The 144,179-nt window shown below is 43.8% G+C and overlaps 3 protein-coding genes and 1 non-coding gene across 4 annotated transcripts; 2 read left to right on the top strand and 2 right to left on the bottom strand.

Moving 5' to 3' along the window:
* Positions 1-47,193: 47,193 nt before the first annotated feature.
* Positions 47,194-72,153, top strand: LOC129699303 (GDNF-inducible zinc finger protein 1-like). The gene is made up of 8 exons (XM_055638966.1): positions 47,194-47,316; positions 50,836-50,936; positions 53,076-54,421; positions 56,916-57,878; positions 58,482-58,576; positions 66,468-66,635; positions 69,048-69,205; positions 70,505-72,153. Exons 3-8 carry the CDS (start codon positions 53,076-53,078, stop codon positions 70,682-70,684), a joined length of 2,910 nt encoding a protein of 969 aa, XP_055494941.1. The 5' UTR covers positions 47,194-47,316; positions 50,836-50,936; the 3' UTR covers positions 70,685-72,153.
* Positions 72,154-75,191: 3,038 nt separating this feature from the next.
* gzf1 (GDNF-inducible zinc finger protein 1) lies at positions 75,192-98,538 on the top strand. The gene is made up of 7 exons (XM_055638965.1): positions 75,192-75,252; positions 78,683-78,756; positions 82,598-84,052; positions 86,328-86,422; positions 90,183-90,350; positions 92,727-92,884; positions 94,213-98,538. The coding sequence occupies exons 3-7, from the start codon at positions 82,617-82,619 to the stop codon at positions 94,858-94,860; spliced, it is 2,505 nt and encodes an 834-aa protein (XP_055494940.1). The 5' UTR covers positions 75,192-75,252; positions 78,683-78,756; positions 82,598-82,616; the 3' UTR covers positions 94,861-98,538.
* A 3,143-nt stretch (positions 98,539-101,681) lies between these two features.
* LOC129699301 (beta-soluble NSF attachment protein) lies at positions 101,682-138,723 on the bottom strand. The gene is made up of 11 exons (XM_055638964.1): positions 138,471-138,723; positions 133,624-133,703; positions 117,827-117,943; positions 112,765-112,811; positions 112,553-112,630; positions 110,927-110,982; positions 110,751-110,835; positions 109,680-109,784; positions 108,032-108,100; positions 106,157-106,207; positions 101,682-105,487 (listed from the first exon to the last, which is right to left on the bottom strand). The coding sequence occupies exons 1-11, from the start codon at positions 138,566-138,568 to the stop codon at positions 105,389-105,391; spliced, it is 885 nt and encodes a 294-aa protein (XP_055494939.1). The 5' UTR covers positions 138,569-138,723; the 3' UTR covers positions 101,682-105,388.
* LOC129699916 (U1 spliceosomal RNA) lies at positions 123,745-123,916 on the bottom strand. Its single transcript, XR_008723955.1, has one exon. It is a non-coding gene; the product is annotated as a U1 spliceosomal RNA (small nuclear RNA).
* Positions 138,724-144,179: the final 5,456 nt, after the last annotated feature.

Raw genomic sequence — 144,179 nt, 5'->3', positions numbered from 1 at the left:
GGCGGTCGAAGCTCCTGCGGCTGGAGTTCCTGAAGTCAGTCCCTAACAAAGAGACCGCCAGCTCCTCGATGTTAGGCCACAGTGCGGACGGAGATACGATCGGAAAAAATTGCATCTCCGCCCGCGGAAGAGATTTTTAAAAATTCCCCCCCCCCCCCCCCCCCCCCCCCCCCCGCGCACCCCCCACATAAAGCAAAAACTAAAGATGAAATAAAACATACAAATAAAACGGACGAAAGAAGAAAGGGGCAAGACAGGCTGTTGGCATGGCTGCCTCTCACAGCGCCACCAAAATTCAGATGGAGGGTGAAATAGTCTAATAATACATAGTGTTGGAATAAGTATAGAGAATGACCTTGGCTGACAACCTGAACAGCTCTACAGATCTTGATTTTTTTCAATTGTTATTGTCTGGAGAGGATGTTTCCACTAGTGGGAGAGTCTAGGACCAGAGGGCACAGCCTCAGAATTAAAGCACGTACCTTGAGAAAGGAGATGAGGAGGAATTTCTGTAACCAGATGGTGGGCAATTCATTCCCACAGACGGCTGTTGAGGCCAAGTCATTGGGTATTTTTAAAGCAAAGACTGATAGGTTCTTGATTAGTAAGGAGGTCAAAGGTTATGGGGAGAAGGCAGGATAATGGTGTTGAGAGGGACAGATGGATCAGCTATGATTGAATGGCAGAGTACTCTCGATGGGTAAGATGGCTTAATTCTCCTATTGTGACTTATGAACATGAACTATTGGCTCATATCATTTTCTTCCCTTTTCACCTAGCTGGAGATAAGCTTGTGAAAGAAGCTACATTAAAGATGCTTGTTCATATGAAACTATTCAAATAACCAGCGATAATCTCCTGGGTCAACTTAGCATGCCATCCCTTCACCTCACTGCACTGAACTAGTAAGGTACCACAACATTTAAAAGATACTAGACCAAGTGCAGACCCGTTGGGTCTGTTCCTCCAATGCGCGGTTGCGGGGGGGAGGGGGATTGAAGGTACGATGACAGCGTCTGCTTGAATGGAGAGCGGGTGGCGGTGTTGCGAGCGCAAGGGCATTGTGACGTCCGCAGCTGCTGATTTATAGAAAACAGTAAGTTTTGTGAGGGATTTTATTGAAAATGTGTACAGAAAAATTACCAAATTTAATGAGGAGTGGATATGCGAATGTAAAAGTAAAATTGCTAGCGAAATGGTAAAAATCCCGGAGTTTTTGGGTCTGGTTTTCGCGGAGTAACGAATCAAAGGCAAAATAGCCGTACACACACACACACACACACACACACACACACACACACACACACACACACACACACACACACACACACACACACACACACACACACACACACACACACACACACACACACACACACAGTTTTAAAAGTATATAGATATAGATTTGGACAGGTGCATGGATAGGAAAGGTTTAGAGGGATATGGGCAAAATACAGTTAGGTGAGACGAGCATAGATAGGCCATCATGGTCAGCATGGTCAATTTGGGCCGAAGGGTCTGTTTCCACGCTGTATGACCCAATGACTCAATGAGCCTTCAAACCACGGAATGGAGACAGATATGAGTTAGCTTTAAAAAAAAAGTGATAATTTTTGCATCTCATTCAATCCCTATCCATTTTCCAGGATTAAAATTCCCATTGCGTTCTGCATCTGCCGTAGAATTAACTCATATTTACAATCAGTTCTGCATTAATTTAGAACCTGTTCAATCAAGCATAGAAATGTGCTTCTCCCCACCGTTATTTCCAATCAGCATTTATTTTTTGACACCAATAATCACTGCTACTGCGCAAAAAATTGTAATTATATTGTGAAATATTTATTTCGCTTTGAATGTACCGAAGGAAATATCAAACGATTACGGTTTTCTTTCCACCAAAGTTAATTACTTTGACATTTTTGTTCCAACAATCCAGGAAAACTAATTATGACAACCAGGGAACAAAGCCTCAGGAGAAACTATGGCAATAAATTATGTATTATTGCTCTGCTAATCTAACAGGAAAGGCTGTCAAAATGCAAATCGATTCATTACCAAAGCTTGAATTATTTCATCTTCAGTTAAAGCTGCATTAAGTGTTCAGCTTGTTTGTTCGGTGTTCAGGGTGGGTCCCAATCTTGACTGATGCTGAGTAAGACCATCTCGGCTGAAAATATGAAGTACCACAACTTGGCGACTGTGAGGTGGATACAGGAACATGGTTTGGGAACAGCTCCATCCAAGACTGCAAGAAGTTGCGGAGAATCGTGGATGCAGCCCAGACCATCACCCAGTCCCTTCCATTTACACCTCACTAGAGGACATACTGTAGGTTTAAGATGGAGGGGAAAAAATGTAATAGGAATCTGAGGGGTAACTTTTTCACACAAAGTGTGTTGGGTGTATAGAACAAGCTGCCAGAGGAGGTAGTTGAGACAGGTGCTATCCCAACGTTTAAGAAACAGTTGGACAGGTACATGGATAGGACAGGTTTGGACGGATATGGGCCAAATGCATGCAGGTGGGACGGGTGTAGCTGGGACATGTTGGCCAGCATGGGCAGGTTGGGCCACTAGACTCTATGGCTCTATAATGGATTCAAATCAAGTAGCGGCACAGTGACGCAGCAGGTAGAGCTGCTGCATCACAGCACCAGAGTCAAGAGTCTGTTCCTGACCTTGGGTGCTGTCTGCGTGGATTTCGTAGGGATGTGGGTTTGTAGGTTATTAAGTATTGTAGTATTAAGCAACCACATTTGGTCCAATTTGACAGGCTGATCAACCTTCAAACTGGTATAATGATTTTTTATTTTTTTTTATTCCATTATCCCTGGATCACTCTCACCATATTGAAATGGTAGTATCCATATAATCTGATTGTTGACAACAGCCTACAACCAAATCTTTATTCACACCAAATCTGCCAAGACTGGAAACATATCATTATCATCATGGTCTGGACCTTATTGAAACGATTGGATAACATTAGAATCCTACCCTCCACCCTGGTATGTTCTGCTGAGTGCCAAAGTCTCAGCACTTACAGTCAGTGACTTTATTTGTTATAAAAAATAAAGTTATTGACCATAAATATTCACAGAGATAAATAACCCAAAGGCAGCGACATGAAGGACTCACAACAGTTTAGTTGCCTGGGGCTGCTATTCAACTTTGGCCTATTTTCTAACCATGAAAACTAACCAACGAGGAGGGAAGAGACAAGGACTTTAAGGCATTTGCCTTCCATCACAGTGAGGAGGTGCCTGGTAGACTCACTGTGGTGAATGTTAAACTGTGTTAAGTGTGTGCTTTGTTATTTTATTCTATGTTATGACTGCAAGGTATACAGACTGAAATGTCTGAATGACAATAAAGGATACTTTACTTTACTTTAAGTTGGCTGATAACAATCTTAGTGTCTGTAATAAGATAAAATATCTAGGGCATATTATTACAGAAAAAATGACAGATGATGAGGATATTTATAGGCAACGACGCATGCTGTATGTACAGGCAAATAACCTCTTGCGTAAATTTGGTGCGTGTGCAGATGTGATGAAGATGTCGCTATTTACAGCATACTGCACACCACTCTACACTGCGCACCTGTGGTCGAACTATTTAAAGACAAGTATGCAGAGACTAAAGGTGGCATATAACGATGCCCTGAGAACACTGCTAAGGCAACCAAGATGGTGTAGTGCCAGTAATATGTTTGTGGCTGCAGGAGTCAGTACTTTAGAAGCTATCCTAAGACACCACATGTATAAATTCATTTGCAGGATAAATGACTCTAAAAATGTGCTTGTTGTGGCCTTGACAAACATAAGGGTTAGCACTACACGCTACGAATCCCAGTTGTGGAGACACTGGTATCGTTGTCTTGTTGTAGGACATTGATCATCTTTTAATCTGGATTTTTAACTTAAGTATTGTGTGGGTTTTTGTTAAATATAAATTATGATGTTTTTATGTGATATACCATGATTTTATATATATTTATGATATTTGATATGCAATGCATTTTTAATCTAATGTTGCCCCTTGTCTGGACCTTGAGTCCGTAATTAAGTATATTATTATTATTATTATTATTATTATTATTTACTTTACTTTACTAACTCCTGAGCAGTTTCTACCTGACAGATTTAATGTATTGCATCCTGTCGTGGTGTGAATGGTATTATGACAAAACAGATTTTGTCGTGAGCCCTGGCAGTTTAGTACCATTGATTTCTCACCCTGGAAACGGCGCAGAGAAGGTTTACAAGGATGTTGCCAGTACTCGAGGGTCTGAGCTATGGGGAGAGGTTGAGCAGATTAGAACTCTATTCCTTGAGCGCAGGAAGAAGAGAGCTGACCTTATAGACGTGTACAAAATCATGAGAGGAATAGATCGGGTAGATGCACAGAGTCTCTTGCCCAGAGTAGAGGAATCGAGAACCAGAGGACATAGGTTTAAGATGAGGGGGGGGGAAGATTTAATAAGAATCTGAGGGGTAACTTTTTCACGCAAAGGGTGGTGGGTGTATGGAAGGAGCTGCAGAGGAGGTAGTTGAGGCAGGTTTATTGCAACGTTTAAGAAACATTTAGATAGGTACATGGATAGGACAGGTTTAAAGGGTTATGGGCCAAAGGCAGGCAGGTGGGACAAGTGTGGATGGGACATATCGGCCGATGTGGCCAAGTTAGGCTGAAAGGCCTGTTTCCACGTTGTAAGACTCTATGACTATGACTAATAGACTCTAGACTCTAAAGTCTAAAGTGTAATAGTTTCTCTTACATCTTTCTTGGTGTAAATGGACATTTTGACTTCCTCTGCGACAGGTTCCTGCCTCATTTCTCGCTGTTCTTAATTTAGTTTAGAGATACCGTGCAGAAACGGTCACTTCAGCCCATTAGCACTGTCCTGCGCGCTAGGGATAATTATCAATTTTCACCTAAGTCGATTAATCTACAAACCTGTACATCTGTGGAGTGTGGGAGGAAACCGGAGCAGGTCACAGGGAGAACGTACAAACTCCGTACAGTCGGCACCTGTAGTCAGGATCAAACCCGGGTCTCTGTTGCTGTGCGGCGGCAACTCTACCACTGCGCCACCCGTACCGCTGCTGCTTCTTCCTGTATTTTGCTTTTCAGAAAATATAGCCTGGGATCTCTCGCCAAAATCGCCAGTGTCAGAATTCCGACCAGCGCGGCCTGTGGACTTCGGGAGCCGCGGTCTCTGGTAGGAAGCGGCCGTTCCAGACACTCCAAGCCGCTGAAGAGTGTTCGCCCGACGCCATAGCTCCATCAACCGGCGAGAGGGCCTGTAACATCGGGCCGCCGTTGCGGCGACTGCAGATGCCTCAAATAGGCCCCGACCACGGGGTGAACAAGAGGAAGAGGACTGGACTTTGCTGCCTTCCCTCACAGTGGGGACCATTGTGGGGGGCTGTATTTATGTCTAATGTTAAATTCTTCTTTAAAGTTGTGTCTTATTTTTATTGGTGTGCTGCAAATGGCAACTCAAATTTCACTACACCAATTGGTGTATGTGACAATAAATGTCCTTAGTCCTTTGTCCTTTTTTGTTTGAGGAAAATACACACAGGTCTCGGAGAGAAGGTACAAACTCCGTACAGAAGCACCCGCAGTCTGGATCGAACCCGGGTGTCTGGCGCTGAAAGGCAGCAACTCTACCACTGCACCACAATGACGCTTATTTCCAGTATTTAAAACATATTTTTTCTACCAAACTAACATTTACTATAATTTTCCTCATGCAGTTGGACAAGGTCACCAGGACATGAGGCCATAATGTGATAGGAGCAGAATTAGGCCATTTGGCCCATCAAGTCTACTCCGCCATTCAATCATGGCTGATCCATCTCTCCCTCCTAACCCCATTCTCCTGCCTTCTGCCCATAACCCCTAACACCCGTACTAATCAAGAATCTATCTATCTATGCCATAAAAATATCCATTGGCCTGGCCTCCGCAGCCTTCTGTGGCACAGAATTCCACAGATTCACCACCCTCTGACTAAACAAATCCATCCACATCTCATTCCTAAAGGAACGTCCTTTAATTCTGAAGCTATGACCTGTAGTTCCAGACTTTCCCACCGGTGGAAACATCCTCTCCACATCCCCTCTATCCAAGCCTTTCACTATTCGATAAGTTTCGATGAGGTTCCCCCTCATCCTCCTAAACGCCAGCGAATACAGGCTCAGTGTCGTCATATGCTCATCATAGGTTATCCCACTCATTCCTGAGATAATTCTTGTAAACCTCCTCTGGACCCCCTCCAGAGCCAGCAAATCCTTCCTCAGATTTGGAGCCCAAAATTGCATTAAGCACAAAGAGATCAGTGGAATTCATAAAGCCTCCAACGTGGCAACAGAATATTGAGTACAGTCCTTAGAACAATGATGACATCTTCTGCTTTTCTAGTTTATATACAGTATGAAGAATGCAATATTTACAAGAGTTTGTATTAAAATGTGTTCAATTAGATTGCTACTACATTTATCTCGGACAAATGGTTACCCCTTTAATAACATCACAATCACCTCAACTTAATTATGCAGACAATGTATTTTCCAGTGCTGGGTTATTTGTCAATATATTTCAGAAGGCTTGGCACTATATATTTAAATATCTATACGAGAATGCAATCTCCCTTCAAATAACAATAACATTTAATAATAGTTCTATGGTGGGGTTTTCAATGCCATGGGAGATAATCAGTAATTTCTGCCAACATTAGTACTTTATTTAAGATATAGATCACATTTCCAAAAGTAGCATTTCTCACGATGAGAACTGGCAGCCTTTATATAAAATTAAACTGAATAAATCACATAGTTGTTGGTCAAACAAATACATAAAGCGCTGGAGTAACCCAGAGGGTCAGGCAGCATCCCTGGAGAACATGGATAGTTATATGTCGGGGCCCTTCTTCAGAATGGCCGTCAGGCTAAAGAAGGGTCCCAACCCGGAACAACACCTCTGCACATTCTCCATAGATGCTGCCTGATCGGCTGAGCTACTCCAGCATTTTGTCTTCCCCGTGATGTTCAATGTGTTAGAGTAACATTGCTGTAATTTCTTAGCTTCTCTCTGAGTTGCTCATCGTATTCACTAATGTGTTGACCTTCGCGGGGAAAGGGTTAATTCTGACATGTACGCAATTGGAACCAAGATTTGACCCATTTGACAGTGACGCAGCTGCAGAGCTACTGCCTTACAGCGCCAGAGACCCGGGCATCGATCCCAACTACTGTGCGTGCCTGTACGGAGTTTGTACATTCTCCCCGTGACCTGTGTGGGTTTTCGCTGAGATCTTCGGTTTCCTCCCACAATGCAAGGACGTTATGTCAGTTAATTGGCTTGGTGTAACTGTAAAATTGTCCCTAGTGTGTGTAAGGTAGTGTTAATGTACAGCGACTGATGGTCAGGGTGGGCCGAAGGGCCTGTTTCCGCTCTGCATCTCTAAATTAAACGAATAAAATCGGGCGTTAAAATGCTTATGAGCTGTCTGACTGTCTTCCTAAAATCAACCCAATCGATAAGTCAAAACTTCCCTCACCTGAACAATGAGAAGACCTTTCATTGATCAATATGCTGGACTTTGGCGTTCTGTTCAAACCAAAACTCAATTACAAAGGTCACGATCGGTTTATTGCTCCGACAACTTAGTTCCACCGATTCAATACAGTTGGTCTTCACTGTTCATCTTCTGAAACAAAGGTTGAAAGAAAAGCACTGCTTATATCGATCTAGAGTAGGCTTACGTTTGTTTGTTAAAGCACACAGCATTGGGGGTTCAGTATTGATGTGGATAGAGAACTGGCTGGCAAACAGGAAGCAAAGAGTAGGAGTAAACGGGTCCTTTTCACAATGGCAGGCAGTGACTAGTGGGGTACCGCAAGGCTCAGTGCTGGGACCCCAGCTATTTACAATATATATTAATGATCTGGATGAAGGAATTGAAGGCAATATCTCCAAGTTTGCGGATGAAACTAAGCTGGGGGGCAGTGTTCGCTGTGAGGAGGATGCTAGGAGACTGCAAGGTGACTTGGATAGGCTGGGTGAGTGGGCAAATGTTTGGCAGATGCAGTATAATGTGGATAAATGTGAGGTTATCCATTTTGGTGGCAAAAACAGGAAAGCAGACTATTATCTAAATGGTGGCCGACTAGGAAAAGGGGAGATGCAGCGAGACCTGGGTGTCATGGTACACCAGTCATTGAAAGTAGGCATGCAGGTGCAGCAGGCAGTGAAGAAAGCGAATGGTATGTTAGCTTTCATAGCAAAAGGATTTGAGTATAGGAGCAGGGAGGTTCTACTGCAGTTGTACAGGGTCTTGTGTGAGACACACACCTGTTCTGGAGTCCAAATCTGAGGAAGGACATTATTGCCATAGAGGGAGTGCAGAGAAGGTTCACCAGACTGATTCCTGGGATGTCGGACTGTCTTATGAAGAAAGACTGGAAAGACTTGGTTTATACTCTCTAGAATTTAGAAGATTGAGAGGGGATCTTATAGAAACGTACAAAATTCTTAAGGGGTTGGACAGGCTAGATGCACGAAGATTGCTCCCGATGTTGGGGAAGTCTAGGACAAGGGGTCACAGCTTAAAGATAAGGGGTAAATCCTTTAAAACCGAGATGAGAAGAACTTTTTTCACACAGAGAGTGGTGAATCTCTGGAACTCTCTACCACAGAGGGTAGTCGAGGCCAGTTCATTGGCTATATTTAAGAGGGAGTTAGATGTGGTCCTTGTGGCTAAGGGGATCAGAGGGTATGGAGAGCAGGCAGGTACGGGATACTGAGTTGGATGATCAGCCATGATCATATTGAATGGCGGTGCAGGCTCGAGGGGCCGAATGGCCTACTCCTGCACCTAATTTCTATGTTTCTATGTTTCTATGTTTATTGTCACATGCGGTGCAGTGAAATGCATTCTATCCAAGCAGGGGCGGCACAGTGGCACTGCGGTTGAGTTGCTGCCTTACAGTGCCAGAGACCCGGGTTCGATCCTGACTATAGGTGTTGTCTGTCTGAAGTTTGTACGCTCCCCCTGTGACCACGTGGGTTTTCTCTGGGTGCTCCAGATTCCTCCCATATTCAAAAGACAGGCAGGTTTATTAGTTAATTGGCTTCACTAAATTGTTCCTAGTGTGTGAGATAGAACTAGTGTACGGGGTGATACTTGGTCGGCGCAGACTCAGTGGGCCGAAGGGCCTGTTTCTGCGCTGTATCCCTAAAATTAAAATTAAAGATCAGACACACCCTACATAGATACATTCAGTTCTAACTCAAGTACAGAGCAAAGTGGAAGATACTGTGTGCAGAATATTGTTTGCAGCATCAGTTCCTTAGACAAAGTATTATGTCCTCAGTGGAGTGGAGGTGAATCGAACAGTATGAAGTCTTATTATGAATGATGGAACCAATCATCCAAAGAAAGGATCAATAGAACATAACTCTTTATTGATCAGCTCAACATAACTACTTCCAGTCACCAGTCTTTGAGAGTTCAGATGCATTCCGAAATCCAATTGTGGGCGGAACGGTGGCGCAGCGGTAGAGCTGCTGCCTTACAGCACCAGAGACCTGGGTTCGATCCAGATTACGGATGCTGTATGTACGCAGTTTATACGTTCACCCCGTAACCGCGTGAGTTTTCCCCGGGTGCTCCGGCTTCCTCCCACACTGCAAAGACATGCAGGTTTGTTGGTTAATTGGCTTTGGTAAAATTTGTAAATTGTCCCTAGTGTGTAGGATAGTGCTGGTGATCGCAGGTCGACACGGACTCGGTGGGCCAAAGGGCCTGTGTAACGCTGTACCACTAAACTAAAACTAAACATAAATGCTACCTTCTCGAGCTAACGTATCTTTCTGGAAAATAAACTGACTGCTCTTCTTAGGGTCAAAGAGTTATTGATTTACAGAGCGTGGAATCAGGCCCTTCGGCCCGCCAAGCACGTGTCGACCTGCGACAACATGTCCCAGCTACACGAGACCCACATGCCTGCATTTGGCCCAGATCCCTCCAAACCTGTCCTATCCATGTACCTGTCTAACTGTTTCTTAAACATTGAGATGGTCCCAGCCTCAACTACCTCCTCTGGCAGCTTGTTCCATACAACCACCACCCTTTGTGTGAAAAAGTTACCCCTTAGATTCCTATTAAATCTTTTCCCCTTCATCTTAAACCTATGTCCTCTGGTCCTCAATTCACCGGCTCTGGGCAAGAGACTGTGCATCTACCCGATCTATTCCTCTCATGATTTTATACACCTCTATAAGAATAATCCTCATCCTCCTGCTCTCCAAGGAATAGAGTCCCAGCCTACTCAACCTCTCCCTACAGCTCAGACCCTCTAGTCCTGACATTGATAATTTTGGTATTTAAACAAGTCCGCTGCTGAATGACTATTTTTCTAAAGGCTTTGAAATATCCAGGAAATCACTGCAAACAAGCCCTGGAAACAAAAATGGGTGATTTTGCACGTTCATCTCTCGTGACAGGGAGATAAAAGTTAGGTGAATATGCTCATGCTGAAAATAAATAATGCATGAATCTATTAGCACTTAACAGATATACTCGGATGATTTCAATGTCTCTTGACAGAAACTATAATTCCCCTTCCTTCCCACAACTATCAAAGCCCGTGATTGAGAATAATAAGAATGCTGTTTAGGGGGTAGCAGGTTTGTACAACACAATTTATACGTGCAGTATGACAAAAATAATGTCTTTTTATAAGATGGAATATGCAATCCACAGTGACCCTCCTGTACTGAAACTCTTTTGTTTAGTTTAGTTTGGAGATACAGCGTGGAACCAGACCCTTCGGCCCACCGTGTCTGCACTGTCCAGCGATCCTCGCACACTAGCACTATGCTACACACACTGGGGACAATTTTACATTTTATACCAAGCCAATACGACATTGGAGTGTGGGAGGAAATGGTAAATCTCGGAGAAATCCCACGCAGGTCGAGAATAAGTAAGTAAGTTTATTGGCCAAGTATTCACATACAAGGAATATGCCTTGGTGCTCCACCCACAAGTAACAACATGACAAACAGTGACAGTTACGAATGACTCAGATAACACTAAACATTAATAATAATAAAACATTCATGATAAAACGCCATTGATCAAGCATGTGAACCAACACAATACCAGATCAAAGGGAGGCTACAGATTTTTGGCTGTTGAGTAGAGCTTGTGGATAAAAACTGTTTATATGTCTGGCTGTGGCAGCTTTGACAATCCGGAGTCGCCTTCCAGAGGGAAGTGAGTCAAAGAGTTTGTGGCCAGGGTGAGAGGGGTCAGAGATGACCTTGCCCGCTCGCTTCCTGGCCCTTGCAGTGTACAGTTCATCAATGGAGGGAAGGTTGCAGCCAATAACCTTCTCTGCTGATTGGACGATTCGCTGCAGCCTCCAGGTGTCGTGCTTGGTGGCTGAGCCAAACCAAACCATGATGTAGAAGGTGAGAACAGACTCTACGATGGCCGTGTAGAATTGGACCATCATTGCCTGCGGCAGATTGTGCTTCCTCAGCTGCCGTAGGAAGTACATCCTCTGTTGTGCCTTTTTGACTGTGGAGTCGATGGTAGCCCCCCACTTAAGGTCCTTGGAGATGATGGTTCCCAGAATGTACAAACTCCGTACAGACAGTACCCATAGTCAGGATTGAAACCGAGTCTCAGGCGCTATAAGGCAGTAGCTCTATCATTGTGCCACCGTGCCACACTAGACACTTAGACACGAAAAGCTGGAGTAACTCAGCGGGTCAGACAGCATCTCTGGAGGAAAGAAAAAGGTGACGTTTCGGGTGAAGAAGGGTCTCGACCTGAAACGTCACCCATTCCTTCTCTCCAAAGATGCTGCCTGATCCTCTGAGTTAATCCAGCTTTTCGTGTCTATCTTCAGTTTAAACCAGCACCTGCAGTTCCTGCCCACACTGTACTGAAACTCTTCATTGCAATTCCATCACTTTGGATTTTGAACAGTTCCACTATCTTCACACTATATTTAGTTTAGTTCGGAGGTACAGCATGGCCACCGAGCCCACACCAACCATCTCCATTATCCCTAGTTCAATCTTATCCCACTGGGCAAGTGGGCTGAGGAATGCTTAATGGAGTTTAATGCAGATAAGTGCAAGGAGTGGCAAATTGGGAAGTCAAACCAGGGCAGGGTGAGGATCTTCACAACGAATGACAAGGGGAGTGCTGCAGAGCAGAGCGCTCTGTCTCACCCATATCACCCATCACTTCTCCCCAGAGATGCTGCCTGTCCCGCTGAGTTACTCCAGCATATTATGTCTATCTTCGATTTAAACCAGCATCATGTAAGTGATAGGTGGAGAGACACAAAATGCTGGAATAACTCAGGCTTTGTCCAGCCCTCATCTCTCACCAGTTTTGAGCAACGTATCCATTTTTGAAGGAACTGTAAATGCAAATGTTATATTTGTGCCTTCGACAAGAATCGTTGAATCGATTCAATTATTATTTATCTGCTTACATGGTCGAGATTTGCAGTTTTAGAAACAAAATCAATGGCAGAAACAAGACACTGAACTCTGCGCATTCCACAGTTAAACCAATGTAAATGTATTTCTTCTTTCGTGTTTATCTGTTATTAACATTAAAATATGCAATGGCAACTGTTATAAGCCCCTCGCTAAAATATTCCATGTCCCAACAACTTGGTCTGAAATATTTCTCCTAACATCTGTCTCACTCACTCTGCGTGAAAAATTAACTTCACCAGTATATCATTATTGCAAAACTCGTGTGGGTTTTCGCCAGGTGCTCCGGTTTCCGCCCACATTCCAAAGATGTGCAAATTGGGGTTTAGAAACATAGAAACATGAGAAATTAGGTGCAGGAGTAGGCCATTCGGCCCTTCGAGCCTGCACCGCCATTCATATGATCATGGCTGATCATCCAACTCATATCCCGTACCTGCCTTCTCTCCATACCCCCTGGTCCCCTTAGCCACAAGGGCCACATCTAACTCCCTCTTAAATATAGCCAATGAACTGGCCTCAACTACCCTCTGTGGCAGAGAGTTCCAGAGATTCACCACTCTCTGTGTGAAGAAAGTTCTTCTCATCTCGGTTTTAAAGGATTTCCCCTTTATCCTTCAGCTGTGACCCCTTGTCCTGGACTTCCCCAACATCGGGAACAATCTTCCTGCATCTAGCCTGTCCAACCCCTTAATACTTTTGTAAGTTTCTATAAGAACCCCTCTCAATCTTCTAAATTCTAGAGAGTATAAAATAAGTCTGTCCCCAACAACAGTCTTTCTTCATAAGACAGTCCTGACAACTTCCCAGGAATCAGTCTGCAAAAACGTGTGGGTCTCTGCCACTCCCTCTATGGCAATAATGTCCTTCCTCAGATTTGGAGGTTTGTAGGTCAATTGGCTTCAGTAAATTGTCCCTAATGTGTAGGCTAGTGCTAGTGTACAGGGTGGGCTAGTGCTAGTGTACAGGGTGATCGCTAGCTGGTGCGGACTCGGTGGACCAAAGCGCCTGTTTCCACGCTGCATCTCTAAAGTTTAACGGTACATGTGACAATAAGGTGCCATTGAACCATTGATTTTTGAATTGCTACATCTTTAGCGCCGTTTAAGAAACATTTAGACAGGTACATGATAGGACACGTTTGGAGGGATATGGGCCAAACTAGTGGGACTAGTGCAGATGGGAAATGTTGGTCAGTGTGGTCACATTGGGCCGAAGGGCCTGTTTCTAGGCTGTATGACTCTATGCCTCTATATACAAAAAAATGAATGAATGTCTCAGCTTATAACTGGTGTCAGAGGTTATGAGGCAAAGGCAGGAGAATGGGGTTAGGAGGGTGATATAGATCCACCATGACAGAATGGCGGAGTAGACTTGATGGGCCAAATGGCCTAATTCTGCTCCTATTATGACCTTATGATGGTTCAGTTTCCCAGAAGCTCGTGTGACACGTTAGCCCACGGCAACACAAGATTTGAAGAGCGAAATGAAATCCTTATCCAGAATAAACATAAAATCTCTGCAGGTTGACACAAAATGCTGGAGGAACTCAGCGTGACAGGCAGCATCTCTGGGGAGAAGGGATGGGTGACATTTTGGTTCGAGACCCTTATTTGCAGTTTCCTCAAAATCTCTGCAGTCAAGTCTCCTGGTTATAACTTGCAACATAAAATATGGAAGGTTGTTAATTAAATCTATGCGGCGATCACTGCAATCATTTGTTTTATAGATGGCTTATAAGGATTTCAGTGAATTGTGACAAGGTGACCACGATCAAATTCTGGACCACAAAATGGAGCTCTGGCTGCTTAGATTAGTTTTAGTTTAGTTTGGAGATACAGAGTGGAAACAGTCTCTTCGGCCCGCTGAGTCTGCACTGACCAGCGATCCCCACACACTAACACGATCCTATCCTAAAGGCAATTTTTTACATTTATACCAAGCCAATTAACCTACAAACCTGTACATCTTTGGAATGTGGGAGGAATATTAAGTTCTCAGGGAAAACCCACGCAGGTTACGGGGAGAACGTACAAACTCAGTACAGACAGCACCCGTAGTCAGGATACGCCCTGATGATATTACAGTCACAGTCACAAAGGTCAGAAGATCCTTCAAGGGGGTGAACTCTCGGAAAGCGCCTGGACCTGATGGTATACCCAGTCGAGTTCTCGAAACCTGTGCAGACCAACAGGCTGGAGTTTTTGCGGACATTTTCAACCTCTCGTTATTGAGGTCTGGGGCTCCCACCTGCTTTAAGAGGGCATCAATAATACTAGTGCCCACGAAGAGTAAAGTGATGTGCCTCAATGACTATCGACCAGTGGCACTAACGTCTGTGGTGATGAAGTGCTTTGAGAGGTTGGTTATGGCGCATATCAACTCCTACCTCAACAAGAACCTCGACTCATTACAGTTTCCCTACCGTCACAACAGGTCAATAGACAATAGACAACAGGTGCAGGAGTAGGCCATTCGGCCCTTCGAGCCAGCACTGCCATTCACTGTGATCATGGCTGATCATCCACAATCAGTATCCCCATTCCTGCCTTCTCCCCATATCCCCTTGCTCCGCTATCTTTAAGAGCTCTATCTAACTCTCTTTTGAAAGTATCCAGAGAATTGGCCTCCACTGCCTTCTGAGGCAGAGAATTCTACAGATTCACAACCCTCTGTGTGAAAAAGTTTGTCTTCATCTTCGTTCTAAATGGCTTACCCTTTATTCTTAAACTGTGGCCCCTGGTTCTGGGCTGATGAAACTGAATTTGCAGTTGTTTTTCCAAGTCCGCCTTGAGGAAGCTATTGAAAATATTATTGTTGCATTGATCGTAATGAATCCTTTGGAAATGCTGCAAGATGTTGAGATTTTTTGTTGGAAAGTTTAAAAAACTTGGAGCCAAATCTTTCTGGCTTCTGGATTTTCTTGATAGAAACATAGTAACATAAAAAATAGGTGCAGGAGGAGGCCATTTGGCCCTTCGAGCCTTCGAGTCTGGAAAGATTAATATATAGGCAGCCCAGAGGCGCAGAGGCAGAGCTACAGCCACACAGCGCCTGAAATCCGGGTTTGATCTTGAATACGGGTGCTGTCTGTCTGGAGTTTGTACTTTCTCCCCGTGACCTGCATTGGATTTTTGGCTTCCTCCCACACTCCAAAGACAAACAGTTTTGTAAGTTAATTGGCTTGGTATAAATGGTCATTTGTCCCTAATGTGGAGGGATCACTGGTCGGTGTGGACTCGGTGGGCCAAAGGGCCTGTTCCGTGCTATATCTCTAAACTAAACTAAAAATATATTAAAAACGAATAAGCACACTTCAATCTTCATATGTTCGTCACAAGTTGAAGAAACAAATGTGTACATGACAGAAAATTTGGACAAGATAAAAGTTTCTATTTGTCATATAATTTCTGAACTAATTATTATTTTATAAATACCATAAATATTTATAAATATTCATTTCTTAACAGTCAAAAATATTGACCAAATTAACAAATATTTTGTCCTATCTCCTTCTTTTCATAAGAATCTACCCACAAAGTGCACTTTTTGGGAAGAGAATTTGTCATCGAGTCTTTCAAATCGACTCATTAATCAGTGCAGGCTGAGTCTTATATTAATTGCTTATTTTTCCATTTTATGTCATTGGTAAATATTATCTTTACAGAATTGTGTTTGCTTTGATTTTTTTTTCTTTTTTAATCTTTTTTTTGTTTTTCCCCCCCAAAAAACCCCAAAATAAAACATAAAAAACTGAGCAAAAAGAATAATGATAAACATAACAATGGTATTGATACATAGGGATCAGGATTACATTAATAACAGGTATAACCTAATATGAGACCAGTGTCAAAATACACAGTGAATATAGACCTCCCGGTCTCTAGGTAAATATAGTTAAATCTTTAAAAGGAAACTTATAAATGTTAAAAAAAAGCACACAAAGATAAAAAGACAAAAAAGAAAAAGAAAAAAGGAAAACAGAAAACCCCCCTAAACTAAAGAGAAAAAAAAAAATTAATAATAATAAAATAAGAATAAAAATAAAATAAATAAATAAACAAAGCAAAGCAAAGCAAAACAGAATCTGAACTGAGAATTTCAACAATTTAAGTCTGTTTGTCGTCAAGTCCGTTCCACCCTATAGAGGTAATATAATTTTTATAACGGTTTGAAGAGGGAGCAATTTATGTTGTATGAAAATGTTCAATAAATTTTCCCCAAGTCTTATCAAATTTGACCAAGGGTTCAACAATGTCACTCTTGATTTTTTTCTAAATTTAAACATGATAGCGTTTCAGAATACCACTGGAGTGTGGTCGGAGGGTTGGAGTCTTTCAATTTAAATAAAATAGATCTTCTGGCGATTAATGTGGTAAAAGCAATCAAATGATACCATTTTTATAATTTCATTGTTTTTTTTCTTCTTTCTTTCTCTTGTCTCCCTCTCGTTGTTATATTGCTTACAGTGTACTATGTTTACATATTTTGTTGAGCTATCTGTTCTATTTGGGACATATGACAATTAAACACTCTTGACTTTCTTGACTGGGATCTGAAATCCTTGCGTTTAACCAGATGCTTGAGTATGATGGGAGGACATGACTTCAGAATTCAGGGACAGAAGTTTAGGGGTAACATGAGGGGGAACTTCTTTACTCAGAGAGTGGTAGCTGTGTGGAATGAGCTTCCAGTGGAAGTGGTGGAGGCAGGTTCGATTTTATCATCTAAAAATAAATTGGATAGGTATATGGATGGGAAAGGAATGGAGGGTTATGGTCTGAGTGCAGGTAGATGGGACTAGGGGAAAATAATTGTTCGGCACGGACTTGTAGGGGCAGAGATGGCCTGTTTCCATGCTGTAATTGTTATATGGTTATATGGTTATTACTATCTGACATCTATCTTTAGCAGATCCAGATACACAAGTTCCTTTACTCTGGCTACAAAATATTCCTTAATCTCAAACTTCCATTAGCTGTCTCTGTGTGAGAAGGGGATCGATTGTCGGTGTGGACTCGGTGGGCCGAAGGCACTGTTTCCATGCTGCTTCTCTGTGATATCTGAACTAAGACACCTACTTTGCGATGGTGTTAGCCAAAAAAAAATCAAATACCCTGGGATGATTCTTCAAAACATGAAAGGAAAATCTAATGCACTGTTTTCTAGCTGAGGCGGAGCGGTAGGGGGCCATAGAGTGAAGTTATCACCTGCATCATTTCACTGCATCATTCCAATGGTTACCATGTCAACGTCTGCAGAGAACCACTTAGCTCCATTAAATGAAGTGCCAGGTCTATAACTGTTCAGCCAAGTTACAATAAATAAGAATAAAACAATAAATGCAACAAGCACTAATTCCCTCTAATGAGAAATGTTTTGATGAATGTATAGAACGACAAAATGCACAGAGGATATTTCAGTATCTATCCATAAGCCACAAGCACAAGTTTAGTTCAACGACATTTCATCAGTAACGATCCGTATCCCTTCTCCCAATTGCTTCCATCTGCAGATCACCAACTGGGAACCAATGCGATAGAAACAGCCCTTTGGAGATACAAGAAACAGCCATTGCTGGAATCTTGAGCATAAAACAAAAGGCTGGAGGAACTCAGCGGGTCAGGCAGCATTTATAGAGGGACTGGAAAGATGACGTTCTTCAAACTGAAGAAGGGTTTCGGCCCGAAACGTTGTCTATTTCCTTCGCTCCATAGATGCTGCTGCACCCGCTGAGTTCCTCCATCATTTTTGTGTACCTTCTTCAAACTGAAGACAAGTCCCGACCAGAAACTCCCGTTTCCCCCAGCAGGGCTCAATATTGGTGACGCTGTGTTTCATGTTACATATTAATGATTTGGATTAGGGGATTGAAAACTTTTTTGGCCAAGCTTGCGGATTATACGAAAATAGGTGCAGAGGCAGGTAGAGTGTACAGTAACAGGGACTCTGCAGAAGGACTTGGATAGGTTGAGAGAGTGGGCAGATAAATGGCAGATGGAATATAGTGTAGCAAAGTGTGGAGTCATGTTATTTGTTAGTAGGAATAAAGGCGTAGATTACTTTCTAAATGGGGAGAGAATCCAGAAATCGGAGTTGCAAAGGGACTTGGGAGCGCTGGTGCAGGATTCCCAAAGAGTTAATCTGCAAGTCGAATCAGTGGTAAAGAAAGCAAACACAATGCTAGCATTTATTTAGAGAGGGCTTGTATACAAAAACCTTGATGTAATGTTGAGGCTCTATAAGGGGCAGGTCAGGAGACTTTTTGAATATTGTGAGCAATTATAGACACAATATCTGACGAAGAATGTGTTGGCTTTGGAGAGTGTCCAGAGGAGTTTTACAAGAATGATCCCAGGAATGAGTAGGTCAACCTATGATGAGCGTTTGTTGGCACTGGGTCTGTATCCGCTGGAGTTTAGTAGAATGAGGGGGAACCTCATTGAAATGTACAGAATAGTGAAAGGCTTGGATAGAGTGGATGCGGAGAGGATGTTTCCACTATTAGGAGAGTCTAGGACTGGAGGTCACAGCCTCAGAATTAAAGGACGTTCTTTTAGGAAGGAGATGAAGAGGAATTTTTTTAATTGGAGGGTGGTGAATCTGTGGGTTTCTTTGCCACAGAAGGCTGTGGAGGCCAAGTCAGTGGATATATTTAAGGCAAAGATAGTAGGGGTGTCAGAGGTTATGGGGAGAAGGCAGGAGAATGGGGTTAGGAGGGAGAGATAGATCAGCCATGATTGAATGGCGGAGTAGACGATGGGCCGAATTGCCTAATTCTGTTCCTATCTGTTCTGTTATGACCTTGTGATCTTATTTTGCCTTACCCGATTGCTGAGTTCTCCAAGCCTTCTGTGTTTGTTTTGTTTCAGGCTGCTCCTTGATCAGGACTTCGCCATATTCTTTCCGATGAACTATGAAAAGTTATTGTTCAGAAACGCAGAATTTGTTTCGCCCTCCATAGGTGCTGACTTTGCACACATTTCCAGTATTTTCTAATGCAGGTTCAAGCTTTATTGAAATATGTTTAGTTTACTGTAGATGGTTTATGCATGCAACCTATAATGTAGCTACCTCATCACCATTAACACGCCCTCTCATATCAGTATAACTATGATCTCCTCCCTTCTCCCCCTCCCATTGTGTCCTGGTACGCCTGAAGGCTGGGTGCAGCCAGTACTGGGACGTGTGTGATGCACAAGGGGAACATGCAAACTCCGTACAGACAGCACCCAAGGTCAGAATCGAACCCGGGTCTCTGGCACTGTGAGACAGCGGCTCTACCAGCTGTGCCACCGTGCCGACCAATCTCCATATCTCTAAACTAAACTAAACTAAGGGCACTCAGTATATTAAAGTGAACATTTATCTAATGATCACTTTATTTTCTTTGTCACTCAAGCAGGGAAAAATCAAATGAGAATGGACATTGTTAGAATTGAAAGCATTTTAAGAGATTTATTTGAACAGAGAGAGAAGCAACTGTACTTCAACACACTGCATCTCTCCAAAGTACCTGCAGCTTCAAATACTATTTCACTTAGTCATGTCCTCTTGTTTGTATTCTGTTCACCGGTATTCATGAATAATCTGTTATACTGTTAACCGCTATCTTTCCCAAGGCTGAAGCATTCATTGCAGGGAGATGAATTCCCCATTCAGTCGACTACCAGCAGCTGCAAGCAGCATTAAAGAGAATTGCAAGGGAGAAGACAAACAGTGTGCCATTCTCAGCCCACAGGAGGTCATCAATAATGGTGCCAGGAAGGTGCCGTCTGTAGATTTCATTCTCTTCAAAGATTTTATATTTTTCATTTTTCAACCTCTAGACATCGTTTTGCCTTAATAGTAGCTTCAAGATGATTGCCGAGCGGCACAAGAGGGCACAACAAGCATGCTGGCTGTTTTGCGTCCTAAGGAACCTCAGACCAATCTGTCACTGTCAACAACGTAAGCGGTTTATAAGTCCTGCACAATCTGTCTGAACACTGCTCCTGAGGTGAGGCTGTTGTTGTTGTTCGGCTTGGCAGCTCGCCTAGAAAACTATCTCTTGTTTCCAGACTCAATTTAATCAAAGGTCAATTTAAGATCAATGTGGCAATCAGCAGGATAAAGGTATCACCGTTTCTTCCCAGCTGTTTTCAGGCAACTGAATCATCCTAGCACAACCAGAGAGTACTCCTGAACTACTATCCACCTCTTTGGTGGCCCTTGGGACTATCCTTGTTTGGACTTTGCTGGCTTTACCTTGCACTAAATGTTATTCCCTTATCATGTATCAATGGCTTGATTGTAATCATGTATTGTATTTCCACTGACTGGATAGCACGCAACAAAAGCTTTTCACTGTACCTCGGTACACGTGTCACTAAACTAAACTGAACTGAACAAAAAGAGATCAAGAAGGAACTGCAGATGCTGGAAAATCGAAGGTACATAAAAATGCTGGAGAAACTCAGCGGGTGCAGCAGCATCTATGGAGCGAAGGAAATAGGTAACGTTTCAGGCCGAAACCCTTCTTCAGACTGAGAGCCTGGACTCTATAGCATTAGGGCAATGTGACTTTTTCTAATCCCAAAGGTTCAATGGAACAGTCCTGTAGGAAATGATAGCATTTACAAGAGATTTATTTATGCAAAAAAGCAGCTGTATTTTAACAAAATGACCGCGACCTCGCATACTATTTCCTTTCGTCATCTACCTCTCTGCCAGACATGTCACTTTGAATCGCTTCCCTTGAGTATGGAAGATTAAATGCAAACTTAAACTAATATTTCCTGAAGCATGCATTTGTTTGACCGTGGGAAAACAGTGCTGCATCCATTTCCATCCTAGTGTAAATATATTATATCATTCTTAGCTTTCACCCTCCAAAGAACTATCTATACATAACAAAAACTCTGGTCTTGTGCTCTTCGGTTTTTCTATTTGCGCAAAAACAGTACACGATAGCGCTACGATTTTTCACCGGGTTACTCACAGTTCTCCTGAGCTGCGAGTGCAACAAGTTTTGTTCCGATCGGTGATATATTGTAAAAGTTATCGAGGTTTAATAATCATGAAAACCGCGCGTGCGCAGATTCCTTCAGACAGCCCCATGCAGATTGGTCTCTTCTGCTGTCAGTCAATGCCACGGCCGGGATGCCGACGCCCCTTCCTGCCACAGTGGTGGCGGCCTGTCCCGCCTCACTCACAGTAACTAGTTTATCGTCTCCCCCACCATCGGTGGCGGCCACGGGGGGGGTTCAGTGGAGGTCCAGTGGAGGCTCTGGTACCGTTTCTCTCTCCCTCATCACTCACCCCTCTGCCCCACCCGCCCTCTGCAGCAAGGCAGACCCGTCTGCCCGGATCAGCTGCCGCCGTTGCAGTAACTCACGGCCTTCTTGGAGGAGATTTTCTCCACCAGCTCATCGAAACTTGTGGTGCCCACCGTGACGAACACCGACTCCATCCATCCCCCCCCCCCATGGCTCGGCGGCGGCAGCGAGCAAGCAGTCGGGAAGGCGGGTGGGCAGGGCGGGGACGGGCCGAGTGGCAGCACCGGGCGGTCAGACAGGACGGGGATGGGCCGAGTGGCAGCTGAGCCGGAGTGGGCAGAGGGAGGGAGGGAGAGTCGGGTTGCAGGGTGGCCGAGCAGTTTGCGCAGAGTTTGAGTAACTTACACACACACACACACACACTCACACACACACACACACAATGCAAACTGGTCCAATCGTCAAGTCAACGGGATCTAAACCACAGCTAACAATGAATGACCTGTGGAGGAAGGAACTGCAGATGCTGCTTTTTAAGGATGGAGGGAGGGAGGTATTGACTGAAGGTAGGGGAAAGGAGAGGGAGGGAGAGGTGAGGGAGGGATTTGGGGAGGGGAGGATGAGAGCAAAAAGATCCGTAGGAGGTGAGGAGGGAGAGTGGGGGGACCGAAGGTGAGGGGGAAAGTGGGGGAGGTGAGGAGAAGTGGGGGGTGGAGGTGGAATAGAGGGAGAGGAGGGGGGGAGTGGGGGAGGTAGGGAGTGCGGAATATTGGGAGAGGAGGGCAATGGGGGAGGTCAGGAGGGATAGTGGGGGGGGGGGGGAGGAAGAGAGGGGAAAGAAGAGGGAGGGTGAAGAGGAGGGGAACGGGGCGCTGGGGGATGCGGGGAAATGAGCCGTGCCTGCGCAGTTGGGGGCTATGCGTGAGTGGTGCAATATTGAATTGGGGGGATGGGTTGCAATGGGGGTATGGGTGAGTGGTGGAAAATTGCATTGGGGAACAGATTGCGTTGGGGGACCAGCCCTCCCGTGTGACAGGGACGCAACCGGTCCCACTTAGTCTAGTTTATTGATATATTTATTGTCCAAGCTGCATGTACAGATGTACAATGATTTGTCAGATTACACTTTTTTTTTAAATTACAAGATCTTATATTAGTGTACAATTCCTCATTGAAACTTACCGAATAATGAAAGGCCTGGATTGAGTGGATGTGGAGAGGATGCTTCCACTAGTGGGAGAGTCCAGGACCAAAGACCATAGCCTCAGAATAAAAGGACATATCTTTAGAAAGGAGATGAGGAGGAATTTCTTTAGAGGGTGGTGAATCTGTGGAATTCATTGCCACAGAAAGCTGCAGAGAACAAGTCAATGGATGTTTTCAAGGCAGGGAGTGATAGATTCTTAATTAGTACGGGTGTCAGGGGTTATGGGAAGAAAGCAGGAGAAAGGAGTTGAGAGGGAAAGATAAATCAGCCACGATTGAATGGCAGAGTAGACCTTATAACCATATAACCATATAACAATTACAGCACGGAAACAGGCCATCTCGACCCTTCTAGTCCGTGCCGAACACATAATCTCCCCTAGTCCCATATACCTGCGCTCAGACCATAATCCTCCATTCCCTTCCCATCCATATATCTATCCAATTTATTTTAAATGATAAAAACAAACCTGCCTCCACCACCTTCACTGGAAGCTCATTCCACACAGCTACCACTCTCTGAGTAAAGAAGTTCCCCCTCATGTTACCCCTAAACTTCAGTCCCTTAATTCTCATGTCATGTCCCCTTGTTTGAATCTTCCCTACTCTCAGTGGGAAAAGCTTTTCCACATCAACTCTGTCTATCCCTCTCATCATTTTAAAAACCTCTATCAAGTCCCCCCTTAACCTTCTGCGCTCCAAAGAATAAAGCCCTAACTTGTTCAACCTTTCTCTGTAACTTAGTTGCTGAAACCCAGGCAACATTCTAGTAAATCTCCTCTGTACTCTCTCTATTTTGTTGACATCCTTCCTATAATTAGGCGACCAAAATTGTACACCATACTCCAGAATTGGCCTCACCAATGCCTTGTACAATTTTAACATTACATCCCAACTTCTATACTCAATGCTCTGATTTATAAAGGCCAGCACACCAAAAGCTTTCTTTACCACCCTATCTACATGAGATTCCACTTTCAGGGAACTGTGCACAGTTATTCCCAGATCCCTCTGTTCACCTACATTCTTCAATTCCCTACCATTTACCATGTACGTCCTATTTTGATTTGTCCTGCCAAGATGTAGCACCTCACACTTATCAGCATTAAACTCCATCTGCCATCTTTCAGCCCACTCTTCCAACTGGCATAAATCTCTCTGTAGACTTTGAAACTCTACTTCATTACCCGCAACCGCACCTATCTTAGTATCGTCTGCATACTTACTAATTCAATTTACCACACCATCATCCAGATTATTGATGTACATGACAAACAACAGTGGACCCAACACAGATCCCTGTGGCACCCCACTAGTCACTGGCCTCCAACCTGACAAACAACCATCCACCATTATCCTCTGGCATCTGCCATTCAGCCACTGTTGAATCCATCTTGCTACTCCACCATTAATACCCAACCATTTAACCTTCTTAACCAACCTTCCATGAGGAACCTTGTCAAAGGTCTTACTGAAGTCCATATACACAACATCCACTGCTTTACCCTCATCAATTTCCCGAGTAACATCTTCAAACAATTCAAGAAGATTAGTTAAACATGACCTTCCAGGCACAAATCCATGTTGACTGTTCCTAATCAGACCCTGTTTATCCAGATGCTTATATATATTATCTCTAAGTATTCTTTCCATTAATTTGCCCACCACTGACGTCAAACTAACAGGTCTATAATTGCTAGGTTTACTCTTAGACCCCTTTTTAAACAATGGAACAACATGCGCCTGATGGGCCGAATGGCCCAAGTCTGTTCCTATAACTTATTTAACTTATAATGTGAACTTTCAGAGTGCTAAATGTCATCCGTTTCAGTTACAGAGAATCCAACAAAGTTTTAATATATGTTGTGCGGCTTTGAAAAATTGAAGAGTTCCATATGTTACGGTGGCAGCTGAAATGTGTCTCATCCATCTTGCTGTTAAATCACGGTCCCTACTGTTGAGTACTTTACCAGAAGAGACAAGGCCACAGTCTCCAGATGCATGGATTAATTCAACAATAGTTCTCAGTTAAATTCTAACGATGACAAGGACATTAATAATAATGTTTGAGGCAGTTCCAATTACCAGACCTTGGCACAAACAAATGTCACCAATACTTAATAAGTAGGATAACGTTGAAATGCTCTCACGCTATTGTGCCCATAAATCTGAATGTTATGCCTATTGTTATGCCTATTGATCTATGTGTCTGAAGAAGGGTCTCGACCCAAATCGTCACCCATTCCTTCTCTCCAGAGATGCTGCCTGTCCTGCTGAGTTACACCAGCTTTTTGCGTCTATCTTCGGTTTAAACCAGCATCTGCAGTTCCTTCCTACACATTATGCCTATCGATCTGTGGTTGCTTCATTGTGACGGTTTGCGGCTTAAAAAGGAAAATAAATTATAAATTTACTACGTCATAAAAAGGAACTGAAAATACTGGCTTAAACCAAAGATAGACACAAAATGTGGGAGTAACTCAGCTGGCCAGGCAGCACCTCTAGATACATTTATTACAATTAATTTTATGTAAAAAGTAGAAATGTATTATATTTGTTAACACATTGCAAAGGAAGATAAAACCATGGTTGCAACATAAAAATAAAACCATCACCATAAAACTATAACCACTGTAAAACAATAACAACTATTTAAAAGTCTATAAAATATAACCTAAATATTTCAATGCTGTCTAAAATTGTGGACATGGTAACTCAGGCAGTAGAAGATTTGGAGAAAAGGAATAGGTGACGTTTTGGGTCAGAACCTTTCCTTGATCACCTTTGCTGGCTTTGATTTATCCTTTTGAATATCTTGCATTAATTTGTTCTATATGCCTTTTCATATCTCTTGGTTCCCCTCTCCCCTGACTCTCAGTCTAGAAGGGTTCCAATCCGAAACGTCACCTATTCCGTTTCTCCAGAGATGCTGCCTGACCCGCTGAGTTACCCCAGCACTTTGTGTCCGTCTTTGGTATAAACCAGCATCTGCAGTTTCTTCCTACACAGTAAATGATTTGAATTTTTTGATACTTGATTGATATCCGGGAACCATATCTTTCTTGCACTGATAATAAGATCAAATAATCTTATTTTGGTAGCTTTGTGACTGACATTTATTGCCCACTTGAGATACTTAACTCACAGTGAGTGACCTGGTGGACACTAATTGCTGGAGTAACTCAGCGGGACAGGCAATGTCTCTGGAGAGAGGGAAAGTAAGCATGCAGATACAGCAGGCGGTGAAGAAAGCGAATGGCATGTTGGCCTTCATAAAAAGAGGAGTTGAGTACAGGAGCAAAGAGGTCCTTCTGCAGTTGTACAGGGCCCTACTGAGATCACACCTGGAGTATTGTGTGCAGTTTTGGTCCCCTAATTTGTGGAAGGACATCCTTGCTATTGAGGGAGTGCAGCATAGGATTACAAGGTTAATTCCCGGGATGGCAGGACTGTCATATGCCGAGAGAATGGAGCGGCTGTGCTTATATACTCTGGAGTTTAAATGGATGAGAGGGCATCTTATTGAAACATATAAGATTATTAAGGGTTTCGACACGTTAGGGGCAAGAAACATGTTCCCGATGTTGGGGAGTCCAGAACCAGGGGCTACAGTTTAAGAATAAAGGTAAGCCATTTAGAACGGAGATGAGGAAACACTTTTTCACACAGAGTTGTGGCCTCAACTACCTTCTGTGGCAGAGTTCCAGAGATTTTAAAGAAGCTTTAGTCATTTGAACTACCTCGTGATATTTGGCACATATATTGGCGTTTAAAACAAAATCTGCAAGAAAATGTTATACTTGCATGATGTAACCCTGTGTAACACGATGTTAAAATGATTTTTAAACCTCGCCCCATCCTATTGCAGGGGGAACATCAATATCTGGTATTTTAATATCCCTGTTAGTTCTGAGGTGCATAACTTTGTTAAAAAGAATATTTCAAATATTAAAGGTGTGTTGGTGTATGAGATGGCATTGCAGAGCAGGAGATGAACAAACAGCAGCACACTATTGATCTTTCTCTGTATGAAAGAATCACGGCTTTAACCAGAGACGAATAACAAGAGATTCACAGAAAGCGAAAAAATTGTGCGATATGAAATTATCCAGTTTAATTGCAGAAATGTTTTACTACTATAAGGTATCGATTTGCATTCTAATTTCGATCTCTAAAAGGCTAAGTTACTGAATCATGACATCGCCATTTAGTTTAGTTTAGAGATACAGTGCGGAAACAAGCCCTTTGGCCCAACGAGTTTGCGCCGACCAGCGATCCCCGCACACTAATGCTGTCCTACACACACTAGGGATAATTCACAATTATAGCAAGTCAATTAACTTAAAAACCCGTACGCCTTTGGAGTGTGGGAGGAAACTGGAGCACCCGGAGAAAACCCACGTGGGTCACGTGGAGAACGTACAAACGCCGTACAGACAGCACCCGTAGCCAGGATCGCACCCGGGTCTCTGGCACTGTAAAGGGCCGGTCCCACCTGCATGCGACTCCATGCGGCAAGCACGACCTAAAGGGCCGGTCACACCAGCATGTGACTCCATGCGGCAAACGTGACCAAACGTGGTCGCTTGAGCCGTACGGCCTCGCGGGGCCGGTCCCACTTCGATTTGGAGTAGGGACCACAGTATTTCCCAGCCGTAGGAGTTGTGCGGAGCTGGTCCTGATATCACGCTTGGCTCCGAAAAATTGACCATGTTTAAAAATCCCGTGCGGCAACGGCCTGCCAGCCCGTCATGCACTCGACCTCCGCGCGGCTCCCGCTTCCAGTTTGGTCGCGCTTGCCGCATGGAGTCGCATGCTCGTAGGACAGGCCCTTAAGGCCGCAATTCTACCGCTGTGCCACCATGCTGCAGGTTTACTGCAGCAGGTAACCGGACACAGTGACATGCAGAGACACTATAAACACAGTAAACCCTCGCAATAACAGACCGCTATGTAACGAATTTCAGTTGTGGTGGACCGAGGCTGTCGTTCCACTGGCACTGCTTGATGGGTGAGGGGAGAAGAGGGAGTGGCTGTGGTGAGACTCGTCCTTGATTATACTGCTGGCCTTGCCGAGGCAGCGTGAGATATAGATGGAGTCAATGGAAAATCGGATGTCCGAGCTGTTTGCTTAAAAGTCAGCTTGGGTAATTCATTCCGCTCGTACCGTGGTTGAGTTGAATCGATGCTTTTGAACTCAACAGGAATTATTAGTTAGGTAGTCTGCAGGAGTCAGCTTCCTGCGGTCAGAAACACAAAGCATGGAGTGAAACCAACAATGTTCAGCATTACAGGCTTGGCCCGAGCAGACATGTAAAAACATACAAAATACCAGTTATTTTCTGTAGATACAGCATAGAAACAGGCCCTTCGGCCCACCGAGTCCATGCTAAACATTGACCACCTATTCACACTAGTTCTACCTTATCCCACTTTTACATCCACACTCAACACAGTTTCTGCTATGTCCAGTCCAGGGATATTTAGCACATTGATGAGCTGAGAGGCTGAATATTATTTGCTTTTGCAGAGCCTGTTATCCTATTGAGTGCAGACACAAAATGCTGGAGTAACTCAGCGGGGCAGTATCTCTGGAGAGAAGGAATGGGCGACGTTTCGGGTTGAGTCCATACTGTGTGTTTTTACAGCGGTGTTATGCTGTTGTAAATAAGTGTATCATTGTTCAATTTCAGTACATCTGACAATTAAACCCACTTGACCCTTTTGACTTTAACTGTATGGGGCGATTATTGGTGCTACTTTACTCTGACCCATAAATTAATACTTTTGCTTTGGAAGGAAAGCCGATAAATTATTTGCAATATCACTGTCGAAATGCTAATCACCATCTTCAAGCTCTTTGGAAGTATTAACCTATTTACTTTGAATTTTAATTGGCTAATTGGAATTGAAATAGCTTAGTGTTGGTATTTATTCACATAAAAAATAGCAATTTTTAAGGTTCATTTGAAGTGAATGCATTTCTTCTTGAAAATAATTGCACGCTCCTTTTCCCAAGGTCAAATTCACTGTGTATAAAATATCTCTGAATATCAGACACTTAAAAGCAGTTGAAATTAATAAATATAGGCATGGAAAAATGTTTAAAATTTTTTTTTAATGACAATGCCTAAAGTTGTGTTAAAATGCCGCAAAATAATTACAATTCTAAATGTGTATTGGCATAGAGAAAAATATGCTAAAATAAAGGGAAAAAAATAAAAATAAAGTAAAATATGGGCCAAACATGAGCAGGTGGGTCTAGTGTAACTGGGACATGTTGGCCAATGTGGGCAAGTTGGACCGAAGGGCCTGTTTCCATACCGTATCACTATGACAATGACTCTAAATGTAAGAAAAATAAAATAAAGACTAGGACATGTATGTGTAATGAAAAGCCATAGCGAAAGAAATGTACATTTGTTCAATTGTCTCTGTCTACATAGAAATGACATTTAAACAATTATTGGGTCCCTTTACATGACAGTGATCAAAACAACTCTTATAGCATTGGAGGCTAGTATGAAGATCACTTGGAAAACTGCTCATGGTCTTTACAAGCTATTAACAATATGTTGCATCTACATTTAAAAGACATTTGAACTGGTACATGAATTGGAAAGGTTTAGAGGGTTATGGGCCGCACATGGATAGGTGGGACTAGCGTAGATGGGGCATCTTGGTCGGCATGGACAAAGGGCCTGTTTCTGTGCTGCATGACTCTATGACTGTGGAGACTCTACACGACGAGATACATATTCTTGTCGACTTTGGATAAAGGGAGTTCACGCATGGTGCTCTGCTGGTATTGCAGGCTTCAGGATAGCTAGCGCAGGGTGCTATTGACCTCAGCAAGACCTTTACAACTTCTCCTCAAAATTCTAAGAAGTACTGCAATCACAAGAGAGTTCTTCAGGTGTGCTGCCATCTTAGAAACTTAGACATAGAAACATAGAAAATAGGTGCAGGAGTAGGCCATTCGGCCCTTCGAGCCTGCACCGCCATTCAATATGATCATGGCCGATCATCCAACTCAGTATCCTGTACCTGCCTTCTCTCCACACCCCCGATCCCTTTAGCCACAAGGGCCACATCTAACTCCCTCTTAAATATAGCCAATGAACTGGCCTCAACTACCTTCTGTGGCAGAGAATTCCAGAGATTCACCACTCTCTGTGTAAAAAATGTTTTTCTCATCTCGGTCCTAAAAGATTTCCCCCTTATCCTTAAACTGTGACCCCTTGTTCTGCTTCCCCAACATCTGGAACAATCTTCCTGTATCTAGCCTGTCCAACCCCTTAAGAATTTTGTAAGTTTCTATAAGATCCCCCCCTCAATCTTCAATGGATTGTAACTTCCAATGGCAGACATCCAGGGAGATTTCACAATGCTTTAAACAATTGAACAATCTATCTAACAGATGACTGTTTGGAGAGTAACAACCCCTTAAACTGAGCCCAGCGGGTGTTGCTTTTTACCGTAAGGACATTGTGCAATCTTACTGCAGTCTAACTCAGCAGATTTGCTTTGTTCAAGCTGCCTGGCGGTGCATCTCAGAAAGGGTCTCTAAACTCATTCTGGCTGAATGCATCCTCCACAAATTGGGTGATCTTGCAAACCTGATCCTTGCCAGAGGTTATGATGTTCATTAGGGGAATAATGAGGAAGAGCAAGGAAATAATGTTTGGAAGCACATGGAGGCACATTTAGTTTAGTTTAAAGATATAGCATGGAAACTGGCCATTAGGCCCACCGAGTCCGCGCCGACCAGCAATCCCCGTACACTAGCACTCTCCTACACACACTAGGGACAATTTACCAAAGTCAATTAACCCACTAACCTGTACGTCTTTGGAGTGCGGGAGGAAACCGGAGAACCCGAAGAAAACCCACACGGTCACAAACTCCATACAGACCAGCACCCGGCATCAGGATCGAACCCAGGACTCTGGCGCCGTAAGGCAGCAACACTACCGCTACGCCATTGTCACCCCCTAGTTCATGGGGATCACATGTTCCTGGGGAGTCTGCTGCCAGGCTTTTATGTTTGATTGATTAATTGATTGATTGCAAGACACAGCATGGAAACAGGCCCTTCGGCCCAGCAAGTCCACACCGACCATCAATCACCCGTTCACACCAGTTTTGTGTTACCCCATTATCCAGGCATCCACTCCCTACACACTGAGAAATTTACAGTGGAGCAATTAACCTACAAACCCACACGTCTTTGGGGTGTGAGGAAACCGGAGCACCCGGAGGAAACCCACACAATCGTAGGGAGAACGTACAAACTCCGCACAGACAGCAATCGACGTCTGGTTTGAACCCGGGTCGCAAGCATTGTGAGGCAGCAGCTCCACCAGCTGCGCCACTTTGTTGCCCCTTTATCAATCAGTAATCAATATATTTTTATTATTAATTAAAAATAATATTTTTTAAATTCTGCTGACTGGCAATCAGCACGTGACAGTTGAGGCCGGCAGACAAAGACTCAATCGTTGTCATCCATATCTACATCTTAGAGGAGAAATGCTCAGCAGGAAGATCTTCGGCACATGTGAAAATATATAATCGAGTGCCAAAGGGCGGTGGTTTCAAACAAGGTCAATGTCCGACATATAAAGAACACGGAAATGGAAGAGCTGCCACAAAGGCAAAATTCCACAACTTCAACAAAATGATGCATATTTATGTTCTGGTCTATTTGTGAGGTATAGCCAGCCAACTTTTCTTTTGATTAATCTATTTGATTTGCTGAAATGTGAAGCATGATTTTGAATCTTATTATACCCCTGTCCCACTTAGGAAACCTGAACAGAAACCTCTGGAGACTTTGCGCCCCACCCAAGGTTTCCGTGCGGTTCCCGGAGGTTGCAGGTGGTTGCCGGAGGTTGCAGGTAGTGGAAGCAGGTAGGGAGACTGACAAAAACCTCCGGGAACCGCAAGGAAACCTTGGGCGGGGCTCAAAGTCTCCAGAGGTTTCCGTTCAGGTTTCCTAAGTGAGACAGGGGCATTTGATGCTTCATTTGATCCATGTGAGGGGGACATGATCAGAAGAGATGGCAAGATGCAGGTACAGCAGGCAGCGAAGAAAGCTAATGGCGTATTGGCCTTCGTAACGAGCAGATTTGAGTGTAGGAGTAAAGAGATCCTTCTGCAGTTGTACAGGGCCCTGGTGAGCCCACATCTGGAGTATTGTGTGCAGTTTTGGTCTCCTAATTTGAGGAAGGACATCCTTGCTATTGAGGCAGTGCAGCGTAGGTTTGCGAGGTTAATCCCCAGGATGGTGGGACTGTCATATGAGGAAAGATTGGAAAGAGTGGACTTGTATTCACTGGAGTTTAGAAGGATGAGAGGGAATCTTATAGAAATGTACGAAATTATAAAAGAACTGGACAAGCTAGATGCAGGAAAAATGTTCTCAATGATGGGGGAGTCCAAAACCAGGGGCCACAGTCTAAGAATAAAGGGGAGGCCATTTAAAACTGAGATGAGAAAAAACCTTTTCACCCAGAGAGTTGTGAATTTGTGGAATTCCCTGCCACAGAAGGCAATAGAGGCCAATTCACTGGATGAATTTAAAAGAGAGTTAGATAGAGCTCTAGGGGCTAGTGGAATCAAGGGATATGGGGAGAAGGCAGGCACGGGTTACTGATTATGGATGAACAGCCAAGATCACAATGAATGGCGGTGCAGGCTGTAAGGGCCAAATAGCCTCCTCTTGCACCTATTTTCAATGCTTCAATGTGAAACCACAAGCCAATTGTAATTTTTCTTGGAAGATTTGTTAGATTAGCTATTTGGTGCCTTTCCTTCTGGGTTTCAGCAAGACAAGAAGAATGGATAATTGAATTCATTTCCTCTTTTGGCTCCCTTGTCTCCAATCATTAATGGAGTTTTGTTGATATTTCGTGCAAAATGTAATGTCCGGACTGGTAAAGCCATTCTCAAAACTTTCACAGTCAAGAGGTTTTAAAGTGCAACAGCTCCACCTTAGGAGATTGTGCAGTAATTTAGTACATTCAAGACTCCATTGTTTGGCAATGCCTGCGTAAGCACTTGAAAGACCATAATTTATAGGGCAAAAGGCCAACTGCTGGGAAATGGGATTAACCCAAAATTATCTTCTGACTGACTGGATTTTAATTTACTTTAGTTCAGAAATACAGCGCGGAAACAGGCCCGTCGGCTCACCGAGTCTGCACTGACAAGGAATCCCCACACACTAGTGCTGTCTTATACATTTGGGACAATTTACCAAAGCCAATTAACCTACAAACTTGTACGTCTTTGGAGAGTGGGAGGAAAGCGGAGCACCCGGAGAAAACCCACGCGGTCACGGGGAGAACGTACAAACTCGGTACAGACAGCACCCGAAGCAAGGATCAAACCCGGGTCTCTGGTACTGTAAGGTAGCAACTCCACTGTGGCAGCTGCGCCACCGTGCCGCCCCAACTTGAAAGGCCAAATGTTTCATCTTTTCCAATGAATCCCCATTACTCCATGACAGTGCAGGTTCAAATGTAGCAAGTATCAGCGGAAAATAGTCAAGAGTCCCTTGATCTGTGACTGGGCTTTTACATGCACAAGGAAGAGCAAGGTTACTAAGTTGATTCACCTACACTTTCCCAGAGTAGGTGAAGCAAGGTCAGGAGGACATACGTTTAAGGTGAAGGTGAAAAGATTGAATAGGAATCTGAGGGGTAACTTTTGATTATCAGTATATGTGGCTACAACTTCACACTCCAATCCCATCGGAGTACAATTCATCTACATAACAGGGCGGCACGGTGGCGCAGTGGTAGAGTTGTTGCCTTGCAGCGCTTTCAGCACCAGAGACCCGGGTTTGATCCTGACTACAAATGCTGTCTGTACGGAGTCTATAGGTTCTCCCCGTGAGTGCATGGGTTTAATGGGGGCTCATGTTGTCGACCTCCCTGTGGTGAGCCCAGTCATCTGACCTCAGTCAGACCAACAACAACAAACAGAGGCAGGAGCAGCGCCGCAGCTTGGCGCCCTTTTTACCGAACCGTAATGTTGAACCGGATGGCATCACCCTGCTGCAGACTTCTACTGCCTCAAATGCAAGAAGAAGAAGTCTCCGAGATGTTTGGTTCCCTCCCATGCTTCAAAGACATACAGGTTTATAGGTTAATTGACTTTCTATATTAAAAATATATAAATTGTCCCTAGTGCATGTAGGATAATGTTAATGTGCGGGGATCGCTGATCAGTGGGTGAGGTCTCGGTGGGCCGAAGGGCCTGTTTCCGCACTGCATCTCTAAGCTAAACTAAAACTAAACTAAACAGATGGTACTAATGGTGAAACTCACCATATTATAATCCAGATTTTTCTATCAATTTAATTGAATCGGTAATCTTTGAGTGCAAGGCAATTTCTTCCATTTTGCTGGGGACATTTAATACTGATGTTCCATTATGCTTTCATGGAACATTTTGAAGACTATAGAGCGAGTAGCTCTCTCAATAGGGAGAGAGTTTGATTAGATCTGTAAATAGATTGGCAAGAACAGGTCTTTGTTAGTAAAGCATGACATACTGTTGACAGTACATCTTGCTCAGAGATCTGCTTTGTTCACTAGATGCACTATATGCAGCACAGAAGATGGATATTGTGGCAAGATAAAAAATCATTGTATCTTCTGAACTATGCTTTCATTTTCATTGCCAACCCTTTTTTTAAATCTTTTGTACTTCTCTTTACTGTAACCTTTTCCAAAATTCAAACCACAGTACAACGCCGCTGCTGAAGCTCTGGCCGGTCTCCGGCAGGAAAGGCCGCGCCAATCCAGTTGGTAGGCCGCAAGGGGGGGGGGGCGAAGATGCGACTCAGAGAAAAGACACATCCTCGACCAGGAAGTGACTGAGAAACGGTTTCCCCTCTTCCCCCTCCCCACCCCCCACATAAAAAAGACATCCAAAAACATACTTTTAGACAGACTAAAAATAACAATAAGGGTGAAAGGACGAACAAATTGCTGGCAGCGCAACCCGATGACGCATCAAGTCAGTTCCTGAATGTTCACAATAATTATCTAATAATTCACTGTACGGGACCCTTTCATGGAATTGGTCTGCTTCAATGATAGGATTGTCCTTCAGATTGAGTAATGGTGTTGAGAACCTCAATGGCATGTGTTGTGCATGCATACACAAGTAAATAGATTCTAGATCAGCAAGGAGCTGAAAGATTACTGGAGCAGATGGAAATGTGGAGTTGAGGTTGGAGTCACATCAACTGTAATCCTATTGAATAGCTCAAGTGGCGGTGATGTATTCTTGCTCCAAATTCATACATTTAAATTCAGCAGGTCAGACATTGTCAGGATAAAGAAAGAACAGTGTAGACCCAAAATGCTGGAGTAAGTCACTCCAGCATTTTGTGTCTATATTTGATTAAGCCAGCATCTGCAGTTCTTTCCTACACATAAAGATCAGGGTAAATGTTTTACTTCAATGATCTTTCATAAGAATGGAATGTTTTTGTTTTAGTATAAGAGAGACAATATTTGAGAGCCCAGCAAGTTCCCACTGACTAATTTACACTAGTTCTATGTTATCCCATTTTCGCATCCACTCCCTACACACAATGGGCAATTTACAGAGGGCCGGATAACCTACAAACCTATCCGTCTTTGGGATGTGGGAGGAAACCAGACCATGTGGCCACAGGGAGAACATGCAAACTCCAAACAGACAGCACCTGAGGTCAGGATCGAACCAGCAACTTTGGCGGTGGGGCAGCAGCAATAGCAGTAGCGCCACTGTGCCGCAAATCTTAAGAAGGCTTCTGACAGGTTATTTCCCTCAATTTAATCCTCTGATCCTATACTGATTCCCTTCCCCACTGCCCGTGGTCCAATTTTAGGCAGTCATTTTCATGTCCATATTTGCACAACCCATGTTCAATGGTTCAAAGGTTCCTTTATTGTAAGTTCACGTTCACGTTCTTCTTCCTGAGGAGACTGAAGAAGGTCCATCTGTCTCCTCAGATCCTGGTGAACTTCTACCGCTGCACCATCGAGAGCATCCTTACCAACTGCATCACAGTATGGTATGGCAACTGCTCTGTCTCCGACCGGAAAGCATTGCAGAGGGTGGTGAAAATTGCCCAACGCATCACCGGTTCCACGCTCCCCTCCATTGAGTCTGTCCAAAGCAAGCGCTGTCTGCGGAGGGCGCTCAGCATCGCCAAGGACTGCTCTCACCCCAACCATGGACTGTTTACCCTCCTACCATCCGGGAGGCGCTACAGGTCTCTCCGTTGCCGAACCAGCAGGTCGAGGAACAGCTTCTTTCCGGCGGCTGTCACTCTACTCAACAACGTACCTCGGTGACTGCCAATCACCACCACTGACATTACACTGACAATGACAATTAAATTGAATCTGAATCTGAATCATGTTAGAGGAGCAGAATTAGGCCAATCAAGTCTACTCTGCCGTTCAATCATGGCTGATCTATCTTTCCCTCTCAACCCCATTCCCCTGCCACCCTCATCACCCTCATCACGTGTACCAACAAGGTACAGTGAAATTATTTTTTAGCATACAGATTAGAAGATTATTGACACGCATAGACACATAGGACATCGAAACGTAGAAAATAGGTGCAGGAGTAGGCCATTCGGCCCTTCGAGCCTGCACCGCCATTTAATACGATCACGCTAATTGACATAAGTACAATAAGTACATAAGTACGTAATACACAGAAACAGCCCACTGAGTCCATATGCAATAGTCGCCAGGTTTTGGCGCCACTTCACAGTCGCAACTACAGCTGGCCATAAAGGCCCATTGCAGCCGTCGCCTCCATCCGGTCATCCCGTGAACCATCGTCCCTCCCCTTGCCCGGCCGTCTTCAACCTTCGTTCTCCCGCATCTGGCCTTGAGGGCATGGAAGGTGGGACGCCCGGTTCCTTCTTACTGCCCTTTTGTCCACAGTTTAAGAATAAGGGGTAGGCCATTTAGAACAGAGATGAGGGGAAACTTTTTCACCCAGAAAGTTGTGAATCTCTGGAATTCTCTGCCTCGGAAGGCGGTGGAGGACGATTCTCTGGATGCTTTCAAGAGAGAGTTCTTAAAGATAGCGGAGTCAGGGGATGTGGGGAGAAGGCAGGAACGGGGTACTGATTGTGGACGATCAGCCATGATCACAATGAATGGCGGTGCTAGCTCGAAGGGCAGAATGGCCTACTCCTGCACCTATTGTCTATTGTCTATTGTCTATTGTCTGCTGCCGTTAGAGCTGCTGCTGGTGCTATTATATGCACTGATTTGAACATCGCTTATTTACATGTATAAGACTCCTTGTCGACCACTTCTTCGCAATTGATTTAATGAAAATTTGTGTCTATCAGCAGACTGGAGATTATCAATAAACATGAGGATTGGGGAGAATTTTTTGTTGCGTAGATTTGGTAGATAGGATCTATTGCTCAGGGGCTTCTGACAATTCCCTCTTTTGTGGCACAAAATGCTGGAGTAACACAGCGGGTCAGGCAGCATCTCTGGAGAAAATGAATAGGTGACGTTTCAGGTCGAGATCCCTCCTCACACTGGGAGGGTCTGAAGAAGTCTCAGTCTGAAGAAGGGTCTCAACCCAAGATACAAGATAAGATACAAGATACAATTTATTTGTCATTTGGACCCCTTGAGGTCCAAACGAAATGACGTTTCTGCAGCCATACATTACAAACAAATAGACCCAAGACACAACATAATTTACATAAACATCCATCACATTGCTGTGATGGAAGGCCAAAAAAACTTATCTCTCCACTGCACTCCCCCCACCCCCCCCCCCCCCGGTGTCAGAGTCAAAGTCAAAGCCCCCGGCTGGCGAAGGCGATTGTCCCGCGGCCATTAAAGCCACGCCGGGTGATGCAAGGTCGCACACCGGGTTCTTGAGGTTAGAGCTGCCAGCGTGCGCTCGCAGAGTCCCACGGCCATTCCAAGCCGCGCGGGGCGGTGCTGTAAGGCCCCGCTCCAGGAGCTCTTCAACCCCGCAACTCGGGCGGGAGAAGTCGCCGTTGCGGGAGCCCTGAAAAGCGGTCTCCCTCCAGGGACCCGCGGGCTCCCGGCGCCGCCGTCCGCCAGACCCGCAGTTGCAGCCTCCGAATCTCCGGAGGTAAGGCCGCAGCAGCAGCAGCGCTCTACCACCGCTCCACCCGCTCTGGACTTGGCCAGCTCCGCGACGGTGAGGTGAGTAGTCGGCACCAGAGCCCCCGGTCTTCCTGTTGGAGGCCGCTCCTCGTTGCAGCCCCAACGACAACGGAGACCCGACAAAGAAAAGGTTGGGTCTCCCGTGCAGGGAGAGATTTAAAAGTTACCCCCTCCCTCCCACCCCACCTTCCCCACACACATACCCCAACAAAAAATAACAAAAACTACATAAAAACATAGACAAAAAATAATAAAAACGCAGACGGGCTGCAGAGGCCGCTGCTGACGAGAGTCGCGCCGCCTACCCGAAACATCACCTACAGTATATCTTCTCCCCAGAGATGCTGCCTGACCCGCTGAGTTATTCCAGCATTTTGTGGCTCTCTTCTGTGTAAACCAGCATCCGCAGTTCCTTCCTGCACATTCCCTCTTTTGTAGTGCACGTCAGGGCTGTGAATCTTCTCATAGTTTTTTGTACCACCTAAAATCTTCATGTCTGACAGCAACAGGATTTGACTAAGTGGAGATTTGATCTGAAAAAAATGATCCCGATCTGAAATGCCGCCTGTCCATTCCCTCGACAGATGCTGCCTGGCCTCAGGATTTAGCTAAAGTCGAGAGTGAATGTAATCCCAGTTTCATGGAGTCAGAGAAAGATGCAGCACAAAACATTGTGAATGGTTCTTCGGCCATTCATGGACAAGGTCGTATGTCCGCAATGGGGTAGAGGTGAATTAGACAGTACCCTAGCTTATGGAAGGTAAGTATATAAACTTGTGAGAGGCACAGAGGGGCGGGAGATTACAACCTTCACGTGGTCCGACCTGTTTCGACGAATGGAATCAACCTGGTGTGCACAATCAAATAAGATCAAATAGAACAAGTTGTCCCACAGCTTTAGGCTGTGCACACCATACACAAGAAGAAGAAGAAGAAGAAGAAGAGGCACAGAGGGGGTAGACAGGCAGAACATTTTTTTTGCCAGGGTAGAAATGTCAAAGGCAAAGTTTAAGGGAGATGTGCGGGGCAGGTTTTTTTTTTACACAGAGTGGTGCTTGCCTAGTAGACACTGCCAGGGTTGGTGGTGGAAGCAGATAGTGGCTTTTGAGAGGTTTTTAAATAGGCACATGGAGGTGAATGGAATGGAGGGATACAGATCACGAGCAGGCAGAGGAGATTGATTTAACTTGGCATCATGTTCGGCACAGACATTGTGGGTCACTTGCCCTGTTCAGGGTCTCAACCCAAAACATCACCCATTCCTTCTGTCCAGAGATGCTGCCTGTCCCACTGAATTACTCCAGCATTTAGTGTCTACCTTCGATTTAAACCAGTATCTGCAGTTCTTTCCTGCACATTTAGCCCTGTTCCTGTGCTGTACTGTTCTATATTCTTTGTTATATAAAACAGAAAGAAAGCAAATGTTGGAAACATCTACCATTTAAAACATAACATCTCACTTAGATTATCTGAGCATCAATATTTCATGTTCGTTAAATAGCAGCATCACAGCCACAATCAGAATGTTACTTTGATAATTGTCCTTAGCAATAAAATTGCAGCCATGGTTTTCTGCTCTGGTTAAATAATATTTCATAGCTGCAGTCTGCCCTCTAGTGGGACAACATAGAAACATAGAAACATAGAAATTAGGTGCAGGAGTAGGCCATTCGGCCCTTCGAGCCTGCACCGCCATTCAATATGATCATGGCTGATCATCCAACTCAGTATCCTGTACCTGCCTTCTCTCCATACCCCGTGTATACAACGTGTCCTAACGTGCAGAAGAAACTATCATCCAAGGTGCTACAAATGTGAAATTAAACAGCCTGACCTGCTGAGTGTTTGTTTCCAGCATTTTCTGTTTTTATTGCCCAAAATAGATTTCATGCCCTCACAGCAGAGCGGTGGAGTTGCTGCCTTATGGCGCTGGAGACCCGGGTTCAATCGTGACTACGGGTACTGTCTGTACAGAGTTTGTCCATTCTCCCTGTGACCGTCTGGGTTTTCTTCGGGTGCTGCGGTTTCCTCCCACACTCCAAAGATTCACAGGTTTGTAGGTTAATTGCCTGATAAAATTATAAATGGTCCCTAGTGTGTAGGGTGTTTGGGCGGCGCGACTCACGTCGCAGCGGCCTCTGCAGTCCGTCTGTCTTTTTGTTATTTTTTGTCCCGTTTTAATGTAGTTTTTATTTTTTTGATGGGGTATGTGTGTGTGTGTGTGTGTGTGGGGGGCGGGGGGGGAAACTTTAAAAATTTTTCCCCTGCACGGAGAACCCGACCTTTCCCTGTCGGGTCTCCGTTGTCGTTGGGGCTGCACCGTGGAGCGGCCTCCAGCAGGAACGTCCTGGGGCTCCAGTCACGGAGCTGCGGACCTACTCACCATCACGGAGCTGGCCGAGTCCGGAGCGGGAGGAGCGGTGGTGGCGCGCTGCTGCGACCCGACCCTCGGAGATTCGGAGGCTTACCGCAGGTCTGGTGGACAGTGACACCGGGAGCCCGCGGGTCCCTGCTGGGAGACCGCTTTTCGGGGCTTCCGCAACGGCGACTTCTCCTGCCCGAGTAGCGGGGTCGAGGATGACCTGGAGCGGGGCCTTACATCATCGCCCGGCGCGGCTTCAACGGCTGCGGGACTTTGCCAGCGCCCGCCCGGGGCTCCAACAACAAGACCCGGAGCGCGGCCTTGCATCACCCGGCGCGGCGTTAATGGCCGCGGGACAATTGTTATCGCCCGCCGGGGGCTCTGACTTTGACTCTGACATCGGGGGGAGAGGGAAGTGCAGGGGAGAGATACGTTTTTTTTGCCTTCCATCACAGCGAGGTGGAGATGCGCTGTGATGGATGTCTGTGTAAATTGTGTTGTGTCTTGGGTCTTTTTTTTCTTGTATGTATGACTGCAGAAACAACATTTCACTTGAGCCTCTATGAGGTTCAAGTGACAAATAAATTGTATTGTATTGTATTGTATTGTATAGTGTTAGTGTACGAGGTGATCGCTGGTCGGCGCAGACTCGGTGGACTGAAGAGCCTGTTTCCGCGCTGTATCTCTAAAGTCTAAAATGTATATACAGTGTGCAGGGTGTGAGGCTGAATGGGCATTAGCATGGAAATTCTTGCACTGTGCTTGTTTTTAAATGAAAAAAATCAATATGTAGTCAAACAATATGTAAAAATGGTGTCATTGTGTGGTTTGCATGTTATTCAAAATATTTCTAACTTCTCTGTGGGAGCACAGCCAGCAGAGAGGCAATGACACGCAATGACAAAGTCCACGCAATGTTGGAACTTCTCGGATGAAATTATAACAACTACGCCTGCGATGTCTGCACAGAGTTTCATCTCCAGGGAACCACAGTGCCTGCCATTTTTCAGTTGCTATACAGGGTCTTGGAGGACAGGTCTTGTGTCCATCTCCTTTAACCCTTTCCAGGATGGCGATCGTGTGGCCAAGCCGTGATATAATAAATGGGCGGTCACGGTGGGGCAGCGGTAGAGTTGCTGCCTTGCGGCGAATGCAGCGCAGGAAACCCGGGTTCCATCCTGAGTACGGGTGCTGCCTGCACGCAGCTTGTACGTTCACCCCGTGACCTGCGTGGGTTTTTTCCGAGATCTCCGGTTTCCTCCCACACTCCAAAGACGTACAGGTCTGTAGGTTAATTGGCTTGGTAAATGTAAAAAAAAGTGATATTGGTGAAAAAAAATTGACTTTGATTTTAGTGGGTGTAGGATAGTGTTAATGTGCAGGGATCACTGATCGGCACAGACCCGATGGGCCGAAGGGCTTGTTTCCGTGCTGTATCTCTAAAACTAAAACAAAAAAAACCCGGGTTTCAATCCTGACCATGTGTGAAGTTTGCACTTTTTCCTGTGACTGCGTGGGTGTCCTCCGGGTATTCATGTTTCCTCCCACAGACATGCGGGTTTATAAGTTACCTGGCCTCTGTGATATTGCCTTTGGTGTGTAGGGGGAGGATGTTAAAGTAGGATAACAAATAATACATGTGAATGGGTGATCGATGGTCGGCTCGGATTTGGTGGGCCGATGGGCCGGTTTCCACACTGCATCCTTCAATCAATTAAAAATCAGAAGGCAACTGAATGGTATTTCCGCTATGATGTAAAGAAATATGGAAATATAAAGATTAACCTCGAGGCTCCTGCTGTGGACAGCTCTGAGTTCAGAACCAAAATAAGTTTTTATTTTCCCCATCTGAACAGTTTTGTTGCTAAATTAGAAAAAAAATATTGGCTTCGCTGTGGTAGAGGAATTTATGATTCATTCAATATAAAATAATAAGGAACTGGTGCAGAAGTTTGCCAGTCAGCTGCTTGGGACTGCTCTGCCATTCAGTAAGATCATTGCAGATCTATTGTTGGCCTCAACGTCAGTTTCCCCTGCCTTCCCCGTACCACGTAATTCCCGAGCAATTTAAATCCAGGTGATTGGAGAGAGATCACTAGAGCTAACACCAGCACTATCTACAACCTGATGGCATAGAGCACAGAGACAAGCCCTTAGGATTTATTGAATCCCTGCCAACCATCAACATTCCATTTACACGAAGCCCATTCTTTATTATTTACAATAATCCCATTCCTTTTCATTCTTGCCAAATTACAGTGGCCAATCATCCTATCAACGCTCACATTACTTCTAGAGGTGCACGGTAGAGAGCATTCTGACTGGTTGCATCGTGGCCTGGTTCGGCAACTTGAACGTCCAGGAGCGAAAAAGACTACAAAATGTTGTGACCACTGCCCAGTCCATCATCGGCTTTGACCTCCCCACCGTCGAAGGGATTTATCATAGTCACTCAAAAAGGCAGCCAAAATGTTGTGACCACTGCCACAGTCTGAAAACTGTAACATCCAGGTTCAGGAACGGTTTCTTTGCCACAACTATCAGGCTATTAAACACAACGAATAAGCTATGGCTCTGAACTGCAAAATACTATGTTATTATTTATTATTTGCACTGTATTTGTTATTTATTGAACTTTTTCTTTTTTTTCCCCGTTATGTACAATGTTTACATATTCACGTATTCGGTTGTGTTGCAGCAAGTAAGAATGCCATTGTCCCGTCCGGGACATATGACGATAAAACACTCTTGACTCTTGAAGTAGGAGGAAACTAAAGAAACCTTTGGAGTCAAAGGAAGAACGTGCAGGCTCTGCACAGACAGTAATAGAGGTCAGTGCTGAACTGGGGTCTTGGTTGCAGTGAAGTAGCAGTACCAGTGCCACTGTGCCCCCAACATGAGGAATATATGCAGGACTGCAGATGTAGTCTTTAATTAATCTGCACTTTCCATGCAGCTGTAATATTATACCAAGATGCAGGACAGAATGCCACAGGAGATCCTTCTTCCCTGGGGCTATCAAACTGTACAACTACTCCCCCTTCTGTCATGGGGGTAGACTGAGACTGACCCCCCCCTCCCCCCCCCCACCCCCCCCCCCCCCCCCCCCCCCCCCACCCCCCCCCCCCCCCCCCCCCCCCCCCCCCCCCCCCCCCCCCCCCCCCCCCCCCCCACAAATCTTTGCACATCCCCCAATCCTTTCCACTCGTCACTTTAATTTCATGTTTCATGTATTCTGTGACAGATCATTTTCCCTCTTGGGATAAATAAAGTTCTATCGTATTGTATCGAATTTTGCACTCTGTTCATTTTGCACTGGCTGATGCACTCATGATGGACCTGGAAGGAGTGGGCCAATGCAGACCCTGCAGTAGGTGAGGGATGGATTGGGTCAGGAACCGTTGGAGGTCCCATGGTGGTCTGAGAAACACGCGGATCGGTCGTGGCCTGCAGTAGCACAATGCGGCAGAGCAGTGGTAGAGGACATGGGCAGATTCACCAGGCCGACCACTATAACTCCGACCCAGTGCCACTACCAGGACAATAGGCCTTTAACGGGCAAGTTAAGACTTCATTTTGGAAAAACTTGAAACTTCATTATGGCATTGGATCCGTGGCGACTCTGGTGTATTGCCAACCACCGATTATCCACCAGGCTTTGTCTAGCCCCTCCTCTTTTCCAGTTTCTCTCTGCGTCCCCCCACCTCCCAATGTCTGAGGAAGGGTCCCGACCCAAAATGTCAACTTCCCATGTCCTCCAGAGCTTCTGCCTGACCTGTTGCGTTACTCCAGCACTTTGCGTCTCAGTGTAATCTTCTATTCTTAAGCCCTTATTTTTTAGTATAATTCTGCTGATGTATCGAAAGATTTTTACTGAATCGTATGCAAAAAGGGATATTCACTGTACCTAGTACATGTGACAAAGTACCATTGAACCAAGTAACCTTGCACCTATCCATGTTTAATTTTCAATCAACAGACACAAATCCAAATGAATAGCACCCTTTTTTTGGTCACCTGAGTGCTGTTTTAAGCCCAGATTGATTACCTTATGCAGGTACCCTGCTGGATTTGTCGCATTGGATACACATTGGTAATGTTTTTATTGTCTATACTAAATGAATGCGCACACTGGGAAATTTATACCAATTAACATGTGCCAACCCAAAACATCACTTATTCACGTTCTACAGAGATGCTGCCTGACCCACTGAGTTACTCCATCACTTTGTGTCCAATTGTGTAAACCAGCATCTGCAGTTCCTTGTTTCTACCTTGAACCAATAGGAGCGGCATGGTTGTCAGCGGTAGAGTTACTGCCTCACAGCACCAAAGGCCCGGGTTCGATCCTGACTACGGGTGCATTCTTCCAGTAACCACATTGGCTTTCTCCGGGTGCTCCAGTTTCCTCCCACACTCCAAAAACACGCAGGTTTGTAAGTGAACTGGCTTTGGCAAAATAGTAAATTGTCCCTAGTGTGTAGGATAGTGCTAGTGTATGGGGTGATTGCTGGTTAGAGCAGACTTGGTGGACACGTTCCATGCTATCTCTAAAGTCATATAATGATTTGCCTGAAAAGAAAGTGTTCCACTGTATCTCTGTACAGGTCAAAGGGTCATAAGGTCAAAAGTGATAGGAGCAGACCATTTGGCCCATCAAGTCTGCTTGATCAATGCGGCCTGACCAGCGCCTTACAGAGACTCAGCATTACATCCTTGTTTATTGTATTCTAGCCCTCTTGAAATAAATGCTAACATTGTGTTTGCTTTCTTTACTACCGATTCAACTTGCAGATAGACTTTTTGGGAATCCTGCACCAGCACTCCCAAGTCCTTTTGCACCTCTGATTTCTGTTTTCTCTCCCCATTTAGAAAATAGTCCACGCCTTTATTCCTTCTACCAAAATGTATGACTCCACACTTTGCAGCACTATAGTCCATCTGCCACTTCTCTGCCCACTCCCCAGCCTGTCCAAGTCCTTCTGCAGAGTCCCTGCTTTCTCTGTAGTACTGTACCTGCTCTTACACTTATTTTCTTATCGTCCACAAATTTGGCCACATTCTCCTCAATCCCTTCAAACCTCTCATCCAAAATCATTAATATATAACATGAAGAGTAGCGGTCCCAGCACCAACTGGCAGCCAACCAGAAAAATCTCCCTTTATTGCCACTCTTTGCCTTCTGCCATCCAGCCAACCAGTTATGCATGCAAATATCTTCCCTTTGATACCATGGGCTCTCATCTTCCTTAGCAGCCTCACGTGTGGCACCTTATCAAAGGCTTTCTGAAAATCACATGAAATTAATAAATTACTAGTAATAATAAACCAACACAAACACTTGTAAAGTTGTGGTCTGAAGAAGGGTCTTGATTCGGAACATCACCCATTCCTTCTATCCAGAGATGCTGCCTGTCCTGCTGAGTTGCTCCACAATTTTGTGTCTATCTTCGGTGTAAATCAGCATCTGCAATTCCTTCAAGATTCAAGAGTGTTTTATTGTCAAATGTCCCAGATAGAAGAATGAAATTCTTCTTTGCAGCAACACCACAGAATTCCTGCACCAAAAACTTTTATCCCCATATACAGAGTTCAGGTGTGTCTATATAGCAAAGACAATATATATACACATAAATATGCAGATAAAGTGCAATAGGCTGTTATAGTTCAGAGTAAATCTCTATCGGACTATGTAAAAATTTCACCATTAACGCGTCGTGTTTTCGAGGAGATGTGAATCGCACACGAACATCACACAAATAAATGCACATCCAAGATCAGAGTTTTATGTATAAAGATTGTGTGTTATTTTTTGATTGTACCGCTGCTAGCAGTTTCATTTCACGGCACTTTATTATGTATGTGATGAATAAAACTTATTGATTGATTGAGAAAGAATATGTGACGTTTTGGGTCGACACTTTTCTTCGGAAGTCTGAAGCAGGGTCTCGACCCGAAACGCCACACAATCCTTCTCGCCTGCGGTGCTGCCTGGCCCGCTGAATTACTCCAGCTTTTTGTGTCCATCTTCAGTTAAAAAACAGCATCTGCAGTTCCTCCCTGCACAGTACTAATCAAGAATCTATCTACCTGTGACTTAAATATATCTTTCTGAAGAAGGGTTTCGGCCCGAAACGTTGCCTTTTTCCTTCGCTCCATAGATGCTGCTGCACCCGCTGAGTTTCTCCAGCTTTTTTGTGTACCTTAAATATATCTACTGACTTTGCCTCCACAGCCTTGTGTGGCAAAGAATTCCACAGATTCACCGCCCTCTGACTGAAGAAATTCCTCCTCATCTCCTTCCTAAAAGAAGGTCCTTCAATATCTGAATGCAACTTGTAGCCAAGTAGTCTTTGCCCAGACAAGTGTTGGTCAATGAAGAACGTCCTGAGCTTTCCTATTGGTGGAATGGGGAGAGAGAGAGGGAAGGGGGATGATGGACATGTCGAGCCGCCAATGGGATGCGGAAGGGGGCGGGACTGGTAGCGTCATCGTTTTAGGGAATCGACCCGCCCACTCTCTTTGCGTCACCGCGGGCGCGGCGGTTGGTCGCGGACGCGCGCGCTCCCTCCCTCCCTCCCTGCTGCCGCTGTTGCTCGTGCACGCGGACGCGCGCCCGCCTGGCCCGCCCCGTGCTCGCGCCTCGTCGGCTCCTCCTCGCGTGAGGGGAGGGAGAGAGAAACGGGCGGCAGCCGTCGACTGGATGGCGGCCTAGAGGCTGCTGGCGCCGCGCCTCCCCTCCCACCGCACCGCACCGCCGGGTAGGTTCTGGTTGCCGGGGAAAGGGTTTAACGGGTTGGTCAGGACCGTGGAGGAGAGGGGTGTGAGGGGGAGGGAGAGGAAGGAGGGGCGGTGTGAGTGAGGGGAGGGGAGGAGAGGTACAGAGGAGGGGCTGTGAGGGAGGAGAGGTAGAATGGAGGGAGGAGGTAAGTGAGGGAGATGGAGTAGTAGGGAGGGGGATAGAAGGGAGGCGGGGGGCTGGCAGCTCAGTAAGAGGCGCCTGTGAGGGAGGAGGGAGGCATAGATGAGGAAAGGGTATTGGGAGGCCAGTGTGGGTAAGGGCGAACAGGTGGGACATGGATGGAGGGCAGGTGAGGAGAAGGTAAGGGAGGCCAGTGTGGGTCAAGGGGAATAGGTCCAGGAGCTGAGAATGTGCTTGCAGGGCTATGGAGGGAAGATATGCAGAACCTGTGTTGGTAGTGAGGAAGAACAAGAGATGACGGTTCACAAATGTAGTAGACAAGTCCCTTTCAGCTCTACTTGTCCATGCCAATGCAAGATACCCCACCTATGCTAGTCCCACCTGTCCACGTTTGGCCCATATCCTTCTAAACCTCTCCTATCCCTGTGCCTGTCAAATGTATTTTAAAACATATCATCGTACCTGCTTCAGTTACCTTCTCTGGCAGTTTGTAACATACACCCTTTGCCCCCTGGGTGAAAAGTTGCCCTTCATGTTCCTATAACCATATAACCATATAACAATTACAGCCCTTAGTCCCACCTGCCTGCACTCATACCATAACCCTCCATTCCCTTCTCATCCATATGCCTATCCAATTTATTTTTAAATGATACCAATGAACCTGCCTCCACCACTTCCACTGGAAGCTCATTCCACACCGCTACCACTCTCTGAGTAAAGAAGTTCCCCCTCATATTACCCCTAAACCTCTGTCCCTTAATTCTGGTCATGTCCTCTTGTTTGAATCTTCCCTATTCTCAAAGGGAAAAGCTTGTCCAAATCAACTCTGTCTATCCCTCTCATCATTTTAAAGACCTCTATCAAATCCCCCCTTAACCTTCTGCGCTCCAGAGAATAAAGACCTAACTTATTCAACCTATCTCTGTAACTTAGTTGTTGAAACCCAGGCAACATTCTAGTAAATCTCCTCTGTACTCTCTATTTTGTTGACATCCTTCCTATATTTGGGCGACCAAAATTGTACACCATACTCCAGATTTGGTCTCACCAATGCCTTGTACAATTGTAACATTATATCCCAGCTTCTATACTCACCTATAAAACTATACTTCCTATAAAATCTTTCCCCCTCACCTTAAACCTATATGATATTGGTAAGGCTGCATTTAGAGTATTATGTTCAATTCTCAGCACCATGTTATAGGATGGATGTTGTTAAGTTAGAAATGATGGAGAGAAGATTTATAAGGATGTTGCCAGGACTCGTGGGTCTGAGCTTTCGGGAGAGGTTGAGCAGGCTGGGTCTCTATTCCCTGGAGCGCAGGACGAAATGGGGTTATCTTATAAAAGTGTATAAAAAGTGTATGAGAGGAATAGATCAGGTGGATGCACAGAATCTCTTGCCCAGAGTGGGGGAATCGAGAACCAAAGGGTATAGGTTTAAGGTAAAAGGGAAAGAATCTGAGGGGTAACTTTTTCACACAAAGGATGGTGGGTGTATGGACGAGTTACGGGAGGAGGTAGTTGAGGAAGGGACTATCGCAATCTCTAAGAAGCAATTAGGCAGGTACGTGGATAGGACTGGTTTAGAGGGATACGGGTCCCAAACATTATGGTGCCCTGAAATGGGGAATATGTATAAACACAGCTGTCATTTCTACATGATGAAACCAAAATGTATAAAAATACCATTTAATAAAATCTGACAATGTGCACTTTAACCATATGTGATTTTTTTTTCTATTACAAATTTCAAATTGTGGACTACAGAGGCAAATAAATAAATGATGGTTCTTTGTCCCAAACATTATGGAGGCACTGTACCTGTTAATATTGGTGTTGCTTGTTAATCCCATTGAGGACAAAATCCAACCCACCCTTCAGCAAGGACTATGGATTAAATAGGAAGGCGCTGATGGTCCAGAGAGTTGCTGTTTTATTGTATCTCATGTAGACTGTGGAAGATGTGACTGCAACAATTGGCTTGGTCCACTTCTAACCAAAGGCAGCTTGCTCCCTGACATCTTGGCAGGCAGTCTACCATGTCCAACATTTTTCTTGCTTTGTGACTGTTGCCAATCCTAACAGGTACCTGATCATGCCAGTGCTTCAGTGCACTTGTCTCTCTAGCATGTGCTTAAATCAACGGTTTCTGCAGAATCGCTCTTAGATAATTAATAAGCCATTTTTTAAAATAACACATTAGTCAAGCCATTAGTGATAAAACTTTAATTATTACCAGACTTCTTTTTACTGAATTCATATTCTCAAACTTCTCGGTTGAGATGCAAACAGGCCTCTGGATATCTATCACTTCTTGCCCCTTTTCACTGTGCATCCGACATCGATCCTAAACAGTAGTATGCAACTAGTGTATGGGTGATTGCTGGTCAGCATGGATTCGATGGGCAAAGGGCCTGTTTCCACACTGTATCTCTAAACTAATTTTTAAAACAACACTTCTTTCTTGTTCTTCCTTATCTGTAAATGTATCATCTACTGTTCCTCTTCATTCTTACCCTCAGTGGATAACGTTTAGCACATAATTTGCGCACAACATTTATCTCTTTGGCTTCAAAACTATTAAATTCATTCTTTCCTACAATTTACTGGATTTTTCCAACTTAAAAACAGGAAGGCCTGAAAACATGCCACATAAATGTGGTTATCTGAATATGTCCCAATCATTGAAGGGCAGATTGAGAAACTGATTACAAAGGCACACAGAAGCTAGGATTTATAAATAAAGGCCAAGAGTGTAGAAGCAAAGATGTTACAATCACCCACTATAAAACACATGTTTTTCTCAGTACTGCATTTAATTCTGTGCATAGTACTCCAGGGAGAATGTGAAGATCTTTTGAGAGGGTGGGAAAAGGTTAATTTGGAAAAACTCCACAGATGAGAAATTTTGATTATCGGGTAAGGTGGGGAAGCAGGTTATTTCCCATGGTTCAAAGAAAATTGTGTGTTGATTTAAAGGAAATATTTGAAATCATGAAGAGTCTAGCCAAGAGAAGATATAGAAGGATCACAAACCAAATGATACAGGTATAAAGTGATAGAATGAGCCATGGACTACATGAGGAAAAACATATTAATGCAACGAGTTGTTATGATATGCATTGTAGAATTTTACTGGCATTTTGAGCGGGTTACTGTACTTGTAACAGCAAGTACTTTGAAGTTTTAGTATTAAATATATATTCTCAGTGTACTCTAACAATCTAAAAAAATAAAATATAGTCACAAGAGATGCGTATGTATTAAATCCATAACAAAGTACAGTAATTAATTTTAGTAAATGTAATCTTACTTAAAATGTTTTAAGAACTCAATCTTTGTTTTCCTTAAGGTTTTTTGGGCAGAGTGTAAAGGACCACAATCTACACATATATCCAATGATGCTCTGGCTTTTGAGAGACATTTATACCTTGAAGTAAAGCTCTATTGAAGGTATTAAAAACCACAAAACTATTTGTTGTGTGTTATTGACTGGGTATAACTGTATGGGGCAAATCAAATTCCTCGTATGTTGTAAAACATACTTGGCTAATAAAGTATGATTATGATTTGTTTATAGATTGCCATAAAATGCCGTCTGATTCGCTAATGTGGAAAGAAACTTTCCCTTACCTAGGCTGGCATATGTGTAACTCCAGGCACACAGCCATGGGTTTGACCTTTACCTCCCTGATTAAACACAAGCTCATCCATAAGGCAGCTCGGCACCATCTATGGGCAACAAGTGTTCGTTTTGGTAGAGATGTTCACATCCTATGTATGGGGATGTTTTTTTTTAAGGAAGATATGTTATTTTAATGGTTCAATGACAATATGCTTAGATGAGAATGATTTGGGGATTTGATGTTTATCTCACGTATGTTTACATAAATGTGGAATATTATTCAAGAAGAAAACTAACTTCCAATCAGATATTCGGGATGAAAGGGAGAATGATATAAATGGGCATATGATAAAAAAAAAAATTTTCTTGTAGAAGAAAGTGTGATTAGAAAATATATGCCTTGCAATGCATTGCATAGCATAAATTATCTTTAGTTTTGAGTATTTAATAAAACATTCAACTAATTTGGAACTTTTAAAGACATTAATGCTGCAGTTACTCTGGAGTCATGCTATGCAAAACATTTTTGAGATCTTTTTCTGTTAAATATTGTGAACATTTGGTTAGTTGCAAAATTTGGAGGATCTCCATAGAAGATTGTCTCAATAAGCATTTGCTCCAAAGGTTTTATTTGATATTAATCTTTCCATTACAATGCAAAACACAATGCCCATTTCACTTTTTATTTCTTGCACTTATACATTGATTTCCTTTGTATACAGTTGCTGTTCATTAAACAAACTTATCACATCAGCTCACCTGCTTCATTCTTTAAAGAAACTACAAAATCACTGCCTTTAATCCTCTGGAAGAAGGGACATTCACACCTTTTTTCATTTCACTGATGTATTGTCAGGAAGAGACTGCTTGCTCTGATTGTCCCTGGTGGGACTTCTGAGAGTGTGCAAAAAGATTTATAATTGAAATTGATGATTAAAATAGCCGACATCAAATGAATAGAGAAACACGTTCCATATGCTGATTCCAGGTTTCAAGCTATCTAAATACTGATCTATTAAAAGGCTGCATCCTTCTCAATCATCTTAGTTGAATGGTATGTTTGCCACTCACAATGTGCATCATCTTTGTTGTTACCTCGTTGTTATTTTTAGGGCTATGCTATGTGCACATCAACAACCATGTTTGCTGCATTAGAGCAATGTGATGCATGTACATTAGTTTTGTTTAGTCTAGATCAGCACAGAAACAGGCGCTTACATCCCATACACAAGCATTGTCCTACCCACGAGGGACCATTTTACAATTTTACCAAACTAATTAACCTACATCTTTGGAATTTGGGAGGAAACCTGAGCACTCTGAGAAAACCCACAGGGTTACAGCAAAAAACATACAAACTCCGTACAGGCACCACCTATAGTCAGGATCGAACCTGGGTCCCAGTTGCTCTACTGCTGCACCACTATGCCACCCACTTATGTATTTCAGGGCATATAGAGAATGAGAATGGTCCTATACTAATGCAAGTTTATAGTCTGTTTCTCTTAGTTAAAACAAACTAAGTTTCGAATTAACATTAGAATTATTGGGGGGGGGGGGGGTTCCCTTGAAATTTCCCAAGATTTGCTGAATTGCATACAAGCATTTGCTATTGCTGTCTGTATTGCTCTTTGGTATTTTATTTAGGTTTTTTTTAAATCCTGAAAGGTTGTGATGACCTTCACCTTATTAATGTCAGATATTAACTCACTCCTCATATCAGCAAGAGATTTCTGTTGGCTGCAATGTCCATCTGGTTCTCAGATGATCACCGTAAATCAAACTATTGACACAGCATAGATTCTAAATGTATTACTATGGCAGTTTGTTTACATGGATAGTAATTGATAGCCCAATCTGTTGTCCATATATGCCTTTCAACAGTAGTCAATGAATAATGATTACAATTGCAACATTTGTTAACAATTAGCTTAATTTCTATATTTTCCTGTTTTTATTCCAAAAAGATGGATCCATCCAAAGTCACTATGGAATCAAAGGATGCTGCTTCAAATCTTTTGAGTGCATTGCATACTTTTTACCAGTTTGGCCATCTGTGTGATGTAACTGTCCATACAGAGCATCTTGGAATTCAAGATGAATTTTCTGTTCACAAAGCAGTGTTGGCTGCCTCAAGCAATTACTTTAAAGAAATATTCCTACGGGATGAGCTATCCGTGAAAAAAGAAGCCACAGTCACCTTGCAGGATATTTATACAGAAGATTTTACCTCATTTTTGGAGTTTGTATACACGACAAAAATAGAGATTGAACCACAGAATGTATATCGAATGCAGGAGGTTGCCGAAAGACTAGAATGTAAGGATCTTGTGGAAGCCTGTGAACACTTGAAGATGAAGCTTTCGACTCAGAGATCCGATGTGAAGGAACAAGTTTGCAAAGAACACAAGCTTGCTGGTAAATCTGAAAGTGATTGGAATAAGACACATTCACGTGATCTGGGTGACCAGGAAACAGAGATGTCATCCAAGATTGTTGCTGCACCAGTGAGAAACAGACTTTGGGACAAATTACCCAAAAAGAAAACACTGGAGAACAGCCAGTCACAATTGGATGAATGCGTACAACAAGGAAACATAAAAGAAGTCAGTGGGTCAATCACTGACATTGATTCGAGCACAGGAATGGGTAAATTAACAACATATGCCACAGAAACTGTGAACCTAAAGAATATTGATATTGTTAATGAATTTCCTGAAAAAGATAATTGCACAATTAGTTCAATAATCCAGGCTGTTTCTCCAGAAACTAGAATTGTAATCAAGAAACTCCACTGTCTGGAGGATGAAGATGGAACACAGGATGAACCCGAAGTTTCGGATGGTTATGAGTTGAAAAAAATAACTCGGAGCGCTTCCAAACGCATGGCTCAAAATTACACATGTGACAAATGTCACCAGACCTTTCCGTTTTTGAAACCCTATCAAGCTCATATGACTTCCGAGCATGGTATAACCATTGTGGTAAAGTACAGCTGCAGTATGTGTTCTCAGCTTTTTTCCAATTATCAGAACCTAAGGCAGCATAGAATGACTGTTCATAACAATGAGCGTCCTTTTGCGTGTTCGTTGTGTGACAAGCGATTTAAACGCCAAAAGGACATCAACGACCACACTAGGAGAGTGCACGAGAAGAAGAGGACTCCTCAGAAGTGTCCATTTTGTGATAAAGTTATTAGCTCAAAATGTGGATTGACGGTTCACATCAGAACACATACGGGAGAGAAGCCCTATAGATGCCAGTACTGCCCTGCCAGCTTTGCTCAGCGGTCTGCATACAACACACACGTAAGGTATTCCAATTCCATATAGATTGTTATTTATCGTAATTCACTGATCTGTGTCTTTTTACAAAAGTGTATCTCATGGATTATTATTTTTTAATTACTGAAATCAAAAATGATACCAATAAATTCTTGAGTACTCTGAAATAAATACACAGCAGTCAGTGGTAACCCCAGTATCTCAGCCTGTGTGGTTTAATATTCAGAATTCCCTTCAATATTGTACCATTGGTATCCTGTATACAGGCACTCCCCGACCCTTATGTAAGTCAGATTTAATATAACTTTCTCGGCTGCACATGGGCGCTTTTGCGGCGAGTAGCCTTCTTGGTAAGCACCGCCACTTTGCCTCCGCCACTTTCCGATCTAAACGTGAATGATCGAACAGAGTTGTGGAAATTACAAACTGCCTTTTATGGCACTGGGGACTGAGTATAGAGTTGTTTATGTAAGTACGAGTTTACGCAAGTCGCCGATTGCATCAGTCAGGGAGTGTCAGTAGAACTGAAGTATTCTTAGTACTGTCGAAGAGGTAAATATACAGCAGTCAGTAGTAAAACCAATTTCTATGCCTGTTTGATTTAATGTTCAGAATTCCCTTCAATATTGTACCATTGGTATCCTGTATATCTCCTCTCAGTAGGATCTATTTGATCTTTGCTTGAATGTGTTTCAAGATTCAAGAGAGTTTATTGTCATGTGTCCCAGATTAGAACAATGAAATTCTTGCTTTGCTTTCAGCACAACAGAATAATGCAGGCATAAATAATACAGAACAGATCAGTGTGTCCATATACCATTGAATAAATAAACATATAAAGTGCTATAGGCTAATTAAAGTTCAGATTTTGTTTGAGTTGAGTTTAATAGTCTGATAGCTGTGGGGAAGTAGCTATTCCTGAACCTGGTCGTTGCAGATTTCAGGCTCCTGTACCTTCTACCTGAAGGCAACGGAGAGATGAGTGTGTGGCCAGGATGGTGTGGGTCCTTGATGATGCTGCCAGCCTTTTTGAGGCAGCGACTGTGGTAGATCCCATCGATGGTAGGGAGGTCAGAGCTGATGATGGACTAGGCAGTGTTAACAACTTTTTGCAGTCTTTTCCGCTCCTGGGCCACAAGTTGCCGAACCAAGCCACGATGCAACCGGTCAGTATGCTCTCTACTGTGCACCTGTAGAAGTTCGAGAGAGTCCTCCTCGACATACCGACTCTCCGTAATTTTCTCAGGAAGTAGAGGCGCTGATGTGCTTTCTTTATGATTGCATCAGTGTTCTGGGACCAGGAGAGATCTTCGGAAATATGCACACCCAGGAATTTGAAGCTCTTGACCCTTTCCACCATCGACCCGTTGATATAAACGGGACTGTGGGTCCCCATCCTACCCCTTCCAAAGTCCACAATCAGTTCCTTGGTTTTGCTGGTGTTGAGAGCCAGGTTATTGTGCTGGCACCATTTGGTCAGTCGGTCGATCTCACTTCTATACTCTGACTCGTCTCCATCAGTGATACGTCCCACAACAGTGGTGTCGGCGGCGAACTTGATGTTTGATGCAGTTTAAAATTATACTCTCATCTGTCCAAGTGGAATACACTTATTAACTGATATTTGAGTTTATATAATAACCATATAACCATATAACAATTACAGCATGGAAACAGGCCATCTCGGCCCTACAAGTCCGTGCCGAACAAATTTATTTTTTTTTCCCCTTAGTCCCACCTGCCTGCACTCATACCATAACCCTCCATTCCCTTCTCATCCATATGCCTATCCAATTTATTTTTAAATGATACCAATGAACCTGCCTCCACCACTTCCACTGGAAGCTCATTCCACACCGCTACCACTCTCTGAGTAAAGAAGTTCCCCCTCATATTACCCCTAAACTTCGGTCCCTTAATTCTGAAGTCATGTCCTCTTGTTTGAATCTTCCCTATTCTCAAAGGGAAAAGCTTGTCCACATCAACTCTGTCTATCCCTCTCATCATTTTAAAGACCTCTATCAGGTCCCCCCTTAACCTTCTGCGCTCCAGAGAATAAAGACCTAACTTATTCAACCTATCTCTGTAACTTAGTTGTTGAAACCCAGGCAACATTCTAGTAAATCTCCTCTGTACTCTCCCTATTTATCTAGTCCCCCACCCTCCCCCTCTCCTTCTACCCCCCTGATTAAGTTTTTAAAAGGCATAATATATTGGGAATTTGTAATCTTTTAACAATTGACTCTGCCACTAGATATTATTTGCTTATTTTGGTTCAATATAGAAAGTATCATTCTAGAGATTTTGCAGAGCTGTCTGAAGACTCTTTTATTGCGTTTCAAGAGACAAATCTAAATTATTTGACACAGCTTATTTCCCAGAGATGCTGCCTGACCCGCTGAGTTCTCCAGCACTTTGCAGTTTTTTTTTTGGCATATACAGTTTACTTTTGTTCAGAAAGAATACATTTATACTTCTCAAACTTTAAGAAATATTAGTTTAAATTGTGTTTTTTTTTTACAGAAAGATACACGAATCTGGTCAAGAGAAGAAACCACCATTTATGTACTGGAAAGTTGTACCACAGGTAGATAAGCCGGATGAAATTGCTGGTGTTGCCATGGAAGTCAGTAGTAATGGAGACAAATGGGATAGATCAGAAGATAATGACTTGGTCATGAACATTAGCGATAACAGAGAAACATGTGATGAAGAACAACAGAATACATCTAATAGAGAAATTAGAGAGTGTAATAATATAAATGAAACGGAAGAAAAGAAAGGCATAGATACAAAATGTGCAAATGCACAAAATATTCTACTAAACAAAGGAAGGCATGTCAGGAACGAAGATAGTGGAGATGATGAAGACGAAGATAGTGGAGAAGATGATGAAGAAGAAGAATCTGGAGTAGAGGGCAATGAAGAAAATAGCACAGAGAATGAAGATGAAAACGATAAAGATGTAGACTACTCAAATGAACATGATCCTGAACCAAATGATTCTGACGAGGACTTTAAAACAAAGAAAGTCAACAAACGAGGAAGATTGCAGAAATCAAATCACGTTATTAAATGTGATAAATGTGATAATGAATTTGAGTCCCGGAAAGAATATGTGATACACTGCAAAGATGTTCACCAGTCCCTACCAGGAAAAGTCTATCACTGTGAGATTTGTGGCAAGGCTTTTGCAACCCACAACAGTTGGAAAGAGCACTGTGCTTGCGTTCACAGTGATGAAAGACACTTTGCTTGCACTCTATGTAATGCAACTTTTAAGAGGAAAAGAGATGTGCGGACTCACTATGCTCGGAAGCATGAGGGGCGTATAAAACGTCCGTTGTGCTCTGTTTGTGGGAAGATTTTAAGTTCACGAACAGCACTGGTATTCCATATGCGGACACACACAGGAGAGAAGCCTTATGAGTGCTCTATATGCCATTCTCGATTTGCCCAACCATCCCAGCTCAAAATTCATACAAGGTCACATCTTTAAGTTTGGTTTATGTTTATTCCCTAATAGCTTTGTGTGGGTGCGTACGTGCGCGTGTGTTTCTATTTTGATAGAAAGGTCAGCCAGGTTTCACCCTAGTCCATCCCCATCTCAATTGGTGGTCATTTGTTTAATTATTTAAAGTTCTGGCTGGCAAATCTACTTCGGTTTGGTCTAATGTGATGCCTAAATAGCTTGGTAAGTGGGAAGGAAGGTATCTCCTCATGTATGCCTACCAGAGTTGGAATTAGATAACTCCTTGCTTAACCATGTTACCCATTTGATTGTATTTCCTCTTCAGTAATATGTGAAAGAAGGTAAAACACATCAAAATCATTGGCTGGCATTATACACATGTTGGAGAGTTCTACAATTTGCAGTAATACTTATATACAAAGCATTTTAATTTTACCTAGCTTTTTAAAAGGTCAGGTGATGTGGTGATAAATCTATTTGTCTTTATATATGTCTGTTTATATATATATATGTACATGTCTGGACAGATATGTCCAGATTTATGTCTGGAATGTTTTGAAATTATTATTGGAGAATGGCAAATGTTTAATGTTCAAATAATTTCATACTAATTGCAGATCACATACTGGAGAGAAACCCTATATTTGTGAGGATTGCGGAGCCTGTTTCACCGATAAAGCTAAATTAAATGGTCACAAGAGAACACATACAGGTATGAATTGGATGGAGTCCACCGGGTGGCGCCAGCAATGGCTGCCTCGCCAACAGTCTGTCCTTTCCTTCTCTGTTGTTTTTTAGTATGTGTTAAATGTCTGTTTTTAGTGTCCTTTAGATTGTTTTATGTGGGGGTTGGGGGAACCTTTTTAAAAAATCTCTTACCTCGATGGACATGCAATTTTTTTCCGTATCGTATCACCGTCCGCACTGCGGCCTAACATCGCGGAGTTGGCGGCCACTGCTGGAGATCGACTTTGGGAGCTCCATCTGCAGGAGCCTGCAGGACTTAACATCATGGAGCTGGCGATCCCTTTGTCGGGGATCAGATTCAGATTCAGATTCAATTTAATTGTCATTGTCAGTGTACAGTACAGAGACAATGAAATGCATTTAGCATCTCCCTTGAAGAGCGACATAGCAAACGATTTGAATAAATAATAATAAGTGTCCGGGGGGGTGGTGATTGGCAGTCACCGAGGTACGTTGTTGAGTAGAGTGACAGCTGCCGGAAAGAAGCTGTTCCTCGACCTGCTGGTTCGGCAACGGAGAGACCTGTAGCGCCTCCCGGATGGCAGGAGGGTAAACAGTCCATGGTTGGGGTGAGAGCAGTCCTTGGCGATGCTGAGCGCCCTCCGCAGACAGCGCTTGCTTTGGACAGACTCAATGGAGGGGAGCGTGGAACCGGTGATGCGTTGGGCAATTTTCACCACCCTCTGCAGTGCCTTCCGGTCGGAGACAGAGCAGTTGCCATACCATACTGTGATGCAGTTGGTAAGGATGCTCTCGATGGTGCAGCGGTAGAAGTTCACCAGGATCTGAGGAGACAGATGGACCTTCTTCAGATCGACCTCTGAGCTCCAACCGCGTGAGCCTGCGGACTTTAACACCGTGGCGCTCACGATCCCTGGTTAGAGACCGACTTCTGGGAGCTCTAGGCCGCAGGAGCTTTAACGTGGGGGCTTATATCACCCTGACACGGGGGCTTCGATTGCCGGCTGCAGGAACTTTGATAGCCCCGACGGATGGTTCGACTGCCCCGACTGCGGGAGAAAAATTAGGGAAAAAGATTAGACTTTATTGCCTTCAATAACAGTGAGGAATGTGATGTTTATGTTAACTTTTATGTAGTTGTGTGTCTTGTTGCTTTTTTCTAGTATAGCTGTATGGTAATACGAATATCACTGTACCTTAATTGGTGCACATGACAATAAAATACCTTTGAAACCTTTGGCTGGATGTGGATAGGATGTTTCCACGGATGTGAGATTCCAGGACCAGATTTAAAGGACATTACTTTAGGAAGGAGATGAGGAGGAATTTAGTCAGAGGTTGGTGAATATGGAATTATTTGCCACAGAAGGCTGTGGAGGCCAAGTCAATTAATATTTTTAAGGCAGAGATAGATTCGTGATTATTAGGGTGTCGGGGGTCATGGGGAGAAGGCAGGAGCATGTGGTTAGGAGGTAGGAAGGAGATAGATCAGGCATGATTGAATGGCAGAGTAGACTTGAGGGGCCGAATGGCCTAATTCTGCTCTTATCACTTATGATCTTATGAAATAATCATGGAGTACATTCTGCCATTTTAAACCGAATTTTGTCATTTTTGCCATATTTTGTGGTTATTTAGTGTACCCCCCCTTCCACTTCAATGGGGCTTCCCCCACACTTTGTTTGAGTTAAATGAATATTTTCACATATTGAATTAAAAATTCTAAATTTATTATGCAATATCTAAAAATTAAATATTTGTCAACTGCTTGTAAATGACCCTGATATTCAGGAACAAGTGGAAGCAGTGGAACAGGCTTTCTGACGGAGGGTCAAATGTGTAATCGATGGGCAGGGCAGTTTCTGCTGGCTACAGCCTCATTGACACTCACAGTCCACTCCCTCTGTAAAACAACCGCAGTAAAAGGTCAGTGTAGCTACTGGTATCAAGCGAGAGGCGAACATCTGGTGCTATCTGTGTCCTGCATTATCTGGCCTATTAAAAAATTAATACCGAGCACATTTTCTCTAAAGTTATCATTTCAAAATTGAATGATGTTCATATGGATGAAGTAATCTTGTGAAGTAATTATTCATTGCTGCAGGGTATCTCACGTTAATAATAATAATAATAATAATAATAATAATACATTTTATTTGTATAGCTCTATTCAAGGACTCAGTCACTTTACATGGTGAGTCAAGAACAAAACAAAATAGAGCAGTAAGACAGAGATGCAAAGGGGAGGGGGACATGGGACTAAGGATATGCAGAGGTGAAGAGATGGGTCTTGAGGCGGGACTGGAAGATGGTGAGGGACTTAGAAGTTCGGATCAATTGCGGGAGGCAGTTCCAGAGCCTGGGAGCTGCCCTGGAGAAGGCTCTGTCTCCAAAAGTGCAGAGGTTGGATTTCAGAATGGAGAGGAGACCGGCTGAAATGGATCTGAGGGACCGTGAGGGTTGGTAGGGGGAGAGGAGGTCAGTGAGATAAGGGGGGGGGGGGGGGCAAGTGGTTGAGGGCTTTGTAGGTGAGGACCAGGATTTTGTAGATGATCCGGTGGGAAATGGGAAGCCAGTGAAGTTCTTTGAGGATTGGGATGATGTGGTGCCAGGATTTGGTGTGGGTAATGAGTCGGGCGGCTACATTCTGGACCAGTTGGAGTCGGTTGATGTTGCTGGAATTAATGCCAAAGAGAAGAGAGTTACAGTAGTCCAGTCGGGAGGAGATGAAGGCATGGATGAGTCTTTCAGCAGCGGGGGGTGTGAGAGAGGGTCTGATTTTGGCAATGTTGCGGAGGTGAAAAAATGATGTTTTGACAACATGGCGGATGTGAGGCTTAAGGGAGAGGGTTGAGTCAAAGATCACGCCAAGGTTGCGGGCCTGAGGAGATGGGGAGACATTGGTGCCGTCAATAGTGAGAGTGGGGTTGTTAATTTTGGTAAGTTGATTTGGAGCCAATGAAGAGAAATTCTGTTTTGTTACTGTTTAATTTAAGGAAGTTGAGTTGCATCCAAGATTTGATGGCTGACAGGCAGGAGTTGATATGGGAGAGAGGGGGGTGGTGGGGGACTTGGTGCTGAGATAGATCTGGGTGTCATCAGCATAGCAATGGAAGTCCAGTTTGAAGTGACGGAGTATATGACCAAGGGGGAGGATGTAGATGATGAAGAGGAGGGGACCGAGAACAGAGCCTTGGGGAACGCCTTGAGTGACTGTGGCTGTAGCAGAGGTATGGTTATGGAGAGAGATGAAGTGGGATCGGTTGGAAAGGTAGGAACGGAGCCAGCTGAGTGCAGAACCTTCAATGCCAAGGTCTTTAAGTCTGGTAAGCAGGATGTTATGGTTCACGGTATCGAAGGCCGCACTCAGGTCGAGGAGGATGAGGATGTTGAGGGAACCAGTGTCAGCAGAGGTGAGGAGGTCGTTGAGGACTTTGAGGAGAGCAGTTTCTGTGCTATGGAGGGGGCGAAATCCAGATTGGAGGGGTTCAAATAGGTTATACGCGAGGAGGTGGGAATGAAGTTGTGACGCGACGATACGCTCCAGGGTTTTTGTAAGAAAGGGGAGGTTTGAGATTGGGCGGTAGTTAATGAGAGAGGAGGGATCAAGACCAGGTTTCTTTAAGATTGGTGTGACAGCAGCAGTTTTGAAAGGAGAGGGGACAATTCCTTGGGACTATGAGGAGTTGAAGAGATTAATGAGGTAGGGGCAGAGAACGAGGAGGCAGCACTTCAGCAGGGGAGTGGGGAGAGGGTCGAGGGAGCAGGTAGTGGGTTTGGAATAGCTAATGAGTTTGGAGATTTCAGTAGGGGTGACCAGGTCAAACTGGGAGAGGAAGCAGTGTGGAGAAGGGTAAGGAGGTCAGTGGAGATGTTGAAAGGAGGGGCCTTGGTAGGTGGTGGAGTAGATGATGGGGAGTCAGGTACAGGGGATAAAGATTGATAGATGGTGCTGATTTTGTCAGCGAAAAAGTGGAGAAATGAGTTGCAGAGATCCGGAGTAGAGGTAGGGAGAGTGTTGGCTCGAGGCTTGAGGAGGTTGCCCACTGTGGAGAAGAGGGTTCTGTGGTTAAGGCAGGGGTCGGTGAATATGGAGGAGAGGTAGGCAGATTTTGCAGCAATGGGGGCATCTTTGTAGGTAGTGAGGTGGTGTTTGTAAGCTTCATGGTGGACTGTGAGAGATGATTTCTTTGTGAGTCGTTCAAGTCGGCGACCAGTCTGTTTCAGCTTACGAAGTGCAGGTGTGTACCAAGGTGAAGATGTGTTAAAAGTTACGGTTCTTGTTTTGAGGGGTCCAGAGCGTTAAGGGAGGTAGACAAGGTGGAGTTGAGATGGTTTGTGAGATATGGGTTGAGTCCAGGGGGAGAGTGATGGAGAGCAGGTCAGAGGGATGGTGGGGATCGATGGATTTTAGATTACGGAAGGTGATTTCTCGGAGGAAGCGGGGGCGAGGTGTCGGAGAAGGGATGGTGAACCATATAAGCTTATGATCAGAGAGGGGGAAGAGGCATGGATGGAGGTCGAGTACCGGTTGATTTGTGGAGCAGACCAGGTCAAGGATGTGACCTTTGTCATGGGTGGGAAAGGTGACGTGCTGAGTGAGAGAGAAGTTGTCAAGTAAAAAGGCGAATTCAAATGCGAGCTTGCAGGTGGGGGTGTCCATGTGAATATTTAAGTCACCAAGTAGCAGCAGACGTGGGGAGAGAGATGAGGCAAGTGTGAGGAGTTCAGTGAAGTCAGATAGGAAGGAGGGGTTTGGTTTAGGTGGCCGGTAAATGAGGATGACTGTCATGGAGGAAAGGTCTTTGAAGGCGAGGAATGATGCTACTGGGGGGAGGGTGAGTTCAGTGATCGGAAAGTTCTGGTTGAAAATAACAGCGAGGCCACCTTCATGGCGGGAGGGGCAGGGTTTGGGTATGTAATTAAATCCAGGTGGGGATGCTTGATTGAGGAAGAAGAAGACATTGGGTTGTTGCCAAGTTTCAGTGAGCAGAAGGAAGTCTAGAGTGTAGTCAAGCATTAGTTCATGGAGGGCAAGGGCTTTGTTGTTGAGCGACTGGGTGTTGAGGAGGGCAAAGTTGGCATTGTGAGAGGGTGGAGGGATGGGGGCAGGCTGGAGAGATCTGAGGTTGTCCCAGTTGACAGTGCGTGTGGTCAGCTGGGATGGGGGGGTGACGCGGTTGAGGGGGGGCAGAGCGTGGTAGTGAGCAGATGGAATGGAATGTCCGTGGTTGAAGTAAACAAGCTTGCGTCGAGAGCCTCTGTGGATGTAACGTGGTCGACGTAGAAGTCTAAGCTGTTTAATGACTGGGATGCAGGATGGGATGTAGTTGTTGAAGAGACCAGTCAGTTGCAGAGTTGAGTATTTGAGCATGATGAGGAGCCCGAGCAACTGCAGGAAGCAGCAGAGAGGTTGTCCAGCAGTGAGGGTGCAGAGAGGTGACCAGCAGAGAAGGTGAAGAGAGGTTGTCCAGCAGAGCGGTGCAGCGAGTATCTAGCGGTGAGGGAGCAGAGAGGTTGTCCAGCAGAGCGGGTGCAGCGAGGTGTCCAGCAGTGAGAGAGCAAAAAGGTTGTCCAGCAGTGCAGGTGCAGAGGTTGTCCAGCAGTGCAGGTGCAGAGGTTGTCCAGCAGTGCAGGTGCAGAGAGGTTGTCCAGCAGTGCAGGTGCAGAGAGGTTGTCCAGCAGTGCAGGTGCAGAGAGGTTGTCCAGCAGTGCAGGTGTAGAGAGGTTGTCCAGCGATGAGGGTGCAAAGAGTATCCAGCAGTGCAGGTGCAGAGAGGTTGTCCAGCAGTGCAGGTGCAGAGAGGTTGTCCAGCAGTGCAGGTGCAGAGGTTGTCCAGCAGTGCAGGTGCAGAGGTTGTCCAGCGGTGCGGGTGCAGAGAGGTTGTCCAGCAGTGCGGGTGCAGAGAGGTTGTCCAGCGGGGCAGGTGCAGAGAGGTTGGCCAGCGGTGCAGGTGCAGAGGCTGTCCAGCAATGCAGGTGCAGAGGTTGTCCAGCAGTGCAGGTGCAGAGGTTGTCCAGCAGTGCAGGTGCAGAGAGGTTGTCCAGCAGTGCGGGTGCAGAGAGGTTGTCCAGCAGTGCAGGTGCAGAGAGGTTGTCCAGCGGTGCGGGTGCAGAAAGGATCAAGCGTCGCTGGTGCAGGGAGGTGTCCAGCGTCGATGGTGCACAGACAGGTAACAGACAGGTTACAAAAGAGGGGGGGGGGGAATGGCGGGCGGAGAAGCGGCGAACAATCAACGCCAGTGTCCTCTCCGGGCAGCGTGCAGGGTTTTAACGGCTAGCGATGAAGGCCGCAGGGCGACAGCCGTCGGCTGTCAGCTGAAGATCGTTCCACAGCCAAGAACGGCCAAAAGCGCTGCAGACCACCGCAATCGGGGCGACCCCCCAGTGGTCCCTCGTCGGTGGTAGGTCCAGGCCTCGTCCCAGGTGGAAATTTACCACATTCGGCAATTGAAGCCGACTCGCTAAAGGGACCGTTATCAATTTGAATCTGCCGCCACGTTAACCATTGAAAAGGCCAGGTATCTAAACCTGTGCAGTTTTTAGGTTTCACCTTATTCAGTGCATCATTATACATTAGGTGTACAATGATTGTGGCAGCTTGCATTAATGTAGCAATGCCCTTTGAGGATACCATGTTTAGAAGCAAAATCAATCAGAATAACTGGCTATTACACTCAAAGAATAAATAGGATGCTTTTCTTCCAGATGCAATACTGGTCCCAAATTGTTTATGTAAGATGATAATTTATTATTAAAAGTAATGCTCTAAAAGATTGCTAGCTACAGAATTCTCATCAGAATTCCTAAATAAGGAATAAATAAGGTGAATGCACAAGTCTTTTACCAAGAACCAGAGGACATGGGTTTAAGGGAGAGGGGAAAGATTTAATAGAAACCTAAGAGACAACGTTTTCACTCAGAGGGTGGTGGATGTATGGAACGAGCTGCCACAGAAGGTAGTTGAGGCAGGTACTTTAACAGCATTTTAAAGACACAGACAGATGCATGGGTAGCAAAGGTTTAGCGGCATATGGCCAAAAGCAGGCATATGGAACTAGTTTAGATGGGACATCTTGGTTGGTATGGATGAGTTGGACCTAAGGTCTGTGCTGTATGACTATTTGTGAACAGTTATCTCTTGCTCTTCCTCACTACCAACCAATATTTTTAAAGAAAGGAGGGAAGAGACAAAGACTTTTGCCTTCCATCACAGTGAGGATGTGACTGGTGAACTCACTGTGTGGATGTTAAATTTGTGTTTATTGTGTGTTTTTGTTATTTTTATTATATGTATGACTGCAAGGCAACAAAATTTTGTGCAGACCAAAAGGTCTGATTAACAATAAAGAATACTTTGACTTTGAGAACACTTAAAGGAAAACCTTGTATTCAGGATAAATTGTATTTGGCTTCTCGAAAAGAAATATTTAAGGAAAATGTTAGTTTTCTTATTTTATTTTGCTCAAATGGTGGTACTTGAGAAGAATGTCTAATTAATCTATTGATTGAACAAAGGAAGATATCATCTTGATTCTTCAAGTAAGCTGAGTTTTTTAATCTTATCACCAGAAGGGAAACTGATCAGTATTAGTGGAACTAAACATGCATGAATATTGGATAAGGAAAAAACTTAGCAATCTTTACTCGGTCTTTTAAATGAACAATGGCCACTTTATCTAATTTGGAGGGGGAAGAAGCATTGCTTTGTTTAGTTTATTCAGGGAAGAACCAATTTAAAACGAGCAGGTAAGAATATGGGCAGAGAAAACTGGAAGGAAATTTGTATTTGTTATAAATGAAATTCTCAATTGGCACGCTTATGGTTAAAATCTGAGAATTAAATAAATTTGGTTTTGCAAGTAATGGACAACGTTGTTTGATTTCTCTTGCAGGGGAGCGCCTTTATGGCTGTGATGTATGCGGGAAGCATTTTGCCACCAATGAGTATTTGAAATGTCACAAGCGATGTCACATGGGAGCAAAACCTTATAAATGTGATGCATGTGGGAAAACCTTTGGTCTGAGAGCTTCCTTGGCACAACACAGCAATATCCATGCAGGTCTGTAACAATTCTATTAAAGGGGATTAATGTATCCACATAATCTATCTGTAAATACAAAGTTTCTGTTAATCCTATTAAATAAAAGGACTCGCTGTGAGGTAGATATTTATTGGAACTTCACAATTTTAAAGATACATTCTCAACTTCTCTATTTTCCCTATGTAACTGGGTTCCCTATCCCTGTTACTATTCTTCATCTTCACCACTACAGGTTCCCAGCTCCAAGTTTGGGTAATATACCTGATGAGCCTGCGCCATTTTAAACCTGGTGTCAATACAGAATGGTGCCAAACAACTGTCAAAAAATCTCAACGTTTCTGTTGGCTAAAAACAGCAAGCATAAGGAATACCGATGCCAATGATCTCAGTGGCTGACGGAGAGGCTAAAAAAGTAATCTCATAACAGGAATCTGATACACTGGTGTGTATCATTTTTTGCTGGATCATTTTTAGGTGGAACATTCCACTTTCCTAGAGTCTGAGGGACTTTAAATTAATGAAATATTTTAGTCATGCTACTCCACCTCACAATACAACAATGCATTCTTAGCAAAGAATAGTTGATTATAAACCATTCCTTCCAAATCAAGTTTCTAATGTAAGACTTCTCTTATTACCCCATGGGGAATGGAGAGGGCCCTGCAACATCTCGTGAAAGCCTAGATATTGATACGATTAACTTAATTGATCAAACAATAGTCAAGAGTATTTTATTGTCATATGTCCTAGAGAGAACAATGAAATTCTTGCTTGCTGCAGCACAACAGAACATGTACACGATGCACTGTAAACAACCCTTTTAACTTCTGACACTGCTCACAGCTGCAGATTGATTTTGAAGTTGCATTTGGCAACATGGTAGATATTGACTAAGGATTTGTTTTAAACTTTGATATTTAAACCTGACGTGACTCTGAGTCGTTTCAATAAGGTTTGTGTCAGCTGTAACAGAAAATAAAAGCTGCAGTTAGAATGCTATTGGGTGGCATGGTGGCGAGTTGCTGCCTTACAGCGCCAGAGACCCAGGTTTGATCCTGACTACAGGTGCTGTCTGTACAGTGTTTGTATGTTCTCCCCATGACTGTGTGGGGTTTTCCATAGGTGCTCTGGTTTCCTCCCACATTCCAAAGGTGTGCAGGTTTGTAGGTTAATTGGCATCGGTAAAAATTGTAAATTGTCCCTAGTATGTAGTGTGTGCTAGTGTAAAGGGGATTGCTGGTCGGCACGGACCCTGGGCCTATTTCCGTGCTGTATCTCTAAACTAAACTAAAAACTACTGTATTTCTCAGCAATGAAGACGCACCTGCGTGGAGGACTCACCCCCATTTTGAGTTGCTAAATTGTGAAAAAGGACTGCCACACAAGGATCAAGGGTTTGGTTTATTCCCCACAAGCTGTGGAACAAACTCTTCTCTCCCCCTCCCCTCAGCAGTGCTGTCTTTTTACAGCTGCTGTACTGAGGGATAGCCAAGTCTATCTTTCTTGGCTAACAATCTAACCTTCGGCCTCCAAGACGCATGTACATTTTCGGGCCTTAATTTAGGGTAAAAATTGCGTCTTCATTGCCAGCAAATGCAGTAATACTGTCTGTCAGCAGCAGTGTTGCCAATTGGAGATGGGCAAATACTCTTAACAGTAGGAGTTAGAATTTCCTCTCATCAAATTGCCACAGGAGCCTTGCAGGTCTTTTGAATACTGGAATTTATATTTCCATGTTTGTATCAGGTTTACTGCTAACTCATGCCGCATGAGATCCATTGATATTCTATCTACCTCACCATGGAAGAATGCATGTGTTGATTGTGCTTTGGCAGATACTTGATCTCTGCCCAGCCTGAGCTCATTTAGCATAATGTAGCCAAGAATCAATGTCCTTGATTCATGCTCACATTTAAATTTGAAAATTTAACACTTAATAAATATCTCCACTTTTCACTCCTTAGAGTGCCAGCAGTAGACATCAATTGGAGCAGCCCTTCACCACCTCATAGAGATGAGATTTGTTCTTGTCATTCTACATACCTTCAAAACAGGCCACAAAGAACTATGTCATAGATCATAGAAACAGCCCTTCCATCCATGTCAACCAAGATGCCCCATCTAAGCTCGTCCCATTTGGCCCATATCCCTCTAAACCTTTCCTATCCATGTACCTGTCCAACTCTGGTTTGAAGATGGACACAAAGTGCTGGAGTAGCTCAGCGGGTCAGGCGGCATCTCAGGAGAAAAATGATTGGTGACGTTTTGGGTCGGGACCCTTCTTTAGACTCGAGGTCTGAGATCAGTTGATTGCCAAGCAACTGGAGATCTGTCACTGCACATTTGGGTTTAATTATTCAGTATGAAAATTGCAATATTTTATCTCTGTTACTTGCGATGGCTTTACTGGAATCTTATTATATTTCACAGACACACGTCCATATTTTTGTGAACTGTGTGGAAAAGCTTTTACCCAACAAGGGGCACTTCGACGTCACCAACGAATTCACACAGGGGAGAAGCCTTACAAGTGCAAGGCTTGTGAGCGGACTTTCACAGATATGTCCACATTGAGAAGACATGTGTCTGTAGGTGCTTCCTATTTTTAGATAATGCATGCTTTCTGCTTAATTTAAAATATATTTTATATTTAAAATATTCTAGTCATGCTGTTCCAAACCCCCCTCCCCCCCCCAAATGTATTCTTGGCATTGAATGGTTGATTATAAGGAGGAATGTTTTGCCCTCTACTTCTTTCTCCTTGAAGGAATGATTCATGTTAAAGCTTCTTAAACTGTTGGGTGACAAAATCCTTCAGCTATTTTGTATTAAGAAACAGTGTGAAAGATTAATGTGTTCAGATTTTTCTGTAAGTCCCAAGGCAGTTCTTAAGTATATTAAGATGAAGAGGGTGAGCAGGGAAAAAGATCAGCCTGGTAAATGACCAGAGGAGCAATATGTACTTGGAGCCACAGGATGTGGGTGAGATCTAAAAATAATACTTTTCATCTGTGTTCACAAAGAAGGATATTTTTAATTTCAGATTTTGGGGAAGTGACAGGGATATTCTAGACCACATTAACATTAAAATGGATGTCTTAACGGCCCACGGTATCAAGGTCTAAGACCTAGTGCTGGTAAATGGGTTAATGTAGAATAGATGGTTACTTGATAGTCAACATGAGCATGGTACACAGATCTGTTTATATGCTGCTTGACGCCATGTTCCTGTTTATGATCCGATTTATTGTTCATGTTGCAATAATGATTATTCTAGGCCTGAATTTTTAATGTCTATTGTTAATCTGTTTTCTTAAGGTTGTCTGGTTATTACATTAATTTTTAGTGCTATTAAACCGTTTACTCGTGACATCTGAACTAATTACAAAACCAGACAGTAATTATTTCCTCACCAAGAGAGCCTACTTGCTTTCTGTGCAGGACTTAAAACCTGTTTAATATTGCGCCCATTTGCATGTTTTTCGATTACGGCTGAATATTTAAAAATTTGATATAGCGAGGGGCGGCACGGTGATGCAGCGGTAGAGTTGCTGCCTTACAGCGCCAGACACTCGGGTTCGATCCTGACTACAGGTGCTATCTGTACGGAGTTTGCACGTTCTCCCTGTGACCACGTTGGTATTCTCCAGGTGCTCCTGTTTCCTCCCACACTCCAAAGATGTGTAGGTTAATTGGCTTCAGTACGAATTGTAAATTGTCCCCGATGTGTAGGACTGTATTAGTGTATGGGGATCGCTGGTCGGCATAGACTCGGTGGGCCAAAAGGCCTGTTTCCGCGCTGTATCTCTTTAGAGAAAACAAACATTTTAATACAATTTCAAATTACATTCACTAATATTTATTTTTATGTTGTATTTTGCTTTTAGGTTCATGACAGAAATGCTCACTGGCGGTCCTATTTGATTGATCTAACCTCAAAGAAAGATCACAATTGGTCAAAAATTGAAACTTTAGCAGACATATGCCTCTCAGATGACCCTGTACCTGTTAGTTGGATGAGCATACAAAATGAACAGCCATTGGAAGGCATGCAACCGAGTCACTGACTGATATTCCATAAAGACGTGAACTTAGCACACAATAAATATATCTATTTCAATCATCATGCAATTTATGGTGAAAAATAGGATATTTTTATTTCTAATTAACTAGTTCTTTAAGAGCCACTTTAACTAAAGGCATCACTGATATACCATTCAGTTAGTTCAATTTGCAAAAATAAGCCACGTTGTAATATTTAAATCTATTATTGTCATCTGGCACAATTTCTGTAGTTTGTCCATTAATGCAAACCTACAAATTAGACATATCTAATTCTTATATTAATTTGGCAAAAACCAATATCAATTTAATAATTGTACTATATCCTTCAATTTATTTATTTTTAATCTAGCTTGTGGAGATCAGGATATTATTGTCCTGTATTGTAAGAATTAAATATATTCATCAAAATCTTCCATATATAAACACAGTTCACCAGTATGTTGAGGCAGAAATGAAAGTATCCTAGATTGGTGCAATGAACAGGATCCCATAGCAGCATAAATTTCCACACCAAATTTGTTGTTATTAATCAGTTCAAGTGTGCATTTCAAAAATGTATCTATATTTGGAATATAACCTCACCTGACATGTAACTTAATTTGGGCAATGCTAATCAGGATAACCTGATTTCTGGAAAGCTGCTGTTTTCATCTGCTTATATCCCTAGATTAATTTAAACTATGATAGAATATATTAAATTAATATAACATTTGACTCCTCAAAGGTTTAGTAGTCCATTGCTGAAAGTTTAAAATAATTTCATTAAATGCCATGGAACTTTATTTTTGGTATTGATTTACTGTGTTTAAGCTCTTAACAATTGGTGCAATATTATGAAGGAAAGGCTTATAAGCAAGAAGCAAATCGGCAACAATGTTGTTCATAAAATATTTGTGCACTTAACAGGATGTCATGGTAATTTCTACTGTTGAGGACTGCCCTCTGACATTGCGACAAATGCCTGAAAATCAAACGTTATTTCCTACACTGATCAAATGTAGGTGACATTGTACTTGGTGGAACATAATACATAAACCCTGATGCTCATATGATCCAGAGGAGAGTTTGTTAGTAACCTGTTTCCTCGGAATCTGATGGGACTAAGCTGTTTTGTCTGCCAATAATATAATGTGACCACATAGTAAAGTTCTTTGTTAAATTTAACAGCTATATAATACCTCATAACTGAGCTTCTGTGAATTGTGCACCATTTATTTGTATGGGTTATAATGAGTGAACATCCAGGGTACAAGAATTTTTACTATAACAAGGCATACACTATAATTTAAGGAGGTATTAATCTTGGTCTGCTAAATATGTAATTCAAAGTATATTTAAAGTTTTTGAAGTCGCAATGATAGAAATGTGTCATTAAAAAAAGTTAATGCAAAAATCGCAAAACATATCATTGATCGATTGCAATTAGCTGGACGAAATCGAGAATCATTAAAGTCTTTCATTTTAAAAAATATTGAATGATTTTGGTTTGAATTCATCTTTCTTTCTTTTAGATGCATTAGTTAGTGTATAACGGTTAGATTTTTAATACTTTTGATTTTTTCCAGTTAATCTTGTAACCAAATGAATCAAAAGAATAAAATTCTGCAATTCAAAAATTAAACAATTTTGCCGTTTAATATATATATATATATATATATTAATATATATATATATATATATATATATATATATATATATATATATATATATAGGCATCTAACTGTCCCAAATTCCAACAAAGATTTAGAGAGGAAATGTTCCAACCTACCAAGTCAGGGGAGAAGGATGGAGAGAGAGGGAAGGCAGAGGTTACTTGAAGTTAGTGGTCAATATTCTTACTGCTGAGGAGGAAGCTGCCCAACCAAAATGTGAGGTGTTCCTTCAATTTGGGTTGGGCCTCAATCTGACAATGGAGGAGACCCAGGACAGAAAGGTCAGTGTGGGAATGGGAGGGGGTTATCCACCACCTGCTTATGAATTAGAGACAAAAATTATATATATAGTGCAGGGGGGGGGGGGGGGGGGGCATTCTGGAGCACTAGTATGGGTATTGTGGGTTGAAGGGACTGGTGTCCCGAGGGCTAGTATGGACATTGTGCGCCAAATGGATTCTTGGGGTGACAGCTGAGTCACTCAGGCCTGATGTGCTGGCAGCTCACTCACGGCTGGTGGGCGAGCAATTGACTCACGGCTATTCCTTGAAATTCCATTTCAAGCAGGGTGCAAGGCCACCAAATTCAAGTGCAGTTTCTTACCACTTCAAGCAGTGTGCAAGGCCACCAAATTCAATTGCAGTTTCCGACCACTTCAAGCAGGGTGCAATGCCACCGAATTCAAGTGCAGTTTCATACTACTTCAAGCAGGGTACAGGGCCACCAAATTCAAGTGCAGTTTCATACCACTTCAAGCAGGGTGCAAGACAACCAAATTCAAGTGCAGTTTCATGCCATTGCATGCAGGTAGCAAGGCCACCAAATTTAAATGCAATTTCATACCATTTCATGTAGGGTGTAAGGCCACCATATTCAAATGCAGTTTCATACTATTTCAAGCAGTGTGAAACCACCATAAAACCACACAAAACACCACACTTACAGTTCAGTAGACATTCAATGTGTTCAGTTGATTCACAGCTCAGGCAGAGTCGAGACCTCGCCCTCCCCCATCTTGCAGAGACTGAGCCACACCCACACTTCCGGGTTTTATAATCCATCCCACCGGAAGGGGCATGGCCTTCATGGCGTGATTGACAAGAGAGAGATTCTCAACATTTTTTTAAACACTTATTTTCCATTGATGGGAAGAATCCTCTGCATCTGATGAGCTGAGGGGGACTGAGTAAGATGGCCAAAAATCACAGCCGTAAATGGGAGCGTTTTATCAAAAATCAATATACAGTGCAAACAGGAAGTTGTCCAGTTACCACCACCGACAGCCATTTGCAGTGCAGCATTTCAAAGCAGTTACCACCACCGACAGCCATTTGCAGTGCAGCATTTCAAAGGAGTTACCACCACTGACAGCCATTTGCAGTGCAACATTTCAAAGCAGTTATCACCACCGACAGCCATTTGCAGTGCAACATTTCAAAGCGACCACATTTTCATTTTCAAACCATATCAAGAGCACTTACAGTTGAGTAGACATGTGTTCAGTGTTATTCACAGCTCAGAGAGACGTGACCCTCTCACATTGTCCATCTTGCAGAGACAGAGAGGCACATAATTTCCGTGTTTTATAGACCCTCCCCCCTCCCAACAGCAGGGGCAGCAGAGAGAATGTCAACATTTTTTAAACATTAATAACTTTTATTTTTCATCGATGGGAAAAATCCTCTTGTCCTACGCAGCGGAGGGGGACTGAGTAAGATGGCCAAAAATCACAGCCGTAAGTGGCAGCGTTTTTATAAAAATCATGAAACAGAAAAACAGGAAGTGGTCAAGATCTTACTTTCAGTAATATAGATAATAGAATTACTATCTGCTTCTGTCAATGTTTGATCGGAAGTCACTGGCTTTATCTTGCACTAAATGCTATTCCCGTATCGTGTATCTGTACACTGTGAATGGCTTGATTGTAATCGTGTATAGTCTTTCTGCTGATTGCATAGTATGCAACAAAAGCTGTTCACTACCTCAGTACACCTCACAATAAACTAAACTAGATTAGGAGGCATGGTGGCACAGCGGTAGAGTTGCTATCATACAGCGCCAGAGACCCGGGTTCGATCCCGACTACGGGTGCTGTCTGTACGGAGTTTGTACGTTCTCCCCATGACCGCGTGGGTTTTCTCCGAGATCTTCAGTTTCCTCCCACACTCCAAAGACGTACAGGTTTGTAGGTTAATTGGCTTGATATAATTATAAATTGTCCCAGGTCTGTGTAGGATGATGTTAGTGTGCGGGGATCGCTAGTCAGTGCGGACTCGGTGGGCCGAAGGGCCTGTTTCCACACTGTATCTCTAAGCTGAACAAGACGTGGAAATAAAACTGAAACTGCGCATGCTGAAAATCTGAAATAAAAAAGCAGACTGCAGGAAATCTGTTATCAAAGCAGAAAAGGGTGGAAACACACAGCAGGTCAGGCAGCATCTGAGGAAGGACAAATCTGAGGAAGGACATTATAAAAAAGCAGACTGCAGGAAATCTGTTATCAAAGCAGAAAAAAATTCTTAAGGGGTTGGACAGGCTAGAACACACAGCAGAAGTCCAGGTCAGGCAGCATCTTTTGATGAGAGAGAAAGAATCTTGGACAGGTCGAGCTGAAGGCAGGGGCATAGCCTGGCTAAGGGGCAGGCGGCCGGCAACTGCGCCTGCGCGTCCCGCCTTGTGCCGGTTGCTGGGCCCAAAGATCTTATAGCAGAGATCGTTGGCTGGGCCGACGGGGGGGAGGGGGGCGTGCACGCCCAGCTCCGTCATGACGCCGTGCCGTGGTGACGTAATCCTCCTTCCCGCAGCACCCGTGCCACCGCTCGGTGGCGACCGAGAGCTCGCGCACCCGGCCCTCCCCCTCCCCCTCCCCCTCCCGGCCTAGGCCGCACCACACCGGCCCCGCGCTGCCCCGCACTCGGGTGAGTTGGCGTCTGCACTCGGGGGGTGGGCAGGGCCTGGGGAGAGGAGGGCCGGCGTGTTACTGCGGGGGGGGGGGGGGGGGGGGTTGAAGGTAGGAGGGTGAAGAGGCCGGGGGCACTGGGGGGTGGGGGGGAGGACAGGTGCGGGGCAGGTGGTGGCGGGGGCTGGATGGGGTGGGCTCTGTCTCTCGTGCAATCTGTCTCACACACATACACTCACATATACACACGGATATAAACACACACATACATTCACACTCACATATACACACTCACATATACACACTAACATAAGCACACACATTCACACTCATATACACACTAACATAAACACACATTCACACTCACATATACACACTGACATAAACACACACACACATTCATACTCGTATATACACACCAACAAATAAACACATTCACACTCATATGTACACTAAGATAAACGCACACACATTCACACTCACATATACGCACTAACATATTTACCATTCATAGCAAAAGGATTGGAGTATAGGAGCAGGGAGGTTCTACTGCAGTTGTACAGGGTCTTGGTGAGACCACGCCTGGAGTATTGCGTACAGTTTTGGTCTCCTAATCTGAGGAAAGACATTCTTGCCATAGAGGGAGTACAGAGAAGGTTCACCAGACTGATTCCTGGGATGTCAGGACTTTCATATGGAGAAAGACTGGATAGACTCGGCTTGTACTCACTAGAATTTAGAAGATTGAGGGGGGAATCTTATAGAAACTTACAAAATTCTTAAGGGGTTGGACAGGCTAGATGCGGGAAGATTGTTCCCGATGTTGGGGAAGTCCAGAATAAGGGATCACAGTTTAAGGATAAGAGGGAAGTCCTTTAGGACCGAGATGAGAAAATCATTTTTTACACAGAGAGTGGTGAATCTGTGGAATTCTCTGCCACAGAAGGTAGTTGAGGCCAGTTCATTGGCTATATTTAAGAGGGAGTTAGATGTGGCCCTTGTGGCTAAAGGGATCAGGGGGCGTGGAGAGAAGGCAGGTACAGGATACTGAGTTGAATGATCAGCCATGATCATATTGAATGGCGGTGCAGGCTCGAAGTGCCGAATAGCCTACTCCTGCACCTATTTTCTATGTTTCTATTAACACACACATTCACACTCACATATACACACTAACATAAACACACACATTCACACTCATATATACACACCAACAAATAAACACACACACATTCACACTCACATACACACGTGCATAAACACACACACATTCACACTAACATAAACACACACACATTCCCATTCACATATACACACCAACATAAAAACACACACACATTCACACTCACATATGCACACTAACATAAACATGCACATTCACATGCACATATACACACCAACAAATAAACACACACACATATACACACGTGCATAAACACACACACATTCACACTCACATATACAGGGCAACAAATAAACACACACACATTCACATTCACATATACACACTAACATAAACACACACACATTCACATTCATATATACAAACTAACATAAACACACACACATTCACACATATACACACCAACAAATAAACACACGCACATTCACACTCACATATACACACACACATTCACATAAACATTGCTCTAATTTCTACATGGTGAAACCAAAATGTATAAAAATGGCCTATATTAAAATCTGACAATGTGCACTTTAACCACATGTGATTTTTTCTAATACAAATCTCAAATTGTGGAGTACAGAGGCAAATAAATAAATGATGGGTCTTTGTCCCAAACATTATGGAGGACACTTTATATTCAGTGAGAACCAACATCAATGAAACCGTGTAAGAAAGAACTGCAGAAGCTGGTATAAATCGAAGGTAGACACAAAATGCTGGAGTAACTCAGCGGGACAGGCAGCATCTCTGGAGAGAAGGAAAGGGTGACGTTTTGGGTCGAGACCCTTCTTCAGACTGAAACTATACCGTGTGAATGTCGGTGTGGGGATCTATTCCCCATAGAGTTGGTGTGCCTGTAACGGCTCCCGCTAAATATCTGTTACATGGGATTGTGTTCAAGAAGGAACTGCAGATGCAGGAAGAGCATGGGATTGTGGGGTTCCAATTCTACCAGGGTCAAGCAGAAAGTAATAAGACTTTGTGAAAGTCCCTCTAACAAAGTCAGTAATAAGGTAGCAGAAATAGATTTTTAACAATAAATCACTTTAAGGGCAGCACAGTGGTGCAGCGGTAGAGTTGCTGCCTTACAGCGCCAGAGACCCGGGTTCAATCCTGACTACGGCTGCTGTCTGCACAGAGTTTGTATGTTCCATGCTCCGGTTTCCTTCCACACTCCAAAGACGTATAGGTTTGTAGGTTAATTGGCTTTGATAAAATTGTAAATTGTCCCTAGTGTGTAGAATGGTGTTATTGTGCGGGGATCGCTGGTCGGCACGGTCTTGGTGGGCTGAAGGGTCTGTTTCTACGCTGTATCTCTAAACTAAACTAAATCAACAGTCGGTACTCTTGCCTGCCAATTGTAAAACAACGGAGATGGCGTGGAAAGGATAGGGCTGGACATATTTTCTAATTGTGTTTGTGTGTATGTATGCATGTGTTTGCTTATTCCTGCTTGACTCTGTGTAAGTGCTTGAGCAGCAGTAAAGGTATTGAAATGGAAATGAGGTGTAAATCGTTCAAGTGAGAAATACCAGAATTAGATTCATATTAATTTAATTTATCGAGTTGATGTTAAAATTGTCCCTTGATGCCCCTGTGTATTGTCTTTGCAAAATTTCGCTGTTCCTGTTGTTTTACATTCGTCGTTGTATTTATTGTTGGGTCCATCATTGTCATGTATACTGTGTGCTCTATGTGTTTTGTGCAAACAAAAAATTTCACCGCACTCTTGTGCGTATGACAGTAAATTAATCTGAATCTGACACAATGTGAGATTGTATGCTGTTATATTAAAGAGTGGTATGCTATTAAGTTTATTCCACATGGGGAAAGGAGAATGCACCTCAAGAGATCATGTTCCACCATCCACCTATTCAATACAAGCTGTTTTACTCCCAGTGAATGGATGCAGATCTTTAAGAAGGAACTGCAGATGCTGGAAAATCGAAGGTAGACAAAAATGCGGGAGAAACTCAGCAGGTGAGGCAGCATCTATGGAGCGAAGGAAACAGGCAACGTTTCGGGCCGAAACATGCCTATTTCCTTCGCTCCATAGATGCTGCCTCACCCGCTGAGTTTCTCCAGCATTTTTGTCTACCATATAAATAGTATGTTTGCTTTTCCAGTAAAGACTGTAAATTCTCCTCGTTGTAAGAACTTGAAGGACATAAACGAGTGAATGTCGGTTTTACTAATTGAGCCATCTGTTAACGTTGTGCTGTTTTTAGTTGAAATCTTAACCACACATGCATTTACTTTGCAGTTGTACCTCAAGTACAGAATGGCGATCATCTTGACAGTCGTGATAAATTTAATTCTGGCATACTGAACCTCACAGTAAGTTTTTTTTAAATCATTTTGACTATTCCCACTTCCACAAAATTAGTTAATATATTTATCAGAGTGGGTGTCAGAGGTTATGAGGAGATGGCAGTAGAATGGGGTTAGGAGGGAGGGATTTAATGGCGGAGTAGGCTTGATAGGCCGAATGGCCTAATTTGCTCCTATCACTTATGATCACATGACTTATTGGGCTTTCAGGCCTTTAACGTTTGGATGAGGGAGTCAATACAGGATAGGCCACTGATCCGTGGAATAATTAAGCTGCATGTTGAATCAGCCTGTGGGCTAAGGAGAACCATGTTGTGTAGGAGAGGAAGGCAACTTTGTTAAGCAGATGTCAGGATTCCAGAAGCTAGAATCAGTTTTAGTTTATTTTAGAGATACAGCATGGAAACAGGCCCTTCAGCCCTCCAGGTCCGCGCTGACCAGCGATCCCCGCACACTAACACTATCCTACACACACTAGGGACAATTTACATTTATACCAAGCCAATTAGCCTACAAACCTGTATATCTTTGGAATGTGGGAGGAAACTCACACAGGTCACAGGGAGAACGTACAAACTCCGTACAGACAAGCACCCCTAGTCCGCATCGAACCCAGGTCTCTGACGCTGTAAGGCTGCTACTCTACTGCTGCGCCACCATGCCGCCCGCTAACATTTACTGAAAGTTTGGTTCCACTTGGGATAATACCAACTTTGAAGAACCAGTACAAAAGAGGAAATGCCAGAAAAAAAGTGTTAGTACAGGAATACTACTAGAGCAGATAATGTGCCTGAAAACTGTTACATCCAAAGATTATGAACTATCAGCCAGAGGTGCACAGGAAGGAGAGACAGAAGATAATCTGGTTCTTGCCTTCCAAAATTCTGTAGGATTTGAGGTTGACCCTACAAATTGGAGGGAAGCCAATATAAGCTCATTATTGGAGAAAGGTGAGAGAAAATAGGGAACAATCAACTTGTGAAAACAAAATGTTTATGCCAATTTAGTCACAAAATGACTATACAATTGAGCACAGTCAAGATGGATTAATGAAAGATAGACTACACTTCTTCCCACCCTGCTTCCTGTAGAGACTCTATCCCCTACTCCCAATTCCTTCGTCTATGCCGCATCTGCGCCCAGGATGAGGTTTTCTATACCAGGTCATCGGAGATGTCCTCATTCTTGGGGAAATTTGGGTTCCCCTCTTCCATTATACTGTAGATGAGGCTCTCACTAGGGTCTCCTCGATATCCCGCAGTTCCGCTCTTGCTCCCCCTCCCCCCCATTCGTAACAAGGACAGAGTCCCCCCCTGGTCCTCACCTTCCACCCCACCAGCCGTCGTAAACAACATATAATCCTCCAACATTTTCACCACCTTCGACGGGATCCCACTACTGGCCACATCTTTCCATCTCCACCCCGTTCTGCTTTCCGCAGAGACTGTTCCCTCCGCAACTCCATGGTTAACTCCTCCCTCGTCCCTTTCCACCCCCTCCCCAGATACTTTCCCCTGCAACTGCAGGAGATGCAACACCTGTCCCAACACCTCCCTCGACTACATTCAAGGACCCCGACAGTCTTTCCAGGTGAGGCAGAGGTTCACTTGCACCTCCTCAAACCTCATCTACTGTATCCGCTGTTCCAGGTGTCAACATCTCTACATCGGCGAGATCAAGCGAGGGCTCGGCGATCGTTTCACTGAACACCTCCACTCAGTCTGCCTGAACCTGCCAGATCTCCCAGTTGTTCAGCACTTTAACTCCCCCTCCCATTCCCAATCTGACCTTTCTGTCCTGGGCCTCCTCCATTGTCAGAGTGAGACCCAGCGCAAATTGGAGGAACAGCACCTCATATTCCGCTTGGGTAGCTTACACCCCAGCGGTATTAACATTGACTTGTCTAACTTCAAATAGCCCTTGTTTTCCCTCTCTCTCCATCCCCTCTCCCCCTTCCCAGTTCTCCCACCAGTCCTACTGTCTCCCACTAGTCTTCTATCTCTGTACCACCCACTCCCCTGACATCATTCTGAAGAAGGGTCTCGACCCGAAACTTCATCCATTCCTTCTCTCCAGCGATGCTGCCTGGCTCGCTGAGTTTTGTGTCTACCTTTAATGAATGGTAAATCAGATTTGACTAATCTATTGCCGTTTGTTGAGGGGGAGCCAATGCACTTATGCTTGGGTTTTCAGAAGACTTTCAAAAATGTCCCAAGCAGGAGATTGGGAAATAAGGTTAGAGCACATCTTAGAATGGATTGAAAGTTGATCAGTTCCAAATGAGCCAACTTTGCAAGTTGGAATGTGTAAGAAGGAATTGCAGATACTGGTTTAAACCAAAGATAGGTATAAAAAGCTGGAGTAACTCAGCGGGACAGGCAGCATCTCTGGAGAGAAGGAATGGGTGATGTTTCGGGTCGAGACCTTTCTTCAGACTGGTTAGGGATAAGGAAAAAAAGTGATATAGACAGTGATATGGAGAGATAAAGAACAATGAATGAAAGATATGCAAAAAAAGTAACGATGACAAAGGAAACAGGCCATTTTAAGCTAGCTCGCTAGGAGCTCATCTGCCCTTCGATGGGTCTTGTTTTTGGTCCTGCTGGGATCTACAGCCCCCTCCTCACCTGGCAAAACAGGTGGGGTAGACGGTTAAGTCGCTGACTATCCGACCATGGCGCAGATAGCATGGGATTACATGGTACCCGTGGCGGGGAGAGAGAGAATGCTCCAGGGATGCTGCCTGTCCCGCTGAGTTACTCCAGCTTTTAGTGTCTTATCTTTTTGAAAGTTGGAAAACTGTTTTGTGAATAGAGTTCAAACGATTCATAATAATTTGGGCGCGTTAACTAAAGGTAAAACTTCCAAGTTTACTGGTGGCAAAAAATTAATGGGAATGGTGGGGGAGTTGTGAAGAAGATGCAAATTGTCTTCAAAGAGATGTGCACAGGCTCGGGGAGTGGGCAATATATAGTGATGCACAATGTGAAACATAGGAGGTTATCCACTTCAAAGGAAGAAACAGCAATGGTGGGCACATTTCTGGTCAAAGGAACTTGGGCGTTCTTGTGCACAAGTTGCCAGTGTAATTAGGATTGAAAATTATAGGTTGGCCTTTATTGCTTGACAATTGAAATACAAGCCTAATTGAACAAGACCACGGTAAAACTCCAGCCGAAGTATTATCTACAATTTTCCTTACCTCATTTTAAAAAAAGATTGCAGTCGGGGAATCGGTCCAAAGATTCACCAGACTAGTTTCTTAAATGGCAGGTTTGATAAATGCGATTGAATAGATTAGACAATCATATGGGAAGGAACTGCGGATGCTTGTTTTGACTGGATAGATTATTTATATTACTCTAGACTACTATATATATTGGGCAGCAGAGTGGCACAGCCGGTGGAGCTGCTGCCTCACAGCACCAGAGATCCGGGTTCAGTCTTGACCTCGGATGTTGTCTGTATGGAGTTTACCCTTTTCCCTGCGACTGCGTGGCTTTCCTCCAGTTTCCTCCCACATCCCAAAGACGTGCGGGTCTTTAGGCAAATTGGCCCCAGTATGTAGGGAGTTGGTAATGTGGGATAACATAGAACGGTTGAGAACAGGTAATGAATGGTCGGCATGGACTCAATGGGCAGAAGGTGCCTGTTTTCATGCTGAATTTTTAAACCTAATTATATTCTCCAATGTTTTTACATATCTAGCAGTTAAGTAATTTAACTCCAGACTTCAAAAGAGTTGTTTATGCGATCAGTTTTCATCGTGTTGATCTTCTGTCTTCTAAAGTTCAGAATGTAGTAAATCATAATTGTCGAGTTTGACAGAGTAACTTTTTTGTTACAGGGGTTGAACATAAAGGAAGATGGTAAGCAATCAAGTTGTACTGGAGTCAAAGGCAGCCCCTAAAAACCTGTTGGAAGAAATGCACAAACTCCGCATCTTATGCTACTTCTGTGACGTGACAGTACAGATAGAACATCAGGGAAACAAAGAGGAATTTGTTGCTCATAAAGCTGTGTTGGCTGCAGCCAGCAGTTACTTCAGAGAACTGTTCCTTAATGAAATGGTGAACACTAAAATTACTGTAGTAACTCTGCAAGATATCTACACAGCAGACTTTGCCTCTTTTCTGGATTTTGTCTATACAGCAAAAGTGGAGGTTGAAGCCGAGAGGGTACAAAGGATACAGGAGATTGCGGAGAAGTTGAAATGCAAGGAGCTTGCGGAAGTCTGCAGTCAGGTGAAAACACAGATACTTGAGACTGCTCTGATGGACCTGGGCAATTTGGCTGATTCCCATGGAGCCGAGGATCTTAAAGACACCAAAGAACTGAGAGATTATGTCTCCACTCCTGCTCAAACTGCAACTGTAATACCTTCCAAAGCACACAACTGCGAAGAATCCTCTAGCCAAGATATTTCGAAGGAAGAGAAAGTTCATGATAGCGATTTGAATGTGGTGCCCACAACTACCAGAACCAAAGGCTGGGAAAAATCGGAAAAGGACAAGAAAACGGGGAAACCGCTGAATGTAAAGGCAAAACGAGTTAGCGGTAGGCTGGCCGGCCGAAAAGTCTTTTTAGAAATTCCCAAAAAGAAATATACACGCAAACTCAAAGAGCAGGAGAAGGTTAAACAAGGCCTGGAAGAAGAATCTGTAAAATTGGCCTTGGTCGAAGGTAATCAAAATATTGAAGACCAAGTCAAGAAGGAAACAACAGCAGAGGTTGTTGTTGAGGAGGCAGATGATGAGGAGATGATGGAGGGAGATGATGTTGAAGATGAGGAGGAAGAACCAGAAAGTGACGATAGCGAGTTTGAATTGGATGAGGACACCAGAAAGACACCAGATGAGAATGAGAAGAAGAGAAGGGGTGGAAATTTCAAGTGCGACAAATGTGAGAAAGACTTTCAGTATGAGAAAAGCTACTTGAAGCACATCGAACAAAACCACGGTATTACTCCAGAAATCATATACCGCTGCGAGACCTGCAACCAGACTTTTGCAAATCGCTGCAACTTAAAGAGCCACCAAAGACATGTCCACGTTGAGGAACGTCGCTTCCCGTGCACAATCTGCGGCAAAAAGTTTAAAAGGAAAAAGGACGTGAAACGGCATATCCTCCAAGTACACGAGGGCGGTGGAGAGCGCCATCTATGCTTGCAGTGTGGTAAAGGACTGAGTTCCAAAACTGCCTTGAGGCTCCATGAAAGGACACACACTGGAGACAAACCTTACGAATGCACTGTATGCCATGCAAAGTTTTCTCAGCCATCTGCACTGAAGGTGCACTTGAGGTAGAAACGTCTTTAAGTAATTATTCAATGATATCTGTTACTTCAATATTGGAATAATTGTTGTTTGCTTCCAAGATAATGGACAGGTCGTTCCATCTGTCTCGCCCTCATTGCAGCAATATAATTTTACTTGTTGTTGACCAAATTAATTCAAACGCAGAACGTCAAGCTAGTTTGTCGTTTTTAGAAGTTAATCTATGCACAAATGATAACCAAGACCACTATAATACAGAAAATGTTGAAGTACACAGCAGGTCAGGCAGCATCTTAAGAGAAGCAAATGGAGTTAACATTTCAGTTTGATGGTGGTTTTCTGATGAAGCATGAACTCTTCTTTCTCTCTCGTCAGTTTCTACCTGACCAGAGTATTAAAGTATTTTCTGTTTTTATTTCAGATTTCTGACCTGCAATATTTTGCTTTACGTGAATGTGACTGACTTGGCCCAGATCATACAGTCTATATTTAAAAATTGTAGTTTTGTGTTATTTTTACTTTCCATCGTGTCTCAGATTGAAAAAAAATGTTTTTTTTCTAAAAGACAGATTTGGTACATGTTTGAACATATGGATAATTAAGGATCTGGGCATTCAGCAAGAAAATTAAGTTGCTTACTCAGTCAGCAATGATTGTTGCGGGATCTCAACCTTGATTTTACGAACTTTTACTACTTGGTAGAGCCGGCAGGAAGGATAGAATAGCTTATCGGTTTTATTTCTTCATCCATTCATTAAATAGATGTACTTTGACCTTTATGCTGGAATTCAACCTTTTGCAATTCCAAAATGGTAGATCTATGATCTAACCGTTAGATGACTGTTTCTTTAATGCTTTCTCCAGGGAAGAATACAAAAAATAGGAGGGCAGATGGACATATTCGACCATAAGACATAGGAGCGGTATTTGGTCATTCAATCATGGCTGATCTATTTTTCCCTGTCAACCCCATTCTCCTGCCTTCTCCCTGTAACTGTTTACTAATTACACGATTACTAATCAGGAACAAAATCATTCACCGCTTTAAAAATTCCAAATGACTTGGTCTCCACCGCCATCTGTGGCAGTGAATTCCATAGATTTACCACCCTCTAGACCAGTACTTTTTAAACTATTTCAATGTCATTCACTCTTGAGTCTTTATCACAAAATTTCATTCACCCTTGACTAAATTTTCTAATGTTTTTTTGATAATTTCTGTCTTATTCTCCCTTGTGTGTAATTTAATATATCATTTATTTTGTCACATGAGCAAAAAACATAAATTAACTAATTCACCCCCAAAATAATTTCATTCACCATTCACCAATCTAAGAAGCACTGCTCTAGATAAAGAAATTCCTCTTCATCTGCAGTTCTTTTATTTTGAGACTGTGCCCTCTGATTCTAGACTCTCCCACTACGGGAAATGTACATGATTATTTGAACAACATTGGCCTCCTAAAACGTCAAATGTAAAGGCCAGGATACTGAGGAGAAAATGTAGAAAGAAGTAGAGAAACAGGTAACATTGTTAGTAGTGAATCTATTAGATGCTGGTCTAGGACTGTGTTGTTTGGTTAATAAAATTAGGTAAGGAATAGGCCAAAGACATAACATGATTTAGCATTTCAGTGATTTATAACCATTAACTCCAAAGACATACAGGTTTGTAGGTTAATTGGTTTAGTAAATGTACAAATTGTCCCTAGTGGCTATAGGACAGTGTTAATGTGCAGGGATCGCTGGTCGGCGCAGATCCGGTAGGCCAAAAGGGCCTGTTTCCACGCCGTATCTCTAAACTAAACTAAAAAGTAAATCAACGCAATTACTTTCCTTTAGTCATTTCTACTGAAAGGTTCAAAGCAAAAAACATTAGTTCATTATAAAATAGTGCAGTCTTCAGAAAGATTTACCAATATATTAGTTTCAACAATAAAAAAATAAGAAAACCTAAACGTTGCAGAAAACAAAATGCTGGAGGAATTCAGCAGACTGAGAGTATCCAGATATTGCGTCTCAAACTGAAATGTCGACCGTAGTTCTGCCTCCACAGATGCTGCTTGACCTGCCCCTTCAGTAGTGTGTTTCTCACTCCTGATTATGGCATCTGCAGTGTTGTGTGTCAACAGCTAAAGTAATGTCCATAATTTTGGGTTTTATTGACATTTTATAATATAAGGTTCAATGTAATTTATTTGAAGTCTGATGTGTACAATGTTTGGAATTTTATCTTTGAATATTGAGAATACTTTGGACAATATTTATAAGATTCATGTCTCTCTTTTGTGCACTCTTAAGGGTGCATACTGGCGAAAAGCCTTTTGCCTGTGATGAATGTGGTGCCAGGTTCACACAGAATCACATGTTGATATATCACAAGAGATCTCATACAGGTAATCATTTATTTTATGATTTTTTGGGGTTTTGGTGAAAATCCAGTACATTCTGAAATGTGATTTAAATCAAGAATTGTGATTAAGCCACGTTTTCAATTTACTTGAAATACTCGGTAGTTAAATAGTCCATAAAAAGTGGGAACATGTTTGAAAGAGAAAGATTGATGCAAACACAGAGTAATAGTAATGAAGAATGATAATTTATCCAACCTCCCCTTATTTTAGGTAAAGTTTATTGTCAAGTGTACCGAGGTACAGTGAAAAGCTTTTGTTGCGTGCTATCCAGTCAGCAGAAAGACAATACATGATTGCAATCGAGCCTTTTACAGTGTATAGATACTTGATAATGGGATAATGTTTAGTGCAAGGTAAAGCCAGCAAAGTCCAATCAAGGATATTCCGAGGGTCACCGAAGAGGTAGATTGTAGTTCAGCATTGCAATGCCATCTAATCCCAGCAGTATCCTGGTAAAATACTTCTGCGCCTTCTCCAATGCCTCTACCATGTCTGGTATAACCGTATAACAATTACAGCATGGAAACAGGCCAACTCGGCCCTTCTAGTCCGTGCCGAACACTTATTCTCCCCTAGTCCCATCTACCTGCACTCAGATTATAACCCTCCATTCCTTTCCCGTCCATATACCTATCCAATTTATTTTTAAATTATAAAATCGAACCTGCCTCCACCACTTCCACTGGAAGCTCATTCCACACAGCTACCACTCTCTGAGTAAAGAAGTTCCCCCTCATGTTACCCATAAACTTCTGTCCCTTAATTCTCAAGTCATGTCCTCTTGTTTGAATCTTCCCTACTCTCAATGGGAAAAGCTTATCCACGTCAACTCTGTCTATCCCTCACATCATTTTAAAGGCCTCTATCAAGTCCCCCCTTAACCTTCTGCGCTCCAAAGAATAAAGCCCTAACTTGTTCAACCTTTCTCTGTAACTTAGTTGCTGAAACCCAGGCAACATTCTAGTAAATCTCCTCTGTACTCTCTCTATTTTGTTGACATCCTTCCTATAATTAGTCGACCAAAATTGTGCACCATACTCCATAATTGGCCTCACCAATGCCTTGTACAATTTTAACATTACATCCCAACTTCTATACTCAATGATCTGATTTATAAAGGCCAGCACACCAAAAGCTTTCTTTACCACCCTATCTACATGAGATTCCACCTTCAGGGAACTGTACACAGTTATTCCTAGATCCCTCTGTTCAACTGCATTCCTCAACTCACTACCATTTACCATGTACGTCCTATTTTGATTTGTCCTGCCAAGATGTAGCACCTCACACTTATCAGCATTAAACTCCATCTGCCATCTTTCAGCCCACTCTTCCAAATGGCCTAAATCTCTCTGTAGACTTTGAAAATCTACTTCATTATCCACAACACCACCTATCTTAGTATCATCTGCATACTTACTAATCCAATTTACCACACCGTCATCCAGATCATTGATGTACATGACAAACAACAGTGGACCCAACACAGATCCCTGTGGCACCCCACTAGTCACCGTCCTCCAACCTGACAAACAGCCATCCACCATTACTCTCTGGCATCTCCCATTCAGCCACTGTTGAATCCATCTTGCTACTCCACCATTAATACCCAACAATTGAACCTTCTTAACCAACCTTCCATGAGGAACCTTGTCAAAAGCCTTACTGAAGTCCATATAGACAACATCCACTGCTTTACCCTCATCAATTTCCCGAGTAACCTCTTCAAAAAATGCAAGAAGATTAGTCAAACATGACCTTCCAGGCACAAATCCATGTTGACTGTTCCTAATCAGACCCTGTTTATCCAGATGCTTATATATATTATCTCTAAGTATTCTTTCCATTAATTTGCCCACCACTGACGTCAAACTAACAGGTCTATAATTGGTAGGTTTACTCTTAGAACCATTTTTAAACAATGGAACAACATGCGCAGAACGCCAATCCTCCGGCACTATTCCCGTTTCTAATGACAATTGAAATAGTTCTGTTATAGCCCTTGCTATTTCTACACTAACTTCCCTCAATGTCCTAGCGAATATCCTGTCAGGGCCTGGAGACTTATCCACTTTTATATTTTTCAAAAGTGTCAGTACTTCCTCTTCTTTGAATCTCATAGTTTCCATAGCTACTCTACTTGTTTCCCTTACCTCACATAGTTCAATATCCTTCTCCTTGGTGAATACCGAAGAAAATAAATTGTTCAATATCTCCCCCATCTCTTTTGGCTCTGCAGATAGCTGTCCACTCTGACTCTCTAATGGACCAATTTTATCCCTTGTTATCCTTTTGCTATTAATATAGCTGTAGAAACCCTTTGGATTTACTTTCACCTTACTTGCCAAAGCAACCTCATCTTCTTTTAGCTTTTCTAATTTCTTTCTTAACATTCTTTTTACATTCTTTATACTCCTCAAGCACCTCATGCTACAATATGTTAACCATACAAGGACATTTCTATTGCACACAGCTCTGTCTTTCTCCAAGCTTTCCCATAATGGAGCCACTAATGATGCCCATTTCACAATTCAGTTGATTTACTTGAATGGGTTAGTTTACTACCATTAACCTAACTTTCTTTTACAAAAGCTGATTTACTTGCCTATATTACAGTAGTGTGTTTTTATTTTAGAATGACAAACCACTTGCATTTCCTCGTGACACTTAAGAATATGTACCTTGCTGCACAAAGAGGAACATAAAGAAATAATATTAATTGTATAAAGCCTCTGATTAGATCCTCATCTGTACTTGTTGAAATGAAAGACTGAGATATAGTGGGTGTGGGGAGGATGTTTCTGGTAATGGGAGGGTCTGGGACTAGAGGGCACAGCCTCAGAATAAAAGGTTGAATGGAAATGAGGAGGAATTTATTTCGCCAGGTGGTGGTGAATCTGTCGAATTCATTTCCACAGATGGCGGTGTGGCCAAGTCAGTGGGTATTTTTAAAGCGGAGCTTAATAGGTTCTTGATTAGTAAAGACATCAAAGATTATGGGGAGAAGGCAGGAGAATGGGGTTCAGAAGCAACAATTATCAGCCATGATCGAATGGAGGAGCAGACTCGAAGGGCTGAATGGCTTAATTCTGCTCCTGCATCTCATGGTTGAGAAGGTGTGGTGGTAAAAGGAGTACAAAGCACCACGTTACCAAGAACATTGGATTGAGTGAAAATTATATGAACCGTGTTCTCTCGAATATAGAAGACTAGCAACGGATATGATGGGAAGAGAAACCTTTAACACTGGTAGGAGGACTTCAATTTGAAATTCGTCAAAGCGTGCAGGAGAGAAGATGGAAGTGCTACAAAACAAAGTGTGATAGAAACAGGGAACACGCTCCCACATAATGCAGATTATAACACGATCTTCGAATTAAAAAATAATTGTTCAACTTCAATGGGATAGAAAGGAATATGAAGCCAAAATGTAGGGGGTGGTGTTGTTAGGATGTTGGATTGAATGATAGCACAAACTTAAAAGACTGAATGGCCTGTTTTTGTTCTTTGTATAGTCAGGAGAAAAAAACACACAATGCTGGAGTAACTCAGCAGATCAGGCAGCAAGCATCTCTGGAGACCATGGATAGGTGACATTTCAGGTGGTGACCCTTCTTCAGACTGATTATAGTACAGGGGAGGGAGAAGCCTGGACAAGAGACATTATAGTCAATACCGTTTAACCTCACCGTTATACATGGACACTTGAGCACAGCTTTACTGATTTTACTTTATTTTACAGGTGAAAAACCCTTTATGTGTGAAACATGTGGGAAAAGTTTTGCTTCAAAGGAGTATTTAAAACACCACAACAGGATTCACACCGGATCAAAGCCATTTATATGTGGAATCTGCTTTCGAGCCTTTGCACAGAGAAATTCTCTTCACCAGCACCTTCGAGTTCATACAGGTGCGATACGATTTTGTGCCAACACTTTTGTTGTACCGCTCAAGCCCCTGTCCCACTTAGGCAATTTTTTCGGCGACTAAGCTGCCGCCACATGATTGGGGGTGACGCCTGTACGGTGGTGAGTCGTCTCCTCAACTCACCTCAAGAGTCGTAACGTTTTTCTGGTCGCCGCTGGATTTTGAAATGTTCAAAACTTTTCGGCGACTGTGAGCTTGAGGTAGCTTGTCTTCTCCTGTCATAGGTGCTGTCGTAGGTTGTCCCCGGGTGCTGACTTCGGTGAATTCCATTGGCGAGTACCTGCGTCAACCGGCAACAGGTACCGGCGACTGAATTGTCTTCAGTTGTCGCCGACGGGGTTGTTGGATGTAGGTTGACTTTGATTGTCGTAGGTTGTTGCCTGAGTGGCCGTAGGTTGTTGTAAGTGGACGTCGTAATGGGTCACCAGTTGTCGGTAGCTTGCTGTAGCTTGAAGTCGACTAGGTGGTAGGTTGACGTAGACTATGTTGTGAGGGGGGAGTCCAGTCGCCGCTTTTTCGGTGGCCTGCTACGACTATGACAGTCGCCGAAAAAATCGCCTAAGTGGGACAGGCCCTTCACTCTCCTTGAAGACAAGCTTAGTTTCTATATTTACTTATAAGCCAAGTACTATATCCAAATTTCCCCAACTACAGATGTTATAAAGATATAAAATTGAGCATCTACATTAAAGCAAGTGGCAATATAACTCAGAAATTCAATGTTCTACAAAGTATAGAGCAAAGAAATAGATAAAGTTCAGTAATGAGAGCTGTGGATTATTTGTACCATGCAGCTTTTTGTCTCCTGTTCAGGAAGTTCAATGTATTAAGAACCTTGCACTGCAAATGTTTACTTTGATTAAAGTATTCCCGGGAATGAAGTCTTTATCCAACCCCCATCTTTAATAGGTGCATGGTCAAGAACAATTGGTTAAATTCAGCAGTGATTTAAAGACATGCCTTGCTTTTACATGCCCGATTTCATAACTTATCGGAGCCCCCAAAATCAATCCCTTTCCATCTGCTCATCTCAACCCCTCCCCGCACTCCGATTCCCCATTTTCTTTCCGGGATCACCGGAGCCCACAATGCCACCCTCTAGCTATCGCCCATCTTGGCCACATTAGCACCCGTTTATCTCTACTTCACCCCTCCTGAGCTTGGATTTACGTAGCTCCCACTCCATTGAGTATAAACGGGGGGTCCTGTGGATAGGGTGAACTGTTTTAAATATCTGGGAGTCCACATCTCTGAGGATATGACATGGTCATCACATGCCTCATCACTGGTGAGTAAGGCAAGGCAGCGCCTTTACCACCTCAGGCAATTAGGGAAATTCAGAGTGTCTCCGAGGATCCTCCAGTGCTTCTACGCAGCGGCGGTGGAAAGCATCTTGTCCGGGAACATTACCATCTGGTTCGGGAATTGCCCCGACCCAAGGACAAGAAGGCTCTGCAGAGACTATAGTGCGTTCTGGGCCGAACGCACTATGGGAACTTCACTCACCCCTTTTTTTAAAACTATACAACATTCAGGTGCAACTCCAGAGCAAACAAAATCATGATTTATTTATTCTTTATTTTTATTATTTTGCAACAGACTTTTCCAGCCGATACGGTAAGGCAAACGCCTCCGTTGCCATGCAATTGAGACACGGACAATAAATTTGAGAAGGAGTTTCTTCCCAGAGGAAGAACCTCGCACTGCAAAACGCCTTTATCACCAGGGATTAACTGTATCCAGAACTTTTTTTTTCCTTCTATTATTTATTATGTAAAATAATATGTGTTACATGCCCGATTTCATAACTTATCGGAGCCCCCAAAATCAATCCCTTTCCATCTGCTCATCTCACCCCCTCCCCGCACTCCGTTCCCCATTTTCTTTCCCACCCCACCTACAATGCCACCCTCTAGTTATCCCCATCTTCCACATTAGCACCCTTTATCTCTACTTCACCTCTTGCCTTGGTTACTATCTCCTCCCATCTCTGCTCCCCTGAATTCACTTATCACTTGCCAATTCTTGCCCCACCACTTCCCCTTCACCTATCTCAACTTTTGTTCCTTTTCTCCATCAGTATGAAAAGGGTTCCAATCCAAAACATCACCTGAACTTTTCTCTCCACTGGCACGATCTGGCCTGCTGAGTTTTTACAGCACTTTTTTTTTTTTTGCACAATCTATAGCCGATTAATTATGGTCACAGGGGACAAAGAGTAGAAAATTTGACTACTCACAAAAAATGCGAAGCAATGTAGTAGAAAAAGTGAAGTAGGAGGACTAAATGGACTGTTCTTGAAAGACCTGGTGGCCCAAATGTATTTGTTGGATTGATCATTATAAGGTATCTTTTGCAGGTGAAAGGCCCTATTGCTGCGATCAGTGTGGCAAACAGTTCACACAGTTGAATGCTCTGCAACGCCATTATCGCATACATTCGGGAGAGAAACCTTTTATGTGCAGTGCATGTGGGAGAACCTTCACTGATAAATCTACACTCAGAAGACACGCTTCAGTAAGTAACCAAATTATATGATGCATGCTCTACAAGGCACTATTTGTAGATATATGTATATACTTGCTAGTGACATTACGGGTCTAAAGAAACAAAATGGATTCTAGGGTACACAAAATTGCTGGAGAAACTCAGCGGGTGCAGCAGCATCTATGGAGCGAAGAAAATAGGCGACGTTTCGGGCCGAAACCCTTTATTCTAGCTATGGATTCTAGCATCCCTGGATGTATGCGCTTCTGTGTAGACTGGCACTGCAGATGCTGCTTATACCAAAGATGGACACAAAATGATGGAGTAACTCCACGGGTCAGGCAGCATTCCTGGAGAGAAGGAATAGGTGACGTTTCGGGACGGAATACGTCTTCAGAAGATCCGAAACGTCACCTATTTCTTTTCTACAGAGATGCTGCCTGACCACCTGGGTTACTCCAGCATTTTGTATCTATCTTGTGTCTCTTTCAGAAGATTATCAAATATCAACGTTTACCAAACGTAAATCCTATTTGTTCCCCAATATAAATTTTCTACAGACGATGCTGATGCAGAGGGAACACAGGTTGTAGCACAATTTGTAGAAAGAAATTATTCTAATCAATGGAGCAATCAAGAACTGGAGGATGACTGTCTAAAGATTCAAGGATTTATTTATAAATACACATGTGGTAAGGTAAGGGGCTGTCCCACTTGGCCGTCATTTAGGCGACAGGCCGGTAGTGACTGACCCGCGACGGTCGGGCGCATCATCATGCGTCCGCAGAGCCGTCTGGAGCGCGTGACGTCATTTGAAGATAGGCACAAAATGCAGGAGTAAGTCAGCCGGACCGGCAGCATCTCTGGAGAGAAGGAATGGATGATATTTTTCGGGTCGAGACTCTACTCCAGGTCTGAAGAAGGGTCTCGACCCAAAACGTCACCCATTGCTTCTCTCCAGAGATGCTGCGGTCCCCGCTGTGTTACTCCAGCATTTTGTTGTCCATCTAAAATGCTTTTTTTAAATTTTGCATCAACTTTATATCAAAGCAAGATATGCCATTATAATTTAAGATACTTAATGCTACAGAAGACATCATGACCTTCCCCGGTGACTTGCACGCTTCATTCCTCTTGTGTATTCTGCTTCTGGATCCTGTGAACAGATCGAAATTCAAACATCTGAAACCCATTCGTCCATCCAACAAACTATAATTTGCCCACTCTCCGAAGAAGGGTCTCGATCTGAAACGTCCCCTATTTCTTCTCTCCAGAGATGCTGCCTGTCCCACTCAGTTACTCCAGCTTTTTGTGTCTATCTTAACTATAATTGAAACATGGGTTTGTACTCTCCACAGGTCCATGACAAGAATGCACGATGGCAGTCATTCCTTGTCACTTTGGACGAGGGCACAAAGAAGGGACACGCTCGAAGAACAGACCTCCACGCATTTGTGGATTGCGAGCAGGTTTCTCCCACAGATGCCCAAGACAGCTCAGCATCTTGTACAGAGCTGAATGCTGTAACACTCCACAGAAACATCTCCGGTGGACACGAGCAGGAAGCTTCGGGTACATCAGGTTGGAGGGCAGCCGATCTGCCTTCCATCACTATGGTGACTCAAGGAACCTCCATGGCGGTCACCTTTAACGAGCTTGCGGTGCTTCACACCCCAACAGATTTAGTGCAGCCTCACCTGCACACCTTGGCCAACGTCGAGCAGTTGGGTGCAGCAAGTTCACAAGGTCTAGTCCTCGACAACGTGGCACTGGAGAAGAATGGGGCCACCAACACAAGCATTGTGACTACCATTTCGGTACCCGCCTGCTTGGCCATGACTGGTCACATGAATAACATGCTAACACATGCAGCCGGGGGTGGACAAATGCCCAGTGGACTTCCTGTCACCCTAGCAGCAGGTTCTTCACAGTTAACTGTGATGCAAAGCAGTAACCTGTCAGTGTTGCAGAACACGGTAAATGGAGTGACCAATATACAGATGTGAGTTATTAATCAGCAATGCTATTTCCATTAGCCCCCAGACTCATGGATTCTATTTAACTAAATTTGGGTAAGGACACATTTTGATTATCTGCGACGTTTTGTCCATCGACTATGACTCTTCTGCAGTGAACTGGAGCATCAATGGCACAGTATACCTTTTACAATCTCCTTTGAGGCTCAAGATTGCAATTCTTTTGTGCTTCCACTTTTTCTGATGCTGTGTGACAGGGGTTGCCTTGTAATGGATTTAGATTTTTAAAATAAAGTAACTTGTAGTAGTTAGTTAGTCTGACTATTGGCTTTGAAAGGCACCAGAAGATCCGTTACCCATGATTTGTTAGGTCCTTCAGAGAAAATAAGGTGATACTACTTTTGTGACTGTCCCACAATTTTTGTTTGGAAGACCTGGCATTAGTAATTATATTTACCCACCACATAATTAGTATTGGATTCTCATTTGCCTGCACAATGCTAAATGGCATGCTTGGATTTTTGTCAACAGAAGGAAATACGATTTTTTTTTGATGTCCATAGCATCTCAGATCTAACGGCCTTATAATACAAGTGTCTTTATTTTAAATTATAGACTCGCCCCTGTATAAATGCACGTGCCTGTAATGCCGTGTAATATAGATGAGTAATTTTGGGGAAGTGATGCCGTTTGTTCATTTATGCTTTTATCAATAATGTCAAGATACAAAACATGGTCTTAATAAATCGAACATGTTCATAAGGCTCCTTTGTAACTTTGCAAATTGGCACTAATGTTCTGAAACTCTGGAAATGCTCAAACTGAACGATGATTAAGCAGTACAGTGTATGTGGTGTAATTTTGAATGTATTAGTATAAAAAATGTGGTAGGAGACATTTATGAATTTGTATTTAACTTTGATCCATAATTTACAGTGTAAACAAATACTGGTGTAGAGGGATGCAATTCAAAATTGTAGCCAGTCACATTGGCCAGTCTACACAGTGCTGCTCCCCTAGTTCGTGTATGCTAACTTATCCAGCATGAAAAATGTTCTCAATAGGCTTCAGTCTGATGGAGAGATCTTCTGAAAACAAGTTTCATGGGAATGTATGTTCTGCATCCGAGCTTACAAACACCATCTTTTCCTATCACTGAGGGAAAATTTCAAATTACCCCAGGTTAAAACAAACATTTGACTTCCATTTACCCAATGTTTTTTTTGTCATTATAAGCTTGCTAGAAATTGTCCATCTAATTTTAAATATTGATAAAACACCGACATTACCATCTTACCTACTTCATACTGTAGGTCCAAGAGCATTCTTCAGAAGGTAATTTCTTTGTCACACCTGAGAGTGATATAAATTTACAGGTATGTCTTAGCCTAGTCGACTTAAATTAGATAATGTACTCGCAGAGAGAGACAGTGTGAAAATAGGCCCTTCGGCCCAACTTGCCCACACAGGCCAACATGTCCCAGCTACACTAGTTCCACCTGCCAATGTTTGGTCTATATCCCTCCAGATTTGTCCTATGCATGTACTCTTAAGGGCCTGTCCCACTGTACGAGGTAATTCAAGAGCTCTCCCGAGTTTAAAACAAAAATCAAACTCGTGGTAAGTACGTAGCGGTTATGTCGGAGCTCAGGACGTCTCTTAGTGGCTCGTAACGCTAACGGCAGGTACTCGGGAAACGCCGTAAGCTCGTGAAGACTCGTGACGATTTTTCAACATGTTGAAAAATGTCCTCAAGAGCCCCGAGTACCTACGAGCGGCTATTACCATAATTCTCCAAGTTCGAATCGGGGAACTCGGGAGAACTCTTGAATTCGCTCGTACAGTGGGACAGGCCCTTTAGAACCAATTCACATTTAGCATCAATCCATAGTAACAACAAAATAATATATTTTGCAATATGTAGTATAAATATGAGTGATTTTAATTATTTATCCTGTTATGAACAATACTATAGGAATCCCACAAGCAGTTTAAAGTACTTACCTTTCAATCATTCTCTTTCTCGGAAACAAAAAGGTAAGAGAGGTTTTTTTTCTCCCACCTATTAGGACAGTATTGAAACAAAAATGGTCAAAATCTACACCATCTCTATAAAAAAACACGTGCATATCACAGGAGTTTACTATTGTAACCATCCTAATTTTGTAGCATAAATTTCCTCGCTGTCATTTTGTAACAAAAAATATCGTAAGAAAGTATGCTCCTACAGGTACCTATTTTATGCTTTAAAACCTTGTACTATTTTCCTTTAATATTTACCTAGGTTTCTCTTTCTAAACTCATTCTTAATGGAATTTCTTTAATGTTATGCCCTAATTTTATTATGTCCCCCTGTCAGCATTTGCTCAGTTATACTTCCTTGTGCTGCTTGCTTTCTGCTCCTTTAGCCATAGGGTGGTGAATCTGTAGAATTCAGTGTCGCAGACATCTGTGGAGGCCAAGTCATAGGGTATTTTTAAAGCATAGAATGACAGGTTCTTGATTAGTAAGGGTGTCAAAGGTTATGGGAAGAAGGCAGGAGAATGGGGTTGAGATGGAAAAATAGATCAGCCATGATTGGATGGCGGAGCAGATGCAACGGGCCGAATGGCCTAATTCTGCTCCTGTGACGTGATATTGGAGGGTTATATCTGTGTATAGCTCCAGAATTATATCCCTTCATAGTTATCAAAGTTTCTAACAGTTAACTTTCATCTATCATACATGTCCCACTCCCAATTATCCACGGCTCCCAATTATGTTCAATCATTTAACCTAGTTTCAATTTTGAGTTTTATTTTTTTTCCTTTCTTTAGCTCTGTATCTGGTGGCTTCTTCCTTGAGTCAATAAAAGACCTTTGAAACCTTTGAGTCAAGATACATTTTGGGTAATCCTTTGTTTTTAAAGAGTGCTGAAAGCTATCGATATATTTTTTTAATTAAAAGGTTTCTTTCTGATAACATTTTCTGATCTACGGTTATCATGTTGCAGTGGTTGGAGGTTCTTGGTCTTGGAGGTCATTGAAAGTGCCTTCTATTGAAAATAAGGGTAGGCCAATCTTATTTAAATGAATTTTCAGTCCCAGTTTCTGAGTCAAATACCCCGTTCATGCTGCAGAACTACATGCACAAGGTGTAGGAAGGAACTGCAGATGCTGGTTTACATCAAAGATGGACAAAACATGCTGAGGTACCTCAGTGGGACAGGAAGCAACTCTGGAGAAAAGGAATGGGTGCGGTTTTGGGTCAAAACCCTTCTTCAGTCTGTAGAAGGATCTCGACCAGAAACGTCACCCATTCCTTCACTCCAAAGATGGTGCCTGTCCTGCTGAGGTACAAAGGCATTTTGGTTCTATCTTGTGTGCAAAAGGTGATGGGAGCAGATGATTAGAGGATAACGGTGCTGAGCAAAGGTGGCGATGAAGGGGTATGATCTGTTCATGCAAGAAGTAACAAAACTCTGCTCATGATCTTTGCAAGCACCTCAATATTTCAGCCAGTCCGCAGCACCAGAGTGGACAGGACTTTAACTTCTGCCAATGTCAGCAATTATTTTTTAACGTTAGTGCCACCAAATGGAGTTTCACTATCCTGTGGGCTTGATCATGTCATATTGATTTAAGATCCCTTAAGTGCACTATCCAAGGCAAATGTGTAAACTAAATGCGGCAGTGTAATCTTTTAGTGTATTAAAAACTATAAAGATGATTGCGTCTTTGTATCCTTTATCATTTGATCTGCATTTTGAATTAATGACAGCAGTATCTGAATTATTTTCAATTTAGTTTTGTTTTTAAATAATACAACATGGAGACCAAGTGGTGTATACTATTTATGAGGGGAATAGACTGGGCGAATGTACAGTCATTTGCCCAGGGTAGGTGAAATCAAGAAACGGAAGATATAGGTTTATGGCGATAGGGGCAGGATTTAATAGGAACACGGGGCAACTTTTTCACTTAGGGGGTGGAGGGTATATGGAACGAGCTGCCAGAGGAAGTAGTTGAGGCAGGTACAAGAACAGCATTTAAAAGCCTTTTGGACAAGTACATGGATAGGAAAGTTTGAGGGATATGGACCAAATGGGACTAGGTTAGATGGGGAATTTTGGTCAGCATGGTCGAGTTGGGCCTGATGGCCTGTTTTCATGCTGTTCGACTATTTAAAATGGTATGATGGGATGCATCAACAAATGCTTTGAAATCCTTACTGATCTTTTAAAGTGGAATGTCTATATTGCAAATATAATTAAAGCACTGCTTCAAATTAATTCAAAAAGAGGTTATATTGTACTTTATTTGCAAAGTTTTCATAGAGCGGGTCTTGTGGGAGTTTTTGTACAGGGTACTACTAAAATGGCCTGGACACGTCTTTCGAAAATCCAATATTTTAATGCAGCAACTTGTCATCCAATTTCCCTGTCTTTCTACGACCAACCGCAAAATTGAAACAACCTCAAAACTGAATTCTGCACGCACATTTTCTCCAGAAGACACCAACCACCATTTTCTCCAGCCACTTCTGCAGAACAGACAGGGATAGTTAATGAGCGGAAAAATAAAGCATGCACATCTTTAAGGAAAACTACTGTAGCTCTCAAAGTTGGACCATATTCCGCACCAGGTGTTATCCACCTGGGATTTAAAATAAACTTTCAATGGTCACAATTTCAACATGAAATCGTTCATCAAAAAAATAAAATAAAATAGAACATATATTCAGAGTCCCAGGAATCCTTAGTCAGCCCAGAGATCGATTTAATCAGTGAGCAGTCAGTACTCATTGATAAAATGGGAGGTTGAAGGTAGATCAATAAGGGCTCTTTTATTCTGAGGCTGAAATCATTTGCTTAGTGGAGCTCTTTCCTTTACCATGGGTAAGGTGTGAGCTCTGCTTTCAAGTGTGCAGACAGATTTCGAGGTCGACTGTCCAGAGGTATTAAATGTATAAGTAGTTAGAATCCCTTCTTAGCAGCACTTCATCATCTCGAGGCTAAATGCTTACATTGATTGAAGTCTCATTTTCTATGGGTTTATTATTAAGAGCCTTTCAGGGAGTTGTTTGTTAACCCGTCTAGGCAAGGCATTAAGCCAGCAATAGCTCTATCTGTCTATAAATACTGGACTCAAAATTAATTGACAGCGGTGGAGAGCATTAATGGGCTGAGGTTTTTAATTATTATTTGCGCACTACTGACTAGATCAAGTGAGAGGCTTGGATGGAGAGGATGTGTGGGAGAGTCGAGGACCAGGGGTCATAGCCACAAAATAAAAGGACTTCCTTTAGGAAGGAGATGAGGAGGAATTTCTTTAGTCAGATTGTGGTGAATCTGGAATTCATTGCCACAGAAGGCTGTGGAGGCCATGTCAATTGATATTTTAAAGGCATAGATAGATTCTTAATTAGTACGGGTGTCAAGGGTTATGGGGAAAAGGCAGGAGAATTGGGTTAAGAGGGAGAGATGGATCAGCCATGGTTGAATGGTGGAGTAGACCTGAACTGAATAGCTTGTAGGGCAGAGCAGTTATGAAGCAGCCTCGTGGGGACCAGAGGTTACACAGGCCGAATGGAGTAAGAAGAACAGCAGTATCTCAGCATGCCCAAAAGTTTGTAGTGTAAACTAAGTAGGTTTTTATAGCAATCCAACAGAATCGGTCACTGGTAGTTTTTTTTTCTTCTAAATGTAATTTTCTTAAATTTCAGTGCCTCCAGCTTCTGTCATAGATGTAGCCATGGTCATAGCTTCTCAGGTTCTTCTTCCCTGTGACTATCAAACTGTACAACACCTCCCCCGTCTGCCATGGGGTAGACTGTATTTACATGGTACACAAAAATGCTGGAGAAACTCAGCGGGTGCAGCAGCATCCATGGAGCGAAGGAAATAGGCAACGTTTCGGGTCGAAACCCTTCCTCAGATATGGTTTCGGGTCGAAACCCTTTCTCTCCCTCCCTCCTCAAGATCTGCAAAATCAATTACTATTCGTGAGATCCCAGAAAGCAATGTGGTTAAATGGAAGATGTGGGAATGGCTACCCAGGGTAAAAAAGCATGACATTGTCACTGAAACACTGGACTATCGAAAGATGGTGCTGGAATCAATCAAGGACAGGCATTAGCTTGTTTATTTTACAGATATTTGATGAATGGATGTTCTGGGGTGGAAGATTGCAACCTTCATGTGGTCCGCCCTTGCAATCAACCCGGCGTGCACAATCAAATAAGATCAAATAGAACAAGTTGTCCTACAACTTTAGGCTGTGTACGCCATACACAAGAAGAAGAGGATGTTCTGATTTGCATATTATAATGCAGATTTTATTTTTAGCATTGCAGCGTGGAAACCGGCCCTTCAACCAACGAAGTCCACGCCAACCAGAGATCACCGCACACTAATATCATTCTACACACACTTGGGACAATTTACAATTTTACCAAGCCTATTAACCTACAAACCTGAGATAGACACAAAAAGCTGGAGTAACTCAGCGGGACAGGCAACATCTATAGAGAGAAGGAATGGGTGACATTTCAGGTCAAGACCCTTCTTCAGACAGAAGGCTGAACCTACAAACCTGTACGTCTTTGGGAGGAAACCAGAGCACCTGGAGAAAACCCACGCAGGTCACGGGGAGAACATACAAACTCTGTACAGACAGGATTGAACCCGGGTAATCTGGCACTGTAAACTCTACCGCTGCGCCACTGTGACGTACATGTGGGATTGATGGATGTGTGGAATAATTGGTTACACTTTCGATACTAAAATATTAAGAGGAGATTGTGTAAATAAAGGCGTCCCAGCATTGGACCCCATAGTAACACTGTTCTGCCCCAGAATAAAGAAACGAGGCTTTGATAATACTTTGAATATTTTATTTTTCATTGAGAAATTTAGCTCGTTTCAGGAACAGACCAATTAATTGCTGCTTCTTCTCAGAAGCACCAGTTTTGCAGATGAGACAAAACACCACAAAGACCAGATAGTCCTGATGCACTAGATCCTCAAAACAATTTCTAATACATAAAGTTGATAACATTGCTCATATGACCTCAGAACATGCTGCATACAAGTAGTTACACTGGGACAACACTTCAGATTACAACACATTGGAACAGGCATACAATCCACACAACTTAATGGCAAAAGCTTAACACCATTAGAGATAATAATGTTGGATAAAATACCTAGTCAATTGACAATATAGTCCCTGGACACCCGACAAAAAGGTACAATTTTTAATTTAAAATGGGGTGCGGAAAGAGAAGGTTAGAGTACATAAAGTCACCTTATCATTACACTAGAGCCAGCCCCTAGTATATGAAGTGAACTACATTTCTTCCCATTAATTCATTTCCATCTCAGAATGTCATTCCTTCCCTATAGTTTCTAGATGGAATAATTAAAGTTGCACATCTCCAAGTCTTCAACACATACTTTTTTATTTAGGACAGATTTTGATTTTTGCAGGTGATTGAGATGGCTTTCGGGTAAGTGCTTTGAGCTTTTCTTTTCTTTAGGATTTGCTGATCACAGCACCAGATTGTGGATAGGAAGGTTGTCATCAGCATCGCAAGGCAACTTCGTACATGGGGGCATTTATGTAATGAGACAAAATTGTACGTGGGTTCCTGAAATATGCAAATACTTTTATTTTAGGATTGGGCAGGGCAAGAGAGAATATTCCCATCTATTTCTTGTTTGATTAGTATGGGTGTCAGAGGTAATGGGGAGTAGGCAGGAGAATGGGAATAAGAGGGAAAGATAGATCAGCCATGATTGAATGGCGGAGTAGACTTGATGGGTCGAATGGCCTAATTCTGCTCCCATTATTTGTGAATTTATGATACATGGATAGGATATGTTTAGATATGGCCCAAACACGAGGCAAGCGGGACTCGTGTGGATGGGGCGTGTTGGTTGGCGTGGGTAAATTGGGTCGAAGAGCCTGTTTGCACACTATGACTCTGACACAAACTACACAGATAAATCTCAGGAATGCAAAGGGAGATGTTTAAATACATCTTCATGGGTGTGTTTGTGTGTACATTTGCAATGGGCTAGGCTACAACTCACTTGATTATTTAACATTGCCACTTGTGAAACTGGATAGAAAACAAGTTTTTCCCTCATTTCATTCCCAAAACAAAAGTACTTTTCTTAATAACTATCGTTCGAATACAAAAGTTCTGGCATGAATAACTAACTGAGCATTAGAGAAAGTCTGTAGTAGTACTTGTGAATCAAATTTATCATTAATGATTTTATAACAGGCGTTTGACATTATTTCATAAATGTTTGAAGATGTGTTTTATGTGAGAATTTCCCCGCTTGGTAAACTATAGTTTTGCAACAGTCCAAGTGGATATTTCAGATTATCAATAGATTTACAAAAAACAGCACCCATAGCTTTCACTTTGATTTCTGTGTTTAGAGCAAAATGTTATATTTTCTAAATTCTATTCCTCTACGCAAGAGTCAAAAAATAACGAATTTGTTTTTCTTTTTATTCTTCGGTTAAACAGCTATTTTCATCACAAAAGGAAAATCAGCTTTCAACGCATTATCAGTGCAAAACATAAAAACAGATCACAAAACGGAACAGCTGAATACACTTAGAGAAGCACAAATAACAGAGAGCAAATCAGTCCCAGCTAGCATTAATATCTGGACTAGGCTGCAATTTTCATCTGAAAGAATAGAAAATACAGAAATTTTCAAAACCAAAATTGAATAGCAACAGCTTTATTGTGTTCATTTGCCAGCTTTACATTTGGAAAGTAAAAGCAAACATCTATTCATGCAGGGGGACTCCGACACTTCCACTTTGAAGCCTGTAGCAAGCAGGTCTAAAGTTTGTTTCACATCCACGGAAAATAAAACACCCTTCGTCACATCAAATGCAGCCTCTCGCGTATTTAAAATGAAAATGCTACGTCCATAGAAAACAGCTAGTCCATTGCAATACTGAGCTTTAGAATGCTAATGAAACTCTCTGACCCGTATTTATACCTTGGGACACGATATTAAACACAGTAAGACACAACACAGTCTAATATATAAAGTGTCTGGCTTTTAAAGATTGAACGTGGGATGGAATGTATTTATTTTGTGAAGTATATAATCTGGAACCAGACACCTTCATGAACTTGTACCATCTTCTGCACCCTGAACCCTCGTTCAGCTCATTAACTCGACTTGTCCACAGTCTAGAACTTGTTAATTTAATTCGGATACGAGGAAATATCTCATCAATGCCTTCATTTTGCTCTATTTTGTAGACTCGACCGACATCATTACATTGACTTTCCCAAGTCTTAAGCACTAGCATAGCCAATTGAATTATTGTTTACCTGTGGACAAGTATGTCTCCAATAATAACAGCTTGCAGTTCAATATCTGCCTGGACTGATACACAGTTAGGCCGTTATAAATTTTGATACATACATACACGCACACACCTATGCAAGACACACACCCACACATGGGAAATTAACATTGACCTTTCACAAAATATTGAATTCTGGATTTACAAAAACAATCTTCTATATAAAATACTTAGCACATTCATAGAGTTGCAACCCTTTCACACTGTAAATTGGAAAAGGGTTCCATCTTATCAATTATGCATTGTAAACAGAAATAGCTGGTGACTGCCACTATATTACATAACGAGTTCATAACAAGTCTTTTCCTTCGTGTCTGTGAATCTCCAGGATAAGAAATAAATAATTGCCAAAAAGAATGACATTTAAAAAGCTTAAAAATCAGCAACACATCATCTTCAAGTGAACCGTGGATAGGTTAAAAAAGTGTTTTAACAGATTCTTAAACCAATCTAAATGTTAGGGAGACACACCACCAGGTCACAAACCTTAATGGAATGACTAACTAAATGCTTTTTAAAATATAAACAAACATAATCACATCGACCTTTTCGAATAGATCTTTACAATGAACTGCAAAGGACAATGACAAATTATGAAAAAAACAGCAAACGTATTGAAACGAACACCTATAATACCTTCTCAGTTAACACAGAAAGAAAGAGAATTAAAGTTTGCATTCCAAACACTATGCTCAAAGGATTTAAAAAATATATTAAATGTAAAATTTTAATTATTTTTTTAAATTAGTGCGTGTGTTGTTGAATTTTCACCAAGAATTATTCGGGGTTACATGAATTTCCGACACTGAATTCACGCCCTTTTTGCATATGTTTCTTCACAATCCTCTGCTGCAGTATTGAATTACCACCCAATGGACACAAAAGGAACTGTTTATACGTCACTGACATTCAGAACAATTTTCAAGCAAAATGATAGAGTGTTACAATGCCCTTTGTAGTGCTGTGATGTCTATGGCTAGGACTAGTCTCCATGTCGGGCATTAAATCAGTGGATGGCCACACAACAATATATTGTTAAACTTACAATAACTGGCAGATTACACAAGAAAACAAATCCCAATTATTAACATTGAAACAGGGATAACCAAGTTTGTCACAACCCAGTACACATAATAGCAGGTCACAATTTTGGCACGATTTTGGCCAATCTTTCATTTCAGATCTCCTTCTCCATGGATGGATTTCTTGATCCGCAGCAACATGGTTGTAAGCCACTGGTCCAGTCGTGATATGGAGTCAAATTCCTTCACCTAGAGGGTCAAATAGAGTCAGAGTCATACAGCGTGGAAACGAGCCCTTCGGCACAACTCGCCCATCCACACTAGTCCCACCTGTCTGCATTTAGCCCATATATCCCTCTGAACCTACCCTATCCATGCACCTGTCTGAATGTTTCTTGAATATTGCGATAGTGCCCATGTGATTGACGAATTCACAAGAATATGTGACCATGAGGCGGCACGTTGACGCAGCGGTAGAGTTGCTGCCTATGAGCGCCAGAGACCCGGGTTTGATCCCGACTACGGGTGCTGTCTGCAGCTGAGTTTGTACTTTCTCCCTGCGAAAGAAAAGGTTTTCTCCGGGTGCTCCAGTTTTCTCCCACATACCAAAGACGCACAGGATTGTAGGTTAATTAGCTTCTGTAAATCGTCCCTAGTGTGTAGGATTGTGTTGATGTATGGGGTGATTGCTAGTTGGCATGGACTCTGTGGTCCAAAGGGCATGTTTCCACACTGTATCTCTAAAGTCTAAAAATATCTGAAATGCACACTGGTTCAGAGATACAGCATGGATCTCCAATCCTGAGGAGATCGGCCATGCATCTCTACTGATCAAAGGTCAGTGTGGACAATGTGGGCCGAAGGGCCTGTTTCCATGCTGTATCTCTAAATTAAATTCTGCAAACTGCGTGTACTCACTGCTTCAGTGTAAGATTCGCCGTTCTGTTCCTCGTGGGCTTCAAGCAATTTCTACGACAAAAGAAGAAAAACAATGAGTTATAAATGCAGATCAGAATGTTCATGTTCAAAAGTTATAGGAATAGAATTAGGCCATTCGGGTCCACTCCACCATTTAATCATTCTAATCCCATTTTCCTGTTTTGTCCCCCCCATAACCCCTTAACACCCGTTCTAATCAACTATTTGTCAATCTTGGCTTTATAAATATCCACTGACTTGGCCTCCACAGCCCTCTGTGGCAATGAGTTCCACAGATTAACTACCCTCTGACTAAAGAAGTTCCTCCTCACCTCCTTTCTAAAAGAGCGCCCTTTAATTCTGAGTCTATGACCTCTGGTCTTGGACTCTCCCACCAGTGGAAACATCCTTTCCACATCCACTCTATCTATGCCGTTCATTATTCAAGTTTACTACAGTTTTCATCAGTCTATCTGTGACTAAAGGAATGACAGTGCATAGCAGGAGAGCAATGGCTTAGACAGTGGTAAGTAAGATATACCACACTTGAACATACAGGTGGCCACGCAGCGCAGACCATCACACAACTCCCTTCTCATGACTGCATCTACACCTCACGCTGCCTCGGCAAGGCCAGCAGCACAACCAAGGACCAGTCACACCGTGGCCACTCCCTCTTTTCTCCTCTCCCATCAGGCAAAAGGTATAGAAGTGTGAAAACGCACACATCCAGATTCAGGGATAGTTTCTTCCCAGCCGTTACTAGGCAATGGAATCATCCTACCACAAATCAAAGAGCGGTGCTGAACTACTATCTACCTCTTTGATGACCCTGGGACTACCCGTGATCAGACTTTGCTTTCTTTACCTTGCACTAAATCGTGTATCTATACACTGTAAATGGCTCGATTGTAATCATGTATTGTCTTTCTGCCGACTGGTTAGCACGCTACAAAAGCTTTTCCCTGTACCTCGGTACACGTGACAATAAGCTAAAGTGAAATTAAAAATGCTGGCGAGAATTTAGAAAGTGACCGGAGAAGTTTAAAAATCAGCATTCTTGGTTTCTTGGTCCTCCAAAATATTCCAAATGGAATTTAAACTGGAGGTGGACCAGGCGAATGAGAAAGGGCAGATACCTGTCTGAAGAGAAAGACTCATGCCGGAGGTGCTGCTGAGAAGCGGAAGCTGGAGCCTCGCGAGTCGGAGGTGGAGCCTCGTGGGTTGATGAAGCCCGTGGCCATCGGCCCCTTGGTCTGCGGAGCCCGTGGCTGGGGCCTGGGTCTGCGGACCCGTGGCTGGGGCCTGGGTCTGCGGACCCGTGGCTGGGGCCTGGGTCTGCGGAGCCCGTGGCTGGGGCCTGGGTCTGCGGAGCCCGCGGTGGGGGCCACTTAGCGTCCAGAGAGGACCCGGCAGCGTTAGTGGAGAGTTGTTGCGGCGGCCGATGATGGCGCCGACAGACAGACGAGGAAGGACACGTGGAGTGTGGATGTCGTTGCCGGGGGAAGGAACAAAGGATGGCCTGGCGTGGGGGGGACCGCTGTGAGAGAGGGGGAAGAACAAAGGGGGACCTGCATACCTGTCACTTATGAACAAACAGAACCGCGATGTGACCAGGAGGACGACCTGTTTGTTTTGCAACACTTCTCGTTTTCTTGTCATGCGCCCTCACCTATCTAAAGGTGTGTCCTTTAATTCTGAAGCTATGGCCTCTGGCCCTAGGCTCTCCCGCTAGTGGAAACATCTTCGCTGCATTAACTCTATCCAGGCCTTTCACCGCTGCAAGAACTGAACTGCTCAGCTAAAATATAAATAATGAATGCGACCAACCCTTTCTTTGAAATCCCAGCAGTGCCACGATTTTCCAACAATTACCTTTAGAAGTTTGCATTCCCGCGAGTCTGAAAATGCTGGAAACATTTCTTCATACTTCTCTAAAGCAAGCTGCAAGAAAACGACAACTTAGTTTCATTCTCAGCACATTGGAAAGACAAGGTTACGGTACATGAATGAATGAATGAATGAATAAGCCTATTGGCCAAGAATATTCACATACAAGGAATTTGCCTTGGTGCTCTGCCCGCAAGTGACAACATGACATACAGTGACAGTTAGGACACATTAAACGTTAAACATTAATAATAAAACATTATCGATTAAACATGTGAATTAAATAAATTACCAGAGAAAAAGGTGGCTACATTGATGTTGTGTCGGTTCAAATTCCGCAGTGAAAGAAAGCCTTTCGTAGCAGAGTTGTCTTTTAGTTCAGTTTAGTGATACAGCGCGGAAACAGGCCCTTCGGCCCACCGAGTCCACGCCGACCAGCGATCCCCGCACACTAATACTATCTTACACAGACTGGGGACAATTTACAATTTTTACTAAAACCAATAAACCTGGAGTACGAGAAGAAACCGGAGCTCCTGGAGAAAAACTCACGCAGGTCACGGGGTGAACGTACAAACTCTGTACAGACAGCACCCGGTAGTCAGGATCGAACCCCGGTCGCTGGCGCTGTGAGGCAACAACTTTACCACTGCGTCACCGTGCTGCCCCTTGATGGCGAGATCAAGCCAGCGTACATTAGCTGTTGTCAGCTACAACAACCAGTTAATTGGGTACAGATGACACAAAGTGCCCCCTTACATTTGATTGAAGTAGAGGGGAGAAATTTGGAAGAAAGGTGGGGGAAGTGGTCAACTAATCTACTAAAAGGTCAACTAATCTACGCTTGGTGTCGTCAATGTAAAGGAGGCCACATCGGGAGCCCCGGGTGCAGTAGACGAGGTTAGAGGTGGTGCATGTGAACCTCTGTCTCAGCTGGAAGAGCTGATGGGATCCCTGAATGGGTCTGAGTGGGGAGGTCGAGGGACAGGTTATTCCCTTTCCCCCTGCCCCATCCTATTCCATCTAGATCCCTTCTTCTAAATAAAAATTTCATACCTCTTCCCTTCTTGTCTGGTCTTTCTTTGCCCCCCCACCCCCCTGCCCCCCCCCCCCCCCCCCCCCCCCCCCACCCCACCTGTATTCACCTCTCTCTAGGAAGAAACTGCAGAGGCTAGTTTACACCAAAGTTGGACACAAAATGCTGGAGTAACTCAGCGGGTCAGGCAGCATCTCTGGAGAGAAGGAATAGGTGACATTTTCTGTCGAGTCCCTTCTTCACAGTCTGAAGGAGGGTCTCGACTCAAAGTGTCACCTATTCTCTCCAGAGATGCTGCCTGACCCGCTGAGTTACTCCAGCATTTTGTGTCTATCTTCATATTCCCACCTCTCTTTTAGCTTTCTCCCTGCCTCTACAACCAGCCTGAAGAAGGATCCCAACCAAAAACATCACCTATCCATGTCCTCCAGAGATGCTGTCTGACAAGGCTGAGTTACTCCAGCACTTTGTGTCATTTTTTTTGGTAAACCAGCATCTGCAGTTCCTTGCGTCTACATCTAGCTCTTTCAGGTCGAGTTACGTTTTAAACCAAGAGTGCACCTAGTCTTTGTTGTTTAACAATGAAGTCGTACCCACCTTAGCATTCAACTCATCAACAATAAAATGGCACAGTGCTGCTTTGAAGAAATATTCCTTTGCACTATATTTCAGCAATGGATTGTCCATAGTGTTGGTCCCAACCTGCGACACAAAAAGCACTTCAATCAACATTTCCAGATGCAGCAGAAAGCAATTAAGTAATTTATGCACATGGTAATAATATTTTATTTAATTTAGTTTCAGTTAGTTTAGAGATATAGTGCAGAAACAGGCCCTTCGGCCCACCGAATCCGCGCCAAGCAACACACCAATTAACACTATCCCACACACACTTGCGACAATTCACAATTATACCAAGCCAATTAGCCCACAAACCTGTACGTTTTTGGAATGTGGGAGGAAACCCGAGCACCCACAGAAAACCCATGCAGGGGAGAATGTACAAACTCCGTACAGACAGCACCCGTAATCAGGATTGAACCCGGGTCTCTGGCGCTGTAAGGCAGCAACTCTACTGCTGTGCCACCGTGCCACCCTTGTTGTTGCTAAACTAATGCTTGAATACAAGATATCATTGCACTCCTCTGTATTTTGTCAATTGAAACAATAGCAACAGTCTGGTGGAAGCTGAACATATTCCAGCACGGAAAAGCAACATTCAAGTAAATCCTAGACCAAGCCACCAAACTGCAGCAGGATTTCACATCCACGATCACAGACTCAAAATAGATCCAGATTGCACCGTCCACCCGGTGAGTGGTCTCAACATGTCCTACAAGATAAAGATTTAAGCAGCTGCACGCCATCCCAATTAGACGTGATAAAAACACACGAGGAGAAAAACATTACATTCATCAGGACAAGTACAGAACAAATCAAATCCTTTGTAGACACAAACTGCTGGACGGGACAGGCAGCATCTCTGGAGAGAAGGAATAGGTGATGTTTCGGGTCGAGACCCATCTTCAGTCCGAAGCAACCCGAAACGTCACCCATTCCTTCTCTCCATAGATGCTGCCTGACCCGCTGAGTTACTCCAGCAGTACTCGATTGTAAACCAACATCTGCAGTTCTTTCCCACAAATCTAATCCTTTGTTGCAACTGACCTGCTCATAAATTTCTATTGCCTTCGGATACTGCTCTAGTTGTGCTGCATAGGAAGCCACTTTCAGTAGACACTTGTTCGCTGAACTGAAATGAGAAAAGCCAAGTCAGTTGTGCTTTCTAACACAATGCCGAGAGAGTTCATGTATTCACCGTTGGTAAAAGTGGTGTTAAATACCTGTTTGATTCTTCTCCTTTGTAATAATCTGCAGCTTGTTCATAATGTGCCACGGCCTGGGAAATTCAAACAAACGTCAGACAAAGTTTAAAGTGCCGCAGACCCACTCTCTGGATGGTCTTTTGCGCATTCTGAGGACTTCTGCGAACCGACTGTTAGCCGGCAAACCTGCACGTCTTTGGGATGTGGGAGGAAACTGGAGCACCCGGAGGAAACCCACGTGGCTACCGGGAGAACATGTAAACAGACAGCACCCGAGGTCAGGATCGAACCAGTGTCTCTGGTGCTGTGAGGCAACGGCTCGACCAACTATAGCACTGTGCTGCCCTCAGGGGTCTGAAGACCTTGGCCCCCAACTATTTCAGGAACAGCTTCTTTCAAGCCCAACACTACAAAACATGCATAGGAAGCCACTTTCAATAGGCACTTGTTCGCTGAACTGAAATGAGAAAAGCCGAGTCAGTTCTGCTATGAAGTACAAACTAAGCTATGAAGTACAAACTGTCTTGGTTGCACAAGGACATGTGTGGGCTTTTGTTTTGCACTAAAATTGTTTTAATATTGTTACTGAACTTTTTGCTTATGGTGTTATCTATATCTACTGCAAATAAGAACACTGATCGTTCCATTATCAATGCATATGGCAATTAAACACTTGATTCTTGATGAGGAAAGACACAAAGTGCTGGAGGAACTCAGCGGGTCAGGTAGCATCTCTGGAGAATATGGATAGGTGGCGTTTGGGGTCGGGACCCTTCTTCAGACCTTGATTCTTGAGTCTCGTCGCTCGAGAGACTCAAGGAGACCATATTGGGGATCCTCAGCATTGGTAACAAAGACAAACATGATGGATATTTACTTGAAGAAGGGGCCTACTTTCCGTCTCCGCCCACTCAAATCTCTGGTCTATTACAAAGTACAGCACTTGCGAACCCTGTGGTACTGAGTGGACATCACGAAGAGCACTCAAAAGAAAAATACAGTGACCATACAAATGAAAATAATACAAGAATGAGGAGATTGGAGTTCCACAACATCCAGCCGGGAAATAACATGGACATGCATGTGTAGGAAGTAACTGCAGATGCTGGTTTACTCCAAAGATAGACACAAAATGCTGGAGTAACTCAGCGGGACAGGAAGCATCTCTGGATAGAAGGAATGGATGTGGTTTGGGGTCGAGACTCTTCTTCAGACTGAGAGTCAGGGGAGAGGGTGACATCGAGATATGGAAGGGTAAGGTGTGAAAACGAGAGATCGAAGGGGACAAAGTTCAAAGAAAATGTGGAATGGATCATTGCTAGCTAGGGGAAGGTGACAACGTGTCATACAAAGTCAAATTTAATCAGGAGGACAGTCAAACTAGTTGGAGGGAAAGCAAGGATTACTTGAAGTTAGAGAAATCAATTTTCGTACCACTGGGTTGTTAGCTGCCGAAACAAAATACAAGGTGCTGTTCCTCCAATTTGCATTGGGCCTCAATGGAGGAGGCCCAGGATATGGACATGCACCTTGGCTCTCTCATCCCTTTCTGCTCGTACCAAGTTACTACCAACTTTATACTTTATAGAGTTATAGTAAAGAGCACAATGCTTATACGTACAAGTGCTCAGTCAAACACAATACCTTTTCAATGTCCACCAGCTCAGATTCATAAATTTCCGCAATTGTAATGTGGTGTTTTGCTGCAATTGTAAATCGCCCCTGTAGAATAAAAAAATAATAATTTGCTCATGCATTTGATTTGTGCTTTCAGATAAACATTATTTGCTACCATGCAGGGTACAGTTGGATTAACATAATTGCAATCACAGAAATAGATTAATGAAGCATCTTACCATATCTGTGTAGATATCAATAGCAGCATTTAAGCAGTTGATAGCCTCTGTTGGAAAAACGATAGGCTACTTCAGAAAAGCAATTGTCACCATTCAGCTGTTCAACCCATAGACTTCATCTCAGTCACTTTAACATGCAAAATCCTACAGGCTTGTATTGGTGGGAATGCATCACAGTATCACTCAAATCAATTGGGCTGCATATAAATATATAATCCACATAAATAAATATATAATCCACACTTCAGATGAAGTGGACAAATATGAGACCATTGGCAGAAGAATCAGACTATCAACATTCTGCAATCTGCCTTAATGTAAAAAAGGATTCTATAATTTTAAATGTAGACACAAGGAACTGAAGATGCTGGTTTACAAAATACAGTGCTGGAGTAACTCAGCGGGCCAGGCAGCATCTCTGGGGAAGGATCCCAACACGAAGCATCACCTATCCATGTTCTACACACATGCTGCCTGTGTCCTTTATACCCCCTACAAAATCAATGTCAGATTTCAGGAGTCCGAAGAAGGGTCCTGACCCGAAATGTTTCCTCCACAGATGCGGCCTGACCCGCTGAGCTATTCCAGTACTTTTTGTTTTGCTTATGATCCCAGCAATTCCAATTCCCAATGTCTCCATAAAATCAGTAATTCTCATTGCAGATCCTGCACCTGAGGCTCCTTGAATTTACTACTGTGTTGGCATTGAATTGAATAAATTTTATTAGCCAAGTATGTATACGTACAAGGAATTTGCCCCGGTGCTTTGCTCGCAAGTAACAACACGATATACAGCAGACAATTAAAAATAAAACATTATAATTTAAACATGTGAAGAATTAAATAAAATACCAGAGCAAAAGAAAGCTCCAGACTTTTGGCTGTTGAGTAGAGCTACTGCTCGTGGGAAAAGAAATCTGTTTTTATGTCTGGCTGTGGCGACTTTGACAGTCCAGAGTCGTCTTAGAAACATAGAAACATAGAAATTAGGTGCAGGAGTAGGCCATTCGGCCCTTCGAGCCTGCACCGCCATTCAATATGATCATGGCTGATCATCCAACTCAATATCCCGTACCTGCCTTCTCTCCATACCCCCTGATCCCCTTAGCCACAAGGGCCGCATCTAACTCCCTCTTAAATATAGCCAATGAACTGGCCTCAACTACCCTCTGTGGCAGAGAGTTCCAGAGATTCACCACTCTCTGTGTGAAAAAAACTCATCTCGGTTTTAAAGGATTTCCCCTTTAACTTAAGCTGTGACCCCTTGTCCTGGAGTCCCTAACATCGGGAACAATCTTCCTGCATCTAGCCTGTCCAACCCCTTAAGAATTTTGTAAGTTTCTATAAATCCCCAGATCTTCTAAATGATGGAGAGTCTTTCTTCATAAGACAGTCCTGACATCCAGGTGAGGACAGACTTCTTCTCTATGATGGCAGTATAAAACTGGACCCTCTATGGCAATAATGTCCTGCCTCAGTTTGGAGACCAAAACTGTACGCAATACTCCAGGTGTGTCTCACCAAGACCCTGTACAAATGCGAACCTCTCTGCTCCTATAGACAAATCCTTTTGCTGGAGAAACTACCATTCGCTTTCTTTACTGCCTGTGACCTGCAGCACCTTATGGACTGGCGTACCATGACACCCAGGTCTCGCTGCATCTCCCCCTTTCCCAATCGGCCACCATTTAGATAATAACCTGTTTTTGCCACAAAATGGTTAACCTCCATTTATCCACCGTACTGCATCTGCCAAACATTTGCCCACTCACTCACCCAGCCTATCCAAGTCTCCAGCATTTTAGCATCCTCCTCACAGCTAACACTGCCCCCCAGCTTAGTGTCATCCACAGACTTGGAGATATTGCCTCTCAATTCATTTTTGTCTACCTACGATTTTCCAGCATCTGCAGTGCTTTTTTAAACGGGCACCACCGATGAGTCAGTTTTATACTGCCTCCCATTTAAGTCTGTACCTTCTCAATCATGGTCTGGTTTGGCTCAGCCACCAAGCATGACATCTGGAGACTACAGCGCATCGTTTGATCATCCAGAGGGAAGTGCTTCAAAGAGTTTGTGGCCAGGGTGAGAGGGGTCAGAGATGATCTTACCCGCTCGCTTCCTGGCCCTTGCAGTGTACAGTTCATCAATGGGGGGGAGAGATAGTTGCAGCCAGCAACCTTCTCGGATGATCGAACGATGCGCTGTAGTCTCCGGATGTCATGCTTGGTGGCTGAGCCAAACCAGACCGTGATTGAGGACAGACTTACCTATGATGGCAGTATTAAGTTTAAGAAGAACATTGAGAGAAACTCCTGGTTGTTGCCATGGCACCAGGATGCCAGCTGAGTCACTTCCTGTCTGTAGGCGGATTCAACTTTCCGAATCCTGGATCCTTCGTCCCAGATCACCCGCTGGTTTCTCCAGCATTTTTGTCTACCGTCCGCCTGTGAAGATTGTGTTTTCTCAGAGAAGTACATCCTCTGTTGTGCCTTTTTGACTGTGGAGTCAATTGTGGCCTCCCATTTAAGGTACCTGGAAATGATGGTACCTGGAAATGAGTGACCCCATCCTGGATCAGTCCAATCAGGGTTGTGTCGTCTGCAAACTTGAGAAGCTCGACAGAGGAGTCTGTGGAAGTGGAGTCTGTGGAGGTGCAGTCGTACAGAGATCTACGTATGCATGGATGCTCGAGTAGCAATTGTTCCCAACACATCATCACCGAAGTATCAGAGGAACTTGCAGCAACAATAAAGTGGAGATACCATTTCCTATTGTGTTCCTCGCTTGCTACCTTGCAAATTACTCCCTCAAAGACAGAGTGTGGGCAGCAAGTAACTGCGGCCATTCATATCTCTGTGCCAGGATTCCGAGGAATACACGTGACCGGGGAAAAGAGAGTTCCGACCCGAAACGGCACCTAAGCCTCACCAATAACAACCGGTCACGGTGGCGCAGCGGTAGAGTTGCTGCCTTACAACGAATGCAGCGCCGGAGACCCGGGTTCGATCCAGACTACGGGTGCTTGTCTGTACGGAGTTTGCACGTTCTCCCCATAACCCGCGTGGGTTTTCTCCGAGATCTTCGGTTTCCTCCCACACTCCAAAGCCGTACAGGTTTGTAGGTTAATTGGCTTGGTAAAATGTAAAAATTGTCCCTAGTGTGTAGGATAGTGTTAATGTGCGGGGATCGCTGGTCGGCACGGACCCGGTGGGCCGAAGGGCCTGTTTCCGCGCTGTTTCTCTAAACTAAAACCCATCTCCCTCCCCCCCATTCTATTCCAACTCATCAGGCTCCCACTGGATACGGTATAGTACCTCCAAATAGACACAAAATGCTGAAGTAACTCAGAGGGAAGAAGGGTTCCAAACCATTCCTTTTCTCTACAGATGCTGCTTGACCTGCTGAGTTACTCCAGCATTTTGTGTCTATCTTTGGTGTAAACCTGCATCTGCTGTTCCTTCCTACATATATTGACTCCAATTGATTCACCGATTTATCTGCGTTAAAAGGGAACAGTCCTGTCCAACGATACATTCTAAGGATAGACAGAAAAGGCTGGAGTAACGGCGAAACAGGCAGCATCTCTGGAGAGAAGGAATGGGTGACGTTACGCGTCGGGACTCTTCTTCAGGCTGGTTAGGGATAAAGGAAATGAGAGACATAGACGATGATGTAGAGAGATAAAGAATGCTGTCCTGCTGAGTTACTCCAGCTTTTTGTGTTCCTTCCTACGCAATAGATTTTAAGGAGTCTTATGCTGTTGCAATAACGACAACAGCTTTAAAATGATTGACTCTTGCCTCACAGATTTGAACACTGCAGGAGGGCTATGGGCCAAAATGGGAATAAACCCAGTGTGCCAACGGTGGCAAATCCACAATGTACAACTTGGTTTGCATGGACATGGTGGGTCTTACAGCTCTTTGACTCACTATTTCATATGGCTGCATATACCGTACCATACAAACAGGCTTCTTGGCCTACCTTGTCCAATGCTACATACCTCTATGGCTCTGCTGACACAGTGGCAAGGCCTCAGGCTAAAGTTTTTTCATACAACAAGAGCAGATTCAAACTAAAGAGTGCTGCTGCCACTGTTGACTGGAGCTTCTGCTCTGGGCCTGCCAGGATCATGGGCGAAATTCAGACCTGCTCAAGGCCCTTGCTTCATGCATGATTGTTACTCTGGTGACAACAGGGAGTGGCGGCTTCACTGAAAGTGTCCAGATGATGGCTTTCCAATGTATGGACAGGAACTACAGATGCTGGTCTACACCCGAAGATAGACACTAAAAACTGGAGCAGCTCAGTCGGTCAGGTAAAATCTCTAAAGAAAAGGAGCAGGTGACGTTTCGGGTCGAACCCCTTCTTCAGAGGAATAGGTGACATCTCGTTTTGCCTCAGTCTGAAGAAAGGGTCCAACCCGAAACGTCACCTATTCCTTTTCTCGAGAGATGTGGCCTGACCTGATTCTTGATTAGTACGGGTGTCAGGGGTTATGGGGAGAAGGCAGGCAGGAAAATGGCGTTGAGAAGGATAGATAGATCGGCCATGACTGAATGGCGGAGTAGACATGATGGGCGGAATGGCCCAATTCTGCTTCTATCACTTATCAACTGCTGAGTTACTCCAGCATTTTGTGTCTGGCTATGATGGTTTCTCATTGTCAGTAAGATACCTCTCCTCCGAGCCCAAGTAGGGCAACTCTCCATGGGGATCAATCAAGCCGGTATCACTGGCGAGGGACGGGAATGAACTGAACAGAGATCTAGAAGGCAATTGAAAGCCTGTCCACTTCTGTGCTGAGTAAAACAGCAACATGGGTGCTTTTTCCCCCCCACACAGAACACCATCGCCTGAGCCCCCACCTACCCGACGTAACCAAATTAATTATAATCAAGCTGGAGTTTGGCATGTTTTGTTATTGCCTTTAACGCTGGAAAGTCTGTGGTTCACATTAATATCAGAAATTGAGTCATATTCCCCTTGCAAATCAAGCGAAGCAAATACTCCAACCAAAGTGTTTCACAGGCCATTTAGACAGGTAAAAGTCCCTTACCTTGTGGGTCTGCTTTCTTGTACGCGTTCCCCGCATCCACAAAACTGGTGGCGGCGTCGTGTTTGCTTTGCAGCTGCATGTGCAGCTTGGCCGCTTGGCAAAACGCATTCCCCGCAGCTATTAAACAGGAAAGGGAAGCAATGAGACCCGCTGTACAACAACACACGGCACATGAGAGGAATAGATCGGGTAGATGGACAGAGTCTTTTACCCAGAGTAGGAATCGAGGAATCGAGGACCTAGGTTCAAAGCGAAGGGGAAAAGATTTAATAGGAATCCGAGGGGTCACTTTTTCCCACACAGAGGGTGGTGGGTGAATGGAACAAGCTGCCAGAGGAGGTAGTTGAGGCTGGGGCTATCCCATCATTTAAGAAACAGTTAGACAGGTACATGGATAGGCTATCCGGAAAGAGATACCGCAGCATCAAAGCCCGGACAACCAGACTGCTAAACAGCTTCCTTACACAGGCTGTGAGGCTGCTAAACAGTCACTCCACCTGATTCTGCTGCTTTTGCACTGACAATTTAATAACTGGCACCGAGTAATAACCCTGGCACAGGCCACTTAAATCAGCTGCCCTGGACATTTTATAACTGTTTTTTTTTACTTGTATTTTAATGTTGCTTTCTATTTTTACCTGCACTTTTTTAAACTATTTGTACTGTTTTTTATCAGGAACTGGATTGTTTTTTAATCGTTTTTATTTATGCGTGAAATGTTTAAGTTTTTATGTGCGTTGTTCTGGTATTCCCTGGGAAACGTCTTCTCATTTTGCACTGTACAATTGTTGCTTTGCAAGATGACAATTAAAAAAAAAAAGGATGATAATGAATACGACAGATTTGGAGGGTTATGGACCAAGCGCAGGTAAGTACGACTGGTGTAGTTGGGACATTGTTGGCCAGTGTGGGCGAGTTGGGCCGAAGGGCCTGTTTCCACACTGTATCACTCTATGACAGTGACACTGAAACCCAACCCAGACTGTTCCCCTTGCTCAGCACGGCTGATGAAAACCAGTAAATTATAAATGACTTCAGGCAGTTTCACCGCAGGCAAATCAATCTATCAACACCGCCAGTGTACAGTTTGTGCAGATAGAGAACCTACACAGAACCTAGATGTGTTTAGGAAGGAACTGCAGGTGCTGGTTTAAATCGAAGATAGTAACAAAATGCTGGAGTAAATCAGCGGGTCAGGCAGCATCTCTGAAGGGAAGGGTCTTGACCCGAAACATCACCCATTCCTTCTCTTCAGAGATGCTGCTTGTCCCGCTGAGTTACTCCAGCATTTTGTGTCCACATAGAAGTAGAACAGTACAGCACAGGAACAGGCCCTTCAGCCCCCAATGTTTGTTCCAAACATGATGCAAAGTTAAAATGATCTCATCTCCTAAGTGATAGGAGCAGAATTAGGCCATTTGGCTCATCAAGTCTACTCCGCCATTCAATCATGGCTGATCTATCTCTCCCTCCTAATTCTCCTGCCTTCGCCCCATAACCTCCAACACCTGTACTAATCAAGAATCGATCTACCTCTGCTTGTACGTGACCCCTATCCCTCTACTCCCTTACATGTACCTATTCAATACACAGACATGTTTTGTTATTGCCTTTGGGCAATGCTGGAAAGATTGTGGTCTATATTAAGATCAGAATTTGAGTAATATTTCCCTTGCAACTCCAGCTACATAAATAATGCAAAAGAGTTTCATAAGCCATTTACATGGGTACAAGGATAGGCTAAGGGACAAAAGCAGGCAAGTAGTAATAACTTAGATGGGTGTCTTTGTCGGCATGGACGAGTTGGGCCGAAGGGTCTGTTCGATTCTGACTCGGGTGCCATTACAGAAATAAGATCAAGAACCATCCCCAATAGACATGCAATGCATTTACTTGACATTCTTAGACATTGTTTACATCCCAATTAAAATAATATTAAGAGGAACATCACCTGAAAAGTTAAAAGCTCACCTGCTAATGTAAAACAGTAATAGCTTTTAGCTTATGTTGCCTAACAAAATGGCTATTCATATTTCTATCCAAATGCCACGGAGCTTCCTGCAACTCTCCAATTATATTGGTTAATAGAACTCGGTCTCAAAGATTAGTATAATTTAAAGTTACATTTAAAATTTTACAAACTGAAATAATTGCATAATTGGATATATGAATGTTTTTTGCCAAAAGGTTTTCATAGGACATCGAACAGTACAGCACAGGAACAGGGTCTTCGACCCATGTCGGTTCCAAACATGATGTCAAATTAAACTCATCTTTTCTGCCTGCACATAATAATAAATAATAATAATAATTTTATTTATAGAGCACTTTAAAAACAAACATAGCTGCAACAAAGTGCTGTACATCACTAATCATTGACAAAAAAGTTAATACACACCAAAAATAACAATCAAAAGAAATAGTAGGAAAAGACATGTAAAATAAAGAAACATCAAAAACACCACAAACAGAAGCAAAGCCTCAGGCATGGTCAAAAGCCAGGGAGTACAAATGTGTTTTAACACTGGATTTGAAGATGGACAGTGAGGGGGCCTGTCTGATGTGCAACGGCAGGGTGTTCCAGAGTGCCGGAGCAGCAACAGAGAAGGCTCTATCCCCTCTGAGCCTCCGACTAGACCTCGGTACCTCCAGGAGCAGCTGACCAGCTGACCTGAGGGACCGGGCAGGAGCGTATGGGTGGAGCAGCTCAGAGAGGTAAGGCGGTATGATCCGTATCCCACCATTCCCTGCATATCCAAGGGCCTATCTAAAAGTCTCTTAAACACCACTATTGTACCTGCCCCCACCACCACCCCTCGCAGAAAATGTCAGGCACCAAGCACTCTGCAAAAAAAAAAAAAAAAAACTTGCCTTTAAACTTTATCCCATTCATCTTATAGCTTTGCCCTCTAGACTTTTACATTTCTACCCTGGGGAAAAAAAGTTTCTGACTGTTTATTCTATCAATGCCTCATAATTTTGGGGGTAGTGATGGGGGCAGGTACAATAGTGCTGTTTAAGAGGCTTTTAGATAGGCCCTTGGATATGCAGGAAATGGTGGTATAAGCGGTGGCACAGTGGTAGAGCTGATGCCTTACAGCGCCAGAGACCCAGGTTTGATCCAGACTACGAGTGTCGTCTGCATGGAATTTGTGCGTTCTCCCTGTGACCTTGTGGGTTTCCTCCGGGTGCTCCAGTTTCCTCCCACACTCCAAAGACGTGCAGGTTTGGTAGATTAATTAGCTTTGGTAACATTGTAAATTGTCCCGAGTGCATAGGATAGTGCTAGTGTATGGGGTGATCGTTGGTCGGGCTTGTTTCCGTACTGTATCTCCAAAGTAAAGTGCATTTTATACTTCTATCAGGTCTCCCCTCAGCCTCCAACGCTCCAGAGAATAGAATCGCTGTTTGTTCAACCTCTTCTGATAGCTAATCCCTTTAACCCTGGCAGCATGTTGGTAAAACTCTTCTGCATCCTCTCCAAATCCACCACATATATTAAAATCTCGATTGCAGCAATAACATGCAATGTGTGAAATTGTTCCTTTGTCATTTTCCAACACGATTAATTTCACAATGAAAATGCACAATGTTGCCAGGACTAGAGGGCCTGAGCTACAGGGAGAGGTTGAGTAGGCTGGGGCTCTATTCCTTGGAGTGCAGGAGGATGAGCGCCTCTACTTCCAGAGAAGATTACGGAGAGTCAGTTTGTCAAGGAAGACTCTCTCTAACTTCTACAGATGCACAGTAGAGAGCATGCTGACCGGTTGTATCGTGGCTTGGTTCGGCAACTTGAGCGCCCTGGAGAGGAAAAGACTACAAAAAGTAGTAAACACTGCCCAGTCCATCATCGGCTCTGACCTTCCTTCCATCGAGGGGATCTATCGCAGTCACTGCCTCAAAAAGGCTGGCAGTATCATCAAAGACCCACACCATCCTGGCCACACACTCATCTCCCTGCTACCTTCAGGTAGAAGGTACAGGAGCCTGAAGACTGCAACAACCAGGTTCAGGAATAGCTACTTCCCCACAGCCATCAGGCTATTAAACCTGGCTCGGACAAAACTCTGATTATTAATAACCACTTTCTGCTATTTGCACTTTATCAGTTTATTTATTCATGTGTGTATATATTTATATCATGGTATATGGACACATTTATCTGTTTTGTAGTAAATGCCTACTATTTTCTGTGTGCTTAAGCAAAGCAAGAATTTCATTGTCCTATACAGGGACACATGACAATAAACTCCCTTGAACTTGAGGGGCGATCTTATTGAGGTGGATAAAATCATGAGTGTAGATGCACAGAATCTCTTGCCCAGAGTAGGGGAACCTGGAAGCCCAGAGGACACAGGTTTAAGGTGAAGGGGAAAAAGATTCAATAGGAATCTTAGGGGAAACGTTTTCCACACAAAGGCTGGTGGGTGTATGAAACGTGCTCCAGAAGAGGTAGTTCTTCTTTTCGTGTCCATCTTGTTACAAATGTTGCCGTCACCGTTCGTCCTGAAAAGGACGCGAACTTCTGTCGACAATCAGTGTCGCATCACTTGTCGCAATAGATGATGGTGGTAAGTAGAGGCTGGGACTATCCCAACGTTTGAGAAACAGTTAGACAGGTACATGGATAGTGTTTAACTGCAGATGCTGGAGAATCGAAGGTTACATAAAAAAGCTGGAGAAACTCAGCAGGTGCAGCAGCATCTATGGAGCGAAGGAAATAGGCAACGTTTCGGGCCGAAACCCTTCTTCAGGTACATGGATAGGATGAGTTTGGAGGGGTGTGGACCAAGCACAGGCAGGTGGGACAAGTGTAGCTGGGACACGTTGGCCAGTGTGGGAAAGGTGGGCTGAACAGACCATTTCCACACTGTATCTATCACTCTATGGCATGAACCAGAAATGTGCAGAAGGTTCAGGGGAAGGGGAAAAGTAGTCGGGATGCAATGAATAATTTGTACAATAACTTGGTCCACTTGTACAAATAGGAAGGCAAACAGCAGATTACATTTCATTGTTGTAAAAAATGTAAGCACTGCGGCAACAGGACAAACGAGGGAAAGGATGATTACAAAGATTACGGAGAGACAAGAGAGCGATATCAAGCATGACATTTTCAATGTGCAGATAATATCACATTAAAAAGATGGAAAAGTGAAATCTGACCAATAAAAGTTATTCTGTGTATAAGACTTTATAAGATAATTATCGCTGTTGGGGCTAACGGAATCAAAAGTGTAAAAATCTGAACCTGAATGAAAGTTATGGCTGTCTGTGCCAAATATACTCCTGCACCTACAGTACTAGATTATAAGATAATTATCGCTCGGTCGGGCACCGCATTCAAACATGGCTGAATCAACTCAGGGATGATGCAAGGGCCACATCTAACTCCCTCTTAAAAATAGCCAATGAACTGGCCTCGACTACCCTCTGCGGCAGAGAGTTCCAGAGATTCACCACTCTCTGTGTGAAAAAAGTTCTTCTCATCTCGGTTTTAAAGGATTTCCCCCTTATCCTTAAGCTGTGACCCCTTTTCCTGGACTTCCCCAACATCGGGAGCAATCTTCCTGCATCTTCATAAGACAGTCCTGACATCCCAGGAATCAGTCTGGTGAACCTTCTCTGTACTCCTCTATGGCAATAATGTCCTTCCTCAGATTTGGAGACCAAAACTGTAATGTGTCCACCTACCCACTGGTGTGTGGGTGCAGTAGAACCTCCCTGCTCCTGTGCGATGTGTGGCTGCGTGTGAGTGTGGGTGTGAGTGTCAATGCGAGTATGTGTGAAGAATAGGTGCAGGAGTAGGCCATTCGGCCCTTCGAGCCAGAACCGCCATTCAATGGGATCATGGCTGATGATCCACAATCAGTACCACGTTCCTGCCTTCTCCCCATATCCCCTGACTCTGCTATCTTTAAGAGCCCAATCTAGCTCTGAACACAGTCCCCCACTACCACATATTTTGCAGTCGCATATCCTGCATTTGGTGACATCGCAGGCGTCAGCAAACCCGAAGTGCAGTGGGATAGCCTCGTCCTGGAAGAATCGCCCTTTTTGATCACGGTCTCTCCCCTGCCAGGTAAGTAAGTTTATACACATACAAATACATGTAAATACATCTACAGAGGCGCCCTTGGTCACAGAAGACCCGACTTAGGGAAATCTGACTAAGCAAATAATAAGCAAATACCATAAATATTTTAATTTATTTTATTCAAGACAGAAAGATTACATACAGAAATGCAATTCTTTTCAGGTGTTATGGAATAGAGGTGGCAGCTGGTTAATTCAAAAGACAACCATCTGCAAAAATAAAGTTCTTTACATGGACCCATCCCGCCCACAGCTGCCAATGTCTGTACAAAGCACAGGCTGCCATTCACAGCAGGAGGCCAATTAAGAGATTCGCTTTGGCAATCTCTTCTATCAAGTCATAAGTGAATTAGGCCACTCTGCCCATCATCTACTCCGCGATTGCATCAGGGCTGAGCTATCCCTCCCTCCTAGCCCCATTCTCCAGCTTTCTCCCCATAACCTCTGACACCTGTACTAATCAACTATCTATCTCTGCCTTAAAAATATCCATTGACTGGTCCTCCACAGCCTTCTGTGGCAAAGAATCCCACAGATTCACCACCCTCTGACGAAAGAAATTTCTCCTGACATTGACATTTTCTATTGACATTTGTAGAATACTTTATCAAAAAACTTAATGTCCATTGATACGTTAAGGCCAATGAGACTAGTCATTGGACGTGGGGACATTTTGTTTCTGTATCATTGTTATTGAGAGACTAAAAGGCAATGATGAGTCAGAGCATGGAGGGAGTGGGATAATCTGTTTGAGCGATGCCAGGACAATATTACTTTCAACATTGGCAAGACTGAAGAACAGATTGTTGACTTCGGGAAGGGAAAGCCAAGGGACCGTGCACCTGTATTAAGCGCAGATTGGTGATGGTGAGAGCCAACAGCTTCAAGGTCCAGGGTGTACACATCTCTGATGATCTACACTGGCCCAGCACATTGTCGCGGTTAGAAAAAAAGCTCCGCAATGCCTCGGCTACCTCCTAGGTTTGAGGAGATCCAGGATGCCACCAAATACTCTGCCAAACCTCTACACGTATATATGGCGGAGTGAATGCTGGCCGGTTGCGCCACAGACTGGTCTGGAAACCAAATTCCCAAGTATGAGCGTTTGCCGGCACTGGGCCTGTGGTCGCTGGAGTTTAGAAGAACGTAGGGGGACCTCATTGAAACGTACAGAGTAGTGAAACGCTTGGATAGAGTGGATGTAGAGAGGGCGTTTCCACTCGTGGGAGAGTCTAGGACTAGGGATCATAGCCTCAGAATTAAAGGACGTTAATTTAGGAAGGAGATGAGAAGTCAGAGGGAGGTGAATCTGTGGAATTCTTAGCCACAGAAGGCTGTAGAGGCCTAGTTTGTGGATATTTTAAGGCAGAGATAGATTCTTGATTAGTACAAGTGTCAGAGATTACAGGGAGAAGGCAGGAGAAATGGGGTTAGGAGGGAGAGATAGATCAGCCATGATTGAATGGCGGAGTAGACTTGATGGGCCGAATGCCCTAATTCTACTACTACCACTTGTGACCATACAACATGGGAGGCTGTAAAAAGTGCCAGATTGCACAATGGGACCAACAGGAAATACTGCCTCTGGAAAGCAGCTAATATCATCCCCACACCACCCACTGGCCATGCTCTCTTCTCACTGCCACCATCGGGAAGTTGGTACAGAAACATGAGAATTGTACCTCCACACGTGAACCACCTTGCAAGACCTCTACCTCAGCACCAGACCACCATGGACAATCCTGCTGAAATGTTTGACAACCCTCTTCACTATCCACAAAACCATCAATATTTTGGGTCATCTGCAAACCATGCCATGTGCATTCTCATCCAATTCATGTATATAGATGGCAAACAGCAATGGGCGCAGCACCGAACCCTGAGGCTCACCACTAGTCGCAGGATCTATTGATTGAGACAAATGCAGCTGGTCACGTAGCAGGAATCTCAACAGGCAGTGCGAACAGACGTTTGGATCTACATGCTTTTATGAGTGAAATAAAACTGTTACTGGAAAATAGATTAAACTAGACCAAGTGCAGACCCGTTGGGTCTGTTTTCCCCAACGCCATTTGGGGGGGGGGGGGGGGGCTGTGGCATCACACATTCACATTAACCACCCCCAAACACACAGGTGGGGGGAGGGGGGGTGGGAAGAGGGGAGGGAGGGGAGGAGGAGGAGGGAGGAAACGGGACAGATTTGGGAGGGAAAGGAGAGCGGGGTAGGGGGTGGAGAGGGGAGATGGGATGGGGGAGAGAGATGTGGGGGAGGGGGGGGGGGATGGAGGGGGGGGGGAGGGAGGGGGAGAGAGGGTGGGGGGAGGGAGGTGAAGGAGGGGGGGGGGGGGGATGGTGGGGGGGTGGGGGGAGTGGTAGAAGGGGGAGGGGGGAGTGGTGGAAGAGGGACAGAGGGGGTAGGGGGAAGGGGCAGGGGGTAGGGAAGGGGGGGGGTAGAGAGTGAAAGGGAGTGGGGGGAGAGAGGATGGGTGGGTGGGGGAGAGGGAGAGGGGCGTGGAGAGGGAAACATAGAAATAAAGATTCTATAAGATCCCCCCCTCAGTCTTCTAAATTCTAGCGAGTACAAGCCGAGTCTATCCAGTCTTTCTTCATATGAAAGTCGTGACATCCCAGGAATCAGTCTGGTTAACCCTCAATGTACTCCCTCTATGGCAAGAATGCCTTTGGGCATTGGGTAAGTTTGCTTCTATTTTCCATTTCTGACCTCCCGGGCCATGGGCTGTGTTTGGAGCCGGTGCGGGGACAGGTGGGCGGGAAAAGTGGGCCTCTTCCCCACCCCACCCCCCCCCCCCCCCCGGACAGCCTAACACCCCCCCCCCCCCCGACAACCTCCGCTGGCTCCAGGACACCCCCCCTGCTGCAAGCCCTCCCCCCCCGTCAGGCCCCGCTTCAAGCCACCCCTCCCCACCCCGCTCCCCCCAGAACACCCCCCTGCATCGCTCCCCCCCTCCCCCCTCCATGTTCTCCCCCCAGACAGCCCCTGCATCAACCCCTCCCCCCTCCATGTTCTACGTCAAGGGGAATGGGGAAGGGAGTGGAACGGGTGAGGCCGAGATCAGGCGCATCACAATGGGATCCCGTCAGCCACGCCTGCACAGTTGGGGGCTATGGGTGAGTGGTGGAATATTGCGTTGGGGGAACAGGACCCAACGGGTCCCACTCAGTCTAGTATAATAAAAATGAACGGCACATGTTGGTTTACACCAAACAGAAACACTAAATGCTGGAGTAACAGCAGATCAGACAGCATTTCTAAATAAAATGGATAGGGTGACATTTTGGGTCGGGACTGTGTCTGTGTTCGGGATAGGTCAATGCCTGAAGAAGGGTCCTGACCCGAAACGTCACCTATTTATTTTCTCCGGAGATGCTGCCTGCCCTACTGAGATATTCTGCCCTGTCTATCTTCACGTATCAGCTAGCTGCAAGCAAAGCTGGTGTCAAGAGACTGCAGAAAAGTATCAACTAATTAGATTAGGATCAATACTTAATCAAAAATATTGAGTGCAGCTTGTCTATGTAAAAATATTGAGTGCAGCTTATCTATGTTTAACAACATTGGATTTTGGACACGGACGTCAAAAGTCAGTGACGATATTGTGCCTCTGGTCATGATTCATGTAATTCTCACTGACATTGGAATAGAGCATGGAACAGCATAGCACAGGAACAGGCCCTTCAGCCCACAATGTTTGTGCTGAACATGATGTCAGGTTCAACTAATCTTGCCTGCACATATTCCTTTGCATCCGTGTGCCTACCTAAAAGCTTCTTAAATGCCAGTGTCATATCCACCTCCACCATCGCCCCATTTTAGACACCCACCATTCCCTGTGTAAAAACTTCATAAGATCACAAGTGATAGGAACAGAATTAGGCCATTCGGCCCATCAAGTCTACTCCGCCATTCAATCATGGCTGATCTATCTCTCCCTCCTAACCCCATTCTCCTGCCTTCTCCCCGTAACCTCGGACACCCGTACTAATCAAGAATCTATCTATCTCTGCCTTAAATATATCCACGGATGGTATCCACAGCCTCTGTGGCAAAGAATTCTACAGATTCACCACCCTCAGACTGAAGAAACTCCTCCTTCCAAAAAGAATGGCCTTTAATTCTGAGCTAATTTAACTTAGCCTGCACATCTCCTTTAAACTATGCTCATCTCACCTTAAAGCTATGCCCCATTTGTTCAGTTTCGGGACATATAACAATAAGACTCTCTTGATGCTAGTCGTAGAGTCCAAGAGTGATACAGTGTGGAAACAGGCCCTTCGGCCCAACTCGCCCACACCGGCAAACAATCTCCCAACTACACTAGTCCCACTTGCCTGCGCTTGGTCCATATCTCTCCAAATTTGTCCTATCCATGTACCTGTCTAACTGTTTCTTAAACGATGGGTTAGTCCCAGCCTCAACTACCTCCTCTGGCAGCTTGTTCCATACACTCACCACCCTCTGTGTTTATTCCTATTAAATCTTTTCCCCTTCACCTTGAATCTATGTCCTCTGGTCCTCGATCCCCGACTCTGGGCAACAGACTCTATGCATCTACCCAATCAATTCCTCACATGATTTTGTACACCTCAATAAGATTTCCCCTCATCCTCCTGTGCTCCATGGAATAGAGATCCAGCCTACTCAACCTCTCCCTATAGCTCACACCTGGCAAAATCCTCATAAATCTTTTCTGAACCCTTTCAAGGTTGACAATATCTTTCCAAAACATGGTGCCCAGAACTGAACACAATATTCTAAATGTGGTCTCACCAACGTCTTATACAACTGCAACATGACCTCCTAACTTCTATACGCAATACTCTGACTGATGAAGGCCAAAGTGCCAAAAGCCTTTTTGACCATCTTATCTACCTGCAACTCGACCTTCAAGGAACCATGCACCTATACTCCTCGATCCCTCTGCAACACTACCCAGAGGCCTAACATTTACCGTGTAGGTCCTGCCCTCGTTCGACGTCCCAAAATGTAACAACTCAGACTTCTCTGTATTAAACTCCATCAACCATTCCTCCACCCACCTGGCCAATCGATACAGATCCTGCTGCAATTTTTCACAATTATCCTCACTATCTATAAAACCACTCACTTTTGTATCATCAGCAAACTTGCTAATCTTGCTCTGTATGTTCTCATCCAAATCATTGATGTAGATCTGTACCGGGCCCAGCACCGAACCCTGAGGCACACCACTAGTCACAGGCATCCAGTCTGAGATGCAACCTTCCACCATCACCCTCTGCTTCCTTCCATGAAGCCAATTTGCTATCCATTCAGCTATCTCTCCTTGGATCCCATGAGATCTAACCTTCTGGACCAGCCTAGCATGCGGAACCTTGTCGACTACCTTACTGAAATCCATGTACACAGCATCTACAGCTCTGCCCTCATCAACCTATTGGTCATGTCTTCAAAAAAATCAATCAGATTTGTGAGACACGACCTCCCACGTACAAAACCATGCTGACTATCCCCAAACAGCCTTTGCCCATCCAAATGCCTGTATAACCAATCCCTCATTTGACATTTCATAAGTTCTAGGAGCAGAATTAGGCCGTCATATCTACTCCGCCATTCAATCATGGCCGATCTATATTTCCCTCTCAACCCCATTCTCTTGCCTTTCCCCCATAACCAGGGACACATTTTCAACCCTGGGAAAACCCTCCCTACCCTATCTATGCCTTTTTCATCATTTTATACCCTTTTATCAGGTCCCCACTCGCCCAATGACGTTTCAGAGAAAACAATCCAAGTTTGTCCAAGCTAAAATCTGGATAATTTTCAATGTAATTCTGCTTTTCCTGAAATTCCCAACAGAATTGTATTATTACCCAATACAACACACTATTTTACAATATAAATCCATTTTCTATTCCTTCAGTTCGCCTGGTTTTGAAACACAAATTAAACCCAATTTATGTATGATTGTAGGCAAAAATGCTGAAGTAACTCAGCGGGACAGGCAGCATCTCTGGAGAGAAGGAATGGGTGACGTTTCGGGTTGAGACCCTGCTTCGTTGTAAACCAGCATCTGCAGTTCCAACTTTAAGGCAGAGATAGATAGATTCCTGATTAGTACAGGTGTCAGAGGTTATGGGGATGAAAAAGTTCACTTAAAAGATAGACAAAGTACAAATTCTTAAGACCATACAAAGCATTAATTTAACGTCTGATGGGTGTGGACCTAGAGACCCAGAGGCAACAGTTTCACGTCCGAATCTCCAGCAGCACACACAAAGACATACTAGAAAACGCGAGTTTATATACGTACAGAAATAAAACCAATTGCATGATGTAATGTACAAAAACCATCATCCGCCTCCAAATATGGAGTGGTTTTTCACTCTTTGCCAAAAGCCAGTTACCCCAATGGCATCCTCTGGACCCCTTCTTATCTGATTAACCTCTTCAACACATAAAAAACCTTGCAAGAGAGCTACAAACCTTTCACCTTAAGTTAAAAAAACCCTTGTCACGATGGAAGTTGTCCAAATCTCATCATGCATTACAATTGGCCTTTTACAACAGGAAAGCTTAAATGTGACAACAATCAATTAATAACTAACTCTTTCAGGGAGACAGCAGGAGAATGGGATTAGGAGGGAGAGATACATCAGCCATGAATGAATGGCTGAGTAGATTTGATGGGCCGAATGATCGTACTGCTTTGAACGAAAACTACTCCAACTACAATTATTTTTTTTAAAAGGCACGACTATTTGAATATTTAACTAGGATAGTAACTAAACATTGCCTTCCAAACAATCCAAAAAGCTACCTACGTCATTCTTAATCCTCTAATCTTTTCCATCCATATCCTGGGGTTTAAAACAATCTTTTAACTGAAGATTTATATTCACGCATCTCTAAAGTAAATCCACATTATCTGTATTTAATCTATTCCACTGTCTGCCTGAAAGAACCAAAATGCTATAAAATTCCTACTTCATAATAAATCAACCTTCGACATGCCGGATAGTTTAGATTAGTTTAGTTTAATGCCACGTGTACCATGGTACAGTGAAAAGCTTTTTTTGTTGCATATTATCCAGTCGGCGGAAAGACTAAGGTACACAAAAATGCTGGAGAAACTCAGTGGGTGCAGCAGCATCTATGGAGCGAAGGAGATAGGCAACATTTCGGGCCGAAACCCTTCTTCATTCGGCAGAAAGACAATGCAAGATTACAATCAATGAAGAAAGACTGGATAGACTTGGTTTATACTCTCTAGAATTTAGGAGATTGAGAGGGGATCTTATAGAAACTTACAAAATTCTTAAGGGGTTGGACAGGCTAGATGCAGGAAGATTGTTCCCGATGTTAGGGAAGTCCAGGACAAGGGGTCACAGCTTAAGGATAAGGGGGAAATCCTTTAAAACCGAGATGAGAAGAACTTTTTTCACACAGAGAGTGGTGAATCTCTGGAACTCTCTGCCACAGAGGGTAGTTGAGGCCAGTTCATTGACTATATTTAAGAGGGAGTTAGATGTGGCCCTTGTGGCTAAGGGGATCAGGGGGATATGGAGAGAAGGCAGGTACGGGATACTGAGTTGGATGATCAGCCATGATCATATTGAATGGCGGTGCAGGCTCGAAGGGCCGAATGGCCTACTCCTGCACCTAATTTCTATGTTTCTATGTTTCTAATCAAGCCGTCCACAGTGTACAAATACAGGATAAAGGGAATAACATTTAAGGTAGAGTCCAGTAAAATCTTATTAAAAATTGTTAGAGGGTCTCCACTGAGGTAGATGACAGGTCAGGACTGCTCTCATGCTGTTGAATGGATGGTTCACTTGCAAGTTAAAAATACTGGACAAGGGATGACTTGAAGTTCACACTGTAATCAACAATAACCTCTAACAATGTAAACAGTCAGAATACATTGAGAGGTGAACCTTGAAAATGGAAGAAGAGAGTTGCTCGAGGTACGTATGAAATGCCGGAAGCACTAGGGTGCATTTTGACTACACTACAGGCAGCTGTCAATGTGAACGTGCATAGTTCGAGTAGACAGCAAAGACACGGGATTTGTCTGCAGCCTGCCTCGCAGGCAATGGTGCAGCAACAGGCTGTCGTATTTAATTGTATGGCAGATCTGGAGATGACCCACTGAAAAATAAAATCATTTTTGCAAACAAATACTTGCACTGGTGAAGTCTGCTGAGCTTACTTGACTCTAAAGAAGGTTCTCGACCCCAAACGTCACCCCTTCCTTCTCTCCAGAGATGATGCCTGTCCCGCCGAGTCATTTTAAAATGTTTTTTTGTGTTATTGCAAGAAAATGCACATCACAGGAAAGATTTCTTCAGCGGCCTCTCTGGATTCCTCACGGGTGGCAAAGCGGCGCAGCTGGTACAGGTCCAGCTGGTGTTTCACAACGCCAGAGACCAGGGTTCGATCTCCACCTCGGGTGTTGTCTGTGTGGAGTTTGCATGTTCTCCCTGTGATCGCTCTGGTTTCCACCCACATCTCAAAGACATGCGGGTTTGTAGGTTAACTGGCCTCTGTATATTGTCCCCAGCATATAGGGAGTGGATGAGAAACTGGGATAACATGGAACTAGGGTGAATGAGTGGTCAGCGTGGACTCGGTGGGCATAAAGGGCTGTTTCCATGCTGTTCTTCCAAATTAAACTGAATAAGATATGAGAAAACCCAGCATCAAAATGAAAATGTATACATAGAAACATAGAAAATAGGTGCAGGAGGAGGCCTTTCGGCCCTTCGAGCCAGCACCGCCATTCATTGTGATCATGGCTGATCGCAGTTTTGGGGACAGAGCCTTCTCCAGGGCAGCTCCCAGGCTCTGGAACTCCCTCCCCCAACTGATCCGCAATTCCGTGTCCCTCACCATCTTCCAGTCCCGCCTCAAGACCCATCTCTTCACCTCTGCCTATCCTTAGCCCCACGTCCCCCTCCCTTTTCATCTGTGCTTGAATTGCCTCATATTGTGTTTTGAATTGAATTCTGTCTTTAATTTGTGTACTAGTCATGTCTCTACTATTTATTTCATTCCCCTTACATGTTTTTCCTCTACTTGCTAAATTTTTGTAAGGTGTCCTTGAGACTCTTGAAAGGTGCCCATAAATAAAATGTATTATTATTATTATTATTATTATCGTCCCCAATCAATAACCCGTGCCTGCCTTCTCCCCATATCCCTTGATTCCATTAGCCCCTAGAACCCTATCTAACTCTTTCTTAAATCCATCCAGTGATTTGGCCTCCACTGCCCTCTGTGGCAGGGAATTCTACAAATTCACAACTCTCTGGGTGAAAAAGTTTTTTCTCACCTCAGTGTTAAATGGTCTCCCCTTTATTCTAAGACTGTGGCCCCTGGTTCTGGACTCGCCCAACATTGGGAACATTTTTCCTGCATCTAGCTTGTTCAGTCCTTTTACAATGTTATATGTTTCTATAAGATCCCCCCTCATCCTACTAAACTCCAGTGAATACAAGCCTAGTCTTTTCAATCTTTCTACAAACGCAGTCATTGCCATTTTAAGTGAAAAGGTGATGCTTCAGTCTGAAGAAGGGTCTCGACCCAAAACATCACCCATTCCTTCTATCCTGAGATGCTGCCTGTCCCACTGATTTGATCAACGACACTAGTTAGCTCAATCAGTAAACCACAACCCAGGTTTGAATATGCAACTCACCAGTCCAGTTTTTGGCCATCTTGAACATGTTTGCAGCTCTCGCAAACATTTCGCATGCTTCTTCAACTCTTGCGTTTCCTCTGAAATGAAATATATATATATATTAAAAAAATACCCACAAATCCATCGATTCTTTCCTGATCTCACCTTTCCGTTATACCATTAATTTTTCACCCAAGACCTCCCCTTGCACAATCCCACATACAGCATACGTGAACTAACCCAAACAGACTCTGGACTGGGAATGCTATCCAATGCTCTTGCCATTTAGGAAATCCTTGCTCAATCCCCTGTAGCTTTCGGTGAAAACAGATCCAATTACATTCAACTAAGTTGCAGTCCTCAGGGCGGCATGGTGGTGCAGCGGTAAAGTTGCTGCTTTAGAGCGGTGGAGATGCTGCCTTACAGCACCAGAGACCCAGGTTCTGCGGTTGAGCCGCGGGACTGACTACCATCGCCCGGTGGGGTAACAACATATCGCCTCAGCGCAGAGGGAGAATGAGGGAAGAGACAGTAACTTTAAGACTTTTGCCTCCATCACAGTGAGGAGGTGCCTGGTGAACTCACTGTGGTGGATGTTAATTTGTGTTTATTGTGTTTTGTTGTTTATTATTATATGCATGGCTGCAGGCAACGACATTTCGTTCAGACCAAAAGGTATGAATGACAAATAAAGGATCTAATCTAATCTAAGGTTCGATCCTAACTACAGGTGCTGTCTGTACGGAGTTTGTGCGTTCTCCCTGTGACCGTGTGGGTTTTCTCCGGGTGCTCTGGTTTCCTCTCACATTCCAAAGTCGTACAGGCCTTGGGTTAGTTAGCTTGGGTAAATTGTCCCTAGCATGTAGAATGGAACTAGTGTACGGGGTGATCGCTGATCGGCGCGGACCAGATTGGGCGAAGGGCATGTTTCCACACTGTAACTCTAAAGCCTAAAAATATCAGAAATGCACTGGTTTAGTTTAGAGATTCAGCATGGAAACAGGCCCCTCGGCTCACCGGCTCCACACCAATCATCAATCACCCGCTCATGCTAATTCTATGTTTTCCAACTCGCAGTATCTCTGGTTGAGCTGCCTACCTAACAGGCATACATTAATATTCAACATCAATGTGTCAATCAATAAAGATCTTTATTTACTTCCTTTTCCATTTTGCTTGGACATTTTCCTATCACAGACAAAAAGCATCATTATTTTTTTTTTCTAACACTACAGCTGGACAGCAAAGACTCAAGATTCATTGATGGGAGCTTATTCATTGCTAAAATGAATCTCAAGTTCATATTAAGAAGAGGAGGCATCTGTGGGCGGAATTAATACAATCTATGTTTCAGTGCAGAAGATGCTCAGTGCAGAAGAGCTCAGGGGTGTGCCGGTTATGCTTCGTGAATCTTGGGCGATTTCTTTCCACATTTGGTATTTTGTTTTTACTTGGGTAGGAAGGAACTGCAGATGCTGGTTTACACCGAAGATGGATATAAAAGGCCCAAAGAGGCTCTCCCGCAGCCAACAATGGACCATAGTGGGCTCAACCTTTCCTTGGACATCGGTACCGGCTCTGGTTGAACCTTTTGCATACCTCGATTCTCTCTCCCCTGACTCTCAGTCTGAAGAAGGGTCTCGACCCGAAACCTCACCTATTGCTTATTGCTCATATTCTATGTCGCTCTTCTAGGGAGATGCTAACTGCATTTCGTTGCCTCTGTACTGTACACTGCACAACAACAATAAAGTTTTAATCTGAATCTGAATCCTTCTCTCCAGAGATGCTGCCCGACCTGCTGAGTTACTCCAGCATTTTGTGCCTGATCTTTTGTTAATAACTTGTCTCTTTTCACCAGCAAGAACATTACAGCATTGTGATAAAAATCCTTGATCAGAGTGTTAAGATAAGTTAGGTTAAACATTGATGTAAGATGCAATCTTAAGGCTCCATAGCATATATCTAACACAAAGACTGGATGCTAATGGAACAAGTACACAGTTTCCCCATTTTACATGCTGATAACAACATTTTATGTACCAGCTCATGGATTTGAGTTTATCAGGAGGCAAATGACAGCTATAGATCCCAATGAAGCAATACATTTGTGATTTAAATTCAAGCAAACTTTTGAGGCATAAATTATAAATAAAGTATTTTACCTGTCCCTGTTAATTCTCCAATGCCAAATGCGAAAATTCATCTAATTAGTAACCAAGATCAACAGACAGAAAAGTCCAAAGTATAATTCTTGGAGAAAAAAAGACAAAGTCCTGCAATAATTCAGTAGACAAAAAATGCTGGAGAAACTCAGGGGGCGAGGAACTTAAATGCTGCCTCACCTGCTGAGTTTCTCCAGCATTTTTTGTCTACCTTCGATTTTTCCAGCATTTGCAGTTCTTTCTTAAGCAATAACTCAGTTCATCAGGCAGCATCTCTGGAAAATCGAAGGTGGACAAAAATGCTGGAGAAACTCAGCAGGCACGGCAGCATCTATGGAGCGAAGGAAATAGGCAAAGTTTCGGGCCAAAACCCTTCTTCAGAAAACATGGATTGGTGGGATTTCGGGTCAGGAGCCCCTGAAGAAGGGTCACAACTTGAAACTTAACCTATCCACGTTCTCCAGAGATGATGCCTGACCAGCTGAGTTACTCCAGCACTTTTTGTGTCCTTTGTTTTGTAAAACAGTATCTCCAGTTCCTTGTGTCATCTCTGGCTTGGTTGAATTAAATCCCTCTGCTGAGATATTGGAAGGATTTCTAGAATTTGGTTAAACAAAGGTGATAACTTCATACGTTCATAGGTTGTAGGAGCAGAAGTAGGCCATTTGGCCGATCAAGTCGACTCCGCCATTTCAACTTTAAGAGAGTTAGATAGAGCTCTAGGGGCTAGTGGAGTCAAGGGATATGGGGAGAAGGCAGGCACGGGTTATTGATAGGGGATGATCAGCCATGATCACAATGAATGGTGGTGCTGGCTCGAAGGGCCGAATGGCTTCCTCCTGCACCTATTTTCTATGTTTCTATGTCTATGTTTTAATCATGGCTGATCTATCTTTTCCCTTCAACTCCATTCTCCTGCCTTTTTCCCATAATCCCCGACACCGTTACTAATCAAGAATCTATCGATCTCCATTTTAAAAATATCCATTGAGTTGGTCTCCACAGCCTGTGGCAATGAATTCCACAGATTCACCACCTTCTTTAGTCAGAGAAATTCCTCAAAGATAAACACAAAATGCTGGAGTAACTCAGCGGGACAGGCAGCATCTCTGGAGAGGAGGAATGGGTGAATTTTCCTACTCATCTCCTTTCTAAAGGTACGTCATTTTATTCTGAGGCTATGGCCTCTGGTCCTTGACTGTCCCATTAGTGGATACATCCACTTCACATCCAGGCCTTTCACTATACAGAGTCCTTGTCCCTGCCTATAATTCGGTAAAGTAAAACCCCTTTCCCATGGAAAGGTGTGTTTGTGCATAATTATCAGGTGAGCAAAGGACTGGTTAGCGATGGCCTCAGCAGCCAAAAACGTTGTTGATGTTCACCTATAAAGATCACAGATAAACAATAACCACTTAGCTGAAGAACTAGACAATACTTGGCAGTGATGCCACAGGAATGCTGCAAAGGAGGAGAAAAGAATGGCTTTTAGCCAATTTGTGCAGAACGCATACCGAGGTTTTTAACTACTAACTGATACACAAAGTTCTCCAATTGGATTTATGTGGATTCATTACATTCAATTTTTTTTTTGCACACAGAACGGATGAAATATTCCTTCAGTCTCTGCCTATCCACGTGCCATAAGCCTCTTAAACGCAAAGGGGTGGTGGTGGAGACAGACAGAATAGTGGCATTTAAGAACCTTTTTGATAGGCACGTATGTGGATATTATGCAGGGAATGTAGGGACATGGATCACTTATCGGCAGATGAAATTAGCTTATCTTGGCATCAAGGACATTGTGGGCTGAAGGGCCTGTTCCTGTGCTGCACTGCTCCATGTTCAGCAAAACAATCCATCTCCCCCTTCACAAATTCGTTACAGTTTTTACAATAAAATCTCAAAAAAAGAATCTGAATAGATGCAAGTCAATATGATTAGTTATTTCTCCAGCCAACATCAATAATAATCTTTCAAAGAATAAAGTCAATACCCCTGGAGAATATTTAAGAGCCCATTTATTAATTTTTGTGTGATTACGGCTGCCCATTCATGATCCCAAATCCATGTCCATACCGATAACGTGACAAGGGCCAATATCAGTGACTGGTCAGCCAGTATCTTCTATCTCAGCTTGATACATATTTCTTTTTTGCTCTAAGCTAACGAGCTTTCTTCTTGTTCAACAACTTAAAGGGCAAAAACAACCCCAGAGGGAATAGATAATTTCCCAATTAATCTACATGCAGCAGCACTCTACACTTGCAATCCGCGCACATTACCAAAGGACAAGCATTAATTATCCCCGACCCTAACCTTTTCTTCCCAACCTTAAATCATTCTGGCATACAAGATTTACAAGAAAAAAGATGGCAGACTAAACACTGCAGTGTTTTCAAAGAAGATTGCATCTGCAGAATTATTCAGTGTAATCGGCTTTTGCATCCTGCACCCCCTCCTCCCTCTCCCTCTCCCCTCTCTCTCTGCCACAGGGAATAAACATGCAATGCATTTTTGTGCAAAAAATGTACTGCCATTTCTGCAAAATGATGATTGCCTCCCATCACCTCCCTGATAAATGCAATGCAACATAAAAGCCAGCTTGCATAAAACCCTCTCCCCACCCCCAAGGCTCGGTTTGCAGTGTAAATAACCCGCCCCCTCCCCCGTTTATTGCTCAGCATCAGCCTCTCTTACCCAAACAAGCCTCCTAGAAATGAATGCGACGACTTCACCTTCTTCTCAGCATCAGCCATCAGCTGCATCGCTTCTTTCTCTTTGCCAGAATTGTCCATTTTTGCAATTGTTCCTTTTGCTTATTTGTTGTTGCTTTTGCTTATTTGTTGTTGCTTTTGCTTCAATGCAGGGGCATGTACTGATGGCACGATCTTGCAGCCAGGGCAGCAGCACCAGCCTTCTTCTTCTCCTCCGTTCCTCTGCTTCTGCTGCACCTGCCTTGACTGCGACCCGCTCCGCCCACGGGTCGGGATGAGTCGAGCAAAGTACCCGCAAAGCACGCCGGTCTTTGTAGTCCTTCCCACCGCGGGCTCCAGCGGCTCCAACCGCAACTGGAACTACACCTCCCAGTCGACCCCGCGCCAAGACTAGTCTACATTGCTCCCAATGACAGCGAATTGGGGACTGGGTTGAATGCAACCAGTAACAAATACTATGTCATGTTTAGGATTATTGCCAAGTTTACTGCACACACAAATTGGCAGATTATCCAGGCAGCGGTGGTGTCAATCTCGAAAGGGTGCAAAGAAGAGAAGTCAGTCTGAAGAGGGGTCTCGACCCAAAACGTTACCCATTCCTTCTATCCAGAGATTCTATCTGTCCCACTGAGTTACTCCAGTATTTTGCATCTATCTTAGATTTATAAGGATGTTGCCAGGAGGGTCTGAGCTATAGGGAGAGGATGAGTAGGCTGGGACTCTATTCCTTGGAGAGCAGGCAGATGAGGGGTGATCTAATATTGTATAAGATCATGAGAGGAATCGATCGGTTAGATGCACAGACAGGGCCGTCTTAACAGCTTTATAGGCCCCCGGGCAAAGCAGTGCACTGGGGCCCCTACACTTCCAGTTTCTTTATGCCGAATCAATTATGGCGTCATGCACTTGCGATGTTCTTGTCCGTTTTCATGTTCTACAATAACATTCTACAATACATAGATTAGCATGGGGTCCCTATGCTCGTGGGGCCCCGGGTAACTGTCCAGCGAGCCCATGCGCTAAGACGGCCCTGTGCACAGAGTCTCTTGCCCAGAGTAGGGGAATCGAGGACCAGAGAGCATAGGTTTGTGAAGGGGAAAATAACCTTTTCACTCAAACGGTGGTGGATATATGGAATGAGTTGCCAGAGGAGGTAGTTGAGGTAGCGACTATCTCAACATATCAAAAGCAGTTAGACATGCACATGGATCGGACTGGTTTGGTGGGATATGGACCAAATGCAAGCAGGTGGGACTAGTGTAGCTGGGACATGTTGGGCAAGTTGGGCTGAAAGGCCTTTCCACGCTGTATCATTCTACGACTCACCCAATTGGCTCTTGACAGTATTTATGTTCATGCTCATCAACATTTCCCCTTAATCCTTTCTCTAACATACATTCAAGCAGCTTTCAAATGCATCCTTCTGGAAATAAAACACGAAAAAAGAAAACTGCAAATGCTGGAAATTTGCAAAAAAAACCAGAAAATACTGGAAACACTCAGCAGATCAGGCAGCATCTGAGGAAAGAGGCCCTCCAAACCTGTCCTATCCGTGTACCTGTCCAAATGTCTTTTAAATGTTATTATAGTGCAGACACAGTAAAGAAAGGTGGTTAGGCAAAATGCTGGAGTGACTGAGCAGGACAGGTAGCATCACCGGAGAGAAGGAATGGGTGACGTTTCGGGTCGACAGCCTTTTTCAGGCTGCCTGTTCCGCTGAGTTACTCCAGCATTTTGTGTCTATCTTTGGCATAATCCGGCATCTGCAGTTCAGTTCCTACGCAAAGAACTGACGGTGTTGGGTGCCTGCCAGGAGTCAGGTGTTTTATCATCATATGTCCTGAAAATGAAGGTCATAAGTAATAGGAGAAGAATTAGGCCATTCGGCCCATCGGCCCATCAAGTCTACTCCAACATTCTATCATGGCTCATCTACCTCTTCCCCCTAATCCCATTCTCCTGCCTTCTCCCCATAACCCCTGAAACCTGTACTAATCAATATCCACAGTATCTCTGCCTTAAAAATATCCACTGGCTTGGCCTCCACAGCCTTCTGTGGCAAAGAATTCCACAGATTCACCACCCTCTGACTAAATAACTTCCTTCTCATTTCCTTCCTAAAGGACTGTCCTTTAATTCTGAGACTCTGACCTCTAGTCATAGACTCTCCCTCTAGTGGAAACATTCTCTCCACATTCACTCTATCCAAGCCTTTCACTATTCCGTACGTTTCAATGAGGTCCCCCCTCATTCTTCTAAACTCCAGCGAGTACAGGCTCAGTGCCGACAAATGAACGATGAAATTCTCACTTGGATCACGCTGCCAGGGGTGATGGAGGAGGCAGATATGTCAGTGGCATTTAAGAGGTTTCTAAATTGGTGCATATGCTGGGAATGGAGTGATATGAGGATATGAATCTTCTTAGGACAGATGAATTGTTTAAGAAAGAACTGCAGATGCTGGAAAAATCGAAGGTAGACAAAAATGCTGGAGAAACTCAGCGGGTGAGGCAGCATCTATGAAGCGAAGGAATAGGTGACGTTTCGGGTCGAGACCCTTCTTCAGACTAATGTGGTGGTGGGGGGGCAGGAAGAAGAAAGGAAGAGGCGGAGACAGTAGGCTGTGGGAGAGCTGGGAAGGGGAGGGGAAAGAAGGAGAAAGCAGGGACTACCTGAAATTGGAGAAGTCAATGTTCATACCACTGGAGTGTAAACTGCCCAAGCGAAATATAAGGTGCTGCTCCTCCAATTTGTGGTAGGACTCACTCTGGCCATGGAGGAGGCCCAGGACAGAAAGGTCAGATTCGGAATGGGAGGGGAAGTTAAAGTGCTGGGCCACCGGGAGATCAGGTTTGTTAATGCGAACCGAGCGGAGGACAGATGAGATTAGTTTATCTTGGCATTATGTTCATCACAGTCAAAGGGCCTGTTCTCATATTATACCTTTCTATGTTCTGAAATGGCAGTGCTAAGACCTGACCAATCCTTTTTTAACCACTATCCTCATTTATTTGTACAGTCATGGACACTTTATTATGTTCTTTAGATGTGGATAAGCCTGACTAGTATTTATTTTAACTTGGCATCGTGTTCAGAGCAGACAAGGTGGGCTAAAGACTCTTCTACACTGTAGGAAGGAACTGCAGATGCTGGTTTACACCAAAGATGGGCACAAAATGCTGTAGTAACTCAGCGGGTCAGGCAGCATCTCATGAGAAAAGGAATAGGTGATATTTCGGGTCAGACTATTCTATGTTCTACTAGACCAAGGGCAGACCCGTTGGGTCTGCTCCCCCAACGCAGCCGTTCCCTACCAGTAGCCCCCCCGGGAGACGTGGTCCTCCAACTCAAGCGGCTCAGGAATGAGCAGTGCGGCTGGTTTTAAATGGCGTCTTTGAGGCGAGATGCGGGCACCAGCAGCCGTTATGGTCGCTGGCCAGCAGGAGGCGCAAAATGAGTGAGTTGGGTGGGGGGGGGGGGGGGGGGGGGGGGGGGGGGGGGGGTGGGGAAGGATTTAATGAAAAAAATGTGGACATAAACATAACGAAATCTAATGAGAAGTGGATAGTTGGAATGAAAAGTGAAATGTCTACCCAAATGGCTGCTTCTATGGGTGAGAAGCCAGTTTATTTTTGAAATATTGGGGGGTGGGGGAGAAGGATTTGATTAAAAACGTGTACTTAAACCCGACGAAATGTAATGAGGAGCGGATACTTAGAAAGAAAAGTGAAATCTCTACCGAAATGGAAAATATCTCAGCGATTGTGCGCCTGGGTTCGGCGTGGCAAGGAATCAAAGGACGAAATGCAGCCGGCAGCCGTACATGTAAATGGATCCATTCCGATTGGACATCTGCGAGCATCGGCCATTCCGATTGGACATCTGCGAGCATTGGGCATTGTGACATCACACGATGGAACTAATCAAAAGGCAGAAAGGCAGCCGGACGGCAGCTGATCGGATGGCACGAGAGTTTTATATAATAATAGATGTTCTCTCCCCTGCCCATTCTCAATATTACCACATATTTTGAACAAGTCACAACCGTTTACACTTCATGTAAAACAGCAAGTCCAGTCAAGTATATTATCACATGGACAAGTACAGTGAGGTATAGGTGCAAGGAACTCAGTAGTAGGTTAGTTTAGTTTAGTTTAGATTATTGTCACCTCTACCGAGGTACAGTGAAAAGCTTTTTTTCTGTACACTATCCAGTCAGTAAAAGACTATTCATGATTACAATCAAGCCATCCACAGTGCACAGATACTGGATAAAGGGAATAATGTTTAGTGCAAGATAAAGTCCAGTTAGTCCAATTAAAGATAGTGTGAAGGTTTCCAATGAGGTAAATGGTAGGTCAGGACCGCTCTTTAATAGCATCACAGACCACAGGCTCAGACAACACACATAATTGTAAATTGTACATTAATTATACATAAATTACGCATAGATTGCACAAGACAGTGCAAAATAAAAACAAGACATGGTGTCGCAGCAATAGAGTTGCAACCTAATGCCCCTGTCCCACTTAGGAAACCTGAACTGAAACCTCTGGAGACTTTGCGCCCCACCCAAGGTTTCCGTGCAGTTCCCGGAGGTTGCAGGTGGTTCCCGGAGGTTGCAGGTAGTGGAAGCAGGTAGGGAAACTGACAAAAACCTCCGGGAACCGCACGGAAACCTTGGGTGGGGCGCAAAGTCTCCAGAGGTTTCCGTTCAGGTTTCGTAAGTGGGACAGGGGCATTATTTAGAGAACCAGAGACTCGGGTTCGAACCTGACCATGGGTGCTATCTGTACGGTGTTTGTATGTTCTCCCCGTGAGTGCCTGTGCTTTCTCTGGTTATTCCGGTTTCCTCCCACACTCCAAAGACGTACAGGCTTGTAGGTTAATTTGGCTTCGGTAAAAATTGCAAATTGTCCCAAGTGTGTAGGACAGTGTTAGTGTGCGGGGATCGCTGGTCGGCGCGGACTCAGTGGTTCGAACGACATGTTTCCGCAAACTAGTATCTCCAAACTAAACATGAGATCAGAACACATTTAGAAAACAACCCCTTAACTACTTTCCCAATTGCAATTACAGATAGGTTTGCTTTTAAAAAAAAAAAAATCTTCAGAGGAAGCCTGTGTTTATGAATCTTCATTCAAATGAATTTTAATTCAAATTAGCAAGATCCAAATAATCAAATCACCAACAGTTAGCTAACTTTGCACTAGTAACAAACTCTCCTATCTCAACAGTGTAGAACAACAGTGTACAGTGTAGAAACTCTAAAGACATTTACCACAACATTTTGGTTAAAGCACATAATTCATTGATGAAGAGGGGTCTCGAACCGAAACGTCACCCATTCCTTCTCTCCAGAGATGCTGCCCGCTGAGTTAATCCAGCTTTTTGTGTTTATCTTCGATATAAACATGACATTTGGCCCCAGCAGCCTTCCAACCCAACAACTCACCGTCACCGTCGCGGGGCTGGCCGAGTCCGGAACGGTTGGAGCGGTGGAGGAGCGCTGCTGCCGCTGCTGCTGCTGCTGCTGCTGCTGCCGCTGCTGCTGCCGCTGCTGCTGCTGATGCGGAGGCTGCTACTGCGGGTCTGCGGACGGCTGCACCGGGAGCCTGCGGATCCCTGGAGGGAGACCGCTTTTCGGGGCTCCTGCAATGGCGAATTCTCCCGCCCGAGTTGCGGGGTCGAA

Source organism: Leucoraja erinacea, chromosome 8 (genome assembly GCF_028641065.1).
Source record: "Leucoraja erinacea ecotype New England chromosome 8, Leri_hhj_1, whole genome shotgun sequence".
NCBI lineage: Eukaryota > Metazoa > Chordata > Chondrichthyes > Rajiformes > Rajidae > Leucoraja > Leucoraja erinaceus.
This window is presented reverse-complemented; position numbering and strand designations above follow the sequence as displayed.

What these genes read in the sequence shown, in the direction of transcription:
- LOC129699303 (XM_055638966.1), top strand. Translation starts at nt 53,076, where the DNA reads ATGGATCCATCCAAAGTCACTATGGAATCAAAGGATGCTGCTTCAAAT. An exon ending in GCATACAACACACACGTAAG is followed by an intron (nt 54,422 to 56,915) that starts GTATTCCAATTC and finishes TTTTTTTTACAG; the next exon opens with AAAGATACACGAATCTGGTC. An exon ending in TCACAAGAGAACACATACAG is followed by an intron (nt 58,577 to 66,467) that starts GTATGAATTGGA and finishes TTTCTCTTGCAG; the next exon opens with GGGAGCGCCTTTATGGCTGT.
- gzf1 (XM_055638965.1), top strand. Translation starts at nt 82,617, where the DNA reads ATGGTAAGCAATCAAGTTGTACTGGAGTCAAAGGCAGCCCCTAAAAAC. An exon ending in TCACAAGAGATCTCATACAG is followed by an intron (nt 86,423 to 90,182) that starts GTAATCATTTAT and finishes TTTATTTTACAG; the next exon opens with GTGAAAAACCCTTTATGTGT. An exon ending in CACTCAGAAGACACGCTTCA is followed by an intron (nt 92,885 to 94,212) that starts GTAAGTAACCAA and finishes TACTCTCCACAG; the next exon opens with GTCCATGACAAGAATGCACG.
- LOC129699301 (XM_055638964.1), bottom strand. Translation starts at nt 138,568, where the DNA reads ATGGACAATTCTGGCAAAGAGAAAGAAGCGATGCAGCTGATGGCTGAT. An exon ending in GATGGCCAAAAACTGGACTG is followed by an intron (nt 117,944 to 133,623) that starts GTGAGTTGCATA and finishes CCTGTTTAATAG; the next exon opens with CTGCGGGGAATGCGTTTTGC. An exon ending in TTGATGAGTTGAATGCTAAG is followed by an intron (nt 108,101 to 109,679) that starts GTGGGTACGACT and finishes GTTTTCTTGCAG; the next exon opens with CTTGCTTTAGAGAAGTATGA.